This window comes from Vanellus vanellus (assembly GCF_965231255.1).
Source record: "Vanellus vanellus genome assembly, chromosome: 9".
Classification (NCBI taxonomy): Eukaryota; Metazoa; Chordata; class Aves; order Charadriiformes; family Charadriidae; genus Vanellus; species Vanellus vanellus.
The window spans coordinates 3,360,896-3,482,791 of NC_138914.1; the positions used below are offsets into that span (position 1 = coordinate 3,360,896).

General features: G+C 43.7%; 1 protein-coding gene across 1 annotated transcript; it reads left to right on the forward strand.

Moving 5' to 3' along the window:
- Positions 1-29,598: 29,598 nt before the first annotated feature.
- Positions 29,599-120,870, forward strand: SLC25A26 (solute carrier family 25 member 26). Its single transcript, XM_082487647.1, has 11 exons — positions 29,599-29,637; positions 29,693-29,801; positions 31,782-31,938; positions 33,838-33,947; positions 51,947-52,051; positions 53,492-53,539; positions 93,937-93,981; positions 105,494-105,563; positions 113,670-113,734; positions 115,190-115,263; positions 120,389-120,870. Exons 2-11 carry the CDS (start codon positions 29,769-29,771, stop codon positions 120,483-120,485), a joined length of 804 nt encoding a protein of 267 aa, XP_082343773.1. The 5' UTR covers positions 29,599-29,637; positions 29,693-29,768; the 3' UTR covers positions 120,486-120,870.
- Positions 120,871-121,896: the final 1,026 nt, after the last annotated feature.

A 121,896-nucleotide genomic window follows, 5' to 3' on the forward strand; every position in this document is an offset into this window, starting at 1 on the left:
CAGGAAAACAGAAATAAGGAGACATAGCTTGCTGATCAGGCTCTTTTTCTTTTCTTCTTAGATAACATCACCAACAAAAAACCCCATAGGCTTTAAGGAGTCAAATGCCCACTCAGAAGCTTCTTGATGTGACAGCTTATTGGTGTATTTCTTCCCTGACTTGGCTGTGCCATCTTACGTTTAAACTTTAAGCCTCTTCTCTTATCAGGCATGTCTTATAAAAGAGATTTTAGTTCTCTGCCCACATAACACTTTCTTCCTTCTTGCTTGAGCCTCTTGGCAAGAGCGGAGTCTCCTACAGAAACAGATGTTTCCCTCTTGCCTATCAAGGACACAGTGCTCTTGGGCTGAGGCTTTCCGCTTGCTGGTTACTTCCAAGCCCCACAGGTAACCCCCGCTCCCCGCTGGAGCTCCTTTCTTTCCCTTGGGAAACTTCTGGCCATCTTGAGCAGCCCCAGAAGCAGAGGCTGAAGCGAGCTGAAGTTTCCCAGAGTATGTCTCATACAGTGTGTATGCCTGTCTGCTACCAAAAGCAGTGGGGTGTCCTGGGATGTGTTAATCTCCCTGTATCAGTGACTGACTGGGCTCCCTGTGAATGATTTGGCCATTTGCACCGTCCCTAATATTTCCACGAACAAAGGGACCTGCTGGCATCCCTTGGCAGGGCCAAGGAAAGGCTGAGAAGAAAAGGACCCGGGCTGACAGCAGAAACCTGCTCATGGCCCCACCAGCAGCCCTCTTTGGGACTGGGGACTCTCAAGGTCCAGGCTTTCATTGTTCAGAAAACCTTAAATTTTATGTAAAAATTAAAACATGTGACTGAGATGCCATTTAAGCTCTTACTGACTGCACAACAGCAATTTGTAGGGTCTGTCAAGAACAGACCAGATGTCTCGGGATGCTGCTGGCTCTGCCTGGTCCCTCTGTATTTACTCATTCGTTCTTTGTGTGCTCTTCCCTGCAAGGTACTGCTATCAGTGTTTGGAAAGATGGTACGTACCAGTTACTATACTAGGCTTCCTCTGTTCTGTGCCTCATTAGTTGTAGCTCTTGGCGTGTTGATAAAACGTTATCTCCCAGATAAGCCGAACACGCTGTGCAGTTGTCTCGACTTGTGCAGTAGCGCTCGGCCTCTGTTTCTGTGGGAAATGACGGAGCGGAAAGGCTACCTCCTGAGGCACCATTAAATTATCTCCGCGGAGGTATTGCCTGTGTATTACCACCACAAGCAACGGTGTCTGAGAGGGGATCTGAAGATGAGCACCTGGCCGGTGTGCCCTTCCCTGCCGGGCACCGTCGGCACGTGGCCGTCTGAAGCGGGATCGCACGTGCGGTGCCCCGGACTGACAGCTGAGCGATGGCGGGGGCAGCACCAGACCCGATTTAATGACCGGGTGTGCTGCCTAAGGCCGGGAAAGGCAAGGACCGGCTGGGCAGGGTCACCCTGCGGCGGGCTGTAACAGACTGGCATGAAACAAAGGATCTCCCCACGCCAGAGACGCACTTGATATCGTTGTGACCTGGGGGAACGTGGTACTCTCTGGGGCCCCCCAACCACTCTGCCTTTCTGCAACACTTGGCCACTGCCCACTTTGCATTTGAGAGGATGCCCAGGGCTACACTGGGGCTTGTCTGAGCGGTGGGAGTACCTGGGCTTTCGGTGAGGTCCAGAGCACGTCATGGGGTAAGCTGAGGCTCACCACCGAGCTTTGAAAGTACGTTCCTGGAATCCCTACTAATTTGTGTGCCGGTAGAGCAGCACAAACCACTGCCTATGAGCTTCATGTGCTTTCTCTGCTGTTCCTGCGCTGGTCCCCCAGTGCAAAGACACAGCACGTGGGATCTTTTCTGCCAGCCTCGCAGCGACACACGACTGTCAGCATTAATGCAGCAGGAGAAGCAGCATAACCATCTGCAGCACCGACAGGAACCGGGCTTGATCCATGAGAGCACTGTGTATTTTCAGCAAACCAGGATCAGAAAACCAGCTTACCGAGGGGTAAAACAAAAAAGCTCATCATTTACTACCTTTGCCTTTCGCCTCCTCCCCGGGATATGAATCTGGAGCCTGTGATGTTCTGGCTTTTATTTTGTTCGGCTCTCCAGAGGATGAACTGACTGAGATCCCCACTCCGAGGAGACAAACGTGGCTAATACACAGGTAGCGCCACCGCCAGCAAAGGGCCCAACCTGCTCCAAGGCCTCCGAGCCATCGGTGTTTGGTGAGCTCTGCAGATGGTTGAAGTGGCTCATCTCCTCTCTGGCAGAAGTGTTTTGTGTTCTCCATAGTGGCAAAAAAAAGGAGAATAACTGCATATATTACCAGTGGAAGCAATCTCTTCCCTGACAGTCTTCCCTGTCTGCTCTGCTCCTAAAGGACCGGTATATACTGACTCTAATCAGGCTTGCCTGCTCGTGTCGGGAATTTCAACAAGAGGAGGGAGAGGAGATACTCTGCTTTCCAACCGGCAGAAAATCTCCTGCAGCAGAGAGTGCTCCCGGCGGGCTCAGGCCCTTTGCCCTCATTGATCAGAGGAAAAAGTCCATTCCCTAGTTACCTCGGCCTTCGTTTTCAGGGGTAACAAGACCACAACTGCCTCCCGCTGAGCTCACACGTTAACAAGGTGGATTTTGAGCTGGGAGGTGCTCGGTGCTGCCGGGATATCGTCCCACTTTTCCCATGGCCCGGCCAGGGGCTGAGCGCGACCGTCTCCCCATCGCACAGGGCAGCGCAACCACAGCAAAGCGGCAAAAGCTTCGCTTTCTATTTTCGACGCAGGAAAAAGGGATCACGGAAGTGCCTTTCGCAGGTTTCCTGTCCTAATCCCGAGAAAAACAGCTCTCATCGTTCACGGAAGTGAAGGAATTGCAGGGGTTTGTACGTTCCTTTAAAGAGCTCGCAAGCCCTGCAGAGGCAGCGCCTGCGTTCTGTGTTTTAGCACCTGCAAAAAGCACTCAGATCAGCAACTTGCCAGAGCTACAGAATACATAAACCTGGTATTTTTGCATCTGCTTAGTCTGTGCTGTTAGTGGGAACCAGCTGGGTAGGTTCGTGTCTTTTTTTTTTTTTGCAGGAGAAAGCGGATGACACAAAATCCCTTTCCCTGTATTTTTAAAAGGAGGCCAAGAGGAGCCACTTCTCTCCCCCGCATAAAATACTCAACAGGGCCCAAACTCGTTATTTTCCACATTTTTGTTATCAATCTCTAGAAGCGCTGATCGCAGCCGGGAAAAACTGCAGCCTACGAACCATGAGACACTCGTTTGGACCGACCTGTCCCCTCCCGCGGTTTCAGCTGTGGTGGGACCAAGCAGCCCCTCTGGAGTGGGTGCGCACATAAAACTCTTTTCCTTGCCATCGACTGGTATTTCCCAGCCCTCTCGCAAGCCATGAGGGTTTGGGGGCTGCCTGGGGAGACGGGATGAGGCAGAAAAGAAGAAAATGCCAACACTGCGTTGCTAAATGTTGTCTGAGCGGCTGGAGCATGACGCGAGCCGGGAATGAAACAGCGCTCGCAACTGCACATCGGGTGAGAACGCTGTATTGAATCGTTTCCTTTTTCTACTTGGGCACCACCTGCTGGCACGTAATTAAATTAGCATCATCAGCCAGATATTAAACTCTGCAGTCCCTGAGAATATGCCAGGTCTTTTCCAGATTATTAAGCAAGTTAGAGAGGAGAAATTTTTTTAATCACCTTGTGCAATCCCAGTACCAGCACTTAGTCACTATAAATACATCTCCTTGCACATCCCTCGTGTTTTTAAGATTGCGGTGGAAAGCACTTACGGAGAACATTTTTCTGGGCATGACTCGCTCCTGGCGGCAGGCAAAGCCAGGCGTGCGGTGGCCGGTGGTGGCCCCCCGGGCCCACCAGAACACAGCCAGGACAGACACGGGACTGGAAGGACACTCCTGGGAGCCAAGGCTAGGTAACTTGCCATAACCCCAAAACGTAAAGCCATGTGGCTGAGAAATACCAACTCAGCTCGCCCGGGCATGCCAGAAGGGGCTGCAGTGAGAGCACAGCCCGGGAGCCAGCGAGCTGCAAGGGGGATAACCAGGAGAGGGCTGCGGTCACGTCCTACAAGTCGCAAATTGGTTCCTGGGAGTTTTGACTTCACATCTGAGACAGATTCAGCTTTCTTTGCAATGTTTCATGCAGGAATAGGAGTAATCCCCACGCTCAGCAGTGTAGGCTCATTCAGCCTGGCGCCGTAGAGCTCGTCTGCCGTGGTCAGCGATGGTTTGTCTCGGATCCTCCCTCCTCTGCCCTCGGCAAACCCCCCCCTGCAGCCAGGGCTGGTGTCGCACAGGTACGAGTGATTTCCTACCAGCTTCTTCCAGCTGCAAAATACGTAGCGTGCTGGCAGCTGCCAGGAAGGAAAGGAGACGGCGAGGAAGGAAGAGGGAAGGCGAATGCATTTAGGGAGCAAAGCAGTAAATAACCACGCAGAGGTTTCAGAGCAGCCAGCTACAAAGCGCAGTACTCCTCTGCTCTGAAGGGGACAGAGGGCTAGCTCACAGCTGAAGACAGGGACATATCCAGAACACGGGGGCCAGGCCTGATCCAGCAAGTCCTCCTTTTGGGAAGAGTTTGCTGGCTGGTGGCTCTTCCCCAGGAACGCAACAGAAAGGAAAAGGGCCGCGAACACAGCCGACATCTTTTCCCCAGGCACCCAAAATCATCTGCTGGTGCATATGGTGGGGTAAGAGACAGCACATAGTACCCAGTGTTCATCCCAAGATATTTCCTACTCAGCTTTTGGCTGAGAGCTTCACAGCTGGTCCCAAACATGCTGTTCTGTTTCTCCACACCGAGGGGAAAAAGGATAACCAGGACTTGGATCGGGAAGGCTGAGGGGAAATGAGAAGTGACATCCAAATTCCTCGTTGCTTGCAAGATGTGTGTACACCACAGGAGGAAACAAGCCAAAAAGAAATCAAATTAAAAGCTACGCTTGTGAGAAATTGAGCCGAGAGTGAAAAAAAAAAAAAAAAAAAAAAACCAAAACACCTCCCAACTATCATTTTTGCTGCAATCTGCTGTCGAAGGCTTGTGGTCTCACTGGACCCCCAGTGCCGTGGGAGAGCGGTGTCAGGTGGCACAGCGAAGGGTTGGGAAAGCCCTGTGAGGCATATGGGAGCATTTATACAATATCTGCCTTTAGTTGCTGCAGAACAGTGTGACTTTTATGAACAGGGGTGCTTTTGGGAGCTCCAGTGTTTCTGCAGGGCAGATCTCTGTCCATTTTCCTGGCTACAGCATCAGGTAGACACAATAACAACTCCCTGAACCCAACATGCGTGTGACGTTCCCCAGGGCTGGGGCAAACTCAGGACCTCACCCCATGGTAAAAGCAGCCTGCCTGACCGGCTGGCTCCCGTGTCCTCTGCATGGGATGCATATACAGAGCATAAACCCCCCAAAAGATGCTGAGAAAAGGCTGTATGGCCAAAGCACACCCCCGCCACATGCCAGCCCCATGGCACACAAACCATCTGGGTGGCCCCTGGGCCAAACACAGCCCTTTCCCCAGGGAGCTGGAAGCACCTGGGAGAGCCAGAATGGGTGGAAAAGCAGCTTTGGGGACCCAGGTCATTAGTGTCACATGCTGTGGGGGTGGCCATGGAGAGAAAGGCCATACTGGACCTGAACTTTTCAACCCCAACACTCCAGCTGGCTTATTAGGGACACGGGGCTTTCAGCAGGGCTTACAGTGCTTTACTCATTAGCTCATTTACTCATTAATAAAGAGGTTGAACAAAAGCCCTGCTTTTAGATACCACCATGGTGCTTATATCAGCCTCCCCAGAGGAGAAGTGTCACTCTGGGGATGGGTTATCCTGAGTGTGCTTCAGAAGGAGCACAGCCTGAGCTGAGCAGCTTTGCTTTCCTCCTCCTACACCGCTCTCTGGAGCTGCCCAGGGACGCGATCTGCTCCCCAGGAAAGGCTTCTCCTCACTCCGAGTGCTAGGAGACGAAGTGCGGTGAGACATGACGAGAAAGGAGGGTGGCCAGGAGACAGTCGTTTAAATGAGTCACTTGAGTTTTCCTCTGCTGATGTGACTGTTGGGGTAGGGCTCATTACAGGGCCCCAAGTCTGGGTAAGGGAACAGGCAGGTTAACATTATCCCCAATTTAGAGTTGGCAAACAGAGGCACAGTGGTGGCACCTACCACACCAGGCACCAGGCCACGTTCACAGCTCATCCACACTACCCGTTTCAGCAGCATCCTTCCCAGGAGCCTTCCAATAAGGCAGAGAGCATGGCCCAAAGCCCCTGGAAAATAAATAAAGATGCTCAGTTTTGATAGAAATTCTGTTACTAAAGACTAAAATTCACTCAGAATGTAACTTTGCAGAAAATACCATTTCCTAGAGAATCCTTCGCAAGAGGTGGAAGCTTAAAGCAATCAAAATAGAAATGTTTCCTCCTTATCAGGCACGGGAAGAGAAAAGCAGGCAGTTAAAAGCAACTTCTGGGAAGGCCTCTACAATATGCAGCATCTGGGGAGCTGCAGGTGGGATTTGTGCAGAAGGGACAGAGGAGTGATCTGAAGCTGATGAAAGGATTCCCCGGTGGTCATGCATCTCTGCTCACGTGTGGCGACGGGGCTTTTACTACGCCTGCTCTGTCATTCAAAGCTGTCTCAGATCCCCATATAGGTAGGAGAACAGTTCTCAAAATGGTCAGAAAAGGGGATTTTTCAAACACAAACCTCAAAGATTTCCTAGACTTCTTCAGCACGCAGAGAAAGGCACATCTTCATGTCCTCCCTGCAGTAGCAACAGTCCTCCAGCTCTTACAGAGACAAAGCCACCCCCCCAAAACAGAGCTGTACCACATCCAGAGTAATGTGGACTTCCCCCGGTCACCGTAATTTCCTGTGGGTCTGGAGGAGACGGTTAAAGAAGTGCAGACAGAAGCACCAAGATGCCGTACCTTGTAGAGCTGCAATTTCCCTGCCGGATTCAGCCGAGGGGGAGCGGTGCGGCTCCCGGTGGGCACCATGCAGATCTCAGCGCTGCCTGACCTGTGGTCCTCGGAGGGGAGCAAGCCCTCTGCCAGCCCTCCTTGCTTTGCCCGTAATGACTGCAGCAGGCAGGAACGGAACATGCCTCCAAGGCAGCCCATGGAAAAAAAAAAAAAAAAAAAAAAATATTGAAAAGGATTTTAAATGTGGTTTGTGAGCAATAAGGCTTTCCCCATGTTGGCTCAGTCTGACAATCTCTCCTCATACAAATTTCAAAAAGGGTTTTGCCCTAGTGAAAGGCTCTCTTTTTTATGTTTTTTAAAGCCTATGCAATCAAAAAGCTCTTTGAAGCTCCAGGAGCTCTAGACATTGTCTAAAAACATCTGCTTCTATTTTTCTGCTGTATTTTTCCTCGATGGGAAATGAAACCAATCAAACTCTTGTTAGGGAGGAGAGGCAGGATGGCCCCGTGCCGACAGCCTGGGTGCCGGGCTGGGACCCGGCTCTGCCAGGAGGGACCAGTGGCACCTGCACAAACCAGCACCACTGAATTTCCAAAAGCCAGGCTCCACTTCCCCTGCTGTGATGGATGGGGTATGATCCAGCACGCTCAGGATGACCAATATGGCCGCAGACACTTCTCCAGTTATTTGCTGTCCCCAGACCTAAAGCTCAGCTCCCCAAGAGCTGGTGGCATTTGCTGCTCACCCTCCCGTCCTGCAGGGCTGGATGGGGAAGTCTCTCCGGCCAGCTAACGCTGGAAGACATGTTCGTCCCTCTCCTTCCCAAAGCGCAGTCTGGGGAAGCTTTTCCCTCGGTTCAGCCCCATCTGTGATGGAAAGGAGGGCTCGACGGATGGCAACACTGGCCGCAGCAAGGCCCCAAGGAGCTTCCCGCACCATCCCCATCCCCCTAGCAAGGGAGGAAGATGCTAGCCAACCCCCAGCCATCACAGCCATCAATTTGAATTTACTGTGTTCAAGCAAGTTTGAGAGAACATCTGTGGATTTGTCATTTAAAAGCATTTTAATGGGAGGAAGCCCATTTTTCAGTGCAAAAGCAGAAGCTCAAAGAAATATTACAAACTGTGAGCATTACTTTCTGCTTCTTTCACAGCAGGGCTGAGCCATCTCATCTGGTACATTATGAAGAAATTATTTTAGATTTCCTAAAAATACTTCACGAAAGCCAGGAGTAATAGCACAGCTACCTTGCTGCTTCTCCCAGGAGGTAATTGCTTAATAGGAACATCTCGCTGCCTTCAAAGAAAAATAAAATCACCAGGCCTGTAGGTCTTCCTCCCTAGCCGTTCTCTGCAAGTGCTTACAGCCACTGCCGGTAATTTCTAGCACAGTGGCTGCTTATATGTCACAGCTGCAACAATGTCATCATTGCGAACTACCTCATTGTGTAAGAAAATAGTATTTACTAAGCTGGAATTGATCCCATAGTGACAGCCAGGGCAGCGTGTCCCAGGACAGTCAGAGCTGATCCAGCCCCAACAGCGGCCAGGGCTGGCATCCATTGGTCACCCGGGAGCGATGGGGTTCCTTCTGCACAGGTACCATTCAGCTAAAAACCCAGCAAGCAAAACGAGCCGGGCTTAAATGTGCAGGGGGAAAGAGCACATTGTTCCTCAGGCTGTTGTTTCTCCTCCTGCACCCTTGGGCTGAGCAGAAGGCGGAGTGGAAGGAATGAGCATCCAGACCAAGAGGGCACGGGGAGAAGCAAAGAACACCCTCAAGAAGAAAAACATGTTTAAGCAGAGGATAATAAGGAATATTTTATGTAATTCTGGAAAACCTGCTCAAAAGCAGTGCTAGGGCAGGTGAGGGAGGAATGACCCTCCTCCCTCACCACAGCCCCCGTGTTCCCACAGAAAGCGGCAAAAACAAAACCAGCACTTCGCAGCCCCGGCCAGCCTTTGCCCAGCGCTGCTGCCCCTGCCCCACGCACGAATCCTAAGCTTAGAAGCTATTGGAAGGGAAGGGGCCACCGCAGCTTCGCTCCTTCGGTTCCTCAGCCCTTTTGCCCGTCTGACGTCCAGCCCCAGCTTTCAGCAATTCCGATTTCTGCAGTGGCAGCCTGATTTCTGCTCTGCTCCAGCTCTTCTCAGACAACTTCAAGCAGCCTTTAACCAGGGCTCCGACTGCCGCAGCTGCAGGCTCCCTGTTTCTCCGAGGGCACTCGCTCTCATCCTGCTGCGTTAGGCAGGGTTGGACTTAAAAACCAGAACAGAGCTCTTGGTCCTTCCCTGTCCCCATCGCATGCTCCCGGGCCCTACGCTGAGGTTTCCCTCTCGCTGGAGGTGGGAGCTGGAGGCTCCTTCCCCTGGACGTCTGTGGACTGAGAGGCAGCATTGACATGCAACACCTGCAGCATAAAAACTGTTTGGGAAAATGAAACTGCACGGGGCGGAAAGCTCAGTGTAAAATCTCATACTCAGCTTGAGGCTGAAAAATCGGTGTGTTCCCCGTTCACTCACCTGATTTCTTCCCTCCCCATTAGCTCTGAGAGGGCCAAAGCACTACAGCCGAATCGATTTCCATATGGAGACAGGAGGAGTGATGTTTTGGCCTTCAAAATGGATATAGCTTATGTGGCAGGGAAGAAATTTGGGGGAGAGAGACTTGGCAGTGAAACAGGGAGGTTATAAGATAAAGATTCAACCCCCCTAAACACACACACCCCCAGAAACACAAGGGAAATCATTTTAACAGCAAGGCCAAGCAAAAAAAAAAACCAGAATGATGCCAAAGCAGATTGCAATGCAGCATGAGCTGCATCTAGTGGCCAAGGGAAGTAGCAGTTTTCTTTGGAGGAGCAGTTCGGCTTGGTAGGAAAGGTAATGACCAAGTCCAGGAGTGGAACTGGCGCTTCTCTCCTTGCTGCTCAAGGTTGGACCCAAACTGCTGTTGTCCCACCTTAGGGGAAACAGCAGAAAAAAAAACCAAACAAACAAACAAAAAAACCACACACCACAAAATCGCCCCCCCACCCCCCCTTAAAAAAAAAAAATAAATCACAAGTCTCAGCATTTCAAATAGCGCTTGTTTGGGAGGTACCATAGATGCCCTCCCGACACAGGTTTGCAACAGCCCTCAGCCTGCAGGATACTGCCACCACCTCTTTGGGGACAGTCACGATAAAAAAAGGCAGCTGCTGCCTGCACAACTTGCAAACAAGGGGGCGCAGGCAGAGGATTTGGGGCAGAAAAGCAGCAAATGCAGAGCAAAGCAGCTGCATACATTAGCCAAGACGCCCAGAAGGCCAACAGCATGGACAAAGTGAGCCTCTGCAGCTTCGTATTCTGCTCAGGGCTACTTAATCCCTGGCTGCACGTTATTAGGATCCTCAGCATTTCCTCCTCTAAATCTTGACAGTATACTGACAACTCAATTTGAAGGCCAAGGTGTTTCCTTGATGCAGAACTTTTTCTAAACAGGAGGCAGAGTACATCAACCCACTGCACGATTCATTACCCTCAACTCAGAATATATACAGCGTGTCAGGGATAAAGCCGTGAAGTTTTGATTTATACAGGCTAATCAAGGAGAAAGCTATTAACCGAGGGGCAATGGATTATTAAATAAAATGACAGAAGAAACGTAATGTCAAAACACCTAGTTCTGACTCTTGGAACATATAATTTCTCTTCTTATCTATCCCAAGTCTCTGCTATAAAAGTTAAAGCAATCCCTCCAGCTCAGATACAATTTTAAACACAATGAGGACGTGATCCAGCTCCCATTTAAGCATTTGGAGTGTGACAAAGTACTTGAAATTCCGAATAATGTCACTGAAAGGCTTTCTCCAGAGTACTCAGTAATAGCGAGCTCAACAATCAAGACCTGGGCACTACCTGCTGCAAAACTTTCAGTAAATTGCCCTTGACTGACAGCAGGGTTAGTTTTGGAGGGCAAAGGTTGGAGGGATGTGTCACAGCACATTGCTAGAGCACAAGAGCAAAATCCACGGTCATAAATATTACACTTCTGGCATCTCCATCCAGTCAAAACCAGTCTATCCACAAACTGGGCACCACTGCGAAGAGGAGGAAGACAAGGGGAGATGAAACTGAAGAGCAAAAGAGAAATTCACAGCAGCACAGAAAGCCATCAAGAGCCATATATACCTCCACAGATCCACTGTAACAACTACATCTCTGTTACAGTACAGATGGAGCAAATGCAGGAAAATCCCAACCCACGGACAACTTCCATCCCCGTGCCCCATATCAGGGCTAGCTTTAGTGTCCCCCTCTCTCCAGGGCCACCTAACACCTTTCACTACCGCCTGGCTTCCTCTCAGCCCTCATCCCTGATAGAAAGCTGTCCTCCCCGTGCCACTTCTCCATCCCTGAAGCCCCTTCCCACTCTGGTCCCATCCCACCCGGCACCACTAAAGCCTCTATGCCTCCCCCTGTGGCATGTGCCCGGTTCCTTCCCACCACGATCAAGACAGCATGTGCTGCTACTTGATTTTCCCAGCCTGCTACGCTCACAGCAGAAACTTTCCGAGCGGGACCACGGGCTGCCTGCCTAAGCCCTGTTATTCAGGGATCCACTCCAAAGGGCCAGAGGACGGCTACTCAAGCAGAGTTCAGTGTTATCCTATAGCATCTTTTAGAAACCTGCATGGCAGATCCACTCTCAGTCCTGATTAACATGGCTTGCTATAGCTACTTGTCCAGGCTTTTATTTTATTTTTTTTCCCCTCCTCTTCTCTGGTTTTGTGCTTAGCTTACCTGTTTTGCTTTTCCATATCTGTTCCTCCTACGCGAGGCAGACAGAAAGCAGAGCCCAAGGGGCCAGGGAGCACTCACCACCAAAGGAGCGAATGCAAAGACCCAGCCCAGAGGTGCACATGGAGGTTCAACCTTAACACCAGCCTTCCAGCTGAAAATTCACAAAAAGGCATTTCTGAATCCCACTTGGCAGCTTAAAGACAATAGCTCACAAGTCAATCAACACAGGCGGCTTGTTCCGGACCGTATTTGCAGCGTGGTGAGCAAGTGCTCATGGAGCAGAAATGGCAACACCATCCCGCCTGCCCTACCCAACACCTTGGGTTTATCTGCTCACGCACCACACAAGCGCCAAGACCGGGGACTCCGGGCTGTCCTGACCCCCGCCCAGAGCTGCCTGCCCTGGCCTTCATCCTCTGGGGTTATCTCAGGCTGAAATAGCTCCTGGGGTTCTGCTAGGGACCTGTGTCTCTGAACGCTCCACAGCACCAGTACCTTTTTCTGGAGAACTTCCACACTATATTACAGCACCTCCTCTCAGCTCTTAGTGGCTGGCCAACTGGCCACACATCAAGAGCTCTCCTGAAGTCCAAGAAGATGGACTGCAGTACTTACAGTACTTTTATTGCCTAAACTGGGAGCTAACTTAGCAGAGATAGTGTTCATCAGGGCACCCTACACCAGCTCACCTTCACTTAAAATGATTCAAGTCAGACAACGTCTTATGTCTTTCTTAATTGAGGTACAGAACAAATTTCATAGAAGGAAAAAAAAACAACTCACAAGCAAAAAATAAACAACTCACAACTAATCAAACAAACTCTATCCCTTCATCCTATTTTCTCAGAGAGTGCTCCTCAATTTTTCCATTCCAACGGGATCCTATTGCTTTTCTAACTCAATACCCATTTCCAATTAACCAGCTGACTTCTGAGCCTCCTTCTTCTCTCCTACCCTCTTCCCCTCTCAGAACAGGGATAAACACAGCCCTTCCTCTGCAAGCCTCTCCTACCTGCCTTTTTAAAGGATTGTCTCTCCCAGACAAGTCAGTGATTGACTTTGATTCCTGGATGACTGGGATCAGCTGAGGAAGGGAGGGATCAGCGATCCACCACAGATAAAGCTGAGCCCAGTTACCCAGAGAAGGTTTACCAGCCTGAGATACAGCAGTTTCTGCTTCAGACCAAAAGCTCTCTGAGTTGGGGAGCTACTGCTGCAGTATGGTCCTCTTGGAGCACAAAAATGGAATAGGCTGGAAGCAGGTGAAACTTGTGCTTTATTTTTTGCTCTCTAAGATGAAGATACAGCAAAGCTCTGTCTCATGCAGTGATCGGCTTTCAGGATGAAGGAGCTGGGTGCTGCTCTGCTCACAGCATTGATTTTTTTCTTCTTGCACAGTAAGTTGATCTCAAGCCCTTTTCTAAGTATGTTTTTTTTTTTTTTTAGTTGAAAGGCTGCCCATGTTCTAACAGGGTGCTAACAACCAGGCCTGTAATTTAAATTCTGTGTTGTACTTGGTTGCTCATATAAGATAACTTTGTTTCCCAGTTTTCACAGATGCCTAAACACAAAGATGAACGCAAGTACCAGTCTGGTAGTAGAGACTTTGGAGTTACCCTGAAACATGAAGGTTGGTCATCCCAGACTTCACACAGGGTGTTCAGGGGTCTGAAAAAAACAACAACAACAACAACAACAACAAAAAAAAAAAACCAACAAACCAAAAAACCAAACACACCTTTACCACATATTCCTATGTGCAGGGAAGTAGTTTCCACTTAGTGTAGCAAAAGCACACTTGTTGCCTTTGTTTCACAGAAGAATTCTGCTGTCACAGGTGGATTAGTGTTCTCTCTCTCCCCTTTGTATCAATTTTCTTAAATTATTACCCTACTATTTCCTGTCGGTTTCAAGCTCTGGAGCAATCTCCTGGCATGTCTAACCCAAGCAGCTATGTGGCTTCTGGGGCCCCTGGGAACTGCAGGAGGGGGGTCTCGTTTGGGTCTGTGGAACAAGGGCATTACCGGGTGGAAGGAAGGAGAAGGAAAGGACTGCTGGTATCGACCCCAGGCTGGTGGAAACAGTCCGGGAATGGCCTCTCGGGTTCCTCTGCCTGCTGGATACCTCAGGCAATGGAAAATGTTGGTGACAAATCTGTCAAATAGGGTTTTCTCTTAAATCAATAAAACTACTTTCTTCTAAAAGGGATTTCTTGTCTGCTGCCATACAACTAGCATCGAGAGAGAAAAGAGCCATCAGGTTTAGATGTCAACAGTGTCAGTTTAATGTTAGAGGGAAGGACTTGCCTACGTGTCAGTCCAGAGCCATTTCTCCCTGTTGTCACATTTCTGGCCAGTCCAGAAGTGAGACAGGGCAGTGCTTCTGCCCCTCTTTACTTTGAAAAGTCTCTTCACCATTGGCTGACCGGGGAGTTTTGCTGGTCTCTGACGCTGTGGTCTTGGCTCGGTTTTCTCAGGCCTGTGGTGAGATTTGGCCCAATGTCCTGCCCTGTCCTGGCTCCAGCACAGGGACCAGGCAGGGGATTTCTATTGGGAATGATGTCCATCCTCTCCCTCACTGCAAAGGAGCAGAGGGCTCTGCAATCCAGTGACCTGTCCCCTCACTCCACCCCTGCGTCTTCACGGCAGGAACAGTCCAGCTCTTGTCCTGGGGTAGCAAAATTGGCTTTGGCCTGTATGACTGAGTGGTTTTAATTTTCAAATGGCATCATCAGTCTGAGAAGGACAATTAGGTGCGCTGAGGATTACAGCTTGGACGCCTGAGCTGCAAAAGAAACTTGACGTTTCTTCAGAGTCCACTGGACAGCATACATTAAATGTGCTGAAAATGAAAAGAGGAGCGCATTAAAAAGGATTCAAGAGCATTAATACCTTCAGCCTGAGGATGTCCAGACTACTTATAACACTGTGAAATTGTGTCAATAATTTGAAGAAATAAGGTACCATTATGGCTTCAGCAACAAAAGCGAGGTAACGGCTCTTTGCTGTCAGCAGGTTAAAGGCTTTCTCTGAACTACAGTGTTTCCAGTGGAAGACGTATCTAATGAGCCCGGCATGGTGCAGTCTGTCACAGCTCATTCAATATCTGCAATAAAGCAGAGCTGCCTCAACAGTCCCTAATGCAATATTTTTCTAGTTGAAAATGCTGTTACAGCACATTGAGACCGTAAGCGGGGGAACGGGAGAATTTTAAGGCAACTTCTTTGAGAAAGGCACAAGAGTCCTCGTAGGTCAAAGGGGAACTTCTCACTGTGGTGTTTTTTTGTTGGGTTTTTTTGGTGGTTTTTTTTTTTTTTTACTTATTTTGGAAAGCATAACAGAAAGTGAATGGCAAGTCAATAAAAGTCAAAAGCTGGGAAAGGCATTTAATTTTTTTAAAGCATTCAGTGTTTCAGTGGCTTCCACAGTTTTCCAGCCTCCCCTGCAGCGACCTGGCCAGAACGGAGCCCTCTTCCCCTTCAGGCAGCCTTGTAGGGCTTGCAGATGGCTTGATAGTTCTTTGGACTTGATTTTGCAGGGTGGACACAGCAGGCAAAGTCTGTCACTTAATTAGGTTAATATTGCTGAAGTCACCCGTTCCTCGCTGAAGCAGCCAGGGCAGCTGAGTAGTGGGGCTGGGGCTCCAAGAAGGCTCTTGATTTGGGAGACCCATTTTAGAGGAAAACTAACTTTTCTGGCATCCTGGAGAGGTTCTAAACATGCTCATCACTCCTGCACGAGGAAGTGTGAAGTGTGGCTGGTCCAGCAGAGCTGCGTCATGAGCTTTTCCAAAGAGCTGAAGATGTTCTCCAGGCCCAAGGCGGCAAGAGATGCCCTGTGAAGCACTGAGATTCCACACGTGATCTGTGCCAGCTATGTTGAATATCTCAGGTGTGCTAATAAGAGCATTAATGTGTTATCAATTTTACTGGACCTTTGGAAGAAAAATACGGAAAACAAACATAGCACTTAGGCTTCCTGCGAGAGCTATTATTAAACCAGCTCAGTGTTTTGTTTTGTTTGGGTTTTTTTTTTTTTTTTCCAATATCATAAGCCTAGCTGACTTTTCTATTCTAATTCAAGTGGGAAAGTAAGACAGCACTGTGTGGCCTTCAGTCTCTCTCCTATTTGTACGTGACTCAGGAGATGAATTATTTATGATAATGTAATTATAGAAGTGAGCAAACAAGTGCATTGTTGTGTTGTTTTTTTTTTTTTTCCCCTAAAGAAGCCGCAGTCTGTCATCAGGACACTAGATGGTAGTCTCAGTCCAGAAAAATTTCAATGGATGTTTGACGTTGCAGTGACAGTAAGTTGTGGCTGTTTCAGAGGAGTTTGCCCCTTGCAACCCAAGATTTGAGGTGAATTAGTTGTGATGCAGAAACGTTATTCAAGGCTGAAGTCTTTGCGGTCAGGTTCAGTAGCTGGCAACCGATTCCCAGCTGATTCCAGAAAAGGACATCTCGAGTCTGATAATTTTGCAGTTTCCCATTACAGATCTACCTGAAAACCAGTGAAATCTCTATTTCTGATGGTGTGAGCACAAATTCTGGTCAAAAGAGGAACCCGGTCCCTAGGTGTCTCAACGAATGGAGTCAATTTGACGTGGAAAACGTGTTAGTCTCTTTTTTTAACCCCTCACTTTGGAGCAGATGTATGAGCGAGTGTCACCTCAGACCATGGAAAAGTCCCAGCTTGTAGGCTATTACGTGTAGTTGTCCTGTTTCACATTTGGAATGGACAAACTGTGACCCATGAAGGTATGGTAATTTTATCCTATGTGATTACGTTGGTATCTTCTACTTTGCATAAATAATGAAGTACTCACTGACTTGCATTCTTTGTTCGGGCTCCAATGTGCTTTCAGTTCCAGCCTATCCTTTGAAGGAGGTGGGCTAGAAACTCTGTAAGACATTCCCTTTCACCTGCTGCTCTTCCCCTGAGAAGTCAGAATTGTTAAGGCTTATTTTACAGTTACTGCAGGTATATTTATACAAAATAAAATTCACATATGCCATTAAACTTCCAAGAACAGAAGAATACCGAATTCAATAGCAGCACTGAACCAAAAGAGACTTAGTTGGCTTTGTTCCCCGCTGACCAATATTCAGGCTAGTTTAGATGTGCTGGCTGGGGATGGAGCTTCTTCCAGCTTTCCCTGAATCAAAGAAAGGATTCCCTTTGACACCGGTGATGTTAAGGAAGACTCACAGCTGTGCTCCTGCTCCCTTTGTTCAGTTGTGTTTCAGTGTGAGGTTAATAAAAAATGAGTACAGGATGTTGAAATTACTGGTTTTAATTATTAGACATCATAGATTGACTGAGAAATGAATCCAATCCTCACTCTGCTGAGGGTCTGGGAATAGAATGCAAGGAGAAATCAGGCATATGTTACTCCTAATGTGACCATTTCGGTTTCAACAAATGGCAAACCAGTATTGATTTCTATACATAAGCTATGAACTAAAAAGAATTACAAAACTTCACAGCAGCCTGAAAAGCCAGTATCGACCAAATGAGAATGGCATTTAGGAGAGCGATGCTTAGCTGATGAAAATAAATAGCAGTAAAATAGCTTCTCACTTGTAATTTTTATCTAATATTGTATCAGGTCTGTAATCCTTTGCAAGTGTCATCTAATGCATCACTGGTGACTGCAGAAATGTGCAGAATTAATAAAGAAGGAGCCTGGATGTGGAATAGTTACCCACCTCCAATCTTCCGGAAAGGTTTCAGCTTGATGTATGATAATCCTCTGATGAAAGTATAAAATCTATTAGTTCACAAAGTGAGTCTTATTTGTGAATTGCAGCAAAAGAAGCCCTTTGCTCAAGGCCCCAGTTTCGCACCGTCGATTTATCTTTATCCCAACATGCATCTCCAGCTGTGAAACTGTGTGGTCACGCTATAGCACATCTAACAGGAGCGGGTACGGGGTTACAAACATGTGAATTAGAATCAAATTTGGTTTAATACTTTGCTACCTTTAAATATCTGAAGCAGAGGAAGGGAGTAACGGATAGTAAATGGGTGTGAACTGGCAGGCTGCACATGAAGGCAACTCCAGCAGGAAGGGAAGTTAGAGCATGGATATGGGTGACTGGGATGCTGCGAAATTAACGGGCATGTCAAAAAGCCAAAAATATGACAAATCTTCCCCAGAATAGTGTTGAATTTGTTCCTCTGGACATCCCTTCCCCTTGTTATCCTGCCCCTACAATGATAGTGTCCCAGCATGAGACAGGCATCAATAGGTTTTAAGGAACAGAAGGAGAAAATCTTTCTCACTAACACGGGTCAATCATCATTTTGCATTCAACAACCATCATTGAGTATGCTTTGGTTTCTCCTCTGTTTTAGAGCAGGGGAGCCAGGGTGGGTGGATGGGAGAGCCCCGGGGGGTGGACATCAGCAGGGCAGAGCACGTGGGATCAATCCGTTCAAACATGCAGGTGCAAAGCCAGCTTTCCACTATCACCCCAGTGCCAGAAGGAAAGAGCCCGTGGAGCAGGTATTAGGTCTCTGAATGCATCTGCCCACTGTTTAACACCTCTGTTGTTCTGGTTAAAACTGGGGCTCCTGACCCTCTTCCCTTTGACAGGTCCCAGGTCTCCCTCAGGTTCAGCAAAAAGTGAGACCCATCAGGATGTTCCTTGCCTCCCTGGAGCATGCTGAGCTCTTTTTAAAGGGGATTTAGACCAACAATCTTAAGGTTCCTTCCATAACCTACTGAGATGAGAAATTGCTACTAGGCAGGTGCCACTGAAATTTTTAGGCTCAACACGTATGAAAGAGTTTGTACTGATTCTGCAAGGATGTAAGCTCTAGCTAGGTATGGCAGGTTGTTGCTGCAGTAGCATACTGGTGTTTCAAGTTCAACACGCACTTCCACCAGCCTGGAGCTTGAATCTTTATCTGCTTGTGGCCAACTGCAAGCAAGAGTGGCTCCATCCCTTGGGTTACAAATATTACTGTTTGACTGGTATCACAGTTTGAAAAGAAATTAAACTGAGAAGCAGGTGTTGTGTACAACCACACAAAGAAAAAGTTCAGGAAGCCTCTTCCTGTATCTTCAGATCAAGATGAACTTTGATAAACTTTGTTATTAAAATAAAAAAGCAACATTTTTCTTCCTCTTCTGACTTGCAGATTAAGCTAAACTTGCATTATCAAATCTGATTGGAATTTATTTTCAGTTGAAGAGTTCACCACCGACTTAAAAGACTAAAGCCAAGATCATAATTGCATATTGTGGACTGCCCCTGCTGCAAAAGTTTTCCTGATTTCAGAGCAAAAATCTACTTAGTGAAAGGGGGTTTTGTACTAAATGAACAGTTAGAAATGCAGAAATTGTTGTTCTCATTCAAATGCAGACAGGATTTTGATTCGGATCCCTCCTCCCTCCCTTTGAAATGCTATTTACCTACATCAGAGTCTAATAAGGTTAATGGGTTAGATGTTCCCCTAGTGTAAATTGTATCAGTGGGAAGAATACTGCCTGAATAGAGTCCTCCAGCTCTATTCATTTGCTTTCAATGTGTCAAATTAATTTTGCCACATGGGTAATAAAAGCTGTGCTTCTGTGTATTTCTGTAAACATTGTACGATTTAGAAAGTGTTTATGATTTCTTTCAACAATGAAACTTAAACTGCGCGCAGTCCAATATCAGCGAGTAATTTCAGAAGCGACTGAGGCATGTAATTGAGTTTGTCAGTGTAATTGTATTTTGGAATAGATAGCGGTATGGTTTTTTTTTAGTCGTTAGCGAGTCTCATATTTAGGGTGCTGATTAATTCTATTAGAGGAGTTAATTAGACTGAGAAGGTGGGGGTGAGAATGGATACAAATCACTTTAAAGCACTGCATTTAACTCAGACTTGATTGTTCTGTGCACAGAGCAATGCCGCCTCTCCCTGTTTTGGACTCACGTGTGCGATTAGAGCTCATCAGTTCAGCCCCGTGTCTGCCGACAAGGGCAGACGATGAGTATGGATGCAATTCTCTCTCCTTTCAAGTGTGAACTTCCAAATTGAGGCACTGCAGGGTACAGAGCTGACCTGACTTAAAAATAATAAGCTCCTGTGCATATTCTGTAATAATAAGAACAATAATTACAATACCTCTATTTCTGGCACAGCCTCCCCATATTGTTTCCTGTAAAGAATAAAAGGCAATAAGGAATAAACAGGCATCACTTCGGGGCACTCTCTGGCTTTGCAGACTTCAGAAGAGCTTGGGCTCAAGTCTTGGCATGGGAGATTCACATTTTCCCCTGCAAAAAGAAAAGAGACTTGGGTGCTGGAGGTCTGGCACCTGCAATATCTGCCCTGGAGGCGCTCCAGTCCGGAGCTGAATGCAGATCTTTGTTGGCATCTCCAAGCAGGAGCCAGCACATCTTGTCCGCAGGCGGCTGCACGGGCTCTGCCTTCACCAGAAAGGTGGGGGCTCTGCAGAGGAGTTGGCTTGTCTGGAAGAGGGAGCTGAACTTGCAGCTGCATTAAAAAGGATTTGTAGGTCTGACGCAGAGCATGTACCATTTTGGAGAGCATCACTAGTGCTGGGATGGGAAAGGGAGGAGGATGGACAGACATTAATTCTCCCTACCTGTTGACTGGGTGCTGTGCACAATAAAGTACAGCCTTTGGAGTGGCCACAGAGGAGCTGACATGGCTCTTAGTCTTCTGCATCTGACCTAGCGTGGCTCAAGCCAGCTCAAAGTGTGGGCAGGCTGAGCTCAAGCCCTCCTACACCCCTCCATCCCCACAGTGTGCCCCAAAGCACTTCTAGGTGGGAGGTGGGAGGGACTGAGGAAAAGGAGGGATGGAGAATGGAAACAGCTCCTCTAAAGCCAAAATACGTGAAGTAAGTATATATAGAATAGATTTTTAAGCAGCAGTGTGTAATTTTGGATCACTTGGAATATTTCCAACTAGACAAACACACGACACTGTCAAGGAGAGCATTAAAACATGCCTTGAGGCATCACCTGAGCTGGACAAAAGTCGGGTCCCTTTATAAACCAAACATGCATATTGGGAGCTGGTGTAATTTTCTGGAAAACGGGTTCAGTCTGCATAGACGTGAAGGAAGGATACTGTCAAATGAAGCAGCAGTCAGGACTACACAAAACCCAGGTCAACAGCCTGTACATTTTCAAGAAATTGTGATGCTGTGTCAGGGAACTGCTCGCAGGCTGCCTGGTCAGGCCATTATAGCGCTGTCAGTAAAAATGCCTCTTATCTTCTGACTCCTTCCATGTACAGATAAAGCAGCTGTGGTCAGTAAAGGGCATATTTTAATAAGATTCAGAGTGGTAACATCTGGCAAATTCACATGTCATATGCTTCTCCTTCCCCATGTACAAACAGCCTGTGTTCCCATGCTTTTGTGTTTCCCTTAGATAATGGCTTTTCTGCAACAGAATACGAATGATAGGTTATCGGCTGGGAACGGCAATGTATCTCACGATGGTACAATACAAAGAAATGATCAGAAACTTCCACCGTTGGGAACCTCCACATCGGAAGCCAGCTGCGATAATCCTATGAGGAGAAGAGCTGGCAAGTCTCCCCCGCTGCAAAACAGAAGGAAAAGGAAGAAGGCCCTGGAAAGTCACAGGAGGGTGAACAAGAATTTCTTGCCATCAGCCTCCTTCCGCTGTTCCTGGGAAGGACCTCTTGGCTGCTTCTCACCAAAGGGTTGTGCTCCACAATGTCAAAGAAAACACATCAGATGTCTTGCAGCCAGGACTGAGACGAGACTGAAGTACCTCAGTAAAGATTTAGAGGTGCACAGAGGGAGAAGGCAGTGGGAGCCTCGTGCAGAAGAGCAGCAGCGTGGCTGTCCAGGGGGGCTGTGTGCTATCGGGATAAAAGGACACCTTTTTGCAATGGCAAATCACATCCTGACTGTTGGGCTTCGACTTGGCTGCTGGATTCAGTGGCTGTTACAGCAACGGTCCAGGGCTCTGGGTGCCCAGAGATGCACATAGATGCCTGTAGGGATAGTCTAAAATGCACAAGAAGGTTAAGTCTCCACAGTCAACAGGATTTATGAACCAGTAAAGTTTTAGGTGCTACTGAGATGCCCAGGATCCTGTTATATTGCACTTTCATATCATTGTAATCCCAGCCTCGTTTCACTATTAACGCCTTAGCCCAACATTTAGGCCCACAAATGTTTTAGTCACCTCTTGTGCTTGATTATAATCCAAAAATCAAGTGTTGCGTACAGGTGGGGTTTGCGCTTGCCCAGGTTGAGGTACAATCTGTGCTGGATTAGGACTTCAGGTGAGCATCCAACAGCAGTACAGGGCACCGAGTCCCGCAACACATTTATGCAGAGCTTTCCAACCCCTTTCAGTGCCTGGACCTCTGCAGCTTTCCCAGGACTTGTGTTTTTAAACCTGCTGTCCACAACCCTGTTTGTCATACTTTCTTCAGACAGACCACTCAAACGCTGGTGCTGCTGGCTGAAAACCTCACACAACCGCAGCCCTGCAAAATACCCAGTCCCCGAGTAACACGGCTACTTTTGTCTCTTTGTCAGTGACAGCAGCATTTTGGCAGCAAAGATGAGCCACAGCACAGCAGCGAGGAGGAGAGCTGGGTCTGCAGGGCGCTGATAGCTCAGCTGAGCAATGATGGCCGATGGGTCCTCAGCCAGTGGAAGAGCTACACGGGTCCCCTCAGAGAGCTTGGCTTGCTGGAGACATGGTGAGTCTTCTAGAAAGAGGTAGTGGAGCCACCGAGCTGTCAAAGCCACTCACCCATACAAATAATGTTGTGTAGTGTGGGCTTTGTGAGCAGAGCTCTGCAGTGTATGGACAAGCTGCCGAACGGGGCTGGGTGCGGACAAAGCCCCATCCCCTGCTCTTGTGGAGCTGCTGTTTCACTTCCCTCCAGGGGCATTGCTGTGGGTTTGACTTGCAATTGGTGACTCAGTTACTAGAAAATGGAAAAGGAAGATGAGGTTAGGCAGCCTTCCTCCCCCACTGCTGACCTCCTCCTTAGGGACAGGGCAGCCCACACACCCTCCCTCTGTTTTGAGTTTAGGGATGGGACTTTGCACAGAGCAGTTGCCTCCACACAATCTGCTGCTGTCCCTAGCCCTGTAGAAGGGGAAAAATAAGCAGGACTCCATGTGGTCTTACAAGTGGAGCGGTGGCAAACAGGGATGTGCAGGAGTTTTGGGGCAGGCAGCATGAGCCCCAGCAGCTAGTCCTTATGACAGTCTGTGCTCCCTTCAGCCCTCTCCTCCCTGTCAAGTGGCACTGCCATCCATGTACTTTTGTTTCGTTGTCCTTCTCTGAGTAGCCAAAACAGATTGAGAAAGACATTTCCTTGAATTAAATGATACTAAAGACGAATTGTATCAAGTACACAGCACCAAGCACACAGCGCATTTTTTTAAAGCAAACTTTATTTTTCAAGTTTACTTTTAAAAAATAGCTGTAGTTTACATGCTGAAATTCAGCTGTTTAAATAAACCCTTAAGCTCCTTACTTCAGCAGCATCTCCCAATAGGTGGATGGATCGTTTTGGCCACGGTGGCTGCTCTATATGTCATTGCAAGCACTTCCCATCACCCATGCTCCCTGGGAGCCGGTGAAGGAATTTAGCTGATAAAAACTCCGAGCTGAGCAAACAGCTGGCAATGAACTAATTTTCTAAAATATTGTTCCTTGTCTGTACAGAAACAATTGCAATTTATTCCTGCCAGGAGGCTGAGGGAGCTGAGCGGTGGAGGTGAGGGTCATCCTTGAGCCAGAGCCATACACCTCTCCCAGGAGCCAGAGCCACCATTGCCACAGGGCACTGCTGGGCCCTGGCATCGAGATGGAGGATTTATCCATCCCCATGGAACAGGGAGGGGTCAACGTCCAGCTCTCCAAAAACATGAAATTCAAGGTAATCCAATTTTAATTCAGTCTTTCCTTAAAAAGGTGCAGCAAAGCAGCCTGAGGGGTCGTGCTGGGCCTCCACCAGGTTGGCCTTGGTCTCCTGCTAGTCCATACTGGTTGGAAGGGGAGGGACAGTGGGTCCAGCACTAATGTCGCGCCCACTCCTCCTAGGAGGGGACAACCCACCCTGTGTTTCATTAACATTGGCTGCAGCCTTTGGAAGAGACCAGGTCTGTTAATCCTCTTTTTTTATACAGAGGAAGGCACTAAATCACCACGAGACTAACTGAAGCAATTTGGTGGCCAAAAGAACCCTGGTGACCCTGTTCCAGCTCCTCAGTGGGAATGTTAGGGATGCTCCTCTGGGACCATTTGGTAACGCACAACTGTCTGGGCAGCTTAGGGCCATCCCATTGCAAACTTTTTCTTAACTCTGCTTCCCGAGTCAACTAAGTCATTGCATCAGCCCACAAAATGAACTGAGAACAGATGTGAGTGATTCCGGTGTCAGGGGTTTGGACTGTAACCACAAACGCAGGCATAATTAAGATTTTCCTCCATTTCTCGTATGTGCTAAATGGAAATATTAGATTAACTCAGCTGTGCTGTAAGACTAACTGCAGAGAGTCTCCGGAAGACATGTTCACATGGAAAAGGTCACTCATTGCCACTGGATTGTTATTTCACTTACTTTACCCAGTAGTTAAAATGCATGTTTTCTGTCTTTCCCAGACCATTCATCTTCAATTGTCCAGGCAGCCAATAAGGCAGAATAAATGAGGATCATCAGAAAGTTGTACAGTTTAAGGCTTTCTATCATTATGCAAAATCTACATTTTCATTAATCACTTTTTTTCTTAATGAATTTGGGACTAGTGTTTCTGTTGCTAAGTACTCAAAGGAGATATTAAATGTCTGGCTGTCTGGTTCCCCCATCTGTTTCCATAAAAATTTACTGCAATTAGTATTTCAGCAAAATTTCTAAAACCTGCCAGATTTCTTAAGAACAGGGACCGCTACCGTAAGCGTGAGGGAGAGCTTACGGTGTCTGAGTGGCAAAGAAATGATTTAAAATCCACATTAAACCAGCCTTCCCTGTAGTTTGGGGGAAGGCTAAGGCAGCAAAAGGGAGACTGACAAAATGAGGAGAGGCTGGAAAAACTGCTGCCTGTCAGGTCCAGCTGTCCACTGCTGGCTAGATGTCAGGATAATATTAAATTTATTTTCATTTTTCTGCAGGCGGCAGGTCCAGAAGCACATGCAACAGCCAGGGAAGTGGGTAGAGGTCTTCAGCATAGCTACTGGGCGTGCAGAGGGGCTAAGGGGCAGCGGGCAATGGGGTGGCTGCTGGAGGTAAGTACCAGTCCTGGGGGGTAAGTACTGGGCATGAGACTCTGCTTCCTTGAGCAAGAGCCCCGGGCCACTTGGTGTCAGGGGGCCTCTCGGATTTTAGTATGCTGAAGCTGTGGACAAGAGCGTTGCTGCCCTACCCCTGGCAGAAACAAACTGTAGAATATAAGCCCGCGCTTCTGCAGGAGTAAGGCAGGAGCCCTCGCCTTACTGGGCGCATGTCAGGTGTTTAAGGAGGCTGGTGACAATGCCATCCCCTGGAGAAGGACCAGTGTCACACCTTTCCAGGGCATGGAGGCACGCCGCCCTCCTATGAACTGACATAGGTGGTCTCAGGGAAGGCCCTTTGCTCTGCACTAATTTCACAGTTCTGCAGCCGTTTGTAATAAAATGGAACAAACAAGTTTTTGATGGCCAAAGGGTTATGTTTTCTTCTTAACCTCTGAATTAACAAGCCCTCTCTGCCACGCTGTGCTCCTGTGGTGTATCACAGCCTCTGGGGTGCTGTATGTGGCTGTATCATTGAAACTCCCCTTCCAGATGGCCTTCCCGGCCCCATTATGTACCTGCTTAGTATCAAATTAAAGGGATCCCAGAGTCTTTATTTTCACTATATTTACGCCAGGATAAATTTTTGCAGCTGATAAATTTCCATCTGCTTATAAGAACAGTGGGATGGGCCCAGTTTCTCAGGAAGGAAGAGTTGCAGGGTGTTTTCCAAGCTGAAGTAAAAATGATGCACCAAGAGGGGCTGACTGACTGGAAGGGGTTGGCTCTGACGTGCCTGAATTGCCCAGGAGAAAGACAATAAACAGAACGAGGAGAGCAATTGCTTTAATAAATAAACTGGAACATGTGTGTGACTGATACCACCAGGGGCTGATATATGCCAAGAAGTCTGTTTTTAACATCTGCTCTTCAGCAGCCTTAATATGTTATGACCAGATCAATATATCTTCTGCTGCTGGTGTCAGATGTCCTATAGAAGCTAGGGACAAGAGAGGGAAATGCACACAAACAGGCATATAGACATGCATACATATACACATACAGGCACTTTTGTACATAAGCATTGTTGTACCAGTGGAATAATTAATAATGTGAAATTGATTCAAAATGGTGCTTAAGTAGCCCCGGAATACTGTGCTCAGTTTTGGTCCCCACTATACAGAAAAAAGCTGTGGACAGGCTGGAGAGGGTCCAGAGAAGGGCCACAAAGATGATCAAAGGACCAGGAAGCCTGCAATATAAGGAAAGGCTGAGAGCTGGGTTTGTTCATCCTTGAGAAAAGAAGGCTTAGGGAACACCTTATCACTACATTCTGGTATGTATATGGAGACTCCCTTTTTACAAGAAGTCACATGGGAAAGATGAGAGGTAATGGGTACAAGTTACTCCTGGGGAGACACTGATTGGACAAAAGAGGAAAATGTTTCATAATAAGAACAATCAGCCATTTCAATAATCTCCCCAGAGGAGTGGTGGATTCCCCCACCATTGGACGCTTTTAAGATTCAGCTGGACAGGGTGCTGGGCTGCCTTGTCTAGACCGTGCTTTTGCCAAGAAAGGTTGGACCAGATGATCCCCAAGGTCCCTTCCAACCTGGTATTCTATGACAAAGAAGACTCATCAGTGGCCGATATTCATTCCCTATGATCTCTCTTTTTTTGCAGAGTATAAGCTAGAGGATTGCTATGTTGTTGGCAGCTCATATCCCACTCAGTGCATCCATAGATGCAATATGTTCTTTAAACTGTAATCAAAAGGCTTTTCATCTCTTGCCACGGCTTTTATGTGCTGTAAAGGCTGAGGGAAGTGGGTGAGGTGCTGTAGGCATAATGGTCATCTCTAAAAGCAGTCTTACCAGCCTGCAGGGAAGGGCAGAGAAAGAGAGGAGCAGGGAATCAAAAAGGAGATAAAAGGAGGGTCTGAGCGAAAACCCAGTGGCCACCAAGCCACTCCAGGGCTGGCAGACTCAGCACTGGCAGCAGCACGGATACAACTGTCTATTCTCTCCTCTGCTACAGGGCATTGCACCCACAGTGCTTGGGAAAAGCACCACGTGCTGTTCCTCATCCTCCCCAGCTTGTCCTCCAGCCACAGTTGGAAGCAGGCTTGGGAGAAGGTACAGGACCGTGAACAAGCTGAAAACAGGGTTGAGCGAAGGTATGGGATGACAAACATCAATCATTCAGGTGCAGTCAGACACTTCCTTTGCCTGTGCTGGGTTTTTCTACTCAGCCCATCTTCTTCACTTGCAGTGGAGATGCTGGGGAGCACCTGTGGTGATTTCTTGCAAGGAAGAAAGGATGCGAAAAAACAGACCTTTTTCTTCACTCAATGTACTCTGCAAGCTCAGGGGGAGTCCATTGAAGGACTTAGCACAAAGATTAGTGTTTGGCCTGCGGCATTAAGCAGAACTTGTTCATTTAAGACAGGACAGTGCCTTGGAAGAATAGGAGGTTATGACCTCTCTAATGCAGCAGCAGTTCTTCTGACAGAAGGTGATAAATAAAAGAGTTGCTGCCACAGAGCATATCTGAAAGCTTCGCACTGAACAATGTGAAAAATGCTTGCTATGACCCCAAGCACCTTTACATCAAGAGACCCCCTGGGCACATGTGGGGAATAAGGTCTCATTTTAAGTGCTGCCATCAGTGGGTTGTATGGGGACAGCTGTAACTCTAAAAGCATGCTTCATTTACTGCAGATGTCTGATTTTTCCCTCAATATTACTCCAAAGTACCCGATTTGATGACAGACGTGGGCTTGGAAACTGAGGAACTTTCAGCTTTTAGGTTTATTTAGCCACTTACCAGAACGCCAGCTGGAAACGGTAGATTTCAGATCATTTTTATTTCTGATTAAATAGCAGGGTTCTTTCAGATAGCCAGGTACTCTGCCGGGCGTTACTGTAATAACTGCTCACAGTCCAGTTTTTGCTATATTACAGCTGAAATATGTAACTGTGGCTCCCGCTTCTCCCAGGAATCAGAACCAAATATTTTAGGAATTAATTCCTAGGACAGCAAATTCGCCTGCCTTAGGCTTCATGCATATCGCAGGCTTTGGACGAAAGGTAGTCAGACAGAAATACTGGGGACAGCTGTGCTAGTAATGTTGAAGAAGTCCACTTGTTTGATCATGTCCTGATATGAAAACAAGAAGTGACCCTCCATAAACACAACAAAGCCTAAATTAAAATACTGATAACCCACCAGATTATTGTAAAAAATTGTAAGTCAGCACCAGAAAACCAAGGAGCCGCCTTAAAAATCAAAGGAGGTTGAGAAATATAATACATTCATTTTCTTTCTATTTTTGCCTGCAGAGCTTTGAGCTTTTCACCCAAATGAAAATGAAGACTAAATTAAATGAAGACAGCTTTAATATCGCCTGTCTCTGGGGACCAAGGCAGATCAGGAAAAAAATCAGTGTTGCAGGAGAGCTGTAATAAATTTGCTGGAACTGGCAACTGCACTTGGATGTCAATCACTACGCTGCGGAGGGCAGATGTTACCAGGCAGGACAGCACGGTGCTTCCCACCTGGAAACACCCTTAGCAGTTTGATGAAGAGCTGAGCTGCCTGAAGGCGGTTACCAATGCTGAGAATGTGAGTCATCATCACAGTCTCTGCTGCTAGGTCCAAAGTCTTCCCCAGTGATGCATTGGCAGCCAAGGAAATCTGGAATTGAAACCTGCCGATTTTCCAACTCTGCATGCACTATACTTCTCTCCCACATTTACCCCTTCTCCCTCCCCTAGAATCCTATTTCCTGTAATTTCAAGTGTGGTTTCCTGCCAGGTGAGGGTTATGCAAGAGCTCTGTGCCAAAATCCTCTTTGCAACTTCTGAACCTACTGTGGATTTGAATGCCCTTTGTGGAGACGGGTAGAGGTCTCAGAGATACAAATACAAAACGCAAAGATATTTCTGATGGCATGGGAGTGAAAAATGTCATTTTCTTTTCCAGGGAGAGTCAACGCACTTCCCAGGAACTGGCAGGAGAGATGGCCCTGGCCGGGAGGATTTACTGGTTTCCCTAGGCATTGCTCCGATGTGCTATCCGCAGGAACGGCCCGGGGACATTCTGCACAGGACAGTGCCAGCGGAACCCTTCTTTGGGCGTTTGCGCTGCAGCCGTGAACTGAAGAAAAATCCCCAAGTGCCCTCAGAAATATTTTCCCCTCAAAACGCCTTTTTTTTCCAGTTAGGCTCAGGGGTTTGCTTTCTGACTGGATCATAGCCGGAGGTTGAAGGAACCACCGTGGCCACTACAGCGGCCCCTGCACCTCTGGCCCAGCCGCACCTCTGGAGCAGGGGGCAGCGGGAAGTGCCTCTTCCCCCCTTTTCTGGAGCGACGCGACTGCTAGTGCACCGCAAATCACCATTAGGTAAGAACTAATTAACGCACAGTGATATCAGACGGCCGCTTTAGCCCCCAAGCCGCCAACCCTCCCGTGCAAGGCCCACTACCCGCCCGCGCTGCGCGCAGAGGTAATGACGGGGCTCCGGGCAGCGGCGTCGCTGCCCGCCGTGCGCATGCGCGGCACCCTCGCACAGGCGCAGTGGCGACACGCCACCGCCTGACCGCGGGTCAGGGGCAGCAACATGGCTGCGCCCGTGTGCACGCCGGGGCGCGGCTAGAGCGGGGCGTCCGTCCCGTCCCGTCCCGTCCCGTCCCGTCCCGTCCCGTCCCGTCCCGTCCCGTCCCGTCCCGTCCCGTCCGGTGGTGGGGGGAATCGGGCTGCGCCGTGTCGTGTAGTCACCCCATACCGCCATTCCTGCATGGAGCCACGGGAGTCCTGGGCGGCCTTGGCGGTGAGTGAGCGGGCCTGGGCCTGCCCGTTGCCAAGGCGACGCGGCGGCCTTGGCTACCGGCTGCGCAGGCCTGAGACCGGCGCCTCGCTGAGGGGCGGCGGGAGTGCGCCTAGGTTCGTCCGCCCTTGGCTTCAAGAGCCGCCCTCGGTCGGGGGTGTGGGTGCCGCGGGGAGGCCGTGAGCCTGACGGCAGTCCGGCGCCGTTCCGGCTCTCCCCGTGGCCGGCCGTTGGTGCTGGCTCTGCGCGCTGTGAAGCCTCTACTTTGCGCTACATTTCTCGCCTTAAAAGTTGCGTTTCAACGTGTGCTCCTAGCAGCGTCGCATGCAAGTGGGTCCCCCAGTCTCCATAACTAGGGACCATCTTGGAAATACCCGGCATTGGCTGTCAGCTCCGTGTGGAAAATCATGGACACGCTGCCCAGGGGCTGAGTGAGGAGAGCTGCGGGCCTGAGCCTGCTGTAGAGTGCAGCTCCCTGCCCCGAGTACTCCAGGGGCACTCGGCTGCCGGCCGCATGATCATGGTTCAATGCATTTGAATTAAGTCCTGTTTTTCTTTAATCATTTCGATGAAGTTAATTTTAGCTGGTATGTCCAACTCCTGGTAAAAGTTTTTCAGCTATTCGACTTCTGATAACGCTACTGTTACTGAAAGGTGGAGGAGAAGGTGCGCTTTGGTTGTCTTATTATCTAAAAATCGTTACTGTCTTCTGCAGATGGCGTAAGCACACAGGTATTGTCGCCCCCTGGCAGATGCTCTATTAGCTGCTTCATGAATTTAAATGACATTTAAGATACAGAACTTTGAAAACTAAAGAAGCAATTAGTAACTTTTCATTCATGTTTTAACAGATGGCTAGATGAAATCTGATTAAATCTGATCAATGTTATTTTCAGCAGATAGGATTTTGATGAAAGAGTGAAGAAAAATCAATACATGCAAAATAGCCAAATAGATTAAAAGAGTAATTAACTTATTGATTAAAACTTTAGTACTAGATGGTGAACACCTCTCTGAACCCTCTGTTGCCCCTGAAAAAAAATTCAGAGTAACACATGTGATTTGTTTTCAGGCACAGTCAAAAATTTGTGCAGCTGTTTCTTGTGTGGTGCTCTATATGAGGTAGACTTCAAACTATCTTTTCTATTCTGAATAACAGTGCATCTAAGTAATGTCTCATAATGGATTAATGCTAACTATTGATTTTTTTTTTTAATGAGTTTTTCTATTTATTTCAGTCCCTTCCTCCTGTTTTTGACAAGTAATTCTTTTCTACAGATCAGCCATGTACCGGGAAACTTTTTAAAAAAATTGTCATCTGGAAACACAGACACTGGAAAAAGATTGATCTTCAGTTGAAACAACTTTCAAATAAACCTTTCCCTTTTTCTTATGACTTTGAAAACATCTTTATTTATTGTGACTTTTTTTTTCCTATAGGATTTTGTCAGCAAAAGAAAATAAAGTTAAAATATTTTAGGCTTTGTTGAACAAAGTAAATAGGGGGGTGACACTTTAAAATAAGGTGTTTGCTAGCAAAATGTGAATGTGCTTTCTAGGGATGCTTACAGGGGAAGCAGAATCGCTTCTGTCTTTCCCTGATTTTATCACACAGCTTCCTACAGGTGTTGGTCATTCTGTGCTGTGTTATCTTGATAAGCAGCATTCACTGTCTTGCTTTTATGTGTAGTGGGTAAGCGTTGCATTGCTTTGCTTGTACTATTCAAAACTGAGATTGTTTTGAAAATACCTTAAAATGGTTTAAAAGTTGTAATATCTATTACTTTCTCCCTTTTGCTGAAGCTTCCTTGTTATAGCTATAGATGCTGTTGCAGTGTGTGTAAGTATCAGTTTATAATTTGACCTCAGAAAGGATATGATCAGTAGTGCTTTGGTTTAGGCATGCTTCAGTTACTCACGTAAGCACCACAGCTTCACCCCTGTGAATATTAATGCACTTTACTCCACGGTTTTGTCTTGAAGGCTGGTGGAGTTGCTGGCGTCTGTGTTGACTTGATCCTTTTTCCCCTGGATACTGTAAAAACAAGACTGCAGAGTCCCCAAGGATTTAGGAAGGCTGGTGGTTTTCGTGGTATCTATGCTGGTGTTCCTTCCACTGCTATAGGATCCTTTCCAAATGGTAAATTTTCTTTGGATTGTGCTTTGTCTTCTTTAGGTGGGAACTTATATAGGACGTTCATGTCTGTGGCTTCCTCTCCTGTAGGTGACTGTTTGGATTCTGTGAGTCCTTGTCCAGCTGTGAAGAGCAATTTCTAGAATTGTGCAGTATTGAACAAACTCTTTGAGAAAGCCTGGAATGAAGGCTGCTGCATGTTTACTTTGAAAAGGAACCCTTACTCATTGGAAACATTCCTGGATGTCTTATAAGCCTGTCCTTTCTTACAAGGGCATCCTAAAGCATTTCTACAACTACATGAAACGAAGTTGTAGAGAGGTGGGGGTCGACCTCTTCTCGCTAGTAACAAGTGATAGGACAAGACGAAATGGCCTCAAGTTAAAAGACCTGTAGATGTGCTGCTGAGGGACACGGTTTAGTGGTAATTGGCAGTGCTAGGTTAACGGTTGGACTTGATGATCTTGAAGGTTCCTTCCAACCCAGACAATTCTATGATTTCCAAGTGCCAAAGAGGGCTTGAGTCTTGCTTGCCCTGGATGCTTTTATCATCACCCACTATGTCATGGCATTGCAAATGAATCAGGATTCAAAGTGCTTGAACATTGGAGCTAATTGCCCTGGGGATGATATGCCTGTCTTTTTCTCCCTGGAAACAACTACAACACTTAAAATGAGAAGGCATCAGGAATACTTTTGAAACTGAAACTTTAAAAAAGTAAATGCTTATAGTCCCTGCAGAGAAAAAGCATCTAAAATTCCTAATGCCTTTGTCCATTTTGTCTTTGTAGAGAGGGATGAAAAAGTAGCAAGCTGTTAGTAGGAAATGTTAGGAGAACTTTGCTGACAAATCTACTGACACCTTCAGATGTTTGATGTCCTTCATAAGATGATATAAAAAAATCAGTTCTTTATCTTGTCTGCTCTGTTATCTCCTTTTGAGGTGATAAGCATCTTTTGATTAGCAGAAGGCAATTCACATAGCCCTTCTTTACAATTAAAATCTGTTCCCCCGCAAGACATGTCAGTTTTTTCAGGATTTATGTCTTCAAAATCTGAACTGTGGTTTTATCTTTCCAACGTATGACTGAACTGAAATTATCTTTAGGAGAAGGAGTAACCCTTAAGGTGCAAGTGCCTTTGTAGTTGACTGTTGCAGTGAACAAACACAGCTCATGTTGCTATACTATGCTCAGCTTAGTTTTGTATGTTTCTTGGTCACTGGACAGGACTTTTACAAGTCTGTCAGAAGCTTGGAATATTTTTTTTATGGAGCTAAAGTGCAAAATATTAAACTGATGATAGCTAGGAAGCAGTTACTAATAACTGCTACTGAAACAGTTTTACACATTGCAGGATATCAGTCTTGTATCAAGTACCTTGATGATTTTTGGGTGTTCATAGTGTTGGTTTGGTTTTTTTTTTTTTCCCTTTCAAATTAATCAGCTAATTTGATTTGGTATTTTGGGGTTGGGTGTTTTGTTTGGTGGTTGTTTTTATTGTCCCGTGTCCCCCCCCAAAAAAACCCAACAAAACAACCATCCATACAATTCAACCAATCTCTCCTCTGCACCCTTCCTGTCTATGAATATGGAAGATACCATTTTTTCAAAACCTGCTGGACATTCATGACTAATTAACACATCTTTCCTTATCTCAGTACTAAAAATGGCCTTAAGTCCTGACGTCCTTGATATTAATGGGAGGTTTGCCAGTGATAGCCAGGAGTATGAACTTCTGAAAGAATTATCCCACAGATTGTATTGATACTGTTTTGGGGCAAAAATATCCTGTTTTCAACTAGAGTTGTAGAATAATAGGTGGCAAATTCCACCTCTAAATGTTTTTGTGCTGGTTCTGTGATGGAGGAACAGTTAAATGACTGCGTGTATTCTTGAATTTCAGCTGCTGCATTTTTTATCACCTATGAGAATGTGAAATCCATGTTACACCATGGCTCTACATCTTACTTGACTCCAGCAGCACACATGGTGGCTGCCTCCCTTGGGGAAGTGGTAAGAAAGATGTTCATATATTGTGTGTCTGTGGGAGGAGGGGAAACCATTAAATTATGAAAACTCAGCTTTGGTGTCACCTCTTACTTTTTCGAGTGTTGACCATCTTTGTACTTGTGACAGTTCTTACAAAAATATTACTCATTTTTTAATGAAGTGTTGGCACTTGTATGGATTGTTTCAAAGTGAATGAATGAGTTAGTAACAATTCTTAGTAGACCTATTGGCTGATCTTGCTAAGTCACTAGATAGTGAAAATGTGCATTGTTCCAAAATGTGACTACACCTTCATATTGTAGTAGTTATGCATCAGTGTTAACATTCAAGAAAGGCTTTTACAGCCTTTTAGTTTCATGTGGAGTAATCATGGAGAAGTTTTTTATTTTAAAAAGTCGTAAGACAATGCTGTTATATATAAAGTAGGTAGGTGCCATTGTCTGAAACACGTGCACCTTGGCATGTAAGAACCAGTATTAATTAATAAATATTTATCTCCTTCTCCTTCCCTCCACGCATTCATGTTCAGTTTCATGTTTGTTTACCAAAATATTTTATTGTATTTATAAACAGATTCTCCTAGTGGATGGACAAAGTGAGGTGACAGCATAGGGCAACTGGTGCCTGTGTAATTTAACAAATTACGTATAATACTTTCCTTGTGAAGCTTGTTTCAGTGGGAAGTGTCGTGGTTAATCTAATGGAGCTTTTTCCCTTAGGATGGACATCTGTATATTTTACTGACAGCTTTTCACATGGTCTCTGATAGTTGTAGCCCTTAGTTTAGTGTATTGTTTGGGTTATTACAGGATAAAGATACATGTGAATAATAAAAATAATTTCTATATGCAAGCTTTTTGAAAACTCTTTCCCCCACTTTTTGTAAAAGTTGCTGTGTTTCTTATCCATTAAATCCATTATTTTGTTTATAGCAGGTTCTGGAGCTGCAGGTAATGACTTGTTTTGCCTAGGTTTGTACAATACCTGGAATAACTGGGACCAAATTCTGTTGAACACTTTAGATGATCGTTAAGGAAGGTCACAAGAGAAGCCTCTCTTGTTTTGATGCCTAAGTTGCCCTTGCCTTGTTAACAGCATGGACTTTGCAGAAATTGTGTGTATGAGTGCATGTTTTTTTGTTTGGTTGTTTTATATTGTAAGTTACAAATGGAATAGCATTAATCTATTGAATTTAAGTAACAAAATACTTCTTGCCCTTGTGACTTTCCAATCTGGTGTGTGTATATATGTATAGAGAGAGATATGTATATAGAGAGAGATATGTGTATATATCTGTCTAGGCTGTTTCCCAGCTTATATTGACCACTCCTTAGAAATCTCTTTTGAGAGTAGAGTTTTCAGTACTAAGGAGATGTCAAGGCTGTATTTGAAAGTGACTTTATATTCCAGTTTAAGATCATAAAATTAATTTCATTGCCAACACGCAATGCTAGGGTGACTGGACAACCTGTAGATCCATAGAGTTGAAAGTTTAGCTCTGGCAAGAGCTAGTACGTGACAGTCTGCAACAAGAACTTCCTGTGCAAATAGTCTGTAGCAAGTGTTGAAAGAGAACGCCTCTTGATGTGATCAAACAATGGCATATTTGTCTACAGGTAAATACTGAAGACGCTTTATCCACGCACTTTATATTAGAAGCTTGAATATTGTGTTTTTAAACACTGTTTCTGAGGTTATTTGCAAGGAAAAAGAGCAAGGTTGCTTTGGGTTAGCTGTATCAAATATATTCCAGGTTCAGCAAAATCCTTTTTTCCGCAGATACTCCTTGTTTTTTAACCGCAGAGTTGGCACAGTGCCTTTGCAGTTTTTGGGGCTGTGTTTTCAGCTGTAAACTGTCTGTTGCTGTTCCTGCCAGTGCTGTCCACCTCCTTTCTCCTGCTTTTGTCACACTGGGTGTTTCCTGGCACTGCAGTGATGAAATGGAGGAGTGGATTGCTGTGTCTCCACAAGTTTAGGGGAGGGGAATGGGCTGTATGAAACTAGCTTTTCTGGCTCTTTTGCAACTTAAACTTAGCCCATGATGTGGGGCAGAAAAGTGTATTGTGTCTGTGGTTCAATATTCTGCTTTTATTAAATAGGTTTTTTCATCTCTTGTGATACTGGCTTCTTTATTTCCATTACAGGTAGCTTTGTATTTGTAGTCCCCTTGGTGGCTTAGCTCACATGTAGGTTGATCCCAAGCTTCCAGGAGTATCAAGGGATCTGTGCCATTTTAGCTTAGCACTAGGTGCCTCGCTATTATAGCAGCATAGCCTAGCTGCTTCTCATGGGAAGCAGTTCAGCTCTCCCTGCTCTCTGTGGTTTCAGCTTTGATTCCCAAGTAATTTTGTTCTTCTGTGGAGATGATGCTGATTAGATTGAATTGGACTCTGCCAGGGAACTTAATTTAACATACCAAGCGCATGAAGATAGGTGAATGCAGCACCTAGTAACCACTGTGGTAGTGGTTATAGGCAGGAGTAGATAGAAGGTGATAGATTTAGGGCTGGGTGGGATATGTTTGTGTTGTCGCCCCAGGTGGATTCTTTTTCATCTTGATTAGAGCCTGTGCTGTCAGGTTATGACTTCTAACTTAAGGCAATGCACAGAACTTATTTCCACGGAAATTCTATAAAGGCTGTTAGAAATCAGCAAGGTGTTGTTCACTATGGCAATACATAGCCCTTAAGTTCCTTGTTTGCCTGATATCTCATGGAATATGGACAAGCTGAAAGGAAGGGACACCACCCAGAGCGACCTTGACAGGCTTGAGAGGTGGGCCTGTGCAAACCAACAAAGCTAAGTGCAAGGTCTTGCACACAGGTCAGGGCAATCCCAAACACAAACACAGGCTGGGTGGAGAATGGATTGAGAGCAGCCCTGAGGAGAAGGACTTGGGGGTGTTGGTGGATGAGAAGCTCAACATGAGCCAGCAATGTGCGCTTGCAGCCCAGAAGGCCAACCATATCCTGGGCTGCATCAAAAGAAGCATGGCCAGCAGGCCAAGGGAGGGGATTCTGCCCCTCTACTCTGCTCTGGTGAGACCCCACCTGGAGTACTGTGTCCAGCTCTGGGGCCCCCGACACAGGAAAGACATGGACCTGTTGGAGCGAGTCCAGAGGAGGGCCATGAAGATGATAAGAGGGATGGAGCAGCTCTCTTATGAAGACAGGCTGAGAGAGTTAGGGTTGTTCAGCCTGGAGAAGAGAAGGCTCCGAGGAGACCTTATCACGGCCTTCCAGTACCTAAAGGGGGCCTACAGGAAAGATGGGGAGAGACTCTTGATTAGGGAGTGTACCGATAAGATGAGGAGTAATAGTTTTAAACTGAAACAGGGTAGATTTAGATTAGATGTTAGGAAGAAATTCTTCACTATGAGGGTGGTAAGGCACTGGAACAGGTTGCCCAGAGAAGTTGTGGCTGCCCCATCCCTGGAGGTGTTCAGGGCCAGGTGGGATGAATAACCTGGTCCAGTGGAAGGTGTCTGTGCCCAGGGCAGGTGGGGTTGGAACTAGATGATCTTGAATGTCCCTTTCAATTCAACCATTCCATGAGTCTATGAATAGCAAATTCAAGAGGTGTTTTAAGCTTCTCAACTGCTGTTTCAGAAGCAAGCAAAATTCTGATTGGGCTCATGAAGAGGTGCCAGTGCTCTGCAATGAAGTCCACTGAAAAAAGAGTCTTTTCTTTTGTGAGTGGGTTATTTATAGCATACTTCCTCTGCCTGTGAGGATTCTATGAGAAAACTATTACTGAGTAATTTAATTATCAGCAGCCAAAGAACAGTTGGCTACAGATTACTCCTTGCACGATTATAGAACCCGTTGCCTATATTTTCCAAGGTGGTCTGTAGTCTCCTGACCCTTACAACTCGGGTACTTACTGCTTTCATTTTCAGGCTGACAGATGGAGATACAGCGTAGTTAAATGAGTTGCTCAAGGCTGTCTCATGCTTGGCTCTTGCTGCTCTCAGGCCAGAGAAATATATAGTGAGAGCCATTGAAATGGCAATCTGACTTTATGGTGCGGAAACTGCAATGTACCATCCATTTTTCAGCTAATAAGATTCTGCTTTTTGCTAGCTTTTCTTCTCCTCTTGGTGTGATGGGAGAACTAAGCTGTAAAATAATTGAGATAGGGATTTAGAGATTTGCTACAACAAACTAGTAATAAAAATAACACAAAGCAAGATCTCACGCTTGTTTTATAGAAAGTCTTAGCTGATCAATAGAAATACATAAACTATTCCAAATTGCATCAGGGTGAAAGTAATAATTATAGTTTTATTGATTAGTCATTAAGTTTTAATCAGGGCATAACCACTGGGACTATTATTTTGTCAGTAGTATTTTTAATACATACTTTTCCTCCTTTGTACACTTTAATAATTACTCTGATATAAATTGCTTTTAAATGTGAAATAATAAGCCAAAGATTCTGTCATGTTAGGATTCCCAAGGCATCTCTTTGCATTTCCACACTGTCTTTTTACAAAATGGAAAAATTAAGATTTAGAGCAAGAAACTGATATTGGATTTCTAGGTTTGCTGCTCCTGTACCGGTGAGCGTAAATGAGTGAGCTACCTTCTTGTGTATCAATAAAATGTGAGTATGTGCTAAGCTTAAAGGTATGTTAATGCTGACTAATCTGTGTTTTGAATGAGACCCAGTAAAAATAATAAAATAGGTAAAGAGGAAAAAATGCAAAGGTTGCATCAAGAAATGTTAAAATACATGGGAGAAATCGGTCAAATGGGAACTCTTACTTTTTATAACAGCCACTCTTCTTTATTGTTTACAGCCTGTGTAAAATCATGGGAAACACAGTCCCCTGGAACTGGTTTGGTCCAATTTCCCAGTTCCCAGCTAGCAGGCACAAAACCAAGCAGTAAAAACGCAATGGCTGTAGTATGGTTTGGGTTTTTTTGTTTGTTTTTTTTTTTTTTTTTCCTCTTTTAGGCAGGAGGAATATAGAAGGCTAATCTCATCTCCCAGAGTGAGATAAAGAAAAGTACATACAAAATCTGACCCTGTTAAACGTAATTATTTTCTCCTATAACTGAATCTTGCTGTATAGGGACTCTGAATATCCCATAATACATGGAAAAATTACTTATAAAGACACAGCCAGAGCTCTAGAGGGCAGATATATGGTATCTCATCAAGGAAGATGAAGGTTTAAGAATACATGAGTTACCAAGGGGGAAAAACCCTTATTATAGCACTTATGTAACTGAAATTTGGTGATAGGAAACACACTTACTGCTTCCAGGGCTTTGGAATTTTTCATCTTGACTCTACATTGCCCTGTATGTTTAGTCTGCCTGTATCTTTACAGTGGGCTGCCAAATGTGCTTGGAAAACATGATATCATAGGGAGTGGAAAGGAAAACCAGATGTTCTAAAATTTTACTTTTAATATTCTAAGGTGGTGTAAGTAACTCGGAGAAGGAGGAATATTTTTAACCTGATAGTGCCCATTTTGAGTAGTAATGAGGTGCATCTTGCACATCCAGAGTTAATTGTACAGCTCCACATTGATTTGTATAGCGTATTTTTGTCAGTTTAATAAGATAGTGTATCATATTAATTACAAGAAACTGATAAAGAGAATTCCCCCTCTGGGCCTCCCCCATCAGCTTTCTGCAAACATTGTCCCAGTTTGACCGATGAGCTTTCCTTCATGAGTGCCAAAGTGGTTGGATTCAGCACAGTTAATTTTGCATCCTGCTGGCTTTTCTGTGGAGGTGAGAATAAAGTTGTTTGGATCACAATCTAGAGAAGCTAGCTGACAACAGCTTTTTCTATCAAATATCTAGATACTTTCATGGTTACTATCTGAGCTTTGCATCTGATACTTTGTGAAAGTTTTGGGCTGTTGCTTGTAAATGTTAGGTTCACTCATTATCTTTCTGACCTTTTATTTTCTTTTGGATTGGCTATCTTTGGTGAGGGGGGTCTTTCCCCTCTCACTCTGTAGCAAAGCAAGCTACCTGACTTTCAGTTCACTTGTGAGAGAAAGTGTGGGGCAGGACGAAGGACCAGGATGGGAGGCAGATGTCCTGTTCTTTTGGCAGCTACAATAATGACCATGCTCTGGAAGTAGGTAACCAGCTGAAGTTATTGAGCTGCTTTTGTCCTTGTGTACATTTGCAGAGTACTTTAGGTTTACATCACTGGAGATGTGTTGACACTGTGTAGTGCATCCCCAAGGCTGCCAGATCCCAGGTTACTTGCAATGAAGTGGTGTGTCTACAGAGTATGCTGTAGCACCAGACAGAGAGAATAACTCAGATACTGAAAGCTGCCTAGTCATATTAGTGACATTCTGCCTGCATTTGTTTGTCCTGTTAAATTTTTAAGCTGATCTAGCCGTGATACTTCAGGTTTCTCATCAGGCTTATTTTCATTCTGCTTCAGTGTCTCTGCACTGTGGTCCCTTGAATTGTATAAATGCTGGACAAGCGCATGGGTCTTGGAAGGTGTTTCTGGTCTGGATGCAAGTATGCTAAAACTCGCGCTACCTACTGGGCTTTGGTGGAGCATGAACCTCGTAAGAAAAGATGGAAACTTTGGCTATGTTCTTCTGAGACTGCTCTGTGGTTAGGTAGGAACTGCTCCCTTTGAAGATGATAGGCTTGGCTGTCAAGCAAGAAGGATGTTGGCATAGCCTCTCATGTAACTTTTTTCCAAAATTTGAGAAAGGAGGGATGCTGAATCAATTTGAACTGAATCATCCAAAAGTTTTTCACTGTACTGGGAGAGGGGATGAGAGTGGCTGACTTGTCATACTTCACATAGGCTAAACCAAGTAGCAGGGGGAACATGCTCAAGAGAGCAACAGCTAAAACGTAGAAATGCAGTTGGACATTCATTTCACTGCCTCATCTTGGCAGGTGGTTTGACATTGTCACATTATGGGGCTCCACAGGGCAAGGTGAGGACAAGTGCTTCAAAGTGAAATTCCAAGCTCACTTGGGTATTCCAATGTGCTGCCACTTAAGATGCTTTTGTGATAAGAGCAAAGTGTGTGGTTCATCTGTGATTAGCATCTGACCCTCAATATTAATAACTTGGGAATTTTTTATCTGCTGTTGGGATGTGTGAAACAGAAAAGCTTCTTAATGCAGGAATTATCTTCTGGGGAATTCAGATAGCTTTCTCTCCTAGTCTTAACTTGTTTCTTAGAAAAAGCAAGCCCAAATGCAAGAAAGTTCACAGTTTATTCACAGTTTACAAATCACAATTCTGTAGAATGATGTTTTGAGTGTGCTTTTAATTCAAATAAAGAAGGAAGCCAAATGTTTTATATTATTTTAGGCTTGGTTTTTTTTCTGGGGGAAAAAAAAAGGCATTTTAGACATGAATGTCCATGTCTGTCCATGAATCAGCCCCTTCTTCCCTCTGCCCTGGCAGTATTTTTTTGAGAGTTAACTAGTTTCTGTTTAACAGAAGAACAGCAATCTCCAAAAGTACATCAGTATGAATTCCATGGGAGTAACCAGCTAGATCAGAGAAGAAAGTTGCTATTAATGCCTGTTCTGAGGAAAAGGCAAAAGCATGAGTCAGACAAATCCACAAAGTAATGTCATGAAAGAATCTCCAGCAGGATAATTGGTAAAGGCTTTGCAGTATTGTAAGCCCTAGAAGATCAGCTTGCAGGAGTCCAATCTAACAGAGATGAAACAGCTGCTCATGTCAGACATGGAGCTAAGATTTTAGCTATTTGAAACTCCAAAACTTGCATGTTGGAAAATGTGGCTTTTCAGTTCAACAGGCAAGTTGGATGCTTAAGGGAGAGTTGCTTCTAAATTAATAATTGTCTACTGCAACAAAGAGGTGGTTTAGCACTTATTGTGTCTAGATTTTGGGGTAATGGATTTGAATTTTTAACTATCCCTTTTCTAAGAACTGAACTAAGAAATAGACAAAGCTGTATAAAAACAAAAAGCTGCATGTTCTGCTTTGCATCCTATCTCCTCTCAAAAAGTGTAGTATAGGCTGGCAGACCATAGTATCCAAAGTCTGACAGCAGTCAAAGTTTGATGGTACCTCTTCCACAGTATTTAAGCTTTTTTTTTTTTCTATTTTCATTGATCGGTGCCTGTCATTTTGGGTATGACTCTGTCTCTTGTGCTATGCGTGTAGGCATTGAGAAGGGGAACGTGCCGACCCTGGCAAGATGAGCAATGGTGGGGAGTGTAGAAACATAGGTGGTCTTCTGAATTAATCATGGTGGATTTTCAAATATTCATCAATTAATCTAGGTGAGGTCAGGTCTGAAATACAAATTCTGCAGGATTTTTGCCAAATCCTTAAGCAGAAGCATAGCTGAGCAGTGGTTGGAAGATAGTTGTGAAGGTGAGACTGCTAGTGGAGAAGGAGCACAGTTAGAGTGGATGAAAACTCAAATTAGAGCTACAGCTTGTAAATAAAGATGGAGGCATGAATCCACAAATGCTGCCAACAAATTCATCATACAATTAAAAGCTGAAACAGCAAATTAAGAATTGTCAAACACCTAACCAGCCACCCACGCTGATCTTCTCTTGTATGCTCCATGTTAACTGCATGTATTACTTCTTCATGAGTTGGCCTTCCTGGATTGCTTTGTGTTACCTCTTCAATTCAGGGCTTAGAGGACATGCTACTTTGCAGTATAGAGTAGAAGCTTGGTGGTTGTCATCTCTTTTCTTTCAATCCCAGGGCTGATATTCAGCTGGTTTAGAAATATTTGTAGCTCAAAGTGTCTACAGAGGAAAGCTAATTTGGGTTAAAGAGTGTAAGTGAGAAATAAATAATTTTAAAGTATTTCCTGATGCATTTCCTGGCTTGCAACATACTCTGCTGGAGTCAGCTTTGGAAATGTCTGAGATAGTTTAAGGTAAGTTTATTCCAAAATAAGGTTCTGCACAGGGTTTGTCAGGAATAACTATTTCTGAATAGCTCCATATGTGGACAAGCCCATAATTCTTTAAGTGAAAAGGCTGTAAGAAAGAGTAAGGGATCAATTAAAGGAAAATACTTGATAAAATACAATGTAGTTGAAATTTCCGTGTTCTGGGCCAATTTAACCCCAAGAGACTGAGCAAATTGTAAAACACTAGTCATCTTTCAACAGGAGACTTAATGTGTTTTCAGAAAATATTGCCTGTGTTCTCTTGCCTGAAATCTCATTAACATTTGTCCTCCTGTAACACAGCCTGACCCCACTTGGCTCCATGGAAACAATTTTATGCTGGAAGGGATGCACCATGCTACTTTTGCTGAAAGAATGGTTTGGCTGGTGGATGTGATTAGTTTCTTAAGCCTTTTAAAATAAGTTTAACAGACTCTAAGTGGTGGAAGAGTTGCTGGGATAGATTGGATCATACAGAAAATTCTGTAGGTTGAATTAAGAGTCTGCTCTTCTTTGGCTTTAAGGCTTTCTGTGTTTAAATGTGGCAGTAATTTATGATTCAAGCATCAACCAGGATTTTTTTTAAAAGGTATTCAGCTGTCTGATTTTTGCCACTCGAGTTTAAACCAACTGCTTGTGACTGTACTGTGGAACTTCAAAATCTGTGCAACACAGTCTGTGCTGGAGTACAAAAGAGACGCGCATAACAGTAGGCCACTTTTGGTAAATTTTAGGTTTAGTTTTAAAAAGGAAACAAAACTCTACACTGATTAGACTTTGAAAGACAAATTTAGTTATGCAAAGCACACAAACCTTCAAAACATCTGCAGTGAGAACTACTTCTGTAAAGAAGTGTTTAGTGTAAGCTGTGTCAGCTTCACAAACTTCCCCTGTTCTTTGCCTGATAACTGAAACCGTTGGGGTAACGGTTTCTCCTTGCTGTGAAGAGCTCAGCACAGATTTCCACTGTGGACAAAAGTTTTCCAAGGTTTACCTGACATGGCTGATGGAGAGGGAGGCAGGGAGCCCACAGCAAGAGTTGTAGGGAGCATGTAGCTGGGCAACTGAAGAGCCACGTGTGGGGAGGAAACCTGAAAGAGGGGCAGAAGCCCGTGTTGAGAGGGTGGTGGACAAGGAACTAGCTGAGGACTTCAGGCAGCTGGGGTCAGGCTCAGCCAAGATGGCCATTGTGAAGGGAGAAGTGTGTGGTGGTGCAGATGATGCTCTGGAGCAGGAAGAAGGGAGCTCTGGAAAGCAATAATAAGCAATAATAAGGAGCTGACTTCGGTTTGACAATGACAGGATGTAATAACACTCCGCAAAACAGCTCTGCAGATTTCCAGGTGAAGTCATCTAAGGTGGAAACTTGGAGGAAGTTGAAAACGTTTGTGCAGAAGCTTCAGTATTCCAAATGCTTGCGATGTTCTGTCCCTCTGAACGGTCTCATCTCTGAAATAGTATGTTTTTAAGCTTTGGCAAGTGCTGAGATCTGAGAGATCTTGCTGGGTGAGATTACTCTTTGAAGAAATGTTTCCTGCCAGCATACAGGGGAGCTGCAGTTAAATTAATGAAGGCCCTATTGTGTCAGTTAGAGGAAAAGATGGGACAAAGAGCTTGGCATTGTCTAAACTTTCCCATCCAGAACCCATTAGTCAAAACTTGTTCTCTCCATGGGGTTTAAATTAGGAGTGGAGTCACCTGTTCATGACCCCAGCAGCTTTGCACAGGACTGAATTTAACTATGCTGGAAGCGCCTGTCTGTGGTGTGCTTGAGTGTGGGAGGGGAAAATAAGATTAGCATATTCTGAGGTTTTACTTTGAAGATGAACACTTTGTCTCTGGGGCTGGCACTTAAAGCAGAAACTTACAGTGTACAGTACATATAATGGGCAGTTCCTGTCATGAGTGGAGACGATTTACTCATTAAAATAGGTGTTAAAACTTCAATTATCCACTTCAGTTGTGCTTTAGCATGTAGCACAGCCTGCTGGCAAGCATGTCTGGAAGGACTTGGACCTGGACAGGCTGGAGAGCTGGGCAGAAAAGAACCTAATGAGGCTCAACAAGTGCAAGGTCCTGCACCTGGGGAGGAAGAATGCTAGGCACCAGTATAGGTTAGGGGCGGACCTGCTGGGAAGTAGCTCGGAGGAGAAGGATCTGGGGGTCGTGGTAGACAGTAAATTATCCATGGCCCAGCAATGTGCCCTTGTTGCCAAAAAGGCCAATGGAATCCTGGGCTGTATAGGGAAGAGTGTGGCCAGTAGGTCGAGGGAGGTCATTCTCCCCCTCTACTCTGCACTGGTGAGGCCACAACTGGAATACTGTGTCCAGTTTTGGGCTCCCCAGTTCAAGAGGGACAGGGAACTGCTGGAGCGAGTCCAGCGAAGGGCAACTAAGATGATTAAGGGCTTGGAGCATCTGCCTTATGAGGAAAGGCTGAGAGAGCTGGGACTCTTTAGCCTGGAGAAGAGAAGGCTGAGGGGAGACCTTATTATGGCGTACAAGTATCTAAAGGGTGGGTTGAAGGAGGATGGAGCCAGGCTCTTTTCAATGGTTCCCAGTAAAAGGACGAGGGGCAACGGGCACAAGTTAGAACACAGGAAGTTCTGTTCAAATACACGGAAACACTTCTTTACGGTGAGGGTGACAGAGCACTGGCACAGGCTGCCCAGGGAGGTTGTGGAGTCCCCTTCCCTGGAGATTTTCAAGACCTGTCTGGATGCAGTCCTGAGTAATGTGCTCTGGGCAATCCTGCTTTGGCAGGGGAGTTGGACTAGATGATCTCTAGAGGTCCCAACTCTGAAAATTCTGTGATTCCGTGACTTGTTCACAACTGGAGTTGTGATCCACAGCAAATTACAGACCACAGGGACTTAGATTTTTGTTCTGTCTTGGTCAAAAGGGCAGCAATTATTTAGATGAAGGTTTATTGGTGTTTGAACTGTTATAGGTTTGTGATTGCAGTAGTTCAGGCTTCTCTGTTCAAAGAAAATATGAAACCAAATAACAAATGAGTATTTCACGTTTCTCTGCTTTTCTGTTAATTTTCCTGGTGGTGGAAAGATACATCTCATGCTGCCCACCTCCCCCACTATCTAACATTCCCAATCCAAGAGTTGTGACTAGAGTTTAGAAACAATTATTTGGAGGATGAAATACTTCGTTAATCTCACAATATTGCGTCAAAAATGTTTCTCTTTTCTATTGAAGAGGGGAATCCCAGTGAGATCTGAAGAACCAAACATAAAGAATTTGAAGGGGCAAGGAAAGCTGCAGTGCTAAATTCAAGGCTTTTTGAGAGCCTCTGACTTGACCAAGAGGGAAATTTCCCCTTCTTTTTCAGGATCCAAAGGAAATCAGTGCAATTTAAGATCTCTTAATTTTAGACGTGCCTATTATTTTAATCATTCAGTTATCTGAGGAATGGAAACAGACATTTTTCATGTTTCAGATTAAAAACAGTCACTTCTTATTTACAAGGGTGCATCTCACGTAGAAATTGAGATGCTCAGATTATGTCATATTTATTAACCTATTTTGGGAAGCAGCATTTTTTATATTAAGAAAAAAATCAAGCAAAAAGCCAACAACAAAACAAACCCGAGCTATAAGGTAGCTTTTGTCTGCTGGAGTATGGCCAGGGCTAATGCAGAGTGTACTTAAAAAAACCCAAAACCAAACACCCCACAGCAACCAAAAACATCTTTATTGCTTCTTCTCTTCAGGTGGAGTTTTAGTGTTGCCCTGGTTTTCTTGCTTTTCTATGTTGTGTTGGAGCAGACAATCCTTCTGACCTTCAAAGAATGGGGTGAGAGATTGGGATTCTGTTGCAAGACTGACTGCAGCCTAAACATACGTCCTTTGATATGTCATAGCCTCTTTGTTGTCATTTTTATGCAAGCAGCTTTTTCTCCTGAATGGGTTAGTGATTATCTTGCACAGGTATTGTGAGGTGTAGTTTAAAGTCTCTGCCTTCTGGATACAAAGTTGTATAGTGTCATAAATTACATTCTTATTTGATTAAGAATAAACTTATGCAAATGCCATTTAAAAGTAACTCTCCCCAGGTATGTTCCTTTAGTTCTGTTTTAAGTATTAAATTATATTTATATGGTGAACATCAATTAAAGCTTCCCAGCCTGCTCAGACAAAGTCATTAAAACTAACCTCCTGCTCAGGAAACTTAAAAGTAAAATCCTTTAGAAAGACAGTGTTCTAGAGGGTTTAAAGCTGCAACAGAGAAATGTTTTCTGGAGCTTACCACATGTTTCTGTACCCAGTTTTCAAAGCAGGCTTAGATATGCAAGCCAGAGACTTGCTTGGAGTCACTGAGCACAGGTTCCTAAATCACCAGCCACTAGCGTGTTCCAGAAGAGTTCTCTGTCAGATTACTCTTCTCCTGTCTTGTAGCAGAAAGGTTGGCTAATTACTAAGTGGAAAAACTTGGTCTCAGTCCTCACCCAGTCCCAGGCTAGTGCAGAGAATAGATCAGCTCGTTAGCCAAGAGCACATCAGGTGCCAGCGTCTTAACAGAATGGGCTCTTAGTCTTTGCCCTTCAGTAGCCTGTCTTAAGAGCAGGGATAATATCTGTGTATTATTAAAGATAAGTGCTCAGATTGCCTGGTTGTGGGAGCTTTTAAGAGTGTGTCAGATCATCAGCTGTGCAAGGTGTATGCCAGGCTGCATAAGGTAATGCCTTCTCAAGCTGCTCTCCTTAGAGGTACAAAGCTGCTAATAGTGTTGTACCAGCTGCGTCACCGGTTTTGAGAAAAACCTGCCATGCATCAACCCAATTTAAATACGCAGCATAAGCCCTTAATAGCAACTGTAACACCTGCTCTTCTCTCTTTCAAATGTTTCTGGATACATCTCATGCCTGCAAGGTTAGTGGTCAAACTGTAGTATAGGTGCCTAAAAACAAATGTGCGCGTTATCTGTGGTTCTCTGCTAAATCCTACAAAGCCAGTCGTGTAGAAAATGGTTAGCCTGGAGCACAAAGGATGGGAGCAAAAGGCTCTTAATCTAAATGGGATGTGTTAATATTTGGGTAATAATATAGCTCTGAAGACCAGGGGTTGTGGTCTTTTCTAAAGATGTTGTCATTGTCTTATGTTTGGCTTTGCCTAAAGGACAGAACATATTGGATGGAGAAGCAAGGACCCGCTAGTGAACAAGAAGCGGTGTCATGGTGGTTTGCAGATAAGTGCTTAGTCCAGAATCTGCAGTGGCAATGGTACCAGCTATTTCAGATTCTTTGTCATGTTAACCACAAAATCATTTTTTAAAGAAAATAATCTCCTTTTGGAGGTTGGGACTTTTCTTCAGCCATTTTCACAGTAGGCTGTGTCTGCTGCTGGTTTGCCTGGATGAGCAGTGAGCCTGGGTGACCTCATTGCACCAAACCCCCTTGTAAGCAGGGCTATCCCCTCTTTGTTCTTTTTATGATTGTCTTGTGTTATTATCTAGACAAAAATGCTCGGTAGCCTTGTGCGGCTGAATTAGATGAGTATTGCCTAGTTCTGAACAGCTGCTCCAGCTTTAAGTAGGATTGGCCCCTATGCAGAAGTTAGTGGTTTAAGATAAGGTGTTTCCAATAAACTTAGGTGAGCCCATGCAAAAGGCTTTGTGCAGGCTCCTGGTGCTATTTGCAGCAGATCTTATTTTCTGTTAGCTACAGCCACATAAGAAAAGGTTTCAGATATACTGAAACAAACTGTTTAAATCTGTGTATATAAAGAGGCCTGGTGTTGACTTTAAGGTACTTTTTAGACTTCAATGCACTGGTCATTCTTCAGAACCAGTCGAGAAGTCGGTCAGAACAACCAGGAAAGTCTGGTTGCAACATGAATCCGACCAGCAGATGGCAGCATTGATGTATGCAAGGAGTATCCAAAAGTTAAAACACTTTTCCCTGAACAGAGGGGAAAAAAAACAACCTTCATTTAATTGGGAGATATACTGTCTTAGCAATACATAGATAAATGTTAACAAAATAGTCCTATTTTTAGCTTTTGTCCTTAACTGGCTAATGCAAGTCAGTAAGTTAAAAATGCACTTAGGTTTGTGTCTAAATACTGGAGTCACCCTTTGATGTGGTAATGATTAAAAACAAGGATTTTGAAATGCAGTACTTTTTAGTTCAGAAGTGGTTATAGTATTAAAAGACTAGAAAGATAATAGATGCTAATATTGTCATGTCTGCATACCTGCTCTGCAAACTAATAATAGCTTTGCTTGTAGCTGTAAAACCTGGTTTTGTTGAAGCTCAAACCTAAAAATCCTTGATCCTTTTATTTCAGTGCTATTGTCTTCCTGCCCTTATGTATACATGTGCATTGATATGGGGGAGAGAATCTGAAAACTGGAGAACTGTATTACCTGACCTGGTAAATAAGGAAGGAGCTTATAGGGCAGCACCCATTTTTCCCCTGAAGTTGTTCTGTAGGATTGTGATTCTGTCTTTCTGCTCCCGTCAAAAGATGGGAATAACTGCTGGCCCCAGAGCTTGCTTGGAAAAATGAGCCTGGCCCGTATCAACAAGGTGCTGTTGTCTGATGCCCTACTGTTGTCTGAGGTAGCTGAGGGCCTGCTGGTCCTCTCCTCTCCATGGCTGGCTATGCAGATGTTTGACAGAGAGATAATTCGTCGCAGGGTCTTCTCCAAACCAGGAATGGCAGGCTGTATTGTGCTCTTCTGTGGCAAGCAACAGGCTACATCTATGTGAACAGCCCAGAGATTAAAAAGCAATTTCTTCCTGGGATCTTGGTGATTAGGGAGGTGAATGGGCTCCCATCGTGCAAGGTCACGTTATTGTCTGTCTTCATGTCTATTTATCTTGTAGTCAATGCAGGTAAAAGCATATATGTAGATGGTTACTGTGGAGCAGCCACACAGTTAAATCTTTCACCCTTGCTCATGCAATTTGCTTATAGCTTTCAGATGTCTGAAAATTTAAGTATGTATTCTCTTAGTGCAGTGTTATCATACTGGTGCTGCTCAAACAGATTTAGCTAAGAAATCAAGTAGTGGAGATGTGTGTTGTGTTCTTTTAACTTTGGCAGCGTTACCCGGAAGGTGCTGCAGTGATTGAGATCTGAGCGTAATAGATTTGAGATTTTTTTTCTGCACCCGTCTGTCCCAGGCTGTTACTTTTTTTAACCTTGTGGGCTAATAAGACACGTGTGAACTTAATCTTGCATACTTCCCTTTAGAGACCCGTGTTCGACTGACATCAAAAGACTGCTTGGATTGTTATTGATAGTAAGGTACATGTATAGGAACAAATGAGGTAACATGTTGTAAGTTCAGGTGCACTGTGGAAATGTCACTGTTCAGTCTGATGTTGGCAGTTGCCGCTTGTGGCTTTTTTTAGTACCAGCAGTGCCCTGTGGAGCTGATGTGACAGCGTAGCCCGGGTGAGTCGAGCCTGTATTTCCTTTCATAACAGCACAATGTAATCACTGTTTTTGTTCTTGTGCAGCCACAGATTCCCTTGTAAGCGCAAATTCAAATGGGAGAAACATCAAAGTTAATTTGAAATGAAATGCACCCCAAGTAGTCTGGGGGAAATGGAGACATTACTTTGTAGCCACCCTTCTCCTGCCAAAACTGCAGCACCCCAGATGTCAGGAAGCCATGCTGTGCTCTTTGTCTGGTCTTGATTGACTAGATTGTTTTCATCCGAGCCTTTTTAAAGCTTTCCTCCTGTTTCCACATTTTTAAGGAATAAAAAGCTAATATAAGGACATGGAGTGTTATGAAGCATGAAGTTCTATAAATATTTATGCTGAACTATCAAAAAACTTGACAGTTCTTATTTTCTTGACAGATTGGGGTCACTTGTTATTTTTGACCCTGTGAATTGAAGAGCACATGGAGTTAGATCTGTTTGTAATGACTTTTGGATATTGTTGTCTGGTAAACTTGTAGGAATGTAACAGGATAACAGACTTTTTCTTGGTCTCTTTGTGAAAATGGAACTTAAACCCCATACCGTGTTACCCACAAATGATCACTCAAGTTACTGTCTCTGTGCAATCTGGCAGTGAATTCCTGAACTTTCTTTGGCACATGTGGGTTTCTGAGTTAGCCGCTTGGATTCCCACTTCAGATGGACAGCTTTCACCTAGGTTGCTCTTCACTTAAAGCACTCGGTGATCACCTTTACATCTAGGAACCAGTGTGTTCCTGAGCCCAGCCCAGGATGGGATCGAGGAAGGCTAATAATCTGGCAAAGGCACATGGTGTCTCCAGTGCTTTGCTGCCAGTCCCAGCCCTGCTGTAAGTATCCCTGGGGCCAACTGAAGACAAGCTCTTCTTAAAAGTTTAAGTGCTGATAAATGGGCATTCTCTGGAGACATGAGAGACTTGTAACTCTCTGACACTTCAGGATCCTTGTTCCTCAAAATTATATGCACACAAGCTCAACTCCTACCTGAAGCTGAAGTGGAGGGGAACATTTTAAAGCCGGGTCTGGCTTTTACAGAAAAGCTGGAGCTTTGTGGCGGCAGCCATGTTGTTATGTCCAGCTGCAGGGGCCTTTCTTGCCTAGTAAATTCATTGTGTAGGAAAGAATCAATCCACCGCTTCACCTTGAATGAAGTCCGGTGAGTGTTTTAAGGTAAACCTTGAATATATTGTGTGCATCTAAAGCTAACTGGAGTGTCTCTTGCTGTCAGTTACTAGAGGGCACAAAGGAACTACCTAGGAAAGAAGTTTGTTGTTCTGCAAGTCCTGAATCTCCGGTTTAGATCTGTGGAAGTGGGGGGAAGAATTCCTGTGGCTGCCAAAAGACAGGATGGCTTCAAAATCCTGGTTTTGCTGGCAACTTTCCCCACCCAACTCTACTTCTGGTTTGGAAGTTAAAAATTTCAAGGGCACTTCCATTTTTCTGTTAGTACAATTTTGTGTTCAGAAAATATGTAGCTCTCAGAGCAAATACATAAGCTGCTCATAAACAGCTTTTAAGTTCAACTCATAATTACAAAAATTATTTCCTTGTTTCTCAGATTTCTGTACTTGGAACAATCTCCAAATGTGTCAGCTGTATGAAGAGTAAGGCAACAAAAGGAATTGGTCTCTGAATGTACGGTTCTTTTGCAGGTTGCATGCCTCATACGGGTTCCATCGGAGGTTGTCAAGCAAAGGGCACAGGTTTCTCCTTCCTCAAGTACCCTCCGGATTCTCTCCCACACCTTGTATCATGAGGTGAGTTCAGAACAAAATTTCAAAGTTGCTTCATTCTTTCCACTCGGTGCCATACATGTGCAGAAGCATTCCTACAGCTTTATTCCAGTTCTGTGCTCTCCCAGCATTTTCTCATGTATTCTGTTGTTAAAAGCGTTTGGCATGTTATGTTTAAGGAGACCAACCCCCCCCCTTCCCCATGTGCATGCACTTACATGCACTTAATGCACATTCTGAACAGCTCTTTTTCCTTCTCTTTTTATATGGGCTACCTACACTTAAAAAAAAAAAAAAAAAAAAGGTATTTAGCTTTCCAATTTCCAAAGCTCTGCTTGTATTTATGCAAACAGTTCTTGTCTGGGACAGCAGAACATCGACTCTCTGTATCTAGTGTTTGCTGAATGGCTTCCAGTTTTTTAAGCAGGTTTTGGAGGACATGTCTTAAAGGTGCCATTTCAGAGAGGCTCTGTAAGAGATCTGGAAATGAGTGCTCATCCAGTATTGGTTACTTTTGAAAAATAAGGGCTTTTGTCATCTTTTCATTAGTTATACTGTTCCTTCCTGGAAAAACCTGTTCACCACTGGTTTTACTGGGTCTCACAAGGTGTGTTTTTCAAGTTGTATTCCGTAAGAGAAAGTGCCTCCTGAAAACACTGGGGGGGAAAAATATTATTCACATTTCCATGTGTAAAAGCCAGGAAAAGGAAGACATAAATATGACCTTTAAATGATCCACTTTTATTTGCTTGTAAATGAAAACTAATGTGATAACCCTGCACAAGAGGGTTGCTGGAACTTCTTTCTGTGATTTGGTCATTCTGCTCTAAAAACTGGCCAGCTACAAAGGGGAAAACCACACAGTTTTGAGAGCACCAGAGAACCATAAGACTTGCCAAACACTGAAATAAGTTGTCCTTTAAGATATTAAACATAATTTTATAAACACTTATAAAATAAACATTTAATTGTTTTGAATGTTGTCAGCTGGTTTAAAATACAAAATATTTGTCCTGATGAAATCTTTGAATCAAGGCTAAGAAGGTGGACATAGGAAGCTGTCATCCTATGGGTTCATTTTATGTGGGCTATTTAAACAGAAGGGTAGTAGTTTCAAAATATTTATGGGATAGTGGATACTTCTAGAAAAAAATATTGGGCAAGTAGAGTTTGAAGTAATGTGTTTCTGTACCTTCTTGCCCTTTAATTTTAACTGTAAGGTATATTCTCTATTACTGATTATCCTGAACAGTGGTTAAATGATCTTTGAAATGAACATAAAACCCTCCGGCACTGTAAATCATGGAATACAGTGTACAATGTTATAATCAATATAGTCAATTTGCAAGAAGTTCAGGTTTGACACTGAGTAAGGCTGTAATGTTTGCCTCGTAATCACTGATAAATTGTGGTCTTTGGCAAACTAATTCCCTATAGCTGATGCTTTCTTTTGTTGGTTTGCAGGGTATTCAAGGACTTTATCGGGGTTATAAAAGCACAGTATTAAGAGAGGTAAAACACTTGTCTTTCTCTTTTTTTTTTTTTTTTTTTTTTATTCCTTTAACTCACTTTGTTTTCTAACAAGAGATAATAGTACCGTTGAGATCAATCGCTCTAACGATAAGCTCTAAATCCTAGTGTATTTCATTCTATATGTTACTAGACCGTAATTTAAATAGAATGCTCATAATGTGCACTAGGAAAACCTGTGATACATGCAAAACGTCATCTATCGTCCTGTCTCTACGTTCAGTTACATGGTAAAAGGATAGATATGTTAACATGATGAAAACCAAAATACTGGAAACTTCCTCAAGTCTTGTGATTGCATCATGTGAAGTGTGTATGCCAACAATGGTGAACTGCTGGCATCAGGCCAAGTTTGGTGCAAACAGATTTAGGCTTTCTTTAAATATATTTGTCAGCAGATGCCAATCTGTCATCTGTATATAGAGAGGATTGTGCTCTTTTTTTTTTTTTTTAAATGTGTGAAAGAAATGCATTTAGTCATCCAGTCTGTAGATGTGATGTGGCATTACTTCACTCTAAATCAGAAGTACTTCACTGTTGGAAAAAAAAAAACTGGGGCTAAAAATATTTGGCCTGTTTGGCAGAAAAAAATTCTTATACTGAGATCTCCTCATAAATGTACTGTGAATTACAGGATTAGTGCCATGGAAGTGTTTGATATGCTGTGTGAACAGAAGGCAGGTTATAAAAGAAGTAGAAAAACATACTGGTGAGCTCCCAGTCTAAAACTGTTTCAGAATTGGATCCCAGAGGGTCATCTTTTGACAAAGCAGAATTTGCACCATGAGTACTTCAAGTAGAGACAAGACTCAGTTCCTGTGAAAACATAACAGCTATTGTCCAGGAAGGGACTCAACTGAGCAAACTAGGTTTGGACCTTTGTTTCTTTTGTTTTTTTTAACACAGATTGGACCTGTTGGCTGTGTTGTCATTGATAATAAAGCCAGTTGCAGAGGCTTTTTTAGCCTTCATTCAATAGCTCTGCTTTTAAAAGTCTTTCTTCATGCTGAAAACTGGTTTTAGGACAGTTATGTCAGCCAGCTCTTGTTACAATTATGGAATAAATATGGATATTACCTAAAATAAGAAATACCAAATATAGTGTTCCGTAAAGTGCTGACAAATGATAATGCACTGCAGTCTATTTTAGCAGTTCTGAGTGTTAAAAAAATTAGTTATTTGTGCAGAGATGACACCTGCTTTTCTGAAACGTAACCCCCACCATAGCTTTGTCCTGTACTTATTTTCTGGCTCACTAAACACATGTTATTCACTCAGATTTCATTTGGAGATGGGCAAAAAAGGCCAACGAATCATTTTGATTTCTCTGAGGGGTTCTGAATAAATGAATAAATTTAGATCCCATTGAATACAGATTTTGCATACTAACAGGTAGATAAAACACATGGTTACTACTGGGTGCTATTTGCTTTAAAATTTGTTTTGACATATGTCAGGGTGGTAATTAATTTGCAGATCATATTCATGGCATAATGTGTGACCCTGCTGAGATAACTTTGTTTACTCAAAATGGCAGCACTTTGTTTGAAATTTAATGGGGGTCCTCTCCATTATGTATATTCATAAAAGATCCTTCAGAACTGATTTCAGTTGAAGTATTGCTTTTTGGGAGAATCTGTCCAATAGAATGAGAAATAAATGATTACCAAATGAAATGTGCTTTCTCTTCAAAATGAAACAAATCATAGGTGATGTTTAGAAAAAAATGAAAAAAATCTTTGAATTTAACACTGTTAAGACCGTTGCATTTTTCTGGCATGAAATATTGTAAAGCAATGTCCACTCGAGTAAGAACAGTGTATCGAACCTTCAGCTGGAACTGTTGTAAGCCCGACATTTAATCTTGGTATTTTCCCTTCTCTTTAAGTACACTTCTTCCTTTTGGGAAAGTCTTTATTTTCAGATAAAAATCTATATTAATTCATTATCCAAGTAGCTGCAGAGCATATATAGACTGATATTTAATTCCAGCTGACTTTTATACTTACAGAGTTTGTTTACATGCTTTGGTTCTATACTTACATGAAACCCTATATTTAGTTACAGTGGAGTGGGATTTTTGGATATAGGGGCTTCAGTATATGATTTTTCATTTAAAAAAAAAAAATAATTGGAAGAGGCTGGGAATATTCGTGTTTTTCAGATGACAATATTCTTGCACTGGCAAAATTCCTGAGCCAGACTTTGAGAGGTTAATTTTAGTTGTTGCATCACGATAAAGCGTTGTGTTACACAAAGCGGGTATTTTGTGTATTGCATAAAGCAGATTTCAGTGCCTGCACAGAGGTGTGTTTGCCCGTTGCTTGGACTAAAGTGAAAATGAGTCCTATTTTTTTTTTTTTTTTTTTAAAAAGGGAGTGCAATATTAAAACCTCATCTTTTTACTATAGCACAGTAGATCTTACCAAGACAGCCTTATTCTGCTCCATGTAATTTGCATTAGCTGCTGTGCTGCTTCTGTTCTGGTGCAAGGTAGTTGTTTCATCCTTTTGGTTTTGATTCTTACTCTTTCTCTTATCACCTTTATCTTCTCATCAGAATATTTTCTGTGCAGATGACTATTAAAAGACAAAGAAGATGGCTAAATATCTAATGCTTTTGGAAATAGCTTTGTTTGAGTGAACCTCAATGCTTGGAAGTTTTGGCTATGACTCTTTCACCTGCCTCCTTTTTGGTGCCTCTTCTCTCGCATCTCCATTACCTTTTTTGGTCTTTACATCTTCCTTTGATGTAGTTATACTGAATTAATCCTAAAATCGAAAGGGAAGTGAGGTACAGTGCATCGTTCTGTTGGCAATAGCAGCCCAAGAGAGATATCTGTGCTCCAAGAGGAAAGCTTTTCTGATAAAGCATAAAGTGGGTGTATGGTTATTAGGTTGCTGAATGAGACTTTGAATAAATGGCAGAAATCAGAGGCTGTGAAACGATGCGGAATTCCCATGATGTCATTTCCAAAGGAAATCCAAGTGAGAATTGTCCTTTCCTATGGTTGTAGCGTACCAGTGTGCACCAGTGCAGAACCTGGATCATGCTACTAAGAAGAGTCAATGAACAGGTAAATTTATGCAAGTTTTCCGCAACAGAGAAAAGTTCATTTATAAAATCTCCAACCATTTTATAACAAGGCAGGAGCAGACTATAAATCCACTGTAAATCCTCTAGAATTTCTTAATGGGAATATAGTTCTGCTGCTCAGATCTTATATAAGCAAATGGAGCCAGATTTTTAATTCCTGCATAATTCATTTTATTAACTATGACCAAGTAGAACATCTGTTAAAATTCCATAATGTTCAGTTCATGGGAAAAAGAGAGAAACCCCTGAGTTCCTGTTGGAGCTTTTCCATTTCCATTAACATTACAGGACTCTAGCAGATGTCTTAAAGGACGCACTGTGAATGAGAGGACAACACAAAAGAAAAGGAAGTGCCTTGTCCAGTTTCCCTGTGTACAATCGCCTGCTGTACAGTGAGTTACTTCACCCTCTGTGCGTCTGTGTGCAGGTTGCAGCTTCGCACAGCAGTGCCACAGTTAACTGTAGTGTCCCTTCTGTTGTGAGTTACTGTAGTTTGGAAGAACTGAGTCCTGAGTGGGTGTTCTGTGTGTTTTTAATCTAATTTGTCATTTTTAAAAATATTGCAGATGGACTGGGCCCTAGCCCAGAAGTAAATTCAAAAGGAGCTAAAATTCATATTAAACTCTTCCTTAAAGACAAAGGGGTTGGAGGATGACTGACTCTTTATAATTCACAGATGTCTTGAAAGGAGACCAAGACTTGCTTTCAAATGTCAGTTTATGCTGTGCAGGTAGCCCTGAGTAAGCTTGTCTCTGCGTTGCCTCGTAGCCTTTTCTGAGACAATTCAGGCTCTCTGCTTGTGGTGCCCTCCATTCAGGTAGAGGTGGCAGCGATGCTCTACTTGACACTGTTGTTTCAGAACTCACCTCAGAGCTCTGACTTTGAAAGCAAACTACTGGAACCCACCCTTATACAGCATGCTGTTGATCTTACTTGAGGTGAGATAGCCTAGTCATCGCTTTTGGGAGTCCTAGTTTTTTCAAGTTAGTACAGTTGTGAGTTGGTTTGGGGATTTTTCTTTGTGGTTTGTTTTTTTTTTTTTTCCTTTCAGTGTATGCAAGTTGGAGCCCTAAGTGGATAAGCGCAGCTACTGCTGTCTTAGGAGGGAGAGAGCACTCCATGCTATATTAATTTTGGAGAGCAGAAGGACAGCTAGTTCAAAGTATGCTGTTGTATTAATGAGTGGCAGCAGTGTGACAAACAGGCAACAAATTCAGGCTTTTCCCAATCTCAGAAAGCCAAGAAGTAATGTCTTCTGAGGAGGAGGTTCTGTTTGTCGTGTGTATGCCGCAGAACTAGTGTCCTGTTATAATGTGTATATCAAAAGCAATGTGGAGGATATGCAGTGCAGCCTGTGCAGACAAAGAAGGAGCTAGCAGAAAAAAAAAAAAAACAAAACAACAAAAAACCCCTTCTTAAATGACTTACCTACTAGAGGGAGTCTAAAGCAGCTAGCAGCAAAATGGGCCTTAAAGGCGCACCTGCTGCATTTTCCTAAATTTAAAGGGGCAGTGAACAAAGGATGCGGAGAAGGTTTGTGTAAAAATGTGAAACCCAGCTGAGATCTGTTGACCCTGTTGACTGAGGGAGGGAGGGAGGGGATTTCTGCGGGCTGAGCTCGATAGGGAACAGTCTGCAAACAGAGAGCCTAGTTTGTTTATCCACTAGAGGTAGTTTTGCATGCTTTTCTTTTGTTAGGACATCTTTATATAAATATCCTGTTCTCCTAGCTGTTAAGAGTTTTTTTTAAGTTTATCTCTGTTGCTGTAGGACAGAAAGAATGTTATTAATACATTCTTCTACTTGCACAATTAAAACTTTGATCTTCTATCATTCTCTGTGTATTACAGAGCAGATGTCGATAGAAAGAGGCAAACAGGACACTATCTTAATACAATATTTGGAAAAGTAAACATCCTCCTTAATGAAATATATGCAGTATCTGTCTTTTGTTACCTTCTGGCAAACTGAGCAGGCTTCATTTTATTTTGCAATTCTAGCTAGGTTAGGTTTAACCGGGAATTTGCCAGGCAGGGTCTGTAACACTGAGGGGTCGTTTTTTGAGTTCTACTGAGCAGCTAGCATTTCTTTGGCTTGGGTGTTTCTATATAGAACAAGAGTCTCATGAAAGGGATGGGAACTGTGAAATGGATTAACTAGCTAGTCCCTGCCATGTGGAAAATTGCGCAGAAGTTATGTGACATGGTTAATGGGAGGAAAGTTGAAAAGTAAGTCTCTGCTTTCCTGTTTCCCTTTAACACTACTCTGTCTTGGAAAGCCTATCACTGGGGTTGTAGCAACTCTCCTATTGCTTGTATACTTCTATCATTCTAGATACCTATATTCAAGGAATTTTCATTTTGAAAGGTGTATAAGGGTTAAAGATAATTCTTGTGGGGTAAGAGGAGCAGACAAGTCCGTGCTCTGGGATAAGGGCTCAGGCACATTCTAGCTCGTGACCTGGAACACTGATAAATGGACAAAAGGAATAACTGTCCTTCACTGTTGTAGGTTATGCTCGTTACCTTCTCCCTGCAAACACTGGAATAGTATTTGGAAATGAAAATGGAGATCTCAAAAAGCACCTATAAATTACTTTTACAGACCACAAAATAACCCTGCTTTTTCTGACTTACCAGTTGTGGGAAATAGGTTTTGTGACATGCCTGAATATTAAATAAACTGGCCAGGGTGTACAGAGACCTAAACCAAATTCCTTCTTGAAGTTTGGGGGTGTGTGGTGTTTTTTGGTTGGGTTTTTTTGTTTGGGTGGTTTTTTGGGGTTGTGTTTTTTTTTTTTTTTTTTTTTTTAAGCGTGTGCAATGATCTTGGATTTTCCGGCTGGATGCTCTCTCTTTTTCAGGCTAAGTGCAGTATCCATGTATACTGGTTAGAAGCAGAATGCAGCCATCCTTGCTGCCATCGATTTGCAGTTTGTCAATGGAGCATACAATTTTTGCGTCTGTCTGACATCAGTGGATATCTTCAGATGAAAAGAATTTCATATATGCAGAGTGTTTCTGTATTTTGAAAACTAGAGCCTTGCATCGAGGGTCTTTGAACAGAAAAAAACACTTTGAAAACTATGTGCACTAAAAATGGCTTATGTGATTTGATAATGCAGATTCTTTCCAAATGAATGTGTATGCAAGCAGAGTCTTGCAGGAAGTGTATTCTACTGCATGCTTGGAATAGAGATACTATTTCCGTACATTCTCTAAGCAGCTTACTAAAGTGGTTTTGCCAGTGATGTTTTTTGCAGCATTCATGGTGTAGGAATGTGTTTTGTGGGTCAGTAGCAACACTCTGGGCAAGAACAAGTTGGGAAGAAGAAAATACCTAACCTTTTCCTGGTTTACTTCATGCTGTTATATATTTTTGTTTCTTTGTTGTTTCTGTTGGGTTGGCTTTTTTAATTTTAAATAAGCTAAGAACTGTATTCTTTACATTGATTGCTCTTGATTTTTACATGTTTCACGATGGTTTGAAAAGTATGCTCCATGTGCTATCTTCAGTGGAGAACATGAATTTCCCCACCTAAATAAAATTAGTTGTGACAAAGGATCAGGAAGTGGTTGCAAATCCCTCATGAAGGAGAACACACAAAAAGCATCCCTTTTCCTGATGAGAAGGTGCGACTGTTACAAGAGGCACCAAAAGATAGAGTCCTTATTGTAACAGTGGGAGAAAAGGCTTAAAATAGTCAAAGTACTAAGTAGCAAATAAAAGTGTTTATTAGGGGTATTAAAAAAAAAAAAAAGCAGCTATCTGATAGTGTCATTGGAAGAGTAACATCTTTAAAGCTTTCCAGGGCAAACTAACATGTCTAATGGGATTAGATAGTTGTGTCTACTTCTGTAAAATTTGGCTGGCCTTAACACTTGTGACTGTTTAGAAGCAAAAAAGAAAGCACAGCTACATTCCACTATGGGCAAATGTATTTTGTCTGTCTAAATTCTTTCTGTAGTTCTCAGTAGGAGACAAGATTTCCTGTTTCACTAAGCTGTAGCGTCATCCTGCTGATGGCTGCAGCGTTGCCCGGCAGTATCTGGTGAAGACCGTGTTTCATTTGTGGTTGAAGCAATTTCTGTATGTCTGTGCCAAAGCGGGTAATTCTCTAATGCTAAAAAGATATGTGTGTGTGGTGTATCTGTTTATATAAAATCTCTACAAAGAGACATATGGATGCATGTGCGTGTAAAATAAGGTATTGTTTTTAATATCATCTTGTCAAGGGTCTTGCACTCTCTGAAGCAACTAGTCCTATAAATGTGTGTGATCAGTCTGGAACAACGAGCAATTTAGCAATTTTCTAGAAGTACAGGACTGTCTTTCAAGGATGAAATTCTTGCCTGAAGTAGACCTAAACAGGATTTTTACAGTGGAAGACTTTGACTGGCAGAATCACGCTGCTGTCAGTGTTAATAGCAATTATCTGGTTTTCATACTTGGGCTTTACATCTGCTAAAAACCAAAAGCACAGTTAAAAGAATCAACAATCCAAGATCAAAAGCTTTTCGGCAAAATTCCTTGTATGATGTTCTCTCAACCAGCAGTTCTGCTTTAACACAAAGACCCGAGTGTCTGCTCTGGTCAAGAGAAGATGCACTTCAGGACCTGAGGGCATAGTGGGAGTTCTGGGGAGCAGGACTGGCATGGGACCAGGAGCCCGGGCTGTCTCCTCTCTGCCTGCCCTTGAGCTTGGCAGTGACTGACAGCCTTTAGCGCTTACGAGTCTCCAGCCACAAATTGAGTGGTGTCTGTCTTGCTTTTATCAGAAAGATGATGTTTTCAGAAAAATGATGTTTTCATATTCTGTAAGCTTGTTGAAATAGTTCAGGGAGAGGGAGGTCTGAGAGCATTGACACACAAGGTCTAGTGATTTGTTTGGGAGGGTCCCCTCCTTTTTGTTGTGGGGTTAGCACCTCTGTAGCTTAAAGTAGCAGGAAGCAGTGGGCTATGAGGTGGAGTTCAAAGGAGGGGCTGATGTATAGTAGCTTGTTCTGGTACAGGATAAGCAACCTCTGGCAGTGGGGTGAGGCAGGCAGCTGGGGAAAATCTCTTAAATCATCCTAGCATTGATTGTAAGAATCTGTCATCCATACCCTCAATATGAAAATTCAGGTCTGCATGTATCCGTAATACCATGCGTGTTGGTGGGAGCCTTAGTCCTCGAATTACCATTTGTGCAGATTTTCAAAGGTCATAGTGATCATGATCTTTCATCTGTAGATACAACAGCAGTTTTGGAGGGGTGTAACTAAAGCATATAGAAGAGAGGAAACTGATTTTAAGCTACACTGCTGCTGCTGAAACCATGCCTTCATTTGAACATAAATAATTCCACCAAATCCTGACATCTCACTAGATTATATGTATATAAATGCATATAATACTTTCTCTGTTGCTTGTTTATATTACATATAATATGTGTATATAAATAAGTACTAGGCATCTGCTGAGAAATATGAAACTGAATAGTTGAATCTGAAACCTGAAGGTTATGGTGAAGATGTGAAAAAGAAACCAGATCTGTGGCAGAGCTTATGTAATTTATCACAGTTATAATACTGCTTGGAAGCATGGCTAGAGAGGCACTTGTGAGAGTCTGCCACAAGAACAGTTCTTCCAAGTGTTTAATACAGATCATACTTCAATTTTTTTGAAACACTAGCTTATTATCTTGCAGGAAATTAGAATTGATTCCACTGTTTAGAGTGTAGGAGAAATGACTGCCAAAAAGAAAATTCTGAAAGTCATACCTAGCTTCAGAATATTTTCAGGGCCAGATTTGGCTGGTTTCAGCTAACGGAATAGATGAAACAACCTTCCTAGCTTGTTTAAAGGGGAATCTTGGGAGTGCACTAGGAATCAATCCTTCTAGTAAACATTTTGGCCAGTTAAGGGAAAAGAAGTTAATTTTGGGCATGGGAACTTTTGCTTCTATTAAAAATTAGAGCCCGGTGACCTTTCTTCTGTTTCTTCCTTGCTTTGGGCGTATTGACTTCAGTGCTACAAGCTGTCATACACTAGAGGGCACACAATGCCTGCGATTGCTGCAGTGCCAGCCCAAGGAAATGCCTGTCACAAGGGATCTAATCTTAGGATGACCTGTGGATCTTGGACTTGACTTTGCTTTAATCCTGCCTCTCAACCCAGTTGCAAAGGAAACATAAAATTTGAAATGTTATTAATTTTATTTGACTCTGGGGACTGGTCCCGTTGAATTTCCTGGGACTAGCTTGTGTGAGTACATTGAGTGAGATTTAGTTTGGGAATGATTTTATGGATTCCTGTCTTTTTAACTTTGACTAGGTTTTCATTTGATATGAATTGATTGAATAAGGTCTGTAGCGTTCCCCATGTATTCTTGCCCAGTGCAATAATGCCTATTTGATCATAAAGAAGAGAAAGGGCATTATATGATCATGACACATTACAGTTTCCATGCTGAGTCTTCATAGGTTATGTAGTAAGCTATTTTAAATTTTATTTTAGCATCAGTTTTTGCCAAGATTCTGCATTTCTTTAACTTATCTGTTTTTAAGAAAAATGCAATAAGCTTTATAATCTTTGGGATAATTGCCATGTGGTGTGCACCTTAATTTGAGAATCCCATGTCATTCTGTATGTAGTTGGAAATGCACGTGGGGGGTGGAACAGAAGAGACAGGTGGTAACGTGATTTTCATTATTTTTATAGAAATGTAGGCAAAGCAGGCCTGGTGTGTATACCGCAGATGGAAATAGTGTTATTAAACCAGGCTCTTATCTTACTTTTATTTTTCTGTTAATTTTATGGAAGCCAGTAAAGTGTAAGCTCTGCAAATTTTCTTTTTTATGCTGGTTGAATATGTGAAAATTGTGTTCTTGCTTTTCAAAGCCAGCAGGTCTAGCTACAATAAAGTACAGCTTTGCCTGAACGTTCTGGCATCACGCTGCAGATACAGCAATCCTTGCAGGTACAGCAAATCCTCTGCCAGATCTGGCTATTCCAGGCTTGAATCTTTCCCAGTTAAAGGCTGCTAGTGATGCACAATATGTGACATGGATGAATTTCTGTCAAGAGTAAACTGAGGCCTCTCGATGCTCTGTCAGACAGAACAAACCCCCCAAAAAGAGAGAGAAACATAAGCCAGGATACCACTCCTGCTTTCCCATGGGAGAATCTTTTTTCCCAGCTAGTACGTTGTATTCTGTGTTTGCATTTGACATTGTATGGTCTCTTAACTTAAAAAGAGGAAAGCAACTAAAGAAGTATCCATATATATCACAATAAATAATACACTCATACCTCAGCAGGAGGTTATCTGCTCCATTCTTGCTTTTGCTGATATGAAATCCTGAAGTGCAAGAAAACATTTTGGGAGTATCATGAAATATAAGACCATGAGGCACTGAGCTGGATCTTGTTTTGCTGACTTTAAATGCACTGAATGCCAGTTAAAGCAAAATTTGGCCCAGTGTAGTTTTGCCACTGGCTACATACCTCACAAGTTTTGGGTGGATTTTTCTTCCCCTTTTTCTCCAACCCTCCCAGCATTTTGCCTTCTGGCCTGTACAGCTGTGCTGCTGGTATTCTTTCTATTTCTGGAAATGACCCATGCGGTTAGGTCAGTTTGTTTTAGCCTTACCCCTTGTTGCTGAAGTAGAATAGCACATTTCCCCTAACTGCACGAAAGCCAGGGTAGACAATCTTGATAAATATGATTAATGGGCCTCTTTGCTTTGCTCTGCAGCTAAAGGCTTCCTGAGGTTCCGTGTCAGCTGGGCTACAGCTCCCCAAACTAACTCTTACATAGAAAGTATGCCTCAGCTCCAATTATGTTGTTAAAGATATTTTTATTCACAGCTTTTGCTGTAGGAAAGTCTTTGCAATTGAAATATAGTAAAAAGAGTCTGAAGAGGTAGATTGGCTGGAAAAGCAATTCATAAATATGGGTGGGTTTGCATTTTTTTCTCCCTGGCTTGTTACCTAGGAGTTTGTAGGTTATGTTTCCTGTGACTGAAGTTAAGTCTGGGGTTAGTGGGGTGCCCTGGTCGGCACGATAGTGACTGTGACAGGAGATAGTAACAGGTGATGGTAGCTTTGAGTCCATTATAACTTGTCAGTACATGGAATATATATGTAGGTTACTGTTGTTTATTTCCAGTAATGTGACTTAAATATGGTATTCATAGAACTTGACAACACGAAAGATATTTTCTGTCACTTTAGTCAGAAAGAAAAACAAGTGAAGTATTACATTATCTTGATGAAAGATGCTACTTAGAGACTCCAGAAATTATGTGACTGCTCCTTCAGAAATAGTATTAAAGGATATGGGGGGGCGGGGGGGGAAATTCCCACATTGATGTGAGTGATAATAAAATAAAATGTGTGATTGGCATCAAGGAACATTCAGCTTGCACCTCTGTGTTAATTAGCAAACACTCACATTTGTGAGGGTACTCTGCAAATTGTCCTTAAAATGTAGAGGCCAGACTTCTGCCCTGTGTGAGAATAGCTGGCTGCAGCACAGGCTGAATCAATCCTGCCTTTCTCGGTGACTGCTATGCAATTGTAATTGCAGGAGCACATCAGCATTCTCAACAATTGAGTACAAGTCTTAATAGCAAATAATCCTCTTGAAGTTGTTCCCCCTTCCACTGCAATCAAAGGAGAGCTTTGTTAAGGCATTAACTAACAAATTAGCTGCTAAATACTGGTAATAACCTATTTACCATAGATTGCTTTTTAATTATAGCTTAAGCTGTGTGATTCTTGAAATCACTTCTTTGGCAAACTAACGTTTGTGGTCATTTCCAACCACTGTAACTAATTGGCAAAAAAAGTAATTTTTAAAGTCTTTACTGATATCGGAACACACTTTGCTTATATATTCCTGCCTGCAGAAATACTTTCTCAGTGTTTATTTTCACTGTTATTAGTATTTTAATTTAAACGTACTAGGCTGTGCTGTGAAATTGTTGTTTTAGTTTTACTTCCATTTAAAATATATGCCCTCGTTATATTTTTAGATAGTATAGATATTTTTCCACTTAACCGTTACAAGAAACTTTTCCTATGTGGGAGGAGGAATTAGCCATTTTGTTTTTATATGTGTTGGTTAATGCAAACTATTTATTTTGCTAATCTGTGTCACAGCAGCAATTTGGAAAACTAAATGATGCTTTATTTTTGGAGAGAGGGGGTATTTTTTATAAATTCATTGCTTTTCCTCCCCAGATTTCAATAAAGGCTGCACGTCTTCCAATATATCATTCTGCTTCCCTTCAAACCCGACTTTTTTATAAGGAAGCACAGCTATCGAAATTGGCAAGCGTTAAGCTTGATAATTAGTTCAATATAGTGACCAATTCCGTGAATTACGAGTTCAAAGCAACATATGGACATGGATGAAATCAGATTTTGGCATTTCTAACTTAGATTGTTTCAGGACACTGCTGGAGCTTCTTTGATCTGTAAATAACAACTGCAGTTCAGTGCCTTACTTAAAATACATCAAAAGCGTTCACGACTTCTGCTCTTACATATACACCTCACTTCTAGTTTACAGTTTTGCATCGGATTAATAAGGCTATTCATGTGTTGAGATTTCATGGAGAAAGCTACAAAAGACAGCTCTTTTCATATTTCATGTTTTAAGAGAAGCAGCAAACATTTCTCTGTCTTAAGGACAATGTGCACCCCACACTACATCAGCAGATGCTTTATGAAGTCAAAAGCAACCATCTCCTGCATTGCAGATCCTTTACAACCTGATGGCAATGGGTGTCTTCCTTTGCTCTTCCAGCAGTATAAAACAGGTGAACCAAAGGTTTATTTTCACTGCACCATGCAGTAACGTACTGCAGTAACTCCTTGCCCTGCTGCGGCTTGCCCATAGCAGCCTTTTTCCTCTTTCTGACCTTTGCTGTTGTTTGATATGTGATGTGCCATGTAGCAGACAGTAGCCGGAGATAACCAGACAGGCTCTATTTGTTACTCCTTAAAGACATACACAGGTGCTGACTTAGTTCAATAAGCAGCGTTGCCTTTCAATAGTTCGTTAAATGCACTACCTCTGGGCTTATCAGTTAATTATGAAAGGGCTGTATGATTTCTTGGTAGCAAAGGAATGTGGGGAATTATGGCTTCTTGGTGTTTTACCATCAGCTTTCCAGCTGGGTAACTCTATTGCTTCTAATTTAACTCCCAGTGTTTTGCTTAGAAAAGTTCAGCATTCAGCTCAGCGGTAGTGCAATGGGGTATTTTTCTAATGTGTGATTAGTGTAATTACCTGAATTCTACACAAATGCTAAAGAGTTGTTTTCATAGTGCTTTGGGGTCTACCGAGATAAAGTTCTTATCCTATACAACCCCTAATATACAACTTTGTTGTATGTTGTTGAAAATTCACTGCAACCTTCTGTCCCCTCAAAAAAACCCATAAGCTTGAAACTTAGCTGAAAGACAAGCTTCTTTTCTAAGCACTCCTGTCCCTTTTCTGTTTATAGACCCTTGAGAAGATGTCAGATGCGTCACACTTGGAGCAGTTATTTCTGTGGGAGGGAGATGAGAAAACCCGAGCAGGCAAGTTAGACTTTGCCTGATGGGATCCGACCCGTGTTCTCTCCAGTCCAGTATCTTGTTGCTCCTTGGGGCCAGATGTGACATCCTCAGGGAAGGCAGGAGGTAGGGAAGGTGCCCTGCTGTGTTGCAGGCTCACAGCTGGCAGCTGTTAAAAGGCAAGCGTTCAACCTCCCTTCAGTGAGTCCTTGTTCCTACCAGCACCCCCAACAAAAATGACTGTAGAAGAAGGTACTACAAATCCCAGACTTTTACATTAACCCTTTTAAATGGATGCAGCTGGCTCAGAGATTTCTTACACCAATGATTGATAATTTTTGGGGGGTGCTTATGTTTATTATCTGGGAAAACAAATGATCCTTCCTACTTATTCCCCATTTATCTTTCCCTTCAAAACACCCCTGTTTATTACTGTATCCTGCCTTGCAAAACATCATCTTACACAGATAATCTTTGTGGGACAAATCATACTGCCATCAGTGTTTTCTTGCTGACTTATGGTGGGCCGACAAGTTGGGGCACAACCCAAGCCCATGTGTCTCCCAGACCTGTGTGGCAGAGGCTTCTCCAGGGGGACAGCATGGTGGTCCCTCACCTCTGTTGCAAAGTCTTTTGAACATTGCAGTTTGTTGTCTGAAAAGTAATAACTGGAAGAACAGCTAACAAAGCTATGGGCAGAAGAAGAGAAATTCTCACCTTGAGAGTTTTTGGCGGCTTTGGGACAACTTCATCCCACACCTGCTGTGCTTGACAGAGGATTTCACTTCCATGTTGGGCAGGGGGGAAAGCTCTACACATCCAAAGAACCCTGAGGTATGTAGATGAGGCGTGATATGAGAGAAAGTGTTGATGTCAAAATTCAGCTGGAGCTGTCGCGAAAAAGAAAGCAACAGCAGAGGACAAGGAACACCTGAGGAGTGGCAACAGCAAGAACATTGAGGTGCAGTGAAAGGAATTGGTGCTCTTAGTGTTGTGTAAGGTCTTGTGTTTAATTCCAGACTTGGTCAAAACCTGACAATGGGAGGAAGAATTTTCAACAGACATTTTTCTTTCTTATCTCCCTTAATTTCCCTTTGGGAGCAATGTAATCGCTCATGGACCCTTTAGGGTTCTTGTCACCTGCTCTGGCTGGCTGTAAGGCCTTGTGTTTTGCAAAGGGAACACCCAGCAGAAAGGAAATGGGGAGCGCGTGTAATTATCAACATGAGAGATGTTTGTGGATGCTTTCAGTGTGGTGTTTTTATCTTGCTAGTTCTAAAGGCCTTTGGTTTCTGTAATGCTTTCGAAAATGAAGAGAGAACACCACTGCAGGGACCATCTGTCTTTGTGTTTTTAATTCTTTCAGAAGTTTTGATAGACTGCATTTTCTAAGAGAAAATATTTAGTGACATTTTGCTCATTAGCTTGAGTTTGTATCATTGTGCTACTTAATTTTTATTTTCCTCAGCTTGTTGTTTAAGCTGAAGATGCTGGCTTGATCAGTTTTGGAAGAGATGGGCTCACTAGGCTTGGAATTGGCTAAGAGGGTATGATGAAGAGCAAAAGGACAATGAGGGCTGCTCCGAGAAGGTAAAAGGGGTGCCTCTGTGAGGGCTTTTGGATTGAATCTCAGCAGGATTTGTTTTGTAAATTAACATCTGAAGCTTCTGGGATTTGGTAGAATTAGATTCCTCTTTTGATTGTCTCTAGTATCAAGACTGTATCCCACAAGATTATATTTTATGTATTTTTTAGGTTTTTTCCCCCCATTTTTTTACCCTTTCTGGTGCTTTGAAATATATGTGTGTTTTTTATGAGTGATAACACTTAATCTTAAAGTAATGATGAGGAATTAAGTTTTAGATTCACAGCTCTTTCACCAATGCTCTCTATTGTCTTTTCACTTTGGTTGTAAGCCTAGATATGCGTTGAATCTGTTCTTGTTGAATTTTAGATAGTTGAGTGGTGCTTACCCTGAATATTTAATGGTACTAACCGTTATTTTCAGAACATGTAGTTTCTGAAAGAATGCAATTAGAAACGAAGCCCAGGAATTACTGTGTCAGGTCAGGCACTTTTGGTCTCAACTGTCATTGACTGGAAGAAGAAAAAAGCTCACGGTGCCTCTACAAATCACTGAAGCATTCCCTTCCCTGATGTTATGATACATGTCATACGCTCTGTTGAGAGACGATATGAAAGTGCCTGATGGATAAATGTTCTCTGGATAAACTTGGATGTTACGGTGTCTTTTCACTGTGCCTTTTACGATCCACATCTCTCAGACTTGATGTGAATATGTAAAACATGAGCTGCTTTTAGAAAACAGAAGTGTATACATCTAACGACCATGGAGAAAATGTCCGAGAAGTGAACTAGGTGCTATGGTGAAGTTTCAAACACCAGCCAACAAAAGAGCCCTGATGTATTTGTTTTCATTCCTGTTCTTTTTGGAGCCTATCTCATGATCGGTGATGCTTGATTCAGAATTTTAGGAGGGTGTTTGAAGAAGGCAGTGTAGTTGCGTTATATAAGAGGCTGGTGAACTGCCATGGCCTCCGTGCATGGTGACTGAGAGCAAACTCACCTTGCCTAGATGTTCCAGGTGCCTGTGAAAGAAAATAGACAAAGGAAAACAACAACAATTTGCATAAGGAAGAAATAGTTAAAAATAAATGTTTGGGTAGAGAATTCTGTGCAAGATCCTACAGGGCTGTGGGCTTTTCAGAGTGGTGAAAGGCAAGATGCAAAAGATCTTTAGTCCTTTGTTTTACTCAAATATCTGAGTCCATATGTTGCACAGATCCATGGGTCAGGTGAACATAAATTGTGCTGTTGGAATTTATCCGGCCAGTAACTTAACCTCTGACTCACCCCGGCAATGGTACAGCATTACAAATGTGGTCTTCAAGGAAGGATGAACAAATTTCTTAAGCCATTGGGCACAAACAAAACCTTCAAAATCAGTCAAGAATACCTCCTTGTTCCACTGCTCTGTCACCCCTCATTCCCTGGGATGTATTTATTGCGGCTAGCGCTAAGAAAATTCAATCTGCCCATTTGTGTTCTGTGCTCGGGGTGACTAAAAGTACCTTCCCTCGTTTTGTCCAGCTCGTGTTTAGTTCTGTGTCCTTTTAAACATTTCCAGACTGCCAAGTGTGTTGACTGTCAGGTAAGCAAATGTATATCTGTGGTTTGACAAACTAACCTCTTTTGTTAATTGCCTTCAACAGAAGGGAACATAAAGAAGGAAACGCAAAAGCATGGGTTTTCTTGACAGTTTAGGAATGAAATAATTCAAGCCACAGGAATCTTGTGTATTACTGAAGGACCTAAAAAGAATCAGAATATCTCAAGTTGGAAGAGACCCAGAAGGATCACTGAGTCCAACTCCGTGCTCCTCACAGGAATACCTGGAACTTATTCATATGACTGAGAACATTGTCTGGATGCTCCTTGCACTATGACAGGCTGGGTGCTGTGACCACTTCCCTGGGGTCCCTGTTCCAGTGTCCTCTCACCTGTGATTTCGTGCTCTTCCAAAAAACACCAGACATGTGGCGCTCCCACTAACAGTGGGGAAGGAGGTTAGTACTTCCAGAAACAAATAAGGCTGCTTAAGTGCTCAAATCTGGTTTAGCTCTTTAACTATTAAGTATATGAGTTGGAAGTATCTCTTGTGTGCGTACGAGAACTATTCCCGTTGCTAAATTTCCATTCTCTGGAATTTCCCCCCATTTTTAATTAAAAAAGGGAACAGAGCTGGGTAATATTGGTGGGGAAAAAAAAACAGCTCAAGGATCCAAGATGAATTTTGTGCTAAGTAGGTGGCTCGAAGATCCTGCCTGGGTTATGGGACAGACTGAAACATGGGACCACTTGCTGAAGTTAATATTTGATGGGATGGCCTTGAACAACTTAAAGTATTTATTTTCCCAGGGCCTGTGAATTGCCAACACAGGGAGTGCTCTTGCTGTAACAAATTACTGTGTATTTAAAGACAATTTCTTATTTCTCAGGACAAATGTGACCTTGATTAAATTGTTTCTATTTTTAATCAACTTTAAGGTCCCTGGAACTTCTAAAGTTCTTAGCAGCTGTTCCTCAGATGTCTGCTGGCCTGTTGGCCTCACAGATTTCCCCATCTCCTTAGGAGGACTAAGGACTCTGAACATGTCCAAAACAGCCAGAGATAACGTTTTGTGGCCAAGAAAGACTAAGTGGTGGCCTGAGTTTGGGAAAGGGCTCTGAGAATAGTCTGCAGAGCTTCCCCACAGAGACTAGATGTTGGAGAACCCTGTTGAAGAGCACTTCAGCTTTAGTAGTTGTACACTGATCCCCAAACACTGGATCTTTTCTGCTGCCAGTCTTTTTGTGCATTATGTTTTCTTTGAGAGCAGAATATAGGCAGAATCTCTTAGGCTTTTGCTTTGCTCTTTAATCCAGCACCACAAACCAGAAATCCCTGGGATTTAAGCAGCTTCACCATTTATTTACACAGGTCTGCAATGGCTTTTTGTTTTCTTTGTTGTTTCATCTGTGGTTTCCTCCCCTCCCTGTGTTTTGAATGGTTCTGTTTTCTGTAGGGAATCCTGAAAGGCTGTTTAGCAGCATGCATACCGCCTTCCCTGTACGTTCACCTAGTCATCTCCGCACGTGGTGCGACACATGTCCAGCATACTATTCTCAAGCCCGTAGTCCCTTTACGAAGAAGTTCTATAAACAGCAAAACCACACTTTTATGGACCTGGAGTCCACAGTCCCCCTGCTTTCCCTATCACACTGATTCCAGCTCTGCTTTCGCAGCCCCCAGGCTCCTGCCCACAGCCCAGAGCTGTTGGTTGAGCAGGTGACAACAGATGCTGGGGCGCTTCCCCAGGCATCCGTGTGCTGGTTGCCTGTGCGTACCCACTGATTGTCTGGCTAGCAACCACACAGGTAACTATTGAGCTCCTGCAGCCTTTCCTGCAAAGTGGGGTTGCCAAATTGAGTCTCTCGACTCCGTCAAGATGCTTACAGATGTGTTTGAGATGTTTGATGTTCACAGAAGCTTTAGGAGCTTTGTGCCTACCTCTGTCTTATTTGCCTAAACTCCCATGGTGAGTTCAAAAGCTAAGGAGAGGGAAAATGAGGGCAATTTCATGCACCGCTTCAATAGCAAACCAGTCTAAAAATGTACCTCTATACACTCAGAGACAAGATGTCTGTAAATATCTTGTTGAATCACTCGTTTTGCATTACTTATTGGTACAGCAGTGAAATATTTTTTTGGAGCCAGATATAAGCATATGGTGGAGATGGAAACTTTAGTACTGATGAAGTATTATTATCCAAGTGATTAACTAAAATTTTACCATCCAGACATCGTGTAGTTGGAGCTGGTTTGGAAGGCAAAACCCAACAACGCCTGTAAAGTTTGGATCAGGACTGTGTTATGGTATTAATAGTTGGCAAAGGCACTGAGTTTTACTGTACTAACCAAATATTATCATTTATCGTGTCTCAGGTACTCATTGAAAATACATGGGCTACAGTCCAAATACCTGTGGAGATTAACAAGTTGACGGTTTAGATCGGGGCGCTCCTGAAACCACTCAAGTATTAAAAATGAGGAAGACTTCTTGGTACAAAATGTCCTCAAACTTCATCAGTGCGGATGTCCTTTCAGTAGTTGTTATGGATAGTCTACGAGTAACCAAACCATGACGCAGGTCTGAGGTACTGCTCTCTGTTTCCTGGTAGATATGAGACCATTTAATTGAAGATTTAGTTATGGAATTTTCTCTCTATGAGCAGAATTCCATAGTTTATTATAGTGAAATTCCTGAAATAGCAAAAAAAAAAAAAAGTGCCTATAAGGGAGGATGAGGCAGCTTAAAGCCAAGATAATAGAATTGCATGGTGTTGTGTGTGCATTGGGTTGTAATGGCCCTTACCCATCATGAATCAGACTTGCAAATGCTGTTTGTTTGCAGAGGTGGAGTTTTGCCGTTGTTGGTTTATTTTCAATTAATTGTATCCATACCAGATAACTGCTACAGGTATTTGAATGGGCTTAGAAATTATTTTCCTTTGAGGTGTGTAGTACTTTGCTTCTTTTAAGGCTTAGCACTGGTAGTCAGGTTTTGTGTAAATCTATCAATGTTATTTCTACCCTTGGTGATCTTATTTCTGACTATTAGCACTACTATTTAATACTGTCAGAGGTGTTTCCGTAATTAAATTTACAGTGCAGCTTAATAACAGTTCAGAGAGCATAAAGCTCCCAATGTGTTTTAGTTCTATTTGAAAATGGATACCCAGGCTACAGTTTGGATCAGAGACAGTAAAATTGGATAGCGTTTTGTGACCCTAAAGCTTTTCTGTTCAGTCACATCTTAACATTCCACATTGCTAGAATGGAAAAGATTTTGGTACAAGTGTGTTTTGAAGTAATTTAGTACAGTAAAGAAAAATCACAATAAAGTAGAACTGTTGGCATTTCTGTGTATTAAGAGCTGTTCTGCTCTCCAAGCTCCTCTTAATTTAAGTGTGAACTGCCTGAATGAGATATTTGCAGGGTCAGGCTGCTTCCAGGCATCTAGGTGGAAGATATTCTGGTTTCTTTACTTGATGAAGCATGTTGAATTAACAGGAAATTACTAGTACCTTGTCTTTCTCCTTCTTGTACTTTTCCATGAGAGTAAAAGAAGTTTGTTGCCTAACAGAGAAATTATCAAATCATCCTTTGACAGTAAAGAAATGACAACATTAGAAAATCCTGTTTACCAAAAGTATTTTGCACGTTTTGGAAAGTGAAGTATTGTGAATATGGACACAGTACAGATGAATAAGCTTGAATAAGCTTTCTGATCAAGGATACAGTGTACCTTTGGACGTAAGAATGCAGAGTTGAGCATTGCTCCCTTTTTAGTGTGAGCTTTACTCCCATATATCCTTTAATGCCTGTGCTTTCACTGACAAAAAACTTTTGCTTACCAGTGCCTATAAAGAGCAGATGGTATCTTCTGAACGTGTTTTAATATGAGAAGGTATTGAGTATAGATTGAGACTGTGCATATTTTAAATCAACTGTGTCTGTAAACTCCATTTCAGTGTTACCTGTGCTTTGAAGAACTTACGATATTTAATATGTCTACAGACATCCCGTAAATTCTTATTCATCCCACCTGCCTCCTTGTGCTAAGTTCCTGCTGTTACAAGTAGAGCTTTGATGAATATTTAGATTGCACTATAAAGTTCTTTCCTTCAAAGACATGGATTTTCCTCGTGGAAAAAGCTTTATTTCTGTTCAGAAACACACAGGAGAAAAGGATTGACTTATGTCCGCAGTTCACCAGTGTTGCAAGTGGGGTGGGAATGAATAGTTCTTCATAGAGCAGCGAATACAGTTTCCTAATACCCTAAAAGCTCGGTTGAAAAACCAAGTTGAGTATATACTTAGGATTTTTGGTACTAAAGTGATCTCTTTCCCTGGTTCGGAAATTATTGCAATAATCATCATCTTGATGGATATTGTTCTGTGTTTATTACATGCTTGTTAATCTTGTGACTTTCCCTCTCCCCTCTCTTCCACCTTTCCAGCCATCCATCAGAAGTATCAGAAGTCTTGGTCATAGGAACCTGGCTGGGCTTACTTTGTTTTCCCTCTTCAGGAATCAGCTATTTAGTATGAGATGGAGTTTTACATATGCAGCTGTCTGAAATTACAGCTTCCTTTTCTGAAATGGGATGTTTACTGCCTCATTAATACCAGTTAGAAGTTCCACATTATAGCATTACATTAATAGGAGCAAGGTGGAAACATTAGTGGAAGGCTGAGATCTGAGATTTTCATTAGTGCTTTTACTCTCCTTGTAAAGCTACAGGTAATCATAGAATCATTTAGGTTGGAAAGGACCTTTAAGGTCATCGAGTCCGACCGTTAACCTAACACTGCCAAGTCCACTACTAAACCGTGTCCCTAAGGGCCGCATCTACACATCTTTTAAATACCTCCAGGGATGGTGACTCCACCACTTCCTTGGGCAGCCTGTTCCAATGCTTGACGACCCTTTCCAGTGTTCTTGTGAGAAATGTGTGCCCCATATCTGGCCGGATGGCTTATAGACCTTTAGATTTATTATTGATCATCTTCCTTGTCTGTCTTCACAAATGATGCTTTGTGAAGCTTTCTAGTAGCTAGCCGTTTGATCAGAGTTGACTTTGAGAGGTTTCCCCTAGAACTTCCTGGAAAACCTCGTCATTTAATGGTTTAATTTTACCTTGAAGCATTTGGGTTCCATGGAAAATCTCTTGTATGTGTGTACATACACCCCTGCAAGAGGAAAATTGAGATCTTGCAGCTACTGGAAATATTTGTGTTACAATGTCATGATCTGACCTTTTACAGTCCTGATAGAGGGCTCAACAAAAAAAAAAAATGGATCATGTACATGCTGCTTTAGGCTTCAAAGCAAAATTGGAGATCTCCAGACATAATATGAATGTCCCTTTTGTTGCTGGAGAGTAAGATCTATAGGTGAGGTGTATTCTTATAGAAAATGGGCATCTGGAAGTTTTTCCCTTCAGGGAATTTATGCTTCTGAATGCAACAGTAATCATTAATGGAAAGAGGTTGTGTTCTCAGGTGGACTTCGTGTCTGTTATCATTGTTCATCTGAGCTGGCACGTTATGTTTGGGTCCTTCAGCCACTGCTGTAATATGAATAACCCATACAAATCAGATCAAAAGCTAAGCCTTACTGTTTTACTGACTGTCCTCACAGCAAAAGGTCATCTTTGAGCTGATGACCTTATAGTCCAATGGACAAGATGAAGGGCTACCATTTTTTCCAGATGTCAGATCCAGAAAGATTGAGTGCTTTGCCTGAGGTTACGCTCGTAACTTCCTATGCAGTTGAGGAATTCTCCTCATTGCCAGACCAGTTTCAGAAATGAAAGACTATCCTACTGCCTCACTTAAGGGTTTTTGTTGTGAACTAACAGTTGAGCACACACGTGGCATTTTGCAGGGCGCTGAGGGTTGAAACTGTCGCACTGGCTGACTTTGCTAACAATCTACTCAGAAATTCAGTGTATGTATGTGGTGACTTCTCTCCTGTTCACTTTTGAGCCCCAGAATAACATAGTCCTGTAGCTCAAGCTTCTGCATCACAGCAAGCCTCAGACTACACAGGCCTGCACAGACTCTTTAGGGTTATACTTGTTTCCCACAATTTTCTGCGTGTTTGTCTCTAAACGAACCATGAAATGATTCAGTGCCCGCATGTGGTTTTAATAACAAGCGTATGTGGGCAAATGAGAAAATACAGAATGTTCAACTGGAAGTTTCCAGCTTACGATACGGGTTAAAATCGAAGTAGGTTTGTAGTACAGTGTTTGTCAGAGTTTGTTAATTACTTTTGGGTTATATGACATTTTCGATGAGACTTCTCTCTCTAACCCTGTAACAACTGTTGAGTGGTGGAAGACTCCATACTTAATCAAGGGCAGACTTTGAGCAATAAGTTCCAGTTTGATCTTGACTGTGATGTGATTGTTTTTCTGGGAAGTTTGTGTGTTGTTGTTGGTTTGGGGGTTTTTTGTTTTGCTGCTGCTGTTGTTGTTGGTTGTTGGGGTGTTTTGGTTTGTTTGGGTTTTTTGGTTGGTTTTTTTTTTTTTTTTGAGAGGGGAGAGAGAGAAAGTGCAGCAAGTAGCTTTCTGATCTTGTTTTAGCTGAGAGTTATGTAAATACTTGTTTAATAGAAAGTCACATTAGGCCTAGGCATCCGCATCTTGGAAACTATAACTGCGATAGACACGTTCTGGCTTCAGGTGGTCTTTTCAGAGTCCAGAGCAATCCTCTTCACCACATGTCCTCAGCTTTGCCAAATGCTTCTGAAAACACTGTGTCTTTCATATTATTTTGTTAGAGTAATAAGTACTCAGGACTTCAAAGTCTTGTTTTCTATTCTTTTCTCCCACCTCATACGTGGTCAGCTGTGATGTTCCTTCTTCCATGCATACTGAAGGGAGGCTGTGACATCCCACTAGCCCGAAATCAGAAGAAATTTTTGCTGCCAGATAAGAGAATCTCTCTTAGACTATTCTGACTCTATATTTTCTTTTGCTCCCAAACTTGAAGGGTTAATGTTGGTTTAAACTTAACCAGCTTTTGCTAACAGTCTGGCTTAAGCTTGCTTATGAAATACACAGTGAGAATTGCCTTTGGCAGTCTTTGAGACTGATGTCCTGCGTGAAAGGGAGGAAAAGCTTTGGAAAAGCCACGGGGAGGAAAAATGACAAATAAAGACAAGTACTTGAAAATTTTCTGTGAAGGAGAAAAGAAAAATCTGTTTCTATGCCTGTGATGAGAAGGTGAAGAAGTAATGACTTAAATTGCTCTGGGGAACTATCCGACAAAGCAGCACCTGAGCTGATCATTGGTGCAGTCCATCCATCAGGAGAGGTTAGACAAACACGTTGGGAACTGGCCCTTCCCTTGGTGAACAGCCTTTGGAACTCGCTTTCTCCATAATGCTGTAATTCCCAGGAAGGGCAGGTGTAGGTGTAAGAGAAAGCGAACAAGAAACGCAAAGGAGCAGTGCTTTGGGTATTGTGTAGAATACGAGACTTCAGTAAAACAGTTGGATAAAGCCTATAAAGCTTGTTAAACTTTGTGTTTCTCCACTTATGTTACTGGAAGAGCTGTTTTTCTGTGGAGATTTTTTCAGTATCTAAATGATGTGTCAAGGCGACCGTGTTGTGTAGAGGTACCTGAACTTGGTGCATAGGTGTGTATATAATCTGTTCTGGGCTGCGTTGGTTTCTTCTCACTGTGATCTTTAGGCACCAAACTTGGTTGCAAAGGGGAGATACATGGCACATGTATAGATGTTTTTGCTGCACTGTAGAGAGCATGTCTTCGGGAATCTCCGGTCAGCGTAGAGGTCTGAAATGACAACAGGGAAAACATGGTAAAATTTGCTATAAATCCTGACGCCTTTGTAAATGACATATAAAACTTGCAAAAAGTATTTTTGGCCCAGAAATTTGAAACCAGTTGTATTTCATCCAGGCATATAAGCTTGAGAAGGCCAAGTGGTTTGTGTTTGGGAGTGCAGAAGACCTCAGGAGTACACTGAGGTTGAGGGAAGAGCAGTTCCCCACGGCCGCTCTTGCGTTCTGCCTCGCTGTGGGAGTGGACCCAACCCCAGGCAGTTTATGGGACTCCTGACAAAGCAAGGGCTATAGCAGTGAGGCAAAGAATTGTGTGTTCTAGAGGGGAAATGCACTTCTCTGAAGCACAAACATCCCAAGGTGCTGTAGATGATAACACCTGTATGGAGTTATTTTATCTCTGGGCTCATCGGGCTTTAGGAGCAGAGCCATATCTTAAAGGAGCTGTCACAGCAATCCTTGTTTGCCTCCAAGGTGTCTCCTGAAGTGCTCCTGCAGGTAATTAATCACCTAATAAAATACACTCTTTGACAGTAGGTGGAATTTGGAAATTAATTTGCACCCCTTAAATGAGGCTTCTAAAACTATAATTATCATGAAAGGAAGAAACGAGCTGTGTCAGGTGTATAAGTGATTTATTTATCAAGAATAAACTGTCACCAAAGTGGCACTTAAGCTTGCAGCGTCTGTGCTGTGTTTGTTTTAAGTGAATTAAGCAATGACATTTGCCTTCCCTCCTATATTTGCAGGTCCTGGGGCAAATCTTCAGTTGTTTGTAAAGTGTTTGGTACAAAAATGACCTGCAACAAAATTATCGCTGCCTTTTCTACATACTCTTTCTCTAATGTGTGATCACTTCTTGCCACCACATCACTCCCTGCTCAGTACCTTATCCCAGAAGAGCCTCTGGCATCCCCAGAGGACACCACAGACCTTCTGCAGCCCAGTTGGCCATTTGGATTTCTCATTATCTCTCCAAATGCTGGATTTTGTGAACTGGACATTGGTAGCATCAGGAAATGGAAAGGGGAGGAAGTTGTAACTAGTTGGCTGGACTGCATATGTTATAAGTTATCTGGAACAAGAGAAAATCCAAGACAACCAACAGATTCTCTCTTTTTTTTTTTTTTTTTTTTAATGATACAGGTTTTAAGATATTCAAGAGATCTATTGCCCTTTTGAGAGGGCATTTAATTTTTTTTTTTTTTAATTCAGAGAAAAGTGGGAAAAGCAACATTTTAAAAGTGAATTATTTGCAGAAATATTTATCTTCAAAACCAAGCAAGTACTCTGCTAAAAACGATGATACCAGTGTCTGACCTGTGCAGGAGAGCATCTGAAAACTTATTGCAGCTGTGTGGGTAAAGGGGACATGGGCTTCACTGCAGCCTTTGCTGTGAGATTGCCACTAACAACTGTTCTAGTTGCTACTTCTGAAATATATTTGTTGCTGACAGTGTAATTTGCTGGCTTCAAAGTGCGTGTGGTGTGCCGATACAGTATATGTAGTTTGTGTGACATGGAAGAAAATTGTCTCGTTATTACATATTAATCTTGCATTATTGGTGCATTAATTTCCGAGAAAGCCCAAGAGGATTTCTATTCATTTGTGTCAGAGTGACTTCTGTAATGCATAGCTTCTGGGAAGGGCCGTGCCTGATTATTTCCCAATACTTGTTTGCTTGAAGTTAAGTTGACTTGAAAAAGGGATGTGGGTGCTCAGCACCTCTGGCTTCATTCAAAAGTGTTTTGCATACAGGGAGAAGATTTCTTGAGTTGAAGCCCCTTGAGGAAGAACTGGAGTAAGAGGGAAATCATTTACGGTGCCCTTTTTATTTACATTTCAGTAATGTTGTCTTCTACACCAGAAGTAATTTTCGCCGGAATGCATCACAAACACAAGCAAAATAGACTGCCATTCAAAAAAACCCCATGTGATGCTATTAGATTGGAAATGCCATATTTTTGTTATGGGAACTGACAGATTGCAAACAACTCGTGTGAGCAAAAAATACTTGTGATTCTACTTTTGTGATTCTACTTTTCACTTAGGAGTGTATGTTGGAATGATGCTGTGCAAAATCCTTTCAATATAAACTAATACCTTTCTTCTCCCTCCTTCTCTAAAGTTTTACCACAAAGTATTTTTACTGGATCGCAGAATTTTTTGGAAGTGTACTGGAAATATTTTTCATGAAAACTGAGTGGCAAAAATTAAACGCTCTGGAATGCAGCTGAAGGGGCAGTCCAACTACCCTGAGCATGTCCTGGTTTGCTTGAAATATGGTTGCCCTTTACAGGCACTCAATTCATCTTGAGGCCAATTTTAACAGTGCACAGTGCAGAAATGACTAACTGTTATGACATGCCCTGAACCAGTTCCAGTTCAGCTTGTGTAAATTCTACATGTGGGGTGCTTTTGGAGCTGACAGGTGGAATTTTATTGTGATTGTATTTAACCATTCCACCACAGTAAAGGCTTTTGTCATTTATCTTACTGAGTTGCTACGTGTAGCAAAGCAAAGGCACAAGTTCTTCACTTTTTTTTTTTTTTTTTTTTTTCTTTTTTCCTATCAGCACATCTTGTAAAGTCTGTTGCTCAGGGTCTGGAAACGTGGATAGGACCTTTCCAGCATTCAGCTCTGCTTTCCAAACGGGTACTTACCAGCAGGTCTGTGGGTACAGGCCATCATGTTGGGGTCTTTTTCTGGGGTGGCCGCGGCTGGGCGCACTGTGGTGGCGGCGGAGGAAATAGCTCATCCTCAGTTTAAGCCTGAGAGCAAAGTCAGACTTAGGCCATGCTCAGAGATCATCTTCTGGCCGCACAGCCAGCTGAAGAGGTTGTGACCCCCTGTTGCCACTTTCCATCTTTAACCTGGTTTATTTGGCAAGCAATGGGGATGGAGCAGTTATGTGAGGAGCCAGACCAGTGCTTGGGAGGGACTGGGACAGTGACATCTGGTGAAGGTTGTGATAAGCGCTTAGGAGCAGCATGAAAGTGGTAACCAACCCTTCTATCCCCACGGCTGCAGCTGGAAGGGGAGCGCAAGCAGACAGTAGAGGTAGAACTCATTCTGTCTCAGATTCTCTTTCTTAGTCTACTAGAAATTTCCCTCCAGTGTTAAAGGCTGTTTTCATGATGTCTATCAGCATTTCAGCGTGAATTTGGGAACCTCCTTTCCACCCCAGATTAGTGCTAGGTCTAAGACACTGCTAATATTCACTGCAGGACTTCCAAATGAATTCAGGTCACTTACTGGCATCATGCTCAGCTTTTAAAATTGTACGTGTGAATGCAGAATCAGCACACTATTCTACAGGTTTCTTAACTCTTTCTTTGATTCCAAAGACCACTGCCAGCATTTGGTGGTACTATTTAAAGAAAGGTGTTAATGGTATTCTATCTTTTGATTGAAAGCCACAGTTGATTTTTTGCTCTTGTATGAGTTCCGCATATTTTGGTTGTTTTGTCTGAAGTGGTCTATTAGTACTATTAGTACTTGCATTGAGATAAAAACTGTGTTTTACGTGAAGAAAGTATTCTGGCACCAATTAGAAAATCCCAGGGAAGAGAAATGAAAAATGTAATTACAATTCCCATAATGTTTCAACCTCAAGGCATTTTAATGTACGGTTTGTTAATCTCATTAGAAGAAATCCTGTTTTAAGTCACCTGGATATATTATACGCTGCTAACACCAGACTATTCCTTTGCAGCCCAACACCTTATGGAGATTACACTGGAAAAGGCATTTGTTTTGAGATCAGCTCATTCTTTGTTTTAGGCAGTAGCATTGCTTGCTTTCTTTTTCTGTGTGGTCCTTAACTTGCTTGTAAATTTTTCTTTGCCTGTTGCCTGGTTCTTTTAGTCCAGATACGTGCAGTGCAACATCAGGGACATCATGTCTTTGATCAGGATCAGTGTCCTGCTTCAGATGCTGCCTCACAGTTTTTGTTGAACTAATTTGGACAGATACATCTCAGTCTCAGGGTGAAAGGAGCATCATGCATGCATTAAGGAGTCTGTGAATGGTACCCAGAATAAGGCATCCATATGCTGCAGGAACAGAAGGGGTTCTGGACACCTACGTAAGGACAGGTTTCTCAAGAAGATACTCAAATACTACTACAATGGTAAAATTTCTGGAGATTTCTCATGATTAGGGAATGTCTGGCTACTTCCCCAATCAACATTTTTGTGTTTGATTTTCTTTCCTCTCAAGCAATGGCTGTTAGCATGAAAATTATTTCAGTGCTGATTTTCTGTTTCCCAGCTGGAAAACAATTGGGAAGATTATGGTTCAAATCATGTATATGTAAATCCAATCTACTGCTGTCTGTGACAGACAAAAGCCCATACCAGGCAATGCTACCTTAGCCATTGCACTGTGAGTTTTATGAATCAGCCCATGACAGCAGGGAATTTGCAAATCTGCTGAGTGGCTGTGATGGGCATTTGACATGGCTGCAAAACCAATGAGGAAAAGAAATCATCTCAGTGGAACCTTCTGGATGTGAAATGGCCTTTAAATGAATTAAAGCGGTGAGAGCAGCATTTCCCATCCCTTTCCCTCTTGAGGCCGCGCTGCAGTGGGCGTGCAATTTGGCTTTCTCCTTTTGGTGTCAATGTTTTCCACAGAAGTACATTGCTTAAAGGGACCATCAGTGCAACAGATGCTGTGCTCAGACCTGCTGCGTGAGAGAGGACCATGCTGGAAATGATGGGATCTGATCCCATCGTGGGGCCCTGGCAGTTACATTGACTGCTTGGATTTTTCTGCAGCTAGTTGTGAAGCTAAAACCTCTTGGTGGAGCTCCAATTGAGTTGTTACCTTGGCTTATCCTCCGTTGGGTGTTTGAGGTTAGTTTGAGTTCTTTATTGTGTATCTAAAGTAACCCATAGAAAAGTTTAGACTATTTTCTTTGGCTTTTCTCTTCATTCACCGTGTTCGTTGCAGCACCAAATTAGCAGAAAACTTTGTTTAGGCGTCAGTTCAACAAAACACTTTGGCCCAGCTCCAACTCTGGAAGAGCTTTTAGATTAATGGGAAGTTGGGAGCATAAAGAAGAGTATGGAGTCTAAAAACTTGTTTGGGTCTGGTCTTTAGTGTTTTTAAATTGTAATCTTGTCCCCATTCAGCAACGGTGAAAATTAAGCATGCGCTTAAGTGCTTTGCCAAGCACGGAGGGGGTGATTTATACTGGTAAAGTGGAAACTTAATAGTATCTATTTTGCTGACCGCAGCTATAACCAGGATTTCGTTGAGTCAGAGTTAGCTGCTGTTGTGCTTTGTGGTTCGGTTCCAATCAGGCTCTGAAGACAGCCCAAACCTATAGCTGGGATGTGTGGACAGCCCTGCGGGGTGAACAAGTGGAGAAAATAAGGCTTTGTGTGTGTCTGGGATGTTCCAGTTGTTTAGTTCTCGCCCACCAAAGCACCCTTGTTCCTGCGGATCCTGTTCCTGTGCTCTTGTAGTTTGGCACACTTTCCTCAGGGTAACTGTGAGAAATTATTTTGGTTTAGTTTTATGGCCTAACATTGTTGTTATGATAGAACCTCAAGGCAGACAGAAATGAGGTGGCTGTATAAAGACATGCAAATGAATTCAAAGGCTTATGGTGAAAGCATCTTCTTCATAAATGAATTAAAACAAATCATTGAGAAGGATGGCTTTTATTTCCACAGGCCCTTTACCGGCAGTACCGTTGTGCAAGCAGGGTTAGACTCCTTTAAGGAAGCCTGCAAAGAGGTTCTTGAAAACTCCCTGCTCTCCCCACGCTGGGTTTGCATGTGCAGCCGGCCTCCTCTAAAGTTTTTTCCCAGGTTGCCGACAGGCAGGAAGCTGGGGGATGCCGGCAGCGAGACAGCTTTCCCAGGGGCTCGGTTGCCGCGGACGAGTCTGCGAGTCCACACCTGGGAGGGCAGCGAGTCCCAGGTGGCCCTGCGGTGTCCGACCCGACATGGTACAGCTGCTGCCTTTGGGTGGGGGTGGAAGAAACGCTCCGTCAGGAGCAGAGTAGCTCTCCAGCTGCATAGGCAGGGAGGTCTGCTGGGTCCGGGGGGCTTCCTGTTTAAATAGTTAGAGTCTGCAGAATTGGTTAAACTGTCAGGGAAAAAAAAAAATAGGGTAAAAAACATAATAAAGGAACCGTCCTTCCTGTATCTGTACGTGCATTTTCTAACTGGTCATTTGGGTTTGATCAAACGCTTGTTGTGATTTTTCAATTCTCTTTAATGGGTTTTAGATTAGGTCTTTTGTAATATAGAATCAGATTAAAGTTTGTAGAACTGTAGCTGCACTTCAGGAGAGCTCACGCTGTAATACATAAACGCTAGGAGAGACCTTGTCATAAGCTAGTACGTCCCCGGATGTAACATGGGCGAGTCATTTCACTCAGTGACTTCTGCAAGACCATGTCTTGCGGTTGGGGTAAAGCAATGCAACCATTAGTAAAAAAGGTAGGTGAGGGAGAGAAAATAGCCCAGTCTTATTTCAGGCACACAGTATAATCAGACTGTTCAGTACAGGACTTAAGGACATATTTAACTGCTTCTCTATAAAAAAGTGGGAAATTAGACATGTGTTTTACTGCTTTGCCGAACCAACTCCTATTCAGCAACTGAGATCACACGTGGTGAACTCTTCAAAGGAGTCTGTGAAGATCAGTCCTTTAACTCCACCTGTGGTGATGCCCCAGTTAGGCTGCTCTAGGCGGACCGCTCGCCCTGGCCGGCTGAAGCTTCTCCCGTGTTTCCCCTGAGCATCATTTCATTGGCATCTGTTGGGGTGCTGCCCACGAGACTGCGAGCACCTTGCAGGATAAGGCTATTGCTTCTTCTACCTGTGATGATCTGGCTCTTCCTAAATCACTGAAAATAGCAGTCGCAGAAGGAAGCTTAGCAATGCCCCATTTTGTGAGATACCCACAACGAATGTGTATACACATAAGTGTGTATACATGTGTTTAAGATAAGTAAAATATCTTTACATGAATAGCATTTCCTAAATTGGACATTAATCTGCATTTTTTCTCTCTGCCACATGATGGAGATAATGGTGTAAGATATATAAACAGTGCTGCATGGGTCATGCGCTTCAAAGAAAGAGGTTTCAGATTGGCGGTTTATAGTAGTTGTTCCATTAGTGTTGGTTCTGCACTAGCCTTGACAGAGTAATTTTCTCATAGTATTTGTGGGGTGTTTTGCTTAAAGCAACATTTGGTTACTTGTCTTGTTCTGTTTTTTTTTTGGTTTGGTTTGTTTTTTTTTTTTTTCTGCAAAAGGCAAGTATGCAGGAATATCCTTACCAAATCATCCAGGCTTTCGATGCAGCAAAACATCAAAGTTCATATTTGATAATACATACAAAAAAATTTGCTTAGTTTGCATTGACTTTATTGGGACTTAAGTTGTACTTATATGTACACACTTTGGGGTCAAATACAGCTACCAGTAGGGCTGTTGTGCCCGCTTCTGCAAAAACAGGGAATTTGCAGCAGTTCCTGCTTAAGAAGTTAAATAGAGCACATCCTAGATCCTGATCTCACCATGAGTCTGAGTCTGTGCCTCCTGGGAAGGACACGGTAGGATGCGAATTAGTTGATCCTTCTGTTGTATGCTAGATACCTTGCACCCGCTCTCTCCTCTTTTGTCCATCTTGAGCATGGGTTCTGATCCAAAAGCTGTTGAAGCCACGTGTACAAAATTCCCAGCGACTTTGGTGAACTTTGTGTCAGGCCCATATGCAAAGGCAGAGATGGATTTTCCCATGGAAATTTTTTTAGTGATATTCAGAAATCTCCTAGTAAGAGATGTATTTTATTTCTATGGTGAGAACTGCTGTGTTATAGTTGTAATCATAATAGAGTAACAAGGCATTTGTAACAAAACTGCTATAGGTTAAGACACATCCAGGAAGGGAGAAACGCATGTTTCTTTGCAGTCTGTTAATTTTTTGTGGCTGTTACTCCAAGGACACGAGTTCCTATGCTGATGTCAGTGCAATTACAGCTGCACTGTCGGTCAAGTTTCTTTGATTGAATATTTGCTGGATGAAGCAATACTCACCCCTCTCCATAGATCCACCTGCCTTGCAAATCAAACGTGCTGCGTGTTCTATTCCTTGTACTCTGGTTCTTGTATCTTGTGCAAAATTCTCATTTGAGTTCAACCCTGTGATACTGCAAATCTGTCAGTCCAGTGTCTGCCTACAATTTATTTTTTTTATTAGAGTTTAAAAGTTAGTATTTAGAGGCTCTCCCTTGTCATAAGGCATCTTTGTAATTATACTTACATTTAAAATGTTACGTGTATGTAAAATGTACATTAAAATGCCGTCAAAGTTAGCAAACTGATGTGCTGCCCGGACAGCAGCGCATAATCAAGCGTGTGTGTGTGTGCACCCCATTATTGATGTAATAGGTTCTCCAAATGTTAGAGTTTTTCCTTAGAAGACTTTTTCCAGAAATGCTGCACTCCATGCTCTAGGGTTCTGCTCCTATGGTTTTTTTTTTTTTTTCATGAGAACAAAGATTAGTCCTTCATGGTCCTAAACTCAATGCATGTGCATGACTTAAAGGCATTACCTACCAATAAATAGGAGATTAGCTGCGGCTTGTGTATTTCCTGATCAGTTCAGGTTTTTTCAGATGGCTCGTTGTTATCCCGTTTCCTTTAACGATGGGACACTTTAATGAGTTTGCCATCTGACATACATCTGCTTCCTGTTAAACAATACCTTCATTCTTCTAGAGCTGCTAAACTCATCTTTTATCCTACAAGATTTTTATCTGTGCCTTGAAAACAGCATGTACAAATCAGTCAGCATATTAATTTTCGTGTTAAGGATTTTTTTTGGTATGTTGTTTTTGAGAAGGGATAGCAAAACGGGCATCTCCTTTACTGCTTGTTTGTTGGAGAATGGGAAACATGGATATTATTTGTCTAATTAAGGGCTGGTCAGCCCAGCTCCTGATTGAACTACAATAAGATCGACTTTTGTGGCTTAACGTTACACAGTTTCTGATAGTTATTCTGTCCTCCCAGCAAAGTAAGGGGCTGGTGCAAAAGGGGGGGGGGGGGGGGGGTTGAAGGCTGTTAATATTGTTTCTTTGAGGAAAGAGTCTGCAATAACTGGATGATGGTCTCTCTCACGCGTGTGCAAAGTTAATGCTCTGTGATCATCAGGCTCTCTTAAATCAATCCAGCCTGCATTGAGTTTGTGCATCTGCCTCGGTGCTTCTCTTTTTCCCATGTGTTGGGAACACGCGGTCATGCCGGATCTCTGACTGTGTCTTTCCCCTTCGCTGGTCAACATTGCCCCTCCAGAAAAACTTTTTTCTTCCTTTTTTTTTTTTTTTCTTTTTTTAATCATAAAACCTTTTGCTAGTGGAGGGAAACCTGGATAGAATTTTCCTTGTATTTATCTGGATTAGCGTGCGATGCTGTTTAAAAGAAAATCCTGTTGTATGTGAAATTCTGCAACGCAGGCCCAAAGGACATCTGTGAGAATGGCTTGTAACCAAATTAAGCAACCCTGTGGGGCACATAATGTTTTGTCTCGGAAAAGGAATTTACTTCCAAACATTCACATATGCCAGGTGACAAGTGGAAATATTTTGGGTTTAGAGCTGGGGAAAGAGGAAGCAAGGTACAAATATTTATTTGAGGGTTAGTGGGTGCTTGAATCAAAATAATTATTATAGTTCAGGAATTCTGTATTTTTCCTATTTATAGCTTGCACTTTTCTCTCGGCTCACACAGGGTTAATGTTATTTGCTTGAAAATGAGGGAATTGCTGATTACCTCAGGTGGCTGCTGGTGCATCAGCTGAAACCATTGTTGTAATGATACTCTGGGCACTGTTGAGAATGGTGCTTCTGCCTCTGTTAACACCCTTCCTTTACCGCCAGCAGTGCCACAAAGCCCCAAGTTCCACACTGAAGAGCTGTGAAAAGTTGTTTGTTGCAAATGCAGCTTAATAGTTTGACCTGTGATGGCCCAGCTTCCCATGGAGATCCACCTCTCTTTGGCTTCATGCAGCCTTATCGGAAGGCGCTGTGTGTGGACTTCAGGTTTCACTGTGTCTGTTATGGAACAATCCAAGAGAAGATCTTCTCTGGTCATTGCTGTAGCAGTGTTGTCATGCTTGCCTGAAGAGTTTTGTTTCTATTTGCATCAGTGTTTATTAACAAAGCCCTCCATCATTTATTTAACATACAAACTTGCCCATTCTTCCACCACCGTCACACCTTTCATCTCTGAGCTGCAGGGACACAGCTGATGGCTTTGAAAGTCTTTCAGTCCTGTTAAGATTACAAACTACCTTCATTGGGTTCCTTGTGGAGTCTGTAATTTATCAAGGAGGATCTAATTGAAGGTTTGCAAGAAAATAAGTCTACTTTGACAGCTTTGGGGCATACCGTCGATGATGGCCGTGCTGAGCTCCTCTGCACCTCCACCTTTAGTCAGTACTGTGGAAGGCTGCAGATCTTCATAATGGTGCCTACTGCCATGACCTCTGACGTGACCAGGGGAGAGGCTTACCTCATTTCATGCTCTCTTTTTAAATCCCATCATGGGGAAACTATATTTATAGCTGGAACAGCAGTTTATAGTAATCCAGATGTATCGGGCAAACGTGTGAAGAATTTTAGGAGGACAAGACACTGAATCAGATTTACTGTGATTATTAACGGAAATATTTTGGTGTTAACTCTAGCGGGCAGACAGAGTTGTTTTATTCTACTGTAACTTGAACCTATTTAAAAAGAACTATCTTTTATAAAGAAGCTTTTTTTTTTTTTTTTAAATGAATATAAAAGGGACTTAGGTAAAGGGAAGATTGTTCTCCTGAAATTTGTAATTTAGGTATCCTTGGAAAACAGTATATTTTTTGATACTCAGGAGTGAGTTAATAGACTTTCCTTTGTAATTACAAAGGAGAAGGCACAGCGTGGCACCTGCACCTCAGACACTGGTGGAGGACTCATAAATACGGGCTTCAATGGTGACAGCATCTCTGAGCCTTGTCAAAGTGCCTGCAAGTGACAGCTTAGGTGCAAGTTTGAGAACTACTCGGTGAGGACTGCAGCACGTTCTCCCTGAAGGGAACAGATGTTCTTGCTGTTGGCCTTTGTGATATTCGTACTGTCAAAATCCTCTTCATAACTGTTGGCTTTTCTCCCATTGCTGTTAAGATAGGGAACAGCGGAGGTGTGGGTGAGAGCAGTTTCTGGGACGGAGGCACAGTTTCAGTTGAGAAAGCTTTTACAAGGTGAGCCTGTTTCCTCCTCTGGCTGTTTATGCCAATCTCTCCTTCAGTATTTAAGGTTTGTAAAAACAGATAGCTCTTCTGGAGAGCAAATACCACTGAACTGGAGACAGAGAAAACCTGAATAAACAAACATGTGCCACAGATTAGTAAGAACATCTGTAGGTTTTATATTGTTTTGAGAACACATACCACATAGTTTTTCATTCCTTATGCTTTTCTAGTTTCTCCCTTTCTTTCTGTCCCTCTGTTTTCTTCTTCTTTTTAAATATATTGCTAATAAAGGTTGGAGGTAGAAAGCACAGCTGGACTCTGCATGACATGCCACTGTTTAATTTCTAGCTCGGAGGATGAGAAGAAGAGTAGTTTTATTGTATCCTAGAAGAGAATAAAGCCACATGCAAATTCCAGCCATGGACATCTGTTTCCTCTTTGTGTGAAAGAATTCTCATATTTGGAAGGGAATCCCAGTTCTGAAGGGGCTGATGAGGGGTTTTTTTTTTTCCTTCTGGTTCTTCCCCCTGTTCTTTGCCACTCCTTCAGCATGCTCTCCTTGCTCCCTGGCTGCTGTGTTTCCTTTGGGACAATGTCAGCTTGCAATTTAGCATCAGATATTGAACGGGTGAATTTTGAGTTACTTTAAAATTTTGTGTTGTACTAACTAAGCTCCTCCTTAAATTTCTTTTATTTAATTAAACAATGTTTAGTGGGAGGACTTTTGCTCTGTGATCAATCTTCAGTGCGTGCAGGTTGGTATTTTTTTTTAGAAGTGGAGATGTGTGTGTCTGTTGCTCTGGCTGTGAAGTGCAACTATTTCTAGAAGTAACTTATTAAAAATAATCTTTTAAAATCCTTCTGTATCAGGGGAGTTAAGTAGATCTGTAGAAATAAGAATATGCAGTGTTCATTACCTTGTTGGGCATCAGGTGCTAAGGACCAAAGGGACCAGAGTAAATGATAATTTTGCTAACCTAGAAAACATTTTAGAATAATGATTTACAGCTGTCTGGGGGCTTTAAACTTTTTTTTTTTTTTTTTTTTTTGTGTAAGAGTTGACTCTGTTGAACAAACAGCCCAGTTATATAACATTAGGCCAGACATGAGGACTGGTACTCTCTGTCTATTTTATATTAACGTCAAATGAGAGGTTGGTGGAGCTCGCCAGGGTTTCATATTTGCTGGCAGAAAGTTACCACATGTGTGGACCACATTTTTATTGTTGCCTTAGCCTATTTCAGGCATAAATATTGCTGCCTGGCAGGGTGTGATTCTGTTCATTGCTGAAGAGCTTTTCTTTTAAAAAGCAAAATATGAAAAGGAATGAAATGCTGTAAATGTTCAAATTAAGAACTGTCCCCAGACGGCAAGATTTTGTCACGTCTGTCGTGGTAGAGAAATAAAGGGCAATAAGTCATCTAAAGGCGCTTTCATTGTCGGATGAGTTACCCTTGCAGCGCTATTTCTTTTTGCATATATTAATCCTGCTTTGGGGCGTGGGCTGTTTAATCTGGTCTCTTAGGGAAACAAGGCTTATGCAAACAGGGTGGATGCACACACCAGCACACGGCAGCCTGCGCAGCCCTTGGACGTGGTGGCCACGCAAATGTGGCGGAAGGGCAGAGGCCGCAAAGATAAATAGAAGTTCCTCTAAGTTTCTTGAAAATATGTGTGCGAGGGGAAAATAAAGGCAATTAGGTAGTTTGAGGGAAGGCTTGCAGCAGGAACTGAACTTTTAAAAGGGGCCGTGGAATGGATGTTGAGAGGAAATGTAATGGAGGTCCCTGTCGCGGGAAGATTGCCGAATCTGGCTTGGAAATTATTTGGCTTTAGAGAATCTGATGACAAAAACCAAATCCGCAGGAAGCCAGACTCCCTTTTGTTCCAGTACCCATGAAATTGCTTGTGTGGGTTTTGCTTTTAATCAGGATGTCAAAGAGGCTCCAATGGAGACTTCGACTGTGAGAAATGGAGGACATCTCTTGTTAGGATCTTCTTAGTGCAGGCAGAGGTGCTGCTCTGGTTGCTTTTTTGCAAGTTTTCAAATTCTATTAGTGTGACTTAATGAATGTTTAGGCCCTTATCCTGCAGGTGTCTTAGAGAGGAGGGAGCCCAGCGGCTGTGCAGATCTCACCAACCTACATCCGTAACCTTCCCAGGCACTTTGGAAGCCTGTGCCTTGCAGCATCTCGTGGGGCGCATGGGGAAGAGTGAAACCGATAATCCCCATCCAGGTCTGGTCCCCGCTGAGCGGGACACGGAAAGCAAACACCACTAACGCCGAAAATCAAACAGCAGTCATCAATAAATTTCCTCTTTGATTGAAATGCTTGTAGCTAGGAAATAAAAAGGGGTTTATGTCAAAAGCTTCCCTTGTTGTCTTATTAACAGCTGCATAATTTTACCACTCATTCGCGAGTATAAAAAAAGCAGAACTTGGAGACTGTATTTGAAAGCTTGTTTTGTTTGGTGTACAGCTGGATACAGAGCATTTCCTTTTCTCTTTTTTAACAAATTTGAAGCAAATGTATTGGATATTGTTTCTATTTTGGGGGCTAGATAATGGAAGATTTTGTTGCTCTTCATTTAACGCTGCAAAGAAATCATGCCACTTAACTCCAATTCAACAATGATGCAGCAGCATGTGGAGATAGATATATCTTCTCATAAATATAGTACCACACATTACTGTCAAATAGTTGGACTTTTTCACCCAGTATTAAAAAACAAAATTTAATTGCTACACTAGAGTTTCAAGGCTGTGATAAATAAGAGCCATGTCTGACCTTTATTGTGGGGCTCTGAGATGCCACCAGGGATATTGCTCATTGTTCAAGATGACAAATTTCCTCTGAGATTTCAGTTTGTCAGCTCAATGTACAGCAGTGACATTGATTTCTTCTCACTGCCATTTCCTGCCTGAATAGATAACAAATTTTCTGTGGCAGGTGTCTGTCAAGCTTAGTTTTGCCTGGCAGATTAACTTAATAGACTCATTTATTAATCATTAGTTGTAACACAGTGAAGCAGACAATACTCTCTAACTCTTGTGATGTTGAAGGGATGTACCATTTCAGATTCCTTTGTGTAGCTGGAATTTGGATTTAATAAGCCGTTCATATCTCTGTAGTGAATGTTTTTAACCTGACATTACTCACATTACAAAGAGCAAAGATTTATGTATGTTAAGTGTGACCCATTTTGGGGGTGTACTACTTTTCGTGGCAAAAGGTGCATAAGTGCTTTCTGAGACTAATAAAATGATGGACACACTACAAAATCAGCCTTCATAAGGGAGGAAACTGATCTGACATGCGTTGTACTTGGGGAAGAAAGATAAGAGTAGGAGAAGAAAGTAGATAGAAGAAGATTTGAAACTGGGGCTGACCAGATGTTGAAGTGGAAGAGAGAGCTTCAGAAGCATCTAGGAAGGGACAAAGCAGATCTGCAGATACAACTGTAGGGCAATTCTGGCACAGATTAGTATTTTCACAGGGACTCCTTCCTCCGAGATGTCTTGAGATAGATGCCTAGGCTGGAGATATCAAAGGCAGGGTTGGTACCAGAGGTACCTAAGGATATTGGACAGGGCTTGTCAGAGTGGTGAAGGAGGAGGAAGAGCCAGAAGAACTTAGTGGAGAGATTGGATGAGGAGAAAACAATAAAGAAAGGCAAAACCTTGGAAAGTGATGTATCTTCTTGCAAGGAATCACTCTGTTCACCATGGAAACTGACTTACTACATGTGTTGGCCCCGCACAATCTACAGAGCTGAGGGAGATGTATGTTTGCTTTTTTCCCCTCTGTTAAGAGAGTTCTGTAAAGGAGCTGGAAATGCTCAAGCACTGCTGGGGATGCACGGCAGTAGGAATGAGCCTATGTAGAGATACAGGCTGTTGCTGGACAGAAGAACCTCTCGTTATAGGTGATGAGAAGAGAACCACCAAGCCTTCTCCCCTGGGTTTTGGTTGGGTTGTGGTAGCTCTTCAGAATCTGCTTTTAATTCTGAAGGGAGCTTGTTAATGGGAGATTGCTGGGAGATGATCAGGAAAGTTTCTGCAGCTGATGCCCAAACTGCAAAGCCCTGGTTGGAGCACAACTGTTTTCAGCCCAGCACTTGTGATAGTGTGTACTGCTGAAGATGCTTTTTTGCCAGGCTTTGTTCCTGGCCTTGGGACCGTGTTTCTTGAACCATCCTTATGGCTTTCTTGGCTGAGCGTCAAACCAAGAATGTCCCTGCGCTAGATCATCCTGCTTATTGCTCTTCTAGGCTGCCCTGGTAACAATACATTAACCTCTCGGCAGGGAATGTGATAAACAAAGTAAAACTGCTTTTGTGAAACCAGTCATTTAATGGCAGAATATGTAAAGTGTCCTTAAAGATTTGTAAATGTAATAAACTGCAGTTCACTGAGTGAACAATAACTGTTCCTAATTTAGCCAGTTGAGGAACCTGCCAACCTAATTTGTGTTTGTAACATTATGTTGTTTTTTTTTTTTTTTTCTTTTCTCACCTCTCCAGATTCCTTTCTCTCTGGTACAATTTCCCCTGTGGGAGTCCTTAAAGGTAAGTTCCTTTTAATGATCCAAATATGTTATACATTTCACAAAGCCTTCCAGGGTAACTTAACTAACTTGATTATCACAATTATGGGCACATCCAAGAGTCAGTAAGTATGTACCACACTACCTGTGCATGTGAAAATCATTTGCCTGAATATCTGAAAAATAGCAGGGAATATCTAAGCGCTGATATGTGGCATGCAGTCTAAATTTTACTCCCCAACATGCCAGAAATCTTATTTTCTGCCCTAGCTTTTTTTAACCAATTAATGAAGACTGGGAACCATCTTCTGTTGTGTGATTATTTCTTTTTTAATTTTATTTTAATTTTTTAGCATTTCATTCTTCAAGGTAACAGGAAATTGCAAATGACAGAGAAAACTGATTGATCCTGGTTTTGTAGACAGGGAGAGACTCTCAGTGCATCACTGACAAGCTGTTTTGATTGGCTGCGAGTACTTTATTTAAAGGTCATTTAAAGAAGGTGTCAATTGGATGATGTTTTAATAGTGCAGTCTTTCAGAATGATGAGCTGTTCTCCCACCGGGTGGTTGCTCTGTTTATCATGGACAGAGTCAGGGTCTAGATTTTTGAGCGGAGTTGGATTCAAAGTCATGTAATTTCTCTGTCCCTCTGTTTTTCCTTTAAATGACTGCAAAAGATGATGGAAAGTCAGGGTTTTTCAGGTGCTTTGAGATCCTGGCTTGGAAGCACAGAAATTATTGCAGATCATTAAAAGCATAGGAGCAAAATACAATATTTATAAGAGAGGAGCTGGAGGAGAGTAATTTTCTTCTTGTTCAGGGTGTTGGACTTGAGAAAGCTTGGCACTGAGACCCGAACTGGGAAGGATGAGAACCAGTGACAGCCTTCCTTGCCACTTCTATTGAGGGAGGAGGGTTTATGTTCTCCTTGGTCCTCGTATGCTTGGTTGGGATGATAACTTGTCCTCTTGCTGTGTGTCAGTCATTTGGGTTGTTCTGGAGGAACGAGCCTGCAGTGTGAGTATTTGTATCTAGAGGATTCAGGGTGTCAAATATAAAGGGGAGACCACGGGAGGAGGAGCACGAAATACATCAAGAGCTTTCACAGAACTGAGCTGTGTTTCAAGGAGGATTCTGTAGGTGCTTCATGAGCTCAGCCTGATGTGGTGTCTGGGTATCGTCCCATCGCACAGGCTAGCTTTGGCTGCCTTATTAGGAATCCGTTTCCCTGCCGGTGTCTAGGAATGGCTTTCTGTAAACTCTTCGGCAGCGATACTGGCCTGACCTGCTGATTGTTAGTGCAGCAGCCGTGTTTGGGAGCAAGAGGTGGCAGTGCTTAAAGAGAAAAAGTGCAGTGTTCTTGCCAAAACCACATAAAACAGCAACATCGTGTAGCTGTTTTCAGAATGTAAAGTTGTTTTAACTAATGTCCACGTAGCTGTGACAAAATGTATTGTTTAGATTGCAGGCTTTAAAGAAGACTGAATTTAGCTAGCTACAGGAGTGAGTCGCTTAGGATGAGACATCATGTTTAATCTAAAGAGGTCAGTGCGGATCTGAAGAGAAACAAAACTGAGTTAGTTTGTTCCACGGACCAGTTGCAATATATTCTTCTGCCTGTGAAACCAAGAGTAGAAAATGGCAGAAATCAGTCTTGCGTGCTCCAGTCACTTTGGCTCAGCACACGGCAAGAGTTCAAGGTTTGTCACATCAAAGCCAGGCAGTAAAAGTAGAATATGTTTTGTTTATCTGAATGAAGCTCTTAAAAAAAGAAAAAAAAAATTGCACAACAAAGGAAAAAAACCATTATTGTCCCATCAGCAGGCTGGATGTGGCAGTAGCATCAATAGGAGTGTGATTCGGGATAGGGTTTCTCATGGGTGCATGGCGGGAGCATGAAGAGAGAGCAATTACAAAGAAGGAGCGCAACAGACAAGAGACAAACGGCACGAAGCCTGAACATAGGTGAGTTTACTGAGGCTGTTGGTTAGATAATGTCTGAGGGACTATTCTGCACTGTATTAATGGGATTACTTGAGAAAGTAAAAGTGGGAGCAGTTGTGTATGATGTGTGTGGAGCATCTCACAGAAGAGAAAAGAACATGTGCTATGGCTGTGTCATTTTAAAACCATTAGTACAAAGTTACATAAGCTGATGGTCGATAAACTCAGTTTTATAAGTCTCCGAAGAAGCTAATCACCATAAAAATGAGGAAAAATCTCTTTCTACTGTAGAGGACAGCTAGTGAGGCACATGGAAGAAGAGAGTTTCCTTTTCCTTCACATATGTGCTGGCTGCAGCCAGCAGCAGGGTGTTAAGCTTAAAGAAGCCTAATAAAGGCTTGTCATAGGCAGCAAACCAGGTGTTTCTATATTCCATTTTCTCTATCTGCTTTGCTCCAAGCTGCTATGTTTATTCTTTATGCTTCCAACTGGCTTTAGCCACATAGTTTACATGCACAGTTTTTGTGTGTCTGTGAATGTAGACCAGCTGTCCCATGTGAGAGTAAACTTGCATATCGTGCACTGAACTAAGTTAGAAGAAGAAGAGCGAGCATTGTATGGATTACTAAACTATAAGGTTACATACGCTATGGGTGCTGGCATAGGGGGTATTGCAGTAATTAGCAAGAAACAGATACTGCTTCAAATACAAGCCTTACTGCCAGTTACTCAGGTGAACACACAATTTAGAAATAGTTAATAGATTCCTTTCTTTGTTCACAGTGACTCAAGAAACAACAGTAAAGAAATGGCACTGATTTTAATTAAAAAAACCAAACCCACACCTCCTCTTTTTTCAGATGTAGGTAGCATCCACTGCTATAATGCATACTTAATGGCCTTTCTCTTCCCAATACTTGATTTTTCCGTATTTTGTTTTAGGCACAGGTCATTGATATAAACCAGTGGGGAGAAGGAAACTGTGCTATGGTGTATCAGATTTCAGGACAGACATTGGAATTCTCTGGTAGGGTAAGGTAGTGTAGCGCTTCTCTGTCTTTTTAGCTCAAGCCTTACCGCTAAAACGATTTTGAATTCTTTTCAGAATTCAGGAAAAGAAGGGGCATTGCAAATCTCATTCACTCTCTGCTACACCAACCCTCAGAGGAGCACAATGGGTGATTACCACTGTGGCAGTTTGATCAGATTTAGGTTCTTTTAGGTGGCACTAATGCTTCTGATCCCATCTCAAAGTCAGCTGGCCATGAAAAAGGCTGTAGAACATAGATGTGGTGTGCTTCCCAAACACCAGCCAAGCACACTGCCTTCCATATTAGTTCAAGTTTTGGAGTAGTGTTGTAAGATACAGTTCCCTTGTATGCTGCCCTGGAATTTCCAGGGTGCCTCTGTCACTTGCTTTGGAAATACTATATGTGCGTTCTTCATTGCGGGAATTTCAAATTACAGGGCTGCCTATTTGGCATGAAATTGTGGGTTACAGGGAGTCTGGCGCAGCTCTCTTGCGTTCACCCTGCTGCCCGGGGTGTGAGTCTCCACTCAGATGACTGTAGCACTGTGGAGTTCATCCCTTCTGTATTATCTTCTATTCTGCTCTGTTCGGGCATTTTATTCAGCCCATCTAATCATCCTATCTGAGTACCTATCAACAGCACATAAATTATTTATCATTTGTTTCATTTAGCATTTTAATCTATAATTTTTCTCTTTTAGACCTAACTGAGAAAAAAGACAACTTTAATTTCTGCTGCAGGGCTTCAGGTTTTTTTCAACAAAATAGAGTTTAAACAAAAACCACAAAATCAAGAGCCTCTGGTTAGGTTTGAGTCCAGAAAGATCTTGTCAAAAGTGCCTGCTTCTTATGTCTGAGTGGAAATGGTCAGTTCCCTTGGAGAACAGAGCTGTGTGTGTAAGATAAACCCGTCTCAGGTGAAACAAGACTCAGTCCTCTTGGGTTTTATATTTCTGCATGTTGGCAGCACTTCAGAGCCTCAGAGAGTTACTCCAACGCAGCTGTACATGGAGAATGCTCTCTTTATGGACCAAATGTGATGTATGTCTGGAGAAAGGCTCTGGTAGCCAGCGAGGAGGGGAGGAACAGGCGGGACAGGAGGATGTAGGTCTCAAATGAGTAGACTTGAAAAACAAGGGGTTTTTTGTTTGTTTGGTTGGGTTTTTTTAAGGAAAACAAACTTACTATCCTGGGAACCTTTTGTCTTTTTTATTAGACACATCTGATTCTGAGATGAGACACTTGGATGTTGCTAAGACTATAGGGTCAGGCTGACTTCACCCTGCAGACTGTGTCTTGCACACACAGCCTCTCTGGGAGCGCTGGCCCAGACTGTGCTGCTGCGCTGGCCCAGGACCCACAAGGAAAGATAAAAATCTTGGGCTGATCATGCTCAAGGTGATGTTCTGGCTCTTCTGGCCCTCAGTGGGGTTGGGGTTTCCCTCTTTGTCTCGGTGCTGGGCAAAACCTAAAACTTTTTGCAGCTATAGTGAGCCCACATGTGTGGTTTTTTTGTCACTGGCTTTAGCAATAAGATAATTTTATCAAATCTGTAATTCTCACAAACTGAAAGGTGTTTTACACAGATATTGGGCTGGACCTTCAGAGGCAATAGCTAGAGACAGGGAGCTGAGATACACGGGCAGGTCTCTCTTGTGGGATTTTGTAATGATTATGGTGATGTGTGATAGCGGTGTCAGATGCTGAACAAGCAGACGAATGCTTTGGTGGCTTCAGGAGAAGAGAATGGTTTGAAGAGTACACACAGGCACATTTCCGCTCTGTGAAATAAGTGGGGCATTGCAGTAAAGAGAATGGGGAGAGTCCAGCCCTGTGAGGCTGAGCAGTAGCAGAAGGTTGGTTGGGTCAGAAGTTCCCCATGTTGTTCCTAAACTGGTTTCTGCCCACACAGTGGAGAGCAGGTTTGGGATTGGGCTTACACTTCCTTAGGTCCCGTTTTTGCTCTTCAGGTTCAGCTGTCACCCCAGGCGCAAGGTGCTTGTGTTGAGAGGAAACAGAGCTTGGGAAATCTGCTGGCGGACCGAACTGTAGATCTACGTGAAGGCATTGGCACATGCGCTCCTTTGCTTGGTTCTCTTGGTTCCCCATTCCAGAGCTCAACTTCTGGGGGCTGGCACAGGCAGTGCAGCGCGTGAACAAGCCTGGTTCGAGGGTGGGCTCAGCCTTGCTCGTACCTGTCAGTGCAGATATACCTTTGAGACGTACCTTGAAGAATGCTGTGAAAAGACTGCTTGGTGAGTTTCCATGCAGGGCGAGGACTCTAATCTTGGTTGGAGCTCGTTGCACCTGATTTTTAAAGTTAATAAGAATGAAAAGTTTACAGAATGCTTCTGCCCAGGCAGCTGGAGTTCTCAGCAGTAATACGTGTTTATAACTCCACCATTGGAACAATAAACCACATGCTATTTCCCTCCTAAAATTTACAGTCAAATCTGTTGCTGTTTAACAGGGCAAGTAGAAAATAGAGAAATGTAGCCAAACTAGGCCTAAAATGGTTTTCCCTGCTCTATAGGTAGGTGACAGCTTTCCTTTTTTCCTGGAGAAGCAGTCTAGTATTTCTTTTCTGCTGTGTTCAGCTGCATGTAAGTCAAGAGTAAATGAAACCCAGGTCCAGCTTTAAACCCGTTTCCTTGCAGGCAGTGTAGTAAGTGTTCTACCATACCTTGGTCCCTCTTTGAGTAATGGTCAGGCTGATTTAGGGATTAAGTCCTAATCGTTAAATAACGCTAACGTGTCTGCCATTTGCTTAGGTGCTGTATCAGGAAAACAGATTTCCACGGCTGCGTTTCGAGGCGTGATATAACTTGTGGCCAGTGTGGCGTGTGCATGCCATTAGCATAACGGCTGCATTTTTCTCACAAAAGAACAATGTACCCAACAGCTGTTCAGCAAACAGCCCTCGCTTTATTAGTGTCACAATAAGTGTCATTCACGCAGTCTTGAAGCACATTCGAAGGAATGCTATACGCCATCTGCACCAAAGAGAAAGAAACAAATGCAATACTTGCTTACAGCACTGCAGGCACGTTTGAGAAAGTCAGATGGTCTTGGATCATCAATGCAGCATTTAAAACGCAGAAGTCAAACAGACTCACGCAGTCTGGAGATACAGAGCCAGATTGTGATGCTCTTGGTCATGCCTAGACCACAAGCGGTTCTCTGGAAGTCGCTGAGCTTGCCAATGACGTCTGGGGACGTTTGGCAGAATATAGAATAATCAATGTGAAGGGCTCACCACTTGATCTGGGCACTTGTTTCTTGCTGAAGACCCTTAAAAGACTCGTGTTATTCTTCCATGTAATTTATTCACACAAGCCTGCGTGAGGCACAGATTTATTAGCGAGTAGTAGCAGTGCAGATGCTCAAGGAAAGCCATCCTAACTTCGAAGTGATTTTTCAGAAGCGCATTTTCCTCCCCAGACACATATATGGCCCTTTGTGCCATGGAAACTGAGTGTAGCTGGCATATTATGTTCTGCCTTGCCATGGGAACACTGTTTTGAAGACATTTTCTTTAACCAGGCTTTTAGCACATCCATTTTGATTTACATCCAAATGGGTCACAGACATCAATGCAGTATTATATGGGAAGAAAAAGGGAATGAAATGCTTTTAACATGAAAAATATGCTGTTGCATGTAGGCCAACTTTTGTTCTCTTTCACTCAATTTATCTAGGATTTGGGTGGGTTTAATTCTAGGGCCAAATTCAGTACTGGCATAAGTGAGCACAACTCCATTAGTGCAAATGGAGTCTCAACATTTATGTCAACAGTGAACTTAGATCATTGAATTTTTCCTATGTTTGGGCTTGCATGTTTCCTGCAAGATAATATACACATGAACTTGCACATATGCTGCACATATGCACATAAAAATTCACTGGGGAGGACGTTTGGCTCTATGCTCTGTGTTTGACTTTACATATAGAAACGGCGATCAGCTTATAAATTTTTTTGCTTCTCCTGTAGCTAATGTGCCATGCATCTGTAAGGATCAGCCATGCAGAATGCCACGTTGCAAGTAGAATACCTAGTAGCAAAGGCTGACGTGAAAATTGCTTTTCTTTGCTCAGTCTGCAGGACTGCACATGCGCACAAATCCACCTGATTAATGCGGGGAGATTTTACTCCCCTGTGTTATAATGAAGTTGAACACGGCCTTGAACAGAGTGGTAGGTAGAAACGCTGCAGATGCTTATCATTGGAGTGAATTGTGGTATTTGCTCAGCTGCAGGCCTCAAGTTTAGTGTATGCCTTGAGGACCTCTTGCCTCTTATTGCCTGACCAATAGCAAGGCCAAGGCAGAGATGTCTCATTCTCTGTGTGGCTTCCTGCAGCGTTTGAGTGTTGGTTTGGTCACCAGGTTTGAGAGAGATGCGAGTGTTGCACTTTCCTGGGATCACCGTAGCTTAGGTGTCCTGAATATAGACCGACCCAACTGTGCTGGGAGCACAAAGCTGACAGATTATTTCTGCCCCAAACTTTTACCACAAATGTACAGCAAAGGTGACAGGCACGCACTGGTAAGGCGTTGTGTGAACTACTCAAAGGTTATTGGCCATCTGGAGGCCAGGTGGCCTCAACAAGTGAGGAGCCCACGTTTGTGGGCAACATGTACTTCCCAATGGTATGTAAAGGTGGCGGTAATCTTTTCTTTTTTTGTTTGTTTTTTACCTTGGAAGGCCTTTGATATATCCTAAGAGTGACTTTTCCAATGTGCCTTCTGCCCGGCAAAATAGGGTGTCCTTGTATTCTCCGTATCAAAAAAGCTAAGTAACGTTTGTGGTGAGAAGCAGAGGACAGTGGCCTATGGGACGGTATGAAACAGGATCATTAGGAAGAAAAGTAAGGCTCTGCCCACATATAAAACTTGACCCTTCTCTGCGAACATTATCCCTGTGAATAATTGGAAATCTACATTCAGGCTTCCCACTGTGTCCCATCCCTTGAGGACACACCCGCTGCATTGCTTTACATGGTGCGGCAGTGCACTGCGAGATTTACATATATATCACATAAAAGTGTTTACAAAAAAAATTAGCATGTGATTGAGCTGGGAAGCTGCAGAGGGCCCCAACTGTACGAGTTTCCATGCGCTTCAGCCAGAAGATTTATTTCCAATTTGTTATTCATAAGGGAAGAGCGAGAGATTGGGATGGGGTCCTTTGAAGTGGAAAACAAAGTCTTCTATTCAGCCTTCAGCTTAATAGAATACACATGACACAGGCTTGGCATGGCGGCCCCGCTTTCATGTAATGTGCTCCTTGTCATTTTGCTTTTCTAGGCTGTGAATACTAGTGGGAATGGGTAGTGCCCTGGAAAAGGCTCGTTATCTCCTGCTGCCTTCTGCAGGAGCAGCACAGTGTCAGCAGGTAGGAGCCATTTGGTGGCGGTGGTGGGGAAACCAGGCTGATCCCAGTTGTTGCAGTTGCGTTGCTCATAATTCCTGGATTATGTTTTATATTGAAAGAACATGTGTAGGGAAAGCAGTGTAATTGCAGGGCTTCTGCAGGCATTACGCGGGCGCTTCTGCCCTGTTTGGAGGCCCTGAGCAGGGAGCCATGCCCCACGGGCTCCGGGTCTGCCTCTGACACCCGTCTTCTGCGTGACCTGAGCTCTCGCCGTTATTAACAGAGTGGAATTGCCTGAGGGAAGGCTCTTCTGAATTTGTGCAGCATCTAGGGATGGTGGAGCGTGAGCTAGGCACTGTATCACTGCCAATAACCAGCAATTCTGTCCAAAGTCGGTGTTTTGGGGAGATATGTGTATGAAACCTGTATTTCTTTCCATGAGCGTGACCCCAGTTTTACAGTGATCTACAAGCCTCAGATAGCTTCTGTGCTTTGCCCTGTGTTACTAGCATTAAAACCATGCTCAGTGCAGCACAAAGGCAAGTGTTTTTGAAGAACTTACAAGCCCAACTTACTTCAAAGCCCTGCCAATTAGTGGGTCTGTGGGCCATGAGAGAAAACATGCGTGACCTTCAGCACATCAGCTTGGCCTGCGGCACGAGTGTGGTTAGAATTTGGACCGGAGTCCTGCTGGTCCTCTTGGCCCTGTGACACTTATTCTTCCCAGCTTCCTCCAGGATGATGTCCTTGCGCCCTGCTTCTCTCTTGCTCTTCTGCCTGTTCAGGTTTGGAGCTCTGGGTGAATCACTGAAATCAGAGATGGAAAGAAATGCATGAAGTCATCTCATCTTGCCCTTGCCAACGCAGGATTATTCCCCACAGTACGGTCTTGAGTGCCTTCTTCAGTCTATTTTTAAATGACTCAAAGGAGAGGGCTTTCCTCTCCTCCCTGGGGAGGCCGGCTCCGCTGTTCAGTAGACCTCACTGTTGGGGAATTTTCTTCCTGTTCTCCAGCCTCAAATCTCCTTTTCCCTAATTTAATTGAACTGTTCCTGGCTCCACCCTTCTAAACAATTTTCCGTATTGCATGACTGTTGCAAATACCTGTTGTCAATTTGCAGGCGTAACGGATGGGAATTCATCACCGTTTGCCTTGCTTGGCAAAGGCTCTTTGTGCAGAACTGTACTGGGAAGCCAGGCTTTATCAGAGACTAGATTTCAGAGCTACATGCCAAGAAATAAGAATGACCCTTTCCTACTTCTTTGGACAATGCTATTAAGATAAAACCCCATCGTGACTGAGAATAGGCTGGGCTTCTGGCAAAGCCATGAATGTCTGTATTAACGTGCTGATTTTCCTCTTAGTCCTCCAAGTAGATCTTCTGTAGCACTTTTTTTGCATGACGGAAGTAACTGTTCTGAGTTCTTGGGTTTAGTTGTAAATGTATAGATGTTTGGAGAACGTTTGATGAAAAAATAGTTATCTGTTTTTATCAAGCGGAGCCAGCAGTTCAGTTTCTAAACCCTTACTTTCAATTTGAGGTTTCTTAAGCACCTGAAGTGTTTCGAAAATGGGTTTTGAAGGTGGGATTTATGCTTTGACAATACCTAGATGCTTTGGAAGGTAATGCCTTTTGTCTTAGGAGGCATCTGTCCTTCATCCAGCAGGACCGAGTTGCAAGAAAACTGTGTGTCCAAAGAGTGTAAGTTATTCCAGAAAAGCATCTTATGGGTTTGAAGAATTATGAATCCCTATTTATTTATTTATGAGATGTAAATTAGTTTCTGCTGTGGGTGACAGCAGAATAGAAGCCCATACTCAAAACACCAGGAAAAGAATGGCTAGCATTAAAGAGACTGAAATCCCTTTAGTGCTTTCGTACAGCAGAGCTGCAGCTATTTAGCTATGGCAGGATACCAAACAACATTGTGGCTGGCCATTGTTGCTTGAACAGTTTGATTTTTAAAACATTCAAGTGAAATATAACCACCAGCCAAGCTGGAAGAAGCGAGTCACAAGGACAGAGTGTTAAATGAAGAGTCAGCAAATGAGGGAAACAAGTTCTCCTGCCCCAGTGGAAAGTGGCTGTATTGCAGACCAGGAGCCCGAGAGCGGCATCTCAGCCTAGCCAGCTATCGGGTTGCTTTTAAGATAATTTTATAGTATAGAAGTAATATGGCTTTAAAAAGAATGAGATAGTGCCACAGCTATAAAATAAAATTACTGATCTCTCTGTGGTAGGACTCAGAAGGGCCATGGATCCCATCTCTTTTTGCTCAGCACTGATCCTCACATCATAAACCAGAAACCTCTTCTCCAGAGAACTTCCGATGTTAAGCATTTCAGGAGGTGGGAAAGGGGTGATGGAGTGGAGTGGAGGAGGAGAGGACAAAGTGACCATAGCTGGCGTAATAAAAACCATCCCAGCATGTGTTGGTCTTTGTTGCTGATGCCGATTGGACTCATCAAATTGTTTGACGTGACTCTTGGATAGGTGTTTTTAAGAAGGCACTGTTCTTGGTGTTTTTAAATGTGCATGTTTAAATGATGCTGTGAGTTAATGGATTGGAGCATGGTGTGTGGGAGCAGTGGAGAGGAGAAGGGTGTGTGGTCCCTAATGACGCCAAGTGAAAAACAGAGACACACCTGCTTTGGGATATAATGGGAGTGATAAGAGTAATTTCTTAACCATGGGTGTTTTTGGAGAGCTGGGGAGGGGAAGGGTTGGTTTAAGAAATGTAGGGGGGCAAACAGGACTTTGATCTCTCTGTCCTGGGGACTGTTCATTTTAAATGGGAGTGTTTGGTACATCTGGGCTGAACTGATATTGGTTCTTGCATGCCGTCCCCCCGCTCAGTGTTTTGCTTTGCACTGTTTTATCTGCCAGAAAGAAAATAAATTCACAAAATATTTGCAAAGTTGCATGGCCACAGGCTTAAATACATACATATGAAAACCCTGAAAGCAATTTGCTTCAAGCCCTCCTCAGTTCCAGACATCTTTCTCACTCCATCTGCTCCTTCAAGTACACAAGTTCCTTGGGAAAAATCACTTATTACATCACTGAAAAATGCCGCAAAAATAGCTTTTCACTTAAGTTCCCATCCTCGGAGTTAACTCACATGGGGATCAGATAGATTCAAACATTTAATAACTTTTTATTTTCCTTTCTCTTTAAACACAGGATCTCTGGTCATGGAAGCAGGGTCACGTGGTGGATTCTTGGCAGTCAGCAGTCTGTGGAGCTTTTGCAGGTGCAAAGGATTATATGTTATACTGGGAAAGGCTAAAGAAGAAAGGGAAAAATGTGCAAATCTATTAAGTATAGCAGAACAACATTCCTTTGTAATTCAAGTTTGTTTAGAAGAAAACGGATCCAGTTGTTGTTTGGAAATAGGAAAGTCAGCAAAGGAAAGAGAAGAAAAAAGAAAGACTCAACCAGGGTGTCTGTTTGAAAGACAACCAATTTGTTTTTGACAAATTTCTGTTATTTAAAAACCAGGGGCCTGTCAGTCAGGCTTTGCGATTATTTCAAAGTTGATTTGTAAAATCCTCATCCAGGAGAAACTTTGCTTGGGTGGGGGTTTGTGCAGCTGTCTGCTCTGAGCGCTTCCCCAGGGGTTGAAGTGATTGCAGCGAGAGGCCGTGATTCACCATTCATGTGACAGCTCTGACAGCCATGTAGATTAACTAGAGTCAGGAGAGCAGAGGCTAGCACTGCACAGCCTGGAGGCAAAAGCCTTCCGCAGCAAAAAAAAAAACAAAACGGAGGACGAAACATCTGGGCAATCTCCAGACACTAGAACAAGAATAAAGAGTGGCAGAATACAATACTGCACTATTTATTACCAAACAAGCCAGAAGTTAATTGAATTCTTCAGTAGGCTTCTTGCTTGATTTTAGCCTACTGTAGCTGTTTCAAAAAAAAAGAGAAAAAATCAATTAATGACTCATCAGTATAGCTGACAAGTTTGAGGGAGGAGAGACTCAACTGTCTTAATAGAAAAAACAGATTAGTAGTTAAGAGATGGATAGCCAGAGCTTTTCCCCAAGGAGCTAAAATACATTTCGAGATTCCAAACCAGTAACAGAATATGTGGAAAAAATAAATCCTGTTTCAAGAGAAATTATAGCATTTCTTGAAATAGAGATTATCAAAAGCAAAGCTTGTTCTTTGATGACTTACAAAATCGGAGCCATTACAACGTATGTAATTTTTTAAAAATAAGCTCTGTTAGGGGAATTGAAGTATTAATAGCAGCAGAATTCCAGCAGAGTCTGAGGCTTCGTTTTGATGGGCGCTGTAACTGCACAACTGAGAGAAGGGAGTGGGGCTGTAGCTGCACACAGTTTAGTGGGTAGGGCATGTGAGTTGCCCGATTCCGTTTTGGGGGAAGAGGGGATATTTTAGATGATCTCTTGTGGTCTTGTCCAGCTGTATTTTCTATGTTTATGTGGTGGGAAGGGAGTTTTATTCTGCTTAAAATTGGGTCTACTGTTGGATTTTACACTGACTTCATCAAACCAGTGCGAACAAAATCAGAGTGATTGCAACAGATTGTTCATTTTTGTTTTGAAACAAAACAAGCTATCAGACTAAAAATGCTTTAAAATGCAATCTGTAAGTGCAGGTGTGATATAGGATCATTAATTTAGCTCTGTTGATTTCTTTACAGTCAGATTGATACAAAAACCGTGTTCAGGCACGTTCAGAGAGCTGGAGAGGTTATCTGATTTACCCAAGGCCTTGCGGAGTAATTTCCTGAAGTCCAATTTGGTGCCTCAACTGGAAATCTAGCTCAGTGTCTCCACTTCCTTCTCTGTATGTCTTGTTTCTGACCAGTTGTGCTTGGACTTGCCACTGTTTTGATGGATGTTCAGCAGTGTTCGCTCACTTTCTAGTAGAAATATTGTAGAAGGAGCTTCCAGAGGCACCAGTTGTTCATGACATGTCACTGCCCTTTGGCAGATCCTGGGAAGACCTAACACTTTACACTGGAGGAGACACCGGGTCCTGGAGCAACACAGAGGCTTCCAGGTCCATGCTGTTGGTAGATGAGACAATTCAGCCTAGCTGTCTTCATAGGCTCTATTCCACAGGCACAAATCTTTGCAGAGCTGGAGTCCTATTTTGTAGGTTGTGTTGTAATTGGTGATGATATTCTCTGGGTAACCCTTCCAGGTTCACGTCCTCCAGCCTGGTTTTCCTTCTCTGTTCTTTGTTTCCCCATTCTTTCCTTTTCACCAGCAGTATTTTAAACTTCCTTTCTCATGTGTCCTTCGAGGACCTGCTTCAAAACTCATGAGGTTCAACTCTCTTTCGATCAGAATCTTCCCCTTCCGTCTCCATTGCCTCCCTCTGCAGACATGTAACAGGCAGGCCCCGTATTGATCGAATCAGGTACCGCATCCATTCTATTTCACTGAAAATATTTAGCCTTCTTGCTGAATGGAGGCAGTGGAAAAATAATTTCCTGCTTTCTGAAGAATGGATTCCACAGTTAAAGATTATTAACTACCTACATATAGCTTCAAACGAGGGAAGCAAAACCAGACCAAACTCTTTATCCCTTTCTTTCCACCCCAAAACAAAAAAATCAAAACCTTACCAGTACCCTGTGAATAAAATAAGATGGATGTGTGCATCCGAGTGATTTAAAATCATCATGTTATAAACGTTAAAAGGAGAAGATTAGCCAAAATACAACCTTTAAACACAGAGATACTGTCAAATGCCACCGTGGTAGTAGTGGGGTGGTGAATCACACAGACATGCTTTTCTCCTGTGTTCTGTGCTTGAATTCAATACTTTCTAAAAATATGTTAGAGGTCCTGAGGGGCAGGGTAATAAGCTGAAACAAACTGAAAGAAAAGTCCTGTTTGGCTTCCCTTTATGGTACACGCACATACATGCGTGTGTCTGTGTGCGCTGGTTAGTTCCTAGCTAAATCATAATTGATTATTTGGCGAAGACAGAACAAAGAGCAACAATATATTGAATTCCATCCCCAGTGCCTGTGAAATGGCAGTGATTTCAGCCCGAGTGCTGAGAGAGGCCCGACTCTTCCTTGTTGAGCGCACATGTGTAAGATGTATGTATGCGATCCATGGGCTTTTTATAGAAACGTAATAGGCATAAGCCTAAATATCAGAGATTTGGAATCCTCTCTGTCTCATCTGTTAATAATTTAATCCCTGGAGGCCTTGTCCAGCTTTATCGTCATCTCTGGTGCCTTAACCAGAGGCGATGTCTGGAGCAGTCGGGGAGTGAGAGAAGGTGATATCTGAGCAGCCGGTGGGGAGGAACCCAAGGGTAGATCTACATGATAATTTAAGCCTGAGGTTGCGTTTGAACCAAACCTTGCCTCATGTCTGAGCTGTTTGGACACCAGCCCAGATTTGGGCAGAGGCTTTGGCAGGCTGGAGGCAGAGGAGGGAAACATGTCCCCATGCTGCGGGCAGGCCAGGCGCGATTGTGGTTGAACTCCACGCTCGAGTCTTCTCTGGGCTCAGGCTGCCTGGCTGGACCGCTGCATCCCAGCCCTGCGCTCTACCAGGGCAAGCTGTCCCAGCAGAGCCTCTGGGTGGGTTTTGTATGCCCTCCCTGCAATTGGGCCAGTGGCAAGGAAATCCTGCCATCGGGTATTAGCTGTTGGGAAAGCAAAGTGCTGCCCTGGAGCAGCAAGGCAGCTCCGGTTTGTCAAAGAACCTGAGTGTCCATTTAATGCGATTGAAAATTGCCTCTGGTAAAGACGCCTTCTTTCTGCCTACTGTAAAAAAGTGTGGCTTAACTTTAATAATTAATGCTTTGTGGTGACAAAGTCACCGAGAATGGTGGTGCAAGTCTAGTGAATAAGAAAGCACTAACAAGAGCTTTTTGCACATTAACAGGGAAGACTTCCCATCACTTTTGTTTTGACCTAATCGGCTCTGACAAGATTACACACTGTGTCTAAAAGCCTCTTTAACTCTATAGCTCGGAATAAATTTTTGAGTAGTTCTCAAGATTTCCCTGCAGTGTCTGCTTAAACCATGCTTCTAACCCTGAAATCGCTGGAGGAGCAGTGCTTTGGCTCTTGGTGAGCTCTGCTGAAATCCAAAGAGGTTCTTGGGTCACCTTGCTTTACCATTGGCAGGTGTTTCCGCAGTGATAAAGGACCAGAACAAACTTCTCCTTAAAAAAAAATTAACTTGCTATCAATAAAATAAAAGTTCAAATAAGAACTTATTGATTGAAGAGTTCTGAAAAAGATTGTTTGTGAACTTGGAAATCAGTCAGCGTAAGAGGATGCTGTGAGGTTTAGTGTTGGACCTGTGCAACTCAGTTTTTCAACCCAGATTTGGGATTCAATCCTGAATTGGTCTTGGGTAACCTTCAGTTGTCAGTACAGAAAATAGTAATGAAGACAGGCAATAATACAGCTCAACCTGGACTTTTTTCGTTTCCTAAGGTGGGCTAATTGACACAAGGACATTAGTCAAGCAGAAGTTCCTATCTCTTGAAACGAGCTTGACCTACTGAACTGGGCTGGTGTTGCAGAAGAGGGTGCCGGGGGTCTGGCCAGATGAAACACAGAATCAGGAGGAGTCCCTGTGATGGCCAGAAGGTTTCCCTGAACCCTTTAGAAAGGGTGAGGAGATGTTGAAATGGTACAGAAAAAAAAAGATACAGGGAGTGAAGAAGAATTTGTCTTCTTCCCTTTATAAGATCTTATTTGAGGAGCGTGTCAAAGAACCGTTGAAACATTTTCCTATAGCAGCAGCAAGTTCTGCAGAGTGCCACCTTACTGCGAGAACCTTGGGTTATGTGTTGTTCTCAGGTGAAATATTTCACTCTGTTCTGATGCTTCTCAATTTGTATTTGCATATGGCAGCTAAAAAGGGTAGGAAATGCCAGCAGGAACCTAGGGGAGTATCTTAAGTCTTCAAGACTTTTTATTCTTACTGCCAAATAAAGGTAAATCGCTCTCTGTGGATGTCTGCTTCTAGCACCTCCATCAAGAACTGGTCCCTGGGAAAGTGCGAGCAGCAGAGGGATTTCCTGTTTAACACCCAGCACTTGGTAAAGTTTAGCTGCTCAGCTGACGTGTGAATATACAGTGTCCATTGTAACTTCTTCGGAGACAGGTGATGAATTTTCCACTACTGTGTGAAGTTTAATTTTCCCAATAGAGGAGTCTGTCACTCTGCTAGAAGTATTAACAAGCCAAGAGCCTTCTCCTATGTGCAAATCCATCTTTATGCCTACTTGCTGAGCCCAAGTCATCACCAGATCCCTCTAGGGCAAGGGAGAAAGGAGCCTTCTCCAGGAGTGAGTTGGTGAGTCTGTCTTGGTGCAGACTGCCTGCAAAGATGCCTTTTGCTCCTTGACAGCTCTGCAGAGAAGCCAGAATGATTAGGAGTGTAAGGCTGGACGTGTTGTTCTTGCCCGCCTGATACTTTGATACCTGCTTTTCCTGGTCGCTGACGAGCTGAGCTGACTGCAGCCTTATGTGGCAGCTCCTGGAGAATTCAGTGACAGCAGAAATAGACTAAAGGAGTGATTTAAACATCTCTTGGGCCTTGCTGTGTATTAGACAGTGCGGTGCACAGCCCTCCTGTTTCAAATGAGTAGACTCTGGCTGTACTGGTGTGTGTCTGTTGTGTTAATCTGATGATTGGAAACAGTCATGTTTTAAGTTCCATTACCCAGCTAGAGTAGATGGGACTGAGCAGTACCTCACTAGTGCTGTAGCCTGTTCTGGATACTTGTGTACTAACATTGAAGAGGTCACTCTAAAATTACCGTGGACGTTTAGGGTTAAGGCTGGAGCAAATTCATTTTGTCAGACTCGCTGCCTTCAGTAAAATGCAGTTCCCAACAAATGCTAGCTTTAATCTTGTGTTTTTGTCAAGCATATACAAACTTGCATTTAATTTAGCCGCTATCCTGCTGCTTGTTGTGCTTATGAAGCATTTTATTGTTACTGTTGTCATTCTAAATTGATTGGTAAATCTATACCAAACACTTCCCAGTGATGGAAAAAGAAACATTGAAATGTTAAAAACAAAAAAGTCTGAAAGATCCAGATGTTAGCTGGGGAAAAAATGAAAACCAATCATCCTTGATTAAACCTTTCAGATAAGAATTTGGGAACATCGTATCGGGATAAATCGTATTTGTTCTAATCAGTCTATCAGCCAAGATTGAAGCTTCTGCCAATAAGAAGCTGTTAGGAACAAACGCATAAAAAACTTACCGGGATCTGATAAGGGAAATAAGTTAGTCTGACAAAGTGTTACCGTCAACTCTAGAGCCGAGTGATGCATTGAGATTTTTTGCTTGATACGGGCCTGACAGCCACGTGGTTCCCTGTTTAATTTTATCTTGGTCTGTGGGCAAAGGAAGGGCTTCTACATCCAGATTTGTAAAGCCACTATTTTCCATGGAGATTATTTTTACTCTTCTAAAAATATATCGCTGACATGAGTACCAATGTTTCTATCCAGACCATTCTCTCAAAGCCTTTGGGTCACTTACTCAAAAACTGGCTCACAATAAAAAGATTTTTGACCTTAAAGAAGGTCCAAGAATGGGCTGGGATTTAGTTTAACTTGCTCATAGTTTCTGCTTCAGCTTCTTGAATACAACCCATTTTTCTGCTTTTTAGTGAGGTATAACTGCTAGGAAGCTTCCGGCAGCGTGAACTGGAAGGGCCGACCTTACGTGAGCGGAAGCTGCTCCTAAACCAGACGTTTTGGGCTGTTCACTAACCCGGCTTGCCTGCTGTTCTTGTTTGAGATCCAGGGGACTGCACATGTGCCTTACTGCATCTCCTGAACTGTCATGGGACATTCCTTAATTAACTGTGAGAAGTCACCGTAGGGTGCCAGCTGGCCCAACCTCCTTTCTGACATAGAGCAGAGATTTAATGTGTTAAAGCTGAGGTGGTTGAGAGAGAGAGATACAGGTAAAAACACGAGCCAGTGGGGAAGATTTGTTTTTTTTTTTCATTACTTTACAGATTTTAGAAGAAACTATTTTCCCCTCTCCCATCCCAAGAAAAGAGAGATCAATTCTTCTACATTCCATACAACTTGGAACAGAAAACAGATTATTTTTAGCTTATTCCCTGGGTACTGTGTAGGCTTCAGTCTTTGGAGTCACTTTGTTCCTTGCTGTAGCAGATACAGGATTTATACAAACTCCAGAGAAAAAAAACAGGAGGAAGAAGAAAGAAATTTCAGAACAAATCTCTCTCTCTTTTCTTCCCCCTTTTCTTCCCCTTTCCTTATTTACTTACTGCTGCATTTTAAAAGTTTCTTTCACTTTGGCTCTTCCTCAGCATGAACTGCTTGCTTGGAATATTATGAACAGAGGAGGGAGAGAGAGATTAGAGTTAATTTTAGGATGGGGAAATAAGGCAAAGGGAACAAGATCCTGGGAGAAAAAGCCGCAAAGCTGGTCCCTAGATAGCACAAGAGGCGCGGCTGTAGCCACCGGGTTAAAATATGGAGACAGACACACACACACACACATTTGTGGGTGAGACATACAGATGGATAAGTTGAGGATTTCTGGCTTTCAGGAGGAAAGCCACAGCTGAGCTGGCTGCTCCAAGTGCAAGTAAGGAGCTCCAAGGGTGAAGTTTGGGAGTGATTAGAATGAAAATGCCCATGAGTGGAAGATGGCACTTGTGGCAGCAGACTTGTGACAATTTCCATAGACCCTTGGGCAGTGCCACGTTGTTGTTTTCCAAAATGGAGGGGATTTCATTCGCTGGAGATGAGCTTCATCCCAGACACTGGCTTGTCTTTTTCCCTTGGAACAGAGTCCCACGTCTAACAGTTGAAGTTGAGATCCAGTCTGTCTTTATCTTGAGGATAGCTTTGCCCCTGAAGCATGTGCGTTTCTGATGCAGAGCATCTTTCCTCTCTTTCTATCTCTTTAGCATTCAAATGGTCAGACTTTAATTCTCAAGGCAGAGCACGGTGTGACAAGCTTATTTTCTGATCTCTGCAAACGAGTGAGCAGGTTCTTCCTTTCAAACTTGGCTGTAGGTGTTGAAAGTGGAAGGTCCTTATGACCTTCGTATGTTCAGATACGTACAGAGTCCAAAACAAAAGGACACTAATCTCAATGGGGATGTTTGGATTTACAGTTAACTGGTATAGAGCTGTTTTCCTTAAGTCAACACACAGGAATAAAACATTCTGTGTATAGACCTTCGGCAAACGTACCTGGACTCTGACGTGAGGAAACATGCTGTAGGCATTAATAATGGAGCAGTGTTGACCACAGCCATGGGAATTATAGGCAGTGTGGCATTCATATTCAACCAACAATGTCTCACTTGTGTTTGGTATTTTAATTTGCTCAGGTGGATTTGCAGCTGCAGTTACCACACCTCTCGATGTAGCGAAGACGAGAATTATGTTGGCAAAGGTAAGAGCGAAGGCGGCCAGCAGACACGCAGGTGAATGGCTTGGGTAGGTCCAGAGTTTCTGTATGGTCGTTACAGAATGAAACCCAGCACCTATTAATAATGATTTCTGCTCTTATCCTCGAAGGCAGGATTAGATGTGAACAGGGACCGCATGCAGAACTAATGAAATTGTTGTGTTCCTTTCCTTGTATTGCTCTTCTGGTCCTTTCCCAGAGGAGCTGAGAAGGGCCTGCGCTTGTGCTAGGCTTCCAGAGCCTCATGCAGTGTCTTTAGGAGAAAATCCTCACAGAGTCAGATGCCCAAAGTTAAACTTCCCATCAAGGATTTATTCCTCTGTTTTTTTTTTTTTATAATGGTTGGGCTTGAGCGTGTGTGTATGTGTCTTTTCTGAGGAGGGCTTGGCACTGGATTTTCTGTCCTAAAACTTTAAGGCACAGAGGTCATGATGGCTTACATCTGCCAACCAGGGCAGAAGGGAGATTGCTTATAAGATCAGCAAGTTCAGTAAGTAGTTAAATTGCTAATAAGTCTAGTGTTCCTGTCACCATCTTGCTGACCCCAGAGCAGACCTAAGCAGCCACATAGCTAAAAGCCCTCAGCCTTTCCCTGCCCTGAAAAGAGCTGTTGTGTTGGCAAAGGTCAGGCGGCACCCTGGAGCTTCTGTGGATGTTTTTTACCCTATTGCTCACGTCCCTCAGTAGGGGGATGTTTCTTGGTGATGACATGCACCTCCCCAGCCGAATCACGCGCACCTGCGCTCGCCGTGTTGCTGTGTTGTGTATCTCTCATTGCTGGGTGTTGTACCTGCTGCAGCTCCTTTGCCTTTGGATAGCGTGGCTGATAAAACTGTAGGAGCTGGCTTTCATTTCTGGCTGCTGCTGCGCTGAGCAACCAGCTCAGCGTTGGTAAGGGAATGACGGTGCTTTGGGCTGTTCTGAGACCGTTCAGACAGCATCTTCATATTAGTCATCTCTCGCTAACTAGATCACACATGTAATTTAATTGTCTGTAGTCCTGCTGTTTGTCCTCTGTTTTGCTCTCAAGGCAATTTTCACACGCAATGCGCTACTCGTGTTTTTTTAAGTAATTCTCTTGCAGCGAGTAGCAAAAAGTCACTTGTTGGTGCTTTAAGAGCATGTTTTTATTAAATTGTTACTCCAGTGTCAGCTGCTGGATGTAGAGCTGAGTGTAACACAGAAGGGACTGGATACCCAGTTCTGAACTAACCAGCTCTGTGACCTTGGAGCGATCATTTTGTTCTTCTGTGCCTCGGTTTCCCTTTCTGCCCTTTGCCTTATTCTGGGAAACAAGGAGCTTTTGCCTGTGCCTGGGGTAAGGAGCTCGTTAAGATGCCTGTAATTGCTGTAAAGTAGCACTAACCAGGGACAGGGAGCTCAGTAAATAACTAAACCTCTTTGCTGACAGTTTCCAATCTTTCTCTTTCTGTGGTGCAGGCTGGTTCCAGCAATGCTAGCGGGAATGTTCTGGCTGCCCTCGGTGGCATCTGGAGGACACAAGGCCTGTCAGGGTAAGGACATGCTGCAGAAGTACATCTCGTTGCCTCTGTGTGGGAGAGGAGGTGGGGGAGGATGGGATGGTTCTGCTTATATTTAAATCCTGTCATGCAGAAAAGGGTTTTAGTTGCTGTACTCATGGCCAGGAAGCAGTTCTCGGGTAGCTAGGAACAAGAAAGTCCCTCCAGGGAGGTCTAGTGTCCTCGCTTTAGTGCTGGTTCTGAGCAACGTCCAGGGAAGAGCACAGAAACGGAGTATTATTGGGGATTTTTCCGTGGTGCAGTCTCTAAGCTTAGCTCCAGGCTTCAGAGGCAAGGGTGGCTTTGTGCTTAATGGACTTTTCTCCACTGACGTGTGCATTCGTGTTTTGTATCCATTTAAATTTTGGGCATGCACATCATATTGTGGCAGCGGGTGCCGCAGATTGATCCTGAGGTGCGTGAATCGCCCCTCCTGAGACATCAGGGAAGGCCAACATAGGAGCCACGTGTCCCTTATGGACAGTCTTCCCTTCTTCTGGCGATTTCCTATAGATTTGAAAACACCAGCTGGGTTTCCTGTGTTCCTTTATATTCACTGTTCTTGCTGTGAAGTGTGATGGGAGCATGCGATGCCACTGTGGTGTTGGCAGCAGGGACAAGCTGAAGCAGAAGGAAGGGAGCCATGTGCTCCCTGACGTGTCCTTTGAGCCTCGCGCCAGGTCTGGGCTTGAGTACATGCCCACTTGGATTTCTCCAATGAGGCACTTGTTGCAAAAATGTAAGTTTTCTGAGACAGGCTTAAGTGCAAAGAGTAATTCTGAGCAGCCGCAGAGCAGCTCTCTGGCTGCTCTCCTCCTGTGACCGGGGTGTAGACACGTTGTGGGCTTTCTGCTGACTGATCAGGGAAGTCTGGGGTGATGTTGATCCAGTCCCTTGACTGCCTCACTTTACCCATTCCTGAGACGGAGAATTGCTCTTCTGACGTTGGAGCAACGTTGTGAACAAAAAGTACTCTACTAGAGTACGTAGAACATTTTGAGGTGTTATGGGCTTACAAATTATTACTGATTTTTAGACACCTGCTTCATTTCTGCCACCTTGCCCTTGTTGTGTGAGCCATACCAGTTATTGGCCACTCATGGTGAATATATGTCTTAAACAACTCCTCCAGTCCGTGAGGTTCAGCCTGTGCTTCCTTCAGTAGGGCTTGTGTCCCACCTGCCCTTGGTGTGTAAGAGAAACGGAGGTTTTTTGGAAGCTTTGCTTGGGGCTTTTCACTGCGATTTCTCATAGTTTTTTAATCCGCTTGATGTGGCCGATACTTTCAGGGTGCTGGTTTAACATTTGTAAACTGTTGCTCAAAGCAGCATGCACATCGCAGCTTTGCGGGAGATGATAGTTTTCTCTTAACATCTGATCTCTGCTCACACGACTAATAAAAGTTCAATCCTCTTTCTACACATGTGGGAAATAATTCAAAACAAATTGCAGGAAGTTCCTGAACACCGATTCCAGGAAGACGTCCAGCTGTGCCCCCCGGCAGCGCTCAGAGATCGGTTGTCTCAGGTTCGCTCTTTGAGATGATGAGGTGACCTGGCGGTGGATGAGTTTTGGGTCCTACAGGGCTTGGTGGACTCTAGGGCATGTTTGGAAAGGGACTGGGAGAAGTGAGGCCATGTCTGCTGCTGGTGGAAGTTGAGCTCCGCAGGGTGTGAAGAGGCATGGATTTGGCTGGGGAAACCTCCCCCCTTTCCCCAGCCAACAGCGGAAAATAAAAATGTATGTTTGTGTTCTTTTTGGGGTGTTTCAGCAGTGCCCTTTTCTAAACAACCCAAAATTAAACTCTGCCTAAAGATAGTACCCGTGGAGTAGGACCAAAGGGAACACAATTCAATTGAAATCAAAACAATAAGCGATCTGGAGAAGAAGTAACGTGTAAAGGAGGCCAAGCTGCGTCAGCTGCAAGGAAAAGGAAGAAAGTCTTGGGAAAAATAAACGCAGAGGCTGCCATGCCTGCTGCCAATTATAAATCTATTAATCAAAACCAATAAAAATGTCGGGCTTTTTTGGCCAGTTGCAACATGAAATGATTTATGGCTCCTCTAATAAATCTCGTACTTGAAGAGGAGGAATTCTGAGGGCAGAAAGACGCATTGCTTATTGCCACCTTATTAAAACCAGAGTGCAGGGCTCAGCTTCCTGGTCCGCACCTAGTAAATCCCCCTGCTTCGTGCCAAGAAATTTCATATCCCTTTCTGTCCGGGGAGAGCCAGGCCTCTGGCAGGAGGTAGGATAGGGATGGGATGAGCAGATCTGTGCACCTCGTTGCTCTTGCCAGCGGGGTAGATGAGCCATTCCCATGAAAGCAGGTTTACGTCCTGTCCCACTGCTTTTCACGCAAGGAGGTGGTGGCGTTTGAAAGCTGTGGATGGAGCTTCACAACTCATTGGTGAGAAAGACAAGGATTATTTAACCTTAAATCTGGTGAGATGGTTTATCCCAGCTTGTGTGTAGATGGGGACAGAGCTGGGGGTTTGCACCAGGCATCCCATTCCATGGATGAGCTTCCAGGTTGGGGTGGACGTGGCATGCTGGGCACTAACCACTGCTCTCCGCAGCCTGAGCTCGCTGATGCAAGTGGTGAAAGCAGCCCCTGCGCCCAGGGCTTGCTGCTTTGCGAAACACAAGCTGCACGCAGGAGTGAGCTCAGTGCAAAGCTGTAGTCAGATAAAAGCGGGGTTTTTTCTCACCGTGGCCACCACTTTGGTCTGGAGCGTAATATGGAGATTTTGTGGCTGAGCACACAGCGCCTTTTCCAGCACTGGCCCCTCTTTGCCATGTTCAGGCAGAGTGCCTTTTCCAAAGGGTAACTTCAGGGGTCCTGGTTAGTATCTATTGAGAAAGAATTTGCTTTGAGTTGCCGAGTTGTCACCCAAAACCCATCACCTTTGCTGCTGGGACTGTGGGAATAGGTGTATTGCTGAGCTGGGAACCCTGAAATGAAAAGTTGCACCCCGGAGAACGTGAATGTGGTTGGGGAGGGCACACGGTGTGGGTTTAACGCCTACAGCCAGGCCTTGCCCTGGGATTTAAATGTGATTCCCAGATTTGTGACTCCTCCCGAGCCATTCCTCGCACGGCTCGGGAGAGTGCGATGTGTCTATACATGAAAGACTGCGTTTGGTCTTTGCTGGTCACTGACATAGAATCATAGAATGGTTTAGGTTGGAAGGGACCTTGAAGATCATCTCGTTCCACCCCCCTACCCTGGGCAGGGCCACCTCCCACCAGCCCAGGTTGCTCCCAGCCCCGTCCAACCTGGCCTTGAACACCTCCAGGGATGGGGCAGCCACAGCTTCTCTGGGCAACCTGTGCCAGGAGCTCACCACCCTCAGAGTGAAAAGTTTCTTCCTAATATCTAATCTAAATCTACCTTCTTCCAGTTTGAAGCCGTTCCCCCTCGTCCTATTATGCGGTGCTTTTATTGCAGCTGTTGGTGATGAGGAGGTGGGAGTGAAGCCCTCCAGCCTGTGGTGCTGCATCCGAGCAGTAACTGGGAGAGATGCTTAAGCAAAAAGGAAAACCCAGGCAGGGAGAGGGGAGTGGCAGGGTGCCAGGTGAAATCTGTACAAACAGGTAGCAAATACAAATAGACGGCAGACCTGCGCCCACCAGAGCGGTTTCTGATGGGGCCAGCAGAGAAACCCCCAATTCATCTCATCTGCTGATGAGGGCAGGTGTGGTCCCGTGGGGACCAGCAGAGCTCAGGTCTCCAGATTCGGGGCAGCCCCAGAGCTGTTCAGCTCTGCTCTCCTGCAGAAGTGAGTGCGTGGGGGAAGCGTGGATCGCAGAGGCCATGGGTGGCAGGTGGGAAAGGGAAACTGGGTGGGGGGGAGCAGGCCAGGATTCTTGGAAGTGATGGTTAGTAATGGAGGTTGCCAGGGATGCAGCTTCTGGGTAACTCAGTTATCTGCCCCTGTTTGTGTAATAGCTGTGTCTCGAGTGGGCTGTTCTGTAACTGAACGTCTGCCACTGCTGCTGTAATGAGGGCTGCCTAATTCGGCAGGAGAAGGATGGTGCGCGTTTCGAGAGCGATGCTGCACCGTAGGATTTACCCTATCAGCGCTCTGTCCATACATGCCTTGTACAAATTACTCTGTTTTAAAGCTGTCATTATGGTAATAGACCCAATTGCTGTCTAGTAAAGCCATAAAATGTTTCCATCTGCCTGTGCGCTCCAGGCTCCTTAGCAAAGCTCATTACAACAAAAACCAGAGTTACTGCAGCCAGAGGTTTCCCGGCGCAGCGTGAGTAGCCGGGTGCAGGCAGGGAGCAGAGAGCTCCTGAGCAGCCCCGGGTGGTGCGTGCATCTCCCGCGCAGCCCGGTCTCACCGGGAATTACACCTTGTCCCACTGTGGACACGCTCCTGGCGGGGACCGTGCAGCGTTCGGAAAAAGCCGAGGACAGCATCCCCACAGAGCTGAGCCAGAGCGTGCTGCGAGGGGCTCCCACCGTGCGGGCGATAGATCAGTGCGGGTATGCCAAACAGATTCGAGCCTAATGTTTAATCCTTGCTCGCAACGAAGGAAGCCTGTAATCCTCTGGGAGGATACATTGGCCTATCCTGAAGTTGTCAAACCAGCTATGAGCTTGGATGTGTCGAGCAGTTGGCTTTGCACGGGTTTCCTGTTAACTTCCCAGAACTATTAGGATCAGGCACCTAAAAATCGTGGTGGCTGAATGCGCAGCCGTTCCTGCTCCCTCCCTGCTACTACTGTTCGATATTATTGGGAATGAGCCGCTGTGGTGAGCAGGGCTGTCTCTGGGGTGGGGGAGCTCCTGGCAGAGAGGGGGTCCCTCTGCCGGGGCTGGATGGGGGCAGTGGAGGATGGGACGCTTCCCGTCTGCCTGCAGCCCTTCGTGGGGAGGTGTCCGAGCTCCTCTTTCCACAGCGTGGCCCGTAGCCTCCTGCACCTGTGGAGATGGCTTGGGGAGAACTCTCTTAGGGAAGCCCAGACAGGTTCCTTCAGTGAGCAGCGGGGTGGGATTCAAGAAACCAGCAAGAGAGAAATTTTCTTGGCTTCGTTTTCCAAAGCCCCTGCAGCCACCCGTGCAGCACCCGCTCATCCTCTGAAACCGCCTTTCCTTTGCCTTCAGCTTGTTCGCAGGTGTTGTCCCGCGGATGGCAGCCATCAGCCTGGGAGGCTTCATCTTCCTGGGGACATACGAGAAGACTCGCCAGCTGCTGCTCTGAGCCAGCCCGGCCGGTCCTGCCGGTGGCCGCCAAAGAGCTGGAGAAGCCGCGGAGCTGGAGGAGGAGTCCGCCTGTGAACGCAGCCTTCCTCCCGCCGCCCCTCGCCATGCCCGAGCAGCTGTTCAGCAGGCTGAGAGCCGCTTTCGCTGTTAAAGAAAAGTAAATCCTCCAATAATCCAATTTCCCAAACATGAAATTTTCTTGCATGGAAAGTGAGTGAGGTCATTGTGAGAGTCGTGCCAAAAAAGTAATGTTTGGGGGGTAAACAGCTAATTACGGTGGCTGAGAAAGGCGTTATTAGAACTCCTGCAGGGGAAATGTTTTGCAAACCTCCAGACCGTGGGCTGAGTGGGGAGGCTGAAATAAAGCGAGTTTTCATGATTCAGTGGCACCTGCCTCATAACACAGGGAGGGTGTCTCTGGTCGGGGAAGGGGCCGATAGAGTTACAGCCTGCTGCCCTCCAACAGCACCGAAAGTATTCCAGGTTGGGAGAGTTCTCTGTAAAAGACAATAATCCATTTGTTTCTGATTTGAGCCGTATTTGTGAAAGTTTATATTCCTGTTTATACCTGCAGGTGCTCAGCAAGCATTCCTGTGTGGTAGCCAGTGCAGCTTTATTAATTAGACTCACATTTCTCCAGTAAAAGCACGGGCTTGTATTATTTTACAGCTGTGCTTGTGCAAAGACGTGCAGCTCTGCCTTCTTTTGGTCTTCCTCCCTCAGCAGCTGAAGGAGCAGGAGGTTGGAAACGCTGAAGCCCAGGAGGGAGGCCGGGAAGGCCAGAGGGGGAGAGCGCACGAGTTCTCCTGCCGACGGACGGCTGGATCCTGAGGGCTCTCAGGGGGCTGCTGGCAGGCAGAGCAGACCTCTGCTGCTGCTCTCATGTTGGGAAACAGAAGCTGTGGTGGCCAAAATGGTGCGGGGACGAGCTCGGTGAAAAGGCCTTATTGAAATTACTCAATTAAAATTACCACCAGAGTCTGGAAGGGGGGAAATTGGCCGGGTTTACACCAGCAGCTTGGCTAGGTGGGGCCTGGAAATGTTTGGAGGTGGAGGGTGTTTGCATGGGGACACCTGGGCAGGCAAAGGCTGCTGCAGTGAGCGCCGTCGGCACACACCGAAGACCCTCCTCAGGCTGCGCCAGTGCGGTGGGGTGAGAGGGGCCGGGTGAGGCGGTGGCGGTTCACACGTTGGCCCTGGGCTTGGCCATGACCCTCAGAGGCTGTGAGGGGCGGCTGCTGGCTGCCGCGGGGGCTGCGTGGGGTGAGCTGCGCCAGGGCGAGCAGGGCTGCTGTGCGCCGGGTGCTGGGACGTGATGCGCGATGGGTGGCCGTCGTCAGGCTTGAGCGGGGCGGCAGAGCCCGGCTTGTGCAGCCGTAGTGGCACTGAGGCCATCAGCTTCAAGCTGG

Coding starts and splice junctions, on each gene's coding strand:
- SLC25A26 (XM_082487647.1), top strand. CDS start 29,769: ATGGAGCCACGGGAGTCCTGGGCGGCCTTGGCG. Junction 53,540..93,936: donor AAAGCACAGTATTAAGAGAG/GTAAAACACTTG, acceptor TCACCTCTCCAG/ATTCCTTTCTCTCTGGTACA. Junction 113,735..115,189: donor CGAGAATTATGTTGGCAAAG/GTAAGAGCGAAG, acceptor TCTGTGGTGCAG/GCTGGTTCCAGCAATGCTAG.